This window comes from Neopsephotus bourkii, unplaced genomic scaffold (genome assembly GCF_033783945.1).
Source record: "Neopsephotus bourkii isolate Nb327-2 ecotype Australia unplaced genomic scaffold, CSIRO-AGI_Nbou_v1 NB_1189, whole genome shotgun sequence".
NCBI classification, from domain to species: Eukaryota; Metazoa; Chordata; class Aves; order Psittaciformes; family Psittacidae; genus Neopsephotus; species Neopsephotus bourkii.
Genome location: NW_026901674.1, coordinates 2,596,573 through 2,729,392, shown reverse-complemented (window position 1 = coordinate 2,729,392; position 132,820 = coordinate 2,596,573). Strand labels below are relative to the sequence as shown.

Below are 132,820 nucleotides of genomic sequence, written 5' to 3'. Positions count from 1 at the left end.
CAACAAAACCCCACAGTGCTCTTCAGCAAACATATCAGGCATTCAGAAGCAGCAGCTGCTCAGAGCAACCCCAAGTCCATCTTATCAGCTGAGGTTCTGCTGCTCCATCCTGATGGAGGGAGATGGAGTGGCACAGATATGAGAGACACTCTCCCAAATGCAGAATGAGAAGGCATGTTACTGAAATGATTCAGACATTGGAGATTTCACACAGTACAATCCCCCATCTCCGAGTGGTTCCAAAGAATGTTTATCAATATGGTGATAGGCACTTTATATATATAAATATAAATATATGTATATATAAACCAAGAGCTTGGTGCTCTCTATGGCTATGGACATGGTAGCGTAATGTTGCACCAGCTGACAGTCCTGCCCAGGTGATGCTGCTCAGTGTTTCCTTAGAAAGCACAAACCAGCTTTCTCCAGAGTGGACAGAAGTCTTTATCCTGTTATTTAATGAGGGTTGAATTTGGCCTTTTTTTCACACTGCTCCATGGCTTGCTATGAGTAAGAACATTACATCTTCTTTTAAGAGTATTTAGTCACTGTTGACTTTTCCAGTATTGGTGCCAGGATTTCTCATCTTATTGGAAAAAAAAAAAACCCACAGTGAAGACCCTGGCAGTGCTATAATGGAGGCTTCATGGTTGCAGGAATCCTAAAATTATTGTGTATTCTTCTAACACGTGTGTTCAGGAGTGCTAAAACACTGACTTCACACACAAGTAGTTCAGCGTTTTACAAAGTTCCACTTCCCTGCCCTCAAGAGCTTTCTATCCTAAATGGCAAAAACAAAAGAAGTAAAAAGAACAGAGCAGAACTGAAATATATGTTTTAGAAAGGACTCTGGTCCTTTGTTTCATCGTGTTGTCAGCAATTGTAAACAACTTTTATTGTGACAGTAAATTAACCAGTATGTCTGTGAGAGTACTGAAGAACATAATCTAATTTAGCATCTACACTGTTTTACTTCCCAGTAATCAAGTCTTTCTTCTGACCTTCAGCAAAGGTTGAAAATGCCTAACAAACAACTGCTTCACAGCCTCTTACAGGAGCCAGTCCAACTTTCATTAACTCCAGTGGGAGCTGATTCAGACCCACAGTTTTATCCTGTGAAACAAACGGAATCACCTCCTGGAAAGATGGCAGCCTCCAGCTATTGATTCACAAGGCTGTTTGTAGAACTAAAGATGAATATATGTATAGTTCAAATAATACCTCAATAAGGCTGGGGAACACTTCTTACCCTGTAGCCACGGCGCATTTCTATACTGAAAATGATTTCATTTTTAGTCTGTCAATAAAGATTAACACTAGCCCTGATCCTCCAAATATTAAGAAAAACATCTTGCTTATTAAATGCATGGAAATACTTTAGACCTGGTATTTATTAATTAAAATAAGCACATTTAGGTGCGGCAGTATTAAAATAAGGGCTGTATTATTGCTACCACTGGACTGGGAATAGCAGCTCTGCTTAGAGACCAATGCCAGTAAGTTAAAAAAGTAATGATCCAAAAGTTAGGAAGACATTCCTAGGTCAGCAGTAGAAAGTACAACACCTACAAACTTCAGTTCCTGAGACAAGGAGAGAATTCAGACAGCTAAAATAGTACTGAACACCACTGAGAATGAGTAAGTATAAATGCTGCAGTGGACCAGGCAGGGGACTGGGGGTGTTTTTTGCTCTACAGCTCGGAACAGTAGGATTTGAAAGCATTTTTCCATTAAAAAAAAAACATACACAAAATGACAACAGTGAGGCCCAGCTTTCAGGTCTACGTATAAACACCAGGGCTTGGTTTTGAAACTTGCGGTCCTTAAAGCCTTATATCTTATTTTCAAACAGCATACCCCCTGCCAAGAAGTTACATTTTTTCCTCTCTTTAAATAAGCAGCTAGGGTAATGGCATGATGAACAAATTTCATTTCTTTCTGTTCAGTTTTTTCCATCTTTAATACAGCCTCCAGCAGGCCAGATGGCACCAATGCAATTGCTAGTAAGTCAATACATCTGGCTGCATTCCTGAAATGACAAATCTGATGGATAGAGCCCCAGCTCCTATACAAAGCCTCTTTTCAGAATGCTCTCCCTGGTACTTGTCTGCTTTAAGCAAAACCTAATGTGTGAAAACAAAATAAAATTGAGCTTTTTCACCACCCCGCGCTAACGTTTCATTTGCAGTGTTTTCATTAACGCTGCTCCCTCACTGCCCTGCTTCTGTACCTCAACCCCGCTCCGCCGAGCGCTCTCTTTTTGGCACAAGACGGGCTCTGTTCAAAGACCTCCCTCCTCTGGAGCTGCTAACAGTTCAAAGCAGGTTACAATAAACACTTTGGGCTTTTCTCATTAAGAGCAGCAAGATTGTTTAGGAAATTGTCCTCAAAGAGAGAACAATCTGAGGGAAGCAGGAGTGGAGCAATCGCTTCTCTTCAACCTCGATAGTCTCTCATCGGGCAAATTAGGTGGTAGAAATACATGTGACCTCTCACCATCGTCAAAGCAGCAATCTGTCAGGAAGGCACTGCACTAATACTGATGCTGCAGTGCCAGCCTTATAAGGTGTGAGGGACTCTACAGCCTTGCTCCTTGCTGGATTATTTACAAATCCACAAATCATAGAACCATAAAATAGTTAGGGTTGGAAAGGACCTTAAGATCATCCAGTTCCAAACCCCTGCCATGGGCAGGGACACCTCGCACTGAACCATATCTGGCAGTGGCTGGTCTGACCAACAGAAGGGTGTGTAGCAAAACACTACGGACAACAGCACATTAGGAGTTAAGTATCTCTTAGACAACATTAGCCTTCATGTCCTGCTATTCTTATACAACTTGGAAAATCAACTAGCACCAGATAAACTAGAGAAGCACAAAAAGGCACCACTCCACCAACGAATTTCTCTCTCGCCATATCTATTTCACAAAATAAAGCATAACATGAGGTGCTGTGCTCCTAATTTATGTTGTATTTATCACTGACAGAATCCTGATGAGAAGGAAGTTATTTCTGTGTTAACTGTCACAGTTAACTGCCACTATAAATATCAAACAACTGACAGTTTTGAGTCACAAAACCCAAGTTACTTGACCAAGAAGTCGGTCAGCCCATGAAACTTTTAAATACTAGCATTTTCCTCCTCACTAAACCTGCTGAAGATATTGAGATGGCTCAAGGAGTATACATAAAGTGATATATATACATGTACACACAAAGATATAAGGAAATCAAAATGTAAAAATCAAGCAACTAATATTTCTAAACACTGATTTCAGTAATTAGCAGCTAGTGAGAAATGTGCTATGTTCAAGTGGGCTAACGCTGAAATCATTCCATCCCAAACAGAAGTCATGCTCTTGAGTCTTAGCAACCTTATCATGAGCGTTTCTGCCTGCAACCTGAGGTGAATACAGACTCCATCCAGAAAGCTAAGAGTGCAACAGACAAAAATCTCTGATTTATTTGGTACAGTCTTTGGCCATAAGAACAACAATGACGACAGCGAAGCTTTTCCAACCTCTCTAGTACGCATCCAGGCTGTGATTCCTTCTGAACTAGATTTTCTTCTTAAAGGGGCAAAACAATTCAGGTTGAGCATTTCAGACACCTACTGCTGCTCAGTGCTCATCTCTTCAAGGGAAGGTCCTTTTTAAATACCCCTGCCCTATTCTTCTTCAAGGCTATCACGATTCATTCTGTTTTAACTATATCCTACTTGGAGAATTAATCTCCTTGCGCAGGAGTTTTTTGCATAGTTCAGTAATATCAAAGGTAAATCTATGTTTAGATTGTTTCATTGTGTTAACTTTTTTTATGAATAGTAAAATGAAAATGATTAAAGCCACAGCTAGCAGTCAGGGTTTAGGACATGTAATACAGATGCAGCATCCACCTCTCCAATTCTCTGTCCACAGGCTGGTAACGTGTATCACAGCATCCTTGGTCTCTTTCTCATATGTGACGGGGAAAGATGGGAAAAGATTTTTACTAATCTCTTACCAGATAATGTGTGTAGCCCTGGTAGTTAGATTCACATTTTTTACATTTTTCAGTGAAAATAGAATCCTTGGCCTTATCAGTAATTCATGTGCAAACAGCTTGAGCATTATTTTAAAAAGAGCAGTGCAAAAAATACTTCAAATACTTCAAATATCAGCAACCAGCAATAAGAACCATCACTTTAACATACAAGTTATAAGAATCTGTACACAAATATACACACATAGTTTTCAATACATATTTCACATCATTATTGCCAATAGTGAAGATTTTCAGAGACTCATTTGTGCATCTTTTCAGGCTCCTTCTTTTAAATCTGATCTGAAGAGATTCATGCTTAGGTAGCACCTCCATATACTTGTGCTGAGCTTTCCTAGTAAAAGAACCTATTATGATCTTCTGCTGCTTGTGATATATTTAATGTGGTGCAATCAATAAAAAGTCACGCCTGCCTTCCTCAGAACATGTGTGCCTACACAATATAGTGCTAAGCTACTATTATCTAAACATCACCAACCATTAGAGACAACTATATGACTATTTTCTAAATGTTTTAACCTAAAAGTTTAAAACTAGCTATCATAAGGAAAGTGTTTAGAAGAGGAGAATTAAGTATAGGAGAGCATCCCATCAAGTACAACAGGCTCTAGGAATGGAAGAATGAATACAGAGAGTGAAAAGACCTTATTCTCCTTGGCTTTGTGTCGTATTTCTCCCACTGTCTTTGGCTGTCATTTTGTAATCATTATCGCACCTTGCAACCTACTGTAGGTATTAGTTATTTCACCTTTAGATTCCTTTAATCTCTCCAGTTTTCATCTCTAGTGTTTTTTGAGAAGTAGACATTATATGAGGATAAATATTTCTCACTTTTCCCTTCATTCTTATCAAATGACACTTTTAAATTGCCTCATTCTTCCATGCAAATTTGCCTACCAGTGTAATCACTTCACAGAGTTAAATGATGTAATATCAGAACATTTAAAAATAGCATGAATGATCTGTAAAACTAAAAATAGAGAACGCTTTTGAAAAATCTTCCAGTTATGGAGAGCCCAAATTATTCAAATTTGGAAATATATTTTAAGCAAACCTGTGCACGTCGTACAGTCAGTAATTTTTTACCACCTTCATTTTGCCTAAGCTAGCCACATTCCATTTTGATCTTCTCAAATCCAAACTTCTCTGGCCTTGTCACCCTGCTTAGCTTACTTAGTGAAAAAGCACTGAGAAATTGCTCTGTTTTTGAATATTTATCTGTTGAGTCATATATTAAAGCTTAAAGCATAATGACTGAGAGGGACTCTCAACAGATTAAGTCACCTTTAGGGATTTGGCACAGATGAGGGAGAAAAAGATAGCAGACTAGCTGTGCTTTGAAAGAAGTTGGGGGGGAAAAATCAAAGCAAAGCAAAGCAATGCAACTACCTTGAATGTGTCAAAAGTAAGATGAACATGAAAATCCATGCTTTCTAGGCCTTTAAATCCCATTAGAGATTTTTTACTTCTTAAATCTGCCCTTAGATATTAAGGTGATAGGAGCTGTGGAAAACAGATGGTATCCAGCCCCAGGGGGTCTAATTACTAGAAAATTAGCATAGCTGAACATGACATGATCCAGGTGAGCAGATATTGTACTTTAAAGTTTGAGCATTATTCAAAATAATAAACAATATATTGAAAAAGAGTTGTTTTCTGATTAAGTAACTGGACAGAGACTCTGGAGATCATTACTGTTGTTTCCAGGTTTGATAACTGGACTTGCTTGACTTTCTTGTATGCTACTGAGAGCAGAGCAGCCCCAGCCTCAGCTGGATCCTCTAGCCCTTACAATAACATTATTGTTAATAGAAATCAGTCCCAGCTATATTAGCAATGCAAACATATCTGAACTTTGGCCAGTTGTATTAGGATTCGATGCTGGTGTGGAGAAAACCAGTAATCCCACTGTCATCTATTCCGAAGACATTTAATTAGGCAGTTCTATGTAGGTGCTGTTGCTTTATCTTATCGCAGGGAGCCACCATCATTAACAAAGGTAATGACTGTTCATCTTCCCCCACAAGATCACCCCACCAGCTCTGAAAGCTTCACCTCTCATTTCCTAGTCTGAGTTGAGCTAGGCAGCTATGAGAGGGGCTGTGTGATTTGGAAGATCACTCTGTAGAAAAACTTTGTGCTTAATAAGCAGATGCACACACGTAGCCGATGCAGTTTCTACCTGAGGTCTGATGCACAAGGTTTTATCCTATAGAAGAGATGTTTCTGAAATCACATTTTGGACCTTTGTCTGCTTGAGTTGATGTTCTTAAAGCACTGGGTCCTAGCTACTTTTATCCCTGGATTTCAGCAAATCACACATGACAGATCACCAGTTTCAACTCGCACAGGCTGACATTTGGAGGGTTTCTGAGCTCTTTGTGCAGCAAAGTGTAGCAAGTATGAGAGTGCTGTCTCTTTGGATGAAGAATAAATGTCCTGGATTCATATGTCCTCCTTAACGAAAAGTGCTTCTTGGCACCTGATACCCTGGTGTATCTGTGTAACAGATACTGTGCTATCAGTGCGGCTCAGCATAAAGGAGGCTATTGTTTGGGGTGTAAAAGTAGTTATAAATATTAAATTATTTTCAAAAAAAAGGTTCTTTAAAAATATGTAGCATATATGAACATAATAACCAAGTATGTGTCCCATTATTTTGGGTTTCATTTTAAGAGGAAACAGAAAACTGGAGATCATATTTAGACAAGAGCAACCTGTCGCCATTATAAATAAAGGTGCTTTTCAAGGTCCATTAAACACTAATCATACCTTAGATTAAGGGGAGAAGGGGGAAGCACAGGTCTAAGATTGTTTAAAGGGTATATTTCATACTATTAAGAAATTTAAGACAGAAACAGGTCAGGCTGAGTTCTGTTTAATTTAAAAGATACTCATCTCAAGCTTTAGTCAGAGGTCTCAGGATACGAGACATCTTTCTTATAACAGTGCTCAGAAGAAAGAGTAAGGAGAAAGAATTTCAGGAGAAGAAAGAGGAATGAAGTTTTGGTTTGGGACTAATTTTCTTCACTTCCCCCCAAAACACAGTTTATGAGTAAATTCTACTATTATTCCCACAAATTTACAAGTTACTAATCTAAAACCTGTATTTAAGATATATTTATCCTCCCCTGATTTATCAGTTGAGTTGTCTCAAGGTGCACTACATAACACCCTTCTGGGCAAGTTCTCCTTGTCTCCAGGTGCATTTTTCTCACACTGCTTCAGCATTTGCGTAGCTCATCCAGGCAGTGACAGCCTGCACCCCTTCATGCATACATTACTGTATCCTGCTCCCCAAGGCAAGCTCTAATATCACATACATCACTGCATTGTCAAACAGAAGCATTGCCTTCTACTGAAAACAGTGTCTCCAACTACAGTACAGAGTTTGCAGCAATACCAATTTGAAATATAGTACAGTGATGAAGTTTTTTGATCAAATTTTGTTGATGGAGATAAGCAATCAACATTTCAGCCTTAGCTTAATGGAGAGGATCTAACGATTTAGTGTGAAATACTGGCATCATTTTTGGAGGAACAGGTAAATTATCCAAGAGCTACCAGCCACCCAAGCCAACTGGCACCCTTCTCCCTTCCACCCTCAACACAAAGCAATCACTCAATCAGTCATCCCATTTGGATAACAGCGCATACCACCTCTTCTGGCAATGCATTCAATGGCTGGGTCCAAACCCCTGTCAGACCCAAAGGTCTCTCCCCACGTCCAACCCTGCCTCACCAGGCTGGGTTGCTGCAGCCCCTACCCGACTCCTCATCTTCTGCAAAGACCAAACCAGTACTGAGGCGATTCCAGATTCCTGCTCCGTTGGCTGGGTGAAATAATCTCAAAACAAGGTCAGAGAGGAAAATGTCACCTTTGAAATGGAAGGAGGTTTCTGTAGCACATTCTTGCGTAATATAAACAACAATGACACTAGAGACAGCAAAAGTTTGCAGCTGTATTATACACCCTCTTCCATCCCCCCTGCCTAGGATAAGTCATCCAAACAAGCCCTGGCAGTTCTGACTGCTCAAGAAACTTTACGGCTGAGAGCTGCTCAGATGATTTACTGCTACGTCCCCTTTTTCCCCTCGAGCTTGCACTAAACTAGAAACTCAGAATAGTTTAATGGAGGACAGCATGGTTGCCTTTTTTTTTCCTCCCTCCTTTCTCCTTCTCATGAGAAAACTTGTTTTATAGTTCTTGTGAAAGAATTTGTGATGTCTGATTACAACATGGAGCTATAAATCCAAGCCTTAAAAACAGCGTCTCTCTTTCCATTTTTTTCATGCTCAGCAATAACACACTTGTTTTAATGAGCCAACCGTCTAGGTATGAGAACACATGACTGCTGAGAGAGAGAAGATAAGACAAAACGCCCCGCTGCATCCCTGACGTTGTCGTGATGGATGCTGTTCTAGCAGAGCACGTAGCCAATGCTCAAAGCTGTTTATAAGCTTTAGGCCACTTAGCTTCTGCTTGTGAAACAGCCTGACAAATGAAGCCAAAACCAGGTCCTGATGCACTAAGGTACTTCAGAAGAGATGTAATTTCAAGTGAATTGCCTTCATTGGTCAGAGATTTAATTATGGAAATATTACAAGGCTCTTACTTAACTGTTCACTTAGGCTATGAAAATAATATAGGAAAAATAATTGTTTCTGTACTACCTTAAGTAGAAGACAACATCAAAGGAAACTCAACCACCCCTGTTAGAGGAACAAGTGTAAAGGTAAATAAAATCTAGGTAAGAAATGAAACTCACCCACCTGGTCTCACAACCCAAATCCTGCTAAACCTAAGGATAGTGTTACAGCTGCTCTTTCCAAAGCCAATCTATGCACAGTCCTTCACTTTAACAAGTCATCCCACAGCCACCATCTGTCACAATCTTCTCCTCAGGTTCTTTGCTGATAACTACCACCGGATTCCCTACCAGTGGTGACTGTACCAGTGCAATGGTCTCTTGAGGGTACGGTTGCCCAGGGAAGGAGATGCACTTAAGACATGTCACTCACCCCTCCTCAGCCTTGGATTTGTCAGGCAGGTTGGGAGAGACATAACTTTGTCTTGCCCACAGCCTGGGCTTCTCTTGCAGCAGGTCATAGAATCATTGAATCACAGAATCCCAGACTGGTTTGCGTTGGAAGGGACCTTAAAGCTCATCCAGTCCCAACCCCTGCCATGGGCAGGGACCCTTTCCAATAGAGCAGCTTGCTCCAAGCCCCTGTGCCCAACCTGGCCTTGAACACTGCCAGGGATGGGGCAGCCACAGCTTCTCTGGGCACCCTGTGCCAGCGCCTCAGCACCCTCACAGGGAAGAGCTTCTCCCTAAGAGCTCAGCTCAGTCTCCCCTCTGGCAGGTTCAAGCCATTCCCCTTGGCCTGTCCCTGCAGGCCCTTGTCCCAAGCCCCTCTCCAGCTTTCCTGCAGCCCCTTTAGGCACTGGAGCTGCTCTAAGGTCTCCCCTTCAGGAGCCTTCTCTTCTCCAGGCTGCCCCAGCCCAGCTCTCTCAGCCTGGCTCCAGAGCAGAGCTGCTCCAGCCCTCGCAGCATCTCCATGGCCTCCTCTGGCCTCGCTCCAACAGCTCCACATCCCTCTTGTGTTGAGGGCCCCAGGGCAGAGGGGGAGAATCCCCTCCCTGACCTGCTGCTCACGCTCTGGAGGTGCAGCCCAGCACACAATGGGGTTCTGGGCTTAATCACATGCTGATGCAAGGTCATGGGGAGCTTCTCATCAACCAACATCCCCAAGTCCTCCTCAGGGCTGTTCTCAGTCCAGTCTCTGCCCAGCCTGTGTTTGTGCTGGCAAGTGCTCTGACCCATGTGCAGCATCTTGCACTTGACCTTGATGAAATGCATGAGGCTTCCCTAAGCTTTTGCCCCAGAAGGGTGCTCTGAGCGCCCACTCCTTAGCACAGACCAGCCCCTTTCCCTTCTCTGGCTGCTGGGACTGCACCAGCTGAGTCCAGCTGCAAGCATGAGAGACTGTTTATTCCATCTGCGTTTTGCAGTGGCTGCAAATACAGGGCTGGTTCAACTGTCACTGACATCCCAAGGCAATACACTAACTGAAGAGTATTTGCTTAAGAGATGTGTTTGCTGTCAGTTGGATTGTTCTGAAGTGTCCCATATTTCATGGCATTCTGCCCCCCTGCCTCTTGCTAGCTACAGTAAGAATCAGAATGTCACAAAGGGTATTTAACTGCTGTTCAGACACAAGTCTACAAGCAAACACCAGCAGGTACAGACACTGCTGGTATACAGGCAAACTTCCACAGTGAGCACAAATTCACAGAGACCAACAGAAGACGGTAAGCAACAAAGGTAATGGGACCTGTATTTAAACACAACCCAGTATACAAATCATTCCTGGTTTGCTTTCCTAGGCCAATATACTTGTGTCTAGTAGTCGAAATCAGACATAGCAAGAATGAACTTGAAATGAATAAATCCCTTCCTACAAAAGAAACTGACAAGTGAATGTAAGTGCTGTAGCTGTGATGATGGAAGGACAAAAGCAAGAGGCAACCTCTACCAATTGTATGACTTAACCAATCAAGGAAATCTTTCAAACCCAGGGAAAAAAAACAAGAATACCACTTAGAAACCTTGTTTTGGAAGATTTTCTAGACACTGGTCCATGGAACTTTCAGGCAGCCCTGCACTGGAACAAAGGTTACGCTAGCTGATGGTGTCTGTGATATTGCACACATGGGTGGGCCCTGCAGCCTTCCTCTTCCTCCCTGTGACATTGCCAACTTTGTTGAATGCTTATATGTGAGAGAGATGGATTATATTTTACAGCAAATTGTTCTCCTGAAAGTGTATGACCAACAGATATAAGTCAAGAAACCAAGGTGCAAAGGCTGGTCACATCACATATTTCTAACAGCAATTTATTTTCTCTTTCTTAGCTTTTTTCCAAAGAGATGCAGCAATAGCAGAAGGAGAACAGGTCAAATGAAAACCTCATGTTTTCAAGCTTTCTGTACTAGGAGAGAAAGAAAGGAAGAAAGTGCTGCTGTACCTATAACAGGCAGGGCTGCAAAAGGAAGAAGCTGTTCAATACCTATAGATCTGCATTGGAGCATTTTTCCCACCTTCATTTCTCACTGAACAAATTACTACAATTTCAGTCCAAAATATTTCAGCCTGGCTTCTGAAAAGTGAAAAATGAAAGTTTTCCTTTACCAGTATCGGGTTTCTCTTCTCTTCTCTTCTCTTCTCTTCTCTTCTCTTCTCTTCTCTTCTCTTCTCTTCTCTTCTCTTCTCTTCTCTTCTCTTCTCTTCTCTTCTCTTCTCTTCTCTTCTCTTCCTCTTTCTCTTTCTCTCTTCCTCTTCCTCTCTTCCTCTTCCTCTTCCTCTTCTCTGTTCTTTCCCTCTCCAGAAAGGATGAAGCCATATGGGATACTAGAAATATGAGAAAGTCCAAATTTTTGTTTCTGTAAGATTTTTTAGTTAGCAAAATTTACAAATATCAAGCTGGTGTTAAAAGTGGATTGAAGAAACCTGCTTTTAATGTTTAATCTCTCATTTAGAGTCTTTTTAAAAGTCAAGTACTTTACATGTAGATGCATTTGAGTGAGATACAATCTTTCAAGTAGTATACACAAAACAATCAAACGTATTCAAAAGGATGATTTTACTCAATGAGGTTTTCATTCAGCTCTAAATAGCACAGAGGTCTTGGGGGAATAACTTGTTTATTTTTCTATTCCATGTGACAAGTGCTTGACTGTATTATGGCTTTCGCAGTTGGTACTAATGATTTATGTTTCAGACTCATACACAGTGAACAGCTTTAGAAACAATGGGGCTGACCTTTCTGGTTAAGAAGTATCAATTAAATAGTAATGCTTATTTATTTAATAGAAAAACCACCTTGCCTGAAACTTGCCATGGTTTACAGACTGCATTTGAAATAAAAACTCAGAGTTACAATTTGAATCTAAACCCAGGCCTGAGTTTTATTCAGAGAAAGCAAAAAACTCCTTAAACTGTTTGTAAGACACTTGTTAAATCAGAGATCTTGCAAGAACAGCCTTTAAACTCAGTTTTCAGAAGGCTCCAGTGATATTTGCTTGTGACTCTGAGCCAAAATAGCAAATGACTTTTGAATTTCAGAATCAAAATTGAATCCTTGTGAAATTTAAAGGAATTCTTAAATAAGGTCTTGTATCTGGTGTCTGACAATTTAATCTTAGTTTTGGGTTGTTTTTTTAAGCAGCAACAGGATACAAAAGATATGCAGGATTTTGTTTTTAATTCAGTCTTTTTTTGTCGTTTTTGATTTGATACCTTGGAACTCTAAATGCAGCAGATAAAGAAAAGCCCTATGCCAAAAGCAAGTAAGGGCTGAGGCTGCAGGTATGGAGGATCCCACAGAGCTTTGAAGATGTTCAGAGCAGAGATTTAGCATCTCGAAAAAAGAGGAGCTCTAGTAAGTAATATAGCAGGAGGCTGTTGTCCTCTCATAGATGAGCCATGAGAGGGGGTATGCATGTGTATGTGTGAGCTTGAATCCACATCCAGATCAGGCTTTTGGCTGTGGTACCATTGCCCATATGCAGGAGTGGTTAACGACACAGTGGTGCTGTGTCTGACACCTGCAAGAGCAGAATCCTTAAACAGCTTGTGTGTATCTATATATAAACACCATATACATATATGGGAGGGTAAGAGCAAAATATATATATATATATATATATGTAGGTACACATGGGATCTGGACTACCTAGGTAGCTTCCGAGGCCAACTATGTATAAAGAATAAGCCCTCTGTATGAATAGCTTTAGCATTAGCTAAAATAAAAACTAGGACTTTTAAGGAAGGTTTGGTATTAAAAAAACAAAGCAACAACAACAAAAGATGTACAAAGAATTCAGAATTAATGATCCAAGGAGTCAGGGATACTGTCACTTTGGGAAATGCTATAAGGAAAGAAGAAACATTGCAGGCTGGGAAAAACCAGCATGCCTGTTAGGAAGGGAAACCGTTAAAGTAAACAAGATTCTCTCATTACAGAAGTATTTGAACAATGGTTAGTTTCAGTTTAGCTGCTGAACTTTTAAACGACTGGGTGTACTCACACCACAAGGTGTACCAGCCTTAAAAAGCCATCCATCAAGCAAGGCGAGCTGATTGCTTTTGCATTTGCTAGTTGATCTTTTTTGACTTCAGCTGCACAGTTTCAAGTCGGGAAGCGTCAGAACTCTGGTTTTACCCTGGATCTGCAGCCTTTAAAGTTCAGTATAATTTCCTGCATCCCACCACTACCATACCCCTCACCTTTCATAACATACACTTCACTTTAACTTGCAACTGCTTAAGTACGCTGCAGCACACATTTCTGGCTCCCAAGGAAAACATTAGGGAGTGGGTGTGCTTCCTTCGGATTGTATTGTGCTTAAAGATAAGCCAAACAGAAAACAAAGAGCACATTATAAGCAACTGGAATAGCAGCTTCTGAGGTTTCCAACACTTAAAGAAGTTTGAAGTGAAGTGGATATTAATGACAAACAGATCTTTCTTGATTAATAACTGTACAACTGCTTTTCACTGGATGAATCAGGAGAGCACAGACCTTAATGATAATGCATTTGGCCACAGCTATGCTTGTGCTGTTAGGCAATGAGGTGAAAGTCAGTAGCACACGTCTACTGTAGGAAATACAAGCTAGGATACAGATATAGAGGTAAACTTACCTAGGTAAGTTGGATAACAGGTTTGTTACCTTTCGATGCATATCAGAGCTCCACAAAGCCTTCCAAGAAGCTGGTCCATTGGAGTGGAACATTAAGTAGGCGTGATGTGTTAAGCAGGATGTCCTCTAAATGGGAGCATATCATGCATTTACCCGTGTTGCATAAAGTCTTCCTTTATAAAGGAGTCTAACAAGCTTTTCTCAAAAAAAACAACAAACTCCTCTCCCACCTCTGATATTTGTATAAAGCTTCTGACCCTTGGCAAGCAGAGAATCTCAGAGTTAGAAAAAGAACTTTTCATTGTCTATCAAATTCTTTTTGGTTCATGTTGATATAAAATTGCTAAAAATCTCCATTTCCTTTCTCTAGTCTGCCAAAATAGCAATTAAATGCATAAGGTGGATGATTAAAGTCTCAAAGCAACACAAACTTTGGCATGATTTTAGCTTTAAGATAGTCTCTGCAAGTTAAACCATTTGTTTTAAAGTCCATTATCTGGAATGTACTGCCTAAGAACAGCATGTAACACACACAGAAGATTAAGAGCAATGGCTTAGAAGAGAACTGTACACCTACAAAGTCTTCTTAACCTACGAAGATTACATTCAGATCTGGCTTTGGGTTTTGTTGTGGGGTGTTTTTTTTTTTGAAGGAAAAATAAATTATCATAAAGAAGTTCTCAGAACCTTACTTTACTATGAGGATGTATAGAATAATTTGTCATCAGCTGAATAATTGCTTGCTGAGACAGCACAGAAGTTGAGGGTAGCGTGGCGCTATAGGGCTACTTGCCAAGGAATAACTACACTAGAACTCACAGAAAGGGTAGGTACATTATTTTTTCCCCAATATAGAAGTCTGGATAATGCCAATGTTGTCACTCTGAACTGCCTGCTGGCTTGTCAAGGTGGGAATACCAGAAATGGCTTCTGCAGATGTTCTGTCAAAGGCTATCCCCAAGTCAACATTAGCACTGCAAATGATGTGACATTTGTCTAGTGACAGCAACAAACCAAGCATTGAAAGATATAGAGATTTCTAGAAATACTGCAGGAATACTTCCTCTGAAGCACTCACCTAATTAGGAATATCCAGAGATTTTTAGTGTCTCTGTATCCGCATTTGAGTTAACACATTTGAGATCAGAACTCATTTATAAATGTAGATCTATGCACCTCCATCGCTCAGCAGTGGGAAAACCAGGAACATCTCTGCATGAGCCAGGTACAAGAAATCACACAGAAGTCATTAAAGTCATTCATCGAACATTGCTTTAAAAAATCACATGCATTAGAAGGCACAAAATATAAAAACCCCACAGGCATATGCTCCAGAGCAACTGGTCTGCCCTGGTTTTAAATACAATGTGGGAAAAGATGAGAAACAAAGTTAACCCACAAACTGACTCTCATATTTCTCTTATGTGCTATCTTAATCCAAACCAGCATAGAAACATAAATCTCCTGGTTTGGGTTTGATTTGATATTTTTTTTAATAACAGTTCATAAATGCAAACCATGACGAAGGACGAAGTGCGGAAGAACACAAAAGCAGTGGATAATTTGGTTACATACCTTATGAATGCTCAAAGTACATTTTATATCTTGTAATTCAGGTAATTAAGTGTCAGATAATCCACGTAGACTCTGCTTTGGCCATATTACAGGGATAATATTGTCACAAGAATGATTAAGAACAACTGGCACAGTGTAATACACAGCTCTTTTCAGACTGCCAATACCCAAAAGTGGGGAAAAGACCCAAAAATGCACATTTTAAATTAATGACATAGGAAATCTTAAATGGCATGGATTTAACTGCATTCGAAGGAACAACATTCCTTATAACCTATGTTTCAAAGTTCTGCTAGGCTGAGACAAAAACTGACTTTGAAAAGCAAGATATCACAGAGAATTCAGGAAGGAAAGTACTAGGATTAGAGGCAAACCACTTTTTCCTAATGCTACAAAAGCTGGTTTGTGTCCAAACATTTATCATGGGCGATATCGAAGAACCTTTCTTGCCAGCATACACCAATTCTCCTACAAAGTCAAAATCACTAACATGATAGATGCTGGATCTATCATTTTCAACAGAAAATCCTAAAAAAAAATACATCTATGCAAAACTCAGGATTTAAATTTGGTTGGGTTTTCAACTTCTTATAACTACGTTGTTTCTTTGACATCTGGAGATCTTACTCATTTCATCCTTTTAGATGACCTCCCATACCCTTAATTTTATAAAGTGTTTGGTATTTTTTCTTAAAGCACCAATATTTAGAGTGATTACATGAACTTCAGGTTTCATTAGAAGAAAAGGCTGCTGCTCCTTGTTGCAAAAAAGCTTTGCAAACATAAACTCTAAAGTTCTAAGCATCAGAAGCTTAGTAAGAGAGATCTGGCTGTGTATCCTGGGCTGCATCAAAAGGAGCATGACCAGCAGGTTGAGGGAGGTGATCCTGCCCCTCTACTCTGCTCTCATGAGACCTCACCTGGAGTATTGTGTGCAGTTCTGGTGTCCTCAACATAAAAAGGACATGGAACTGTTGGAACAAGTCCAGAGGAGGCCACGAGAATGATCAGGGGACTGGAGCACCTCCTGTATGAAGATAGGCTGAGAAAGTTGGAGCTGTTCAGCCTGGAGAAGCTGTGTGGAGACATAGCAGCCTTCCAGTATCTGAAGGGGGCCTATAGGGATGCTGGGGAGCAACTCTTCAGTAGGGACTGTAGTGACAGGACAAGGGGCAACGGGTTAAAACTTAAACAAGGGAAGTTTAAATTGGATATAAGGAGGAAATTCTTTCCTGTGAGGGTGGTGAGAAACTGGAATGGGTTGCCCAGGGAAATTGTGACTGCTCCATCCCTGGCAGTGCTCAAGGCCAGGTTGGACAGAGCTTTGGGTGACATGGTTTAGTGTGAGGTGTGCCTGCCCATGGCAGGGGGGTTGGAACTGGATGATCTTAAGGTCCTTTCCAACCCTAACTATTCTATGATTCTATAATCTCAGATTTTAGCTGGTCTAGCACCTGGCTAAATATTAGGGATTTGAAGGACAGACAAGATGTTTTATACATTCAGGTTTAGCAATATTCATCTGCAGACTCAATTTTTATTCTCAGAGCACAAAATATTTTAATTTTAACTTTACCACTGCAAATTTTATATCCTCATCATGCCATAATGTAGTGTCCTTGAAAAGTAAATAGTGCCCTTTCTATAAGCACTCCTACTGAAAATATATATGAATAGGAATTGAAATCATTATAAAGCAATTAAACATTTAAATGTAGTGTTCTGGGATTGTTTTGGCATTACACATGTATCAGTAAGAATTGCTCCAATTTACTGATAAATCTGGATTAGATAGAGGATGGGGAAGAAAGAGCTGGTTTGCAAACAAAAGCCAAGCAGGGCTTCACCACAGCTTGAATCTAAGAAGAATGTCCAAAACTCACCTTGAAAGACAAGGTGAGATTTGTTTGTCATAGAGAAAGCCTGAGAACTATTGTTCAGCTTGCTAAATGCAGATCATCCAACTCTCACTCTACTTCCCTTTATATTTTCATGCACCACAAGCATCAGTCTAGACCCCAGAAACACTGTTCTGAGCCTTTGCAACTGCCTTTGAAGGGATAGTTAGAGCCTTATCTACTCCAGGACATACATGGACAAGTTCCATTCATTTCTCCTAATAAACCTAATGGCAGAGATCTTTAAAGGCATGGCATACATGCACATCTTTTGTGGAGAAAAGCTTCTTTTTTCAAAACTTGCTGCCTCTTCTTCCTCTCCTCAATTATCTTCACATGGCTTTAACTTATGGTGTATGTGCTCTTTGCATGTTTACTCTGCTTAAAAGAAACAACCCAAACCCCCAAAAAGCTCCTCACCCAACAAAACCACCACTTTTATGGCCGTAAGCCAGGTCTTAAAACTAAGAATGAGACTTGTATTAAAAACAGCAGTCTGGTACCTAGATTCCTAGTTTCTGGGGTCCTATAATGCATAGTAGAGTCATAGGCTATGATACATTTGGGTCCGAACACTGTCATCTCACAGGACAAAGACTGAATACACCTTCAGTGTCGATATCGAAGTTTCATTTTACTACATATTTACTTCATGTTCTAGTGTAGCACAGGAACAGTGAAAGGATTAAACTCACAGTATGAAAGGGGAAGTTTGAAGCAGGATCAACTCCGGAGAAACTTTCAGGAAGCATAAAGGAGTGATCAAAGTATGTAACTTCCTCAAGACTTGCTCCGTTCATGTTATCACGGGTTGCTGAACACAAGGTATTAAAAACAAACAGATCCTTCAGCCCTGTGAACAGATTTGAGGAAAACTGATACAGCCTGAGCCTCTGCACGTGTCAGACTTCACAGCTCCCCATTACTGCTTCTTCCATGTAGAGAGCTTCAGTTTGGAAAAAAACATCCATCTTTATACCCTCCTCCTTAATTGTTGTTCCAAATATTTAAGGCTTCATGGGAGTAGGATGGCATCTCTTGTTTTAACTTGTGAGGATCTGTGAGGATCAGACTTTCAGACATGGAAAACAGCAAACTTTAGACTCTAAGCGATAACTTCTCTTGGGAAAAGCCACTGAGAATGGGGCGGAGATAGGTGATTTCTGTACTTAAACCTGAACAGCTTGTGCTTTCTCTTCTCAGCTTCCTTTGCCCATATGCCTGCAGAAGTCCCCATCCCTATGCTCAGCTTTTGAAGGAGTGAGGAGAAGGGAAGGAGAGACAATTACAATCACAATTGCTAATCCTTGCAGAGAAATGTTAAGAATTTAGGCAAATATTCATCAGAAACAAGCGAGAGTTTAACTGGCTTCAAGCATTGGGCCTCAAGCATTGGGAAGGGGAAGGAGAAAGAAAATGGTCCAAGACCCTTGGGAGGTCTCAACAGCTCCTGAAACCTCAAAAAAAGAAGAAAAAGGACCTGAAGAACATATGTTTCAGAAATAGTTCACATATTTTTCTGTTTGCTTATAGTAAGTGCAAACCACCGGAGCAAGTTGAAACCCTGCTTTTTCTTAGCCCAATTATTCAAGTGAGGCAAAAATGCTCTCTCCAAGGTGAATAAACTTAAGCCATAAGTAAAGTCCTGCTTAAATATTGACATAGAACAGTATATTCTCCACTACCCACTGTTTTGTTAGCAATTAAAGTATTAGATAACAAGGCACATGTACACAGCTGGATGAAGAAACCTCAAATTTCTGAACAGCGTCCCAGTTTCAAGAGTCGGCATGGAGTCAAAATGACCTTTATCTTGCCAGTGTTAACAAATTTAGATTAAGTACACAGATACCACATTCCTTGCATGATTTATTGACTATGTAATGCTCATTTTTGTACCCATACAACTTGTACAGTCTCATTATACTAGGTACCGTATGAAGTAACATGTCAAGCATATGACAATATTGAAAATGTATAGGGTTGTTGGGTTTTTCCTTGGTTTATTTCTCCTCCATCCCCCAATAACCTGTAAATGCCCTGATAACTGGAAGTACACAGCTCACAAAGCAGATAGGTAGAGGACTGAATCAAGATGTTGCAGAGACAAACTGAGCTCTGGAGCAAGCACACTGCTGCGAGTGGAATGGAGTGGGAGTTGCATGGGAGCAAGGATGTGCAGGCTGAGGCCTTGGTCTATGGGCAGTTTTAGGAAGGAGAAATTGATGATGGATGGGAACAGTGAGTATCACTCTGTAAGTCAGAAAGGAATGAGAAGGCTGGCATTGAAAACACAGATCAATATTGCTTTATTTAAAGCAGTGTTAGGCACAAAAAAAAAAAAAGGCATCAATGACGTAGGTAAAAGTGAAACTCAGAATATTACTCTGACTTTCCTATGTTTAAAACTCTTGTTAGAAGTCCTGCCATACCATCAAAATTCAAACCAAATGTCTCTATTTCCAGATGTCCACTAGAAGTACTTCAATTACAAGTGTGATTTTGTATATATATTTACATCTTTATATTCAATGCTCTGAAATAATTACATTTTCATTTGTGAGTTTTGTCTGGCAATCAGGACACAACAACATCAGTCTTCCTCCAAAACCAAATCCATTTAAAATGCCTCTACTCTCACACCTTTCACACACTCCTATCATCTCTACCATCACTGTTCATTGCCTATTGCTTGCACCACTACAGCAATTTGTGATGCTGTGTTAGACATTGTGCTAGTGAAGGGACAGAAGTCACAAAATTGAAAGCAGAGATGTAGGTGCAACTATTTTAGGGACCTAGCCTTGTAGAACAGGATTCTCAAAGAGCCTTAGCAGGAATTAGGTGATTGCACGCAATTCAGTGTAAAGCTGTTTGTCAGCTGGTCTGATGTCTCACTAGAGCATAAAAACCTCCTTATATTTCAGCATAATTCACCTGAGCCTCTCAGCCTTAAAGTATTTGAGAATTGACATCTATTTCATGGGATATTACTCTTAAAGAGCAACAGCAGTACTGTAGTTAAAAGTGGCATATTAAACCGTACTCACCATGATAAGAGAAGCAGTCATAAATAACTCTTCTGTTTTGGTAAAAATAAGGTTCTTGTATAAGTAAGGTTCTTAACTAAGGTTATTTTAGTAGTACTGCTAGGGAGTTTTCTTTGCATGTTGGAACATGCTGCATCTCTGACTCATTTCTATGAAAACTCAGAATAATTATTTTTAAAATTAACGAAACACAGGTTTGTATCAAAGGAATCATTGAAGTATACAATTCCCTGAATACAGCTGTGAAGTCAGGAGGTCAGACACATGTTGTGTTCCAAAAGCAAAAGGTTAGAGTGGATTTTCAAATCCATTATTCTCAAGGGTACATTCAAAATTGTGAAGAAAAGGTTTGATTATTGCTTGATATCTTCACAGCACCCGAACACTAACAGATGAAAAAATCATTTTATAATCAAATGGCCACAACCGAACACCACGACGATAACTTAATGATGCAAGAAGATGCAGTTGGCACAAAATAAAGTACAGCTCACAAACAGGCTGCTTAAATTGATGCAACTTCCTTGGTTATTCACTTATGTGCTTTTATCCATTTATACGTGCTGATGCTCTTCTTTACTTCAGTAATTCAGAAACTTAATTTAAGATTTAATATGATCTCAGGAAAGAATCCATAACCCTCAAATATCCGTAGCCATAGTCAACTGTTCAATACAATGATGGCATTCACATTAATTTCAACAGAGTACAACTCTGTTGGGATAGTACAACTAGCTCTGGGATGTGTGTCATAAAATGTATCTTGTAAATCACTCTCTTCTGAAAGGTAAACCTAATCTAACAATCTGGGACTGTGGTTACTCCAGAAGGATAAAAGAAAACAGATTTAACAGACCACAACTGGGAATCTCAGCTTTCGGCTTTATGACAGTTGGTTATTCTTGAAACTCATGTTTATCTGTTGGTTATATGCTTATTTAGGACTCTAATAAACTCCTTGATTTCTGAAATGAACGTTCAAAGCAATAAAGTACTTGGCAGATTTAAATTCCCTGAATGCAGAGGCTCCATGTACAGATCATAACCTGTTTGGATGCTCTCATTATTAAAACCACACTAGGATTTCTTTTCTTATATTTCTTATTTCCTTTCTTTCATTGATTGTTTATAGAGCCGCTAAATGCTTTGTGCTAAAGCCATTTTATTTGATACCTATCCATCCCTGCCTCCCCAGCTATCTTTTCCAGCCACTGCTACTAGTTTTTCCTGCCTTAGACCATTAGGCCAACATCTACATTTACTCCTGTACGTAAGACAACCTGGGAGGCAAAAACCCTCAACACAGCTTAAACAGAGACACACAAAGATCATCTACAACAACAGAAACTTTCTGCAGTAGCAGCTAAACTGCTGTAAGGTCCCATGTCCCCTTTTCCACCCACAAGCCTTCACCTGACATCTCCCTCTCCTTTGGTACCACCTAATGATTGAAGGATTGATGTGACTACTCTCCAGGTGAAATACAGCCTTCAGCAAAAGGCAGAAACAAATACATTTTCCTTTAGGTTTTTTTTTTCTCCCTACAAAATTAATCTTCTGTTGCATTTCCAAGGCAAATTTATCAACATTGATCCCTTCCACATTATCACTCCAGAGGCTATTGTGATCAGCTAGAAGCACTGCACTCAGTTTTCTCCCTCCTTTTGGGAGAGTTGGGCAAATATCTGCAATGTAAACGTGGCAAATCCAAAACTTTACTGCTGCTGAAACAAATGATTTTAAATGTTTTTATGCTTGGCCAGGGATGGTAAGAGTGCAAGTGCTCTTAGTGTATGAGCTCCAAACAAAGAGGAACAAGGCCAAAATGAATTTGATTCAAAATCCAAATAAATATTCATAGAATATTTGCAAATACTCACCAGGTCTAGTCTGCATCGCATCTTTAATGTGTGTCCATTTCACATTGCCAAACTGATGAGGCACTCCTGCTGTCTACAGCGTTGTCCAGAAAGGCATCTTCCTTCATAATACAGAACTTGGAAGGTGATTAAACAAACAAAAAAAAAGAGCCCTCCAAAATCAGTTGACAACAGCTAGAAGTGATCTGTTAATATTTGTTATGGACCTTCTCCTCAGGACAACTTTGGCTTGAGCACTGTTTGCATCAGCATAAAGATGGGCCCAGAAAGATAACCCAGACCTATGGTATGTCCTGCTTAGATCTGAATGTGCCCCTGTACCTGGGGCTTGCTTGACATGGGGCAGCCAGTGCACCCAAAAACCTTTTTCCCTAGCCCACCACCACCTCATTTACACAGAAGCTCTGATTCCCGTATATAAGGACATGATTCATGCTCAGCTTGATTTCAGCAGTAACAAAGGTGGTGCATAAAGCAAGTATGAAAGGAGCTTGTTGAATTAATGCCAGGATTTTGCAGCAGTGATATAAGGGAGAGGGAACCTCTCCATGGAGGAGTTTCAGAAAGAGCCCATTAAAATGAACAAGGCAGATACTTTCCAGTCACACCTCCCAAGTTTTCTCCCTACAAAATCTACCAGAAAAAAAGTGAAGACTGCAGTTCTAATGAGCTTCAACCTTATCTGCAGGCATAGTGTCCATGTACTTAATCAAGTGCTTGGGGGAAGAATTAAAAAGTCAGCAAAAAACAGTGTTTTCTTAAATACCTGAAGCACAAAACAACTTGATCATAGCCACTGAAATAACACTGCTGAGAAAGAATAAGCAAAATACATATATGGAGCACATGTTATCCTCTAATAAGTGATTTCCGCTATGTCAGGGTGGAGTGACTTAAAGTAACATAAGATAATCATTCTCCTTCTGCATTAAAACATGTTTGCTTCCTCTCTCCTCATTCTCATAGTTGTGATTTCCTTAGGATAATTAGATTGTTCAGTAAGAGTTAAAACAAGGACAACTCCTTCAAGCTGGAAGTCTGGTTTATATCCTTAACCATTTTGTTCTGCAACGATACTCAGCTGTTAATGCCAGAAAGGAAGATGCTGGACCCAGGCAAGTGCATGGGATCCTTTTAGACTTCAGATGTTGCTGACATTCTCATTGCATTATGTGCCAAATTTGTGTTATTATATCTTTAACTTTATAAAATGACCAGCAGGCAGCCAGACAGCGTGGTGGTCAAAAATGTAACTTGAAAGTAAACATCTCCAATAAGAATTTATCTAAAGACTGCTCCAATTAATTTAGGGTGTTGGTAGGGGTTACATCTTAAAGCCCCAATGTCAAAAATTCATTTTTTTTTTATAAATTCATTTTCCTCTTTGCTTAAAATTCAGTGTTCTACAGTGATCAAATCAAAGAGCCAGTCTTTTCAGATACAAACAGAAAGCTGCTGTGCTGTGGGTGAGGATTACTCCTACCCTAAGAAGACAATTTCTCCAGGCAATTACCTCCACCCTTACCAATTAGCTCTTGTGATGGAAGGAATTTTATCTAGTAGAAACTGGACAGAGAACTACATTTTGCCAACTGAACTTGTACAGAACTAGAGTGCATATCCAACGTCTCAAACTCTTTGAGCCTCAAGAACCTCTCCAACCAAGTAGAAATAAAACACAACAAAAATTGTCTAGCAAGTTCATGAATGCTTGTATTAGCATTGTGTTAGGTCTCTGGTTTAGGACGAGAGAAGACTCAATACAATTGCAGGAGTAAGCCCTCATCCAATGAAAAACTCATCCAAAATCTTTCTTTATAGCATATTTTTTCAGCAAGTCTTATTAGAGGAGCTGAGAATAAATTAATTTCCCTACTAGACCAAGTCATTGTTCAGATATGGCAGTAATGGCAACGATGTTCTGGTAATACGTGGAGCACATCAGATCCCTTATAAAACTTAGAACAAGACAGAAAGCTTTTTGTGTGCTCTAGCTGCAAAGCTAAGTGACGGATCTAACAGCAGCATACGGTATTGGTCAGAGAAGGCTAAACTCAAGTGGGTCCTTTTCACTGCCTGCCAAAATACAGCAGCCTTGAAACGTTCCTGTAGAAAGAGGAGGATTTAGAAATGCCTCTCTGAATCCCGCTGTTCCAGCTGTTTCTCAGTCTTACAACTTCAAACTACAGCTGCTGGTATTTTCATTCCAATTAAGTTTGGAGTGTTTTTTAAACAAAATATTTTCATACAGCAACTATTAAGAGATTTCATCATGATCTGATTTCAAACAACAAATGCTTACTGAATTGCAGAGACCGAGTCCGAGAGATGAAGAAACGTGTGTTTGGAGATTATAAAAAGGCTAAAAAGATTTAACTTGGCAAGCAGAAGCCTGAGCGCTCAATTTGACTCAAGGGATGCCAAAGTATTGAGGGCTGTGGTAAACAGTAACCCAGACCTCCTCTGTAAGCTGTCCATTAATAAGGGACCTCAGGGACACATTATAAAATTAACAATTGGAAAATTTAAAACACATCCAAAATCCAGCAGCATGTGTGCAGTGTCCATGCTATACAGTCAATGCAGTAGCTATCTTTAGATCATACAGCAGAGGCACTGGAGTGGGGAGGAGTTGATCTAAAATAAAACTGAGATTGGTTTTAGGAGGTAAAGGGGCAGCCAGGAAGGCCAGGATGAAAGCTGCTCGCTCCTGCAGCCATCAGTGTTGATGTAGGTCAGGCACCCATTGGGGAGCTTTAACAAGGATGGGGGTCCCTTTTGGGGGAAAAAAGCTAATGTGGGAGAGCACACTTTTACCCCATCAGCTGCTTCTTCCCCTGATACTGCTGCTGTAGGCAAAGAAGCTGGTGGTAGTTGTACTGCAAGAAGGAGCAGAGGACTTGTCCACAGAAAGAATACAAACTTTACAAGCAATGTTCCTCTCAAAGATGTGATTTTGGTGTTGTAGTACCTTTTTGCAGAGCCTCCCAGCAGCCCTTTTGTGGAGATAAACAGCAGCAGCCTGTGCTGGGTATTGAGTGTTGGTAGCAGTGGTAGCCTCTGGTCCAAGAATCTGATCCTTCTATCACACTAAGCTTAGGATACATCCAGTGTGAATGCTTACCGTATCACACCACTTACCACAAGATTCCAGACATTCCAACGTTGTTCTATTAATTAGTGGGAACAAAAATTTATGCAGAGAGGCAGCTTCTTTTTCTACCTCCTTACTGCTGGGCTGGCAGGCATATGAGTGAGGATGTTACCCACTGGCCAGCTCTGGACCCATCTTCTGCACATCTGGGGCGTTGTGTTCCTGTGGGGTGGATGCATGTTTAAAAGGAGCCAACATGCTCCTTTCACACGGAGCTTCTCCATAGCTAGTTGTTATCATGAAATGGTCAAGTACACAGAGGGTAAACACACAATGGTAATTTCCTGCAGATTCTTGTCAAGTGTCACACCCTTCAAATATTCTTTGCCTTTCAAAGAACAGCATAAAGTGGGGATTTAGAGATGCAGACAACTTCCTCACCACATCACTCTGGCAACGTAAGGAACTCCATCATGTGGCTACTGGCAAAATTCCTACATTCAATGGCATCAAATGCATATAGATTTTGCTGAGAGAGAGCCTTGTTACTTTTTTATGGTAAGTCTTGGGTACTGGCTCCCTAGCAGATGCAGAACAGAAATTGTTTGGATAAAGATGGGATTGCAATGAGAAATAATAATGCAAAAATGACTACTGGCCTTTCTTGAATATCAAACGCAGAATTAGGTGCCAGAAACTGTCAGATTTTTTTTCTATTGGGTTAAAAAGCTCTAGAGACCCCCCCAATGTGTACAGGAATATATTCTTAATCTCCTATATAAGAATCAGCTCAATACATGGACTGCATAAGGAGCACAGACACTAACTTCTGAACATCTTTCCCTTTTTATATTACATGAAGATCACATAGTAATTTACACATGCTTCTAGTCACAACAGATATCACAACAATACTGATGCTGCATTTGTTAACGTGTGTAACCTCATGGAATACTAAGCATTTCTCCCCAAACGATATACAATGGAGGGGAGAATAAACCCTCAAAATGCTTTGAATTCACTATATGAGTAATACTGCAGCTGCTTTGAGGAAAAAGAGTTGCATTTGATAGGAAATAAACAAATAAATAATAGATTAAGAGATGAAATTAAGCTACTCCTGCTTGATGGTACTTTTCTGGAAGTCAGATGCTGAGGTCTGGGTGCACACAGAAACACTGTGGAAAGCAAGAACACCATAGCTATTTAAGAAAGTATTTACAAACCCAGCGTGCATCTTCACCATGTTTGTATCATATCTTTGCTATTAATTAATGAAGTGGGAAAGTTCCCCCTCCAAAAGGAACACAGCATTCATGACTGCTGTGCCACTCAGAGTGAAAGCAGACATTGTGCCTGCAGAAACCACACAACTTCAGTGACTTACCACTTCATCATATGATGCTCCTTTCACCCTCAATCTTACCCCAGGATCAAAAGTAACCCCCTGAATTCTTGTCTTCCCCTATTTCTTTAAAACTACATTTAGACCTTTGGGGTGTATTTTGAGAGACTGAAATTACCTTGAATAAACTACCATCTATTCTTTGTTTTCACTCCATGCTTCTCAAAGCCCCAGCTCTAATGACGTTTGAAAAGGATTCCACAAGCAGAATCTGGAAGCTTCAGCAGGACTGATTGATAGTGTTTAATTGCATTTCAGTTCCATCCATGCAGTGCCATAAATCTACTGCTTGTCAAACAGAGGGGGTTGATTAATGGAGCAATGGCTGTCTGTAGTCAAGCTACAGAGAAATCTCAACAAAATATGGAAGTCTGTGAGGGTGTATGGTTTTTTAACTACCAAAGTGGCTTGTGCTGTGGGTGCGAGGTGGTGGAGGCTTCAGCAAGAGAGACAATGAACACGGCACTAGGAAAAGCAAGGGGCTGCTGCCTCTTTCCTATCTGCCTCCAATGAAAGAAACAAAGCCTAAAGAAAGGCACAGGAGGTTTTTCCTCCTTTATCGCAACACCTAGAATAAAGTGGGCTCAGCACATATACTACATATGTAAAGCCAACGTGCATACACATCAAAATAGAAATTTCAAGAACCAAGTCTGGATGCAAGTGATATCTGTCATATTTAGGCCAGTTGGCACCAAAAGAGACACCAGGCATGAAATTCTGAGGTGGTTTTAAGACTTGCTGGAACCACCCTGAATATAACTGTTGTTTCCCAACTGTTAAATCAGAGGAGGATCCACAGGGTATTTGTGAACAGTGAAACAAAAAGTCAAACGAAGAGCAAGCAAAGCACTGCCAAATACTAAAGGGGAAAAAAAACCCAAAACTTTTAGCTCACAATGAAACCATTTTTCCTTCAGAATTTTAATCTGGTTAGTAACATTTTTATTGACCCTTCCAGAACTCTGTCATGATTACATCTATTACACGACTACTGAACATTTATACGGCAAGCTTTATGATATGAGCAACCTGTATGGCTGGACCTACAAAAAGTTTTGTGCGGACCTAGTCTATACAGATAATTAGAGATAAATATACTATTTTTACTGAAAAATACTAAAAAAGGGCTACTGAACATTTAAAAAAAAAAACCAAACCAGTGGATTATACTTCATTGACCAGTGGATAAATAAATATTACATCTCCTCTGACATGAACGAAGTCTTGGATTACATCAGCTGAAGACGTCCACCATTTGTTATAACAGCTGTCAGGGAACAAGTCTTGGAAATTTTAAATGAGAGGGAAAATATGAATTTGGAAAAATATATGTAATGAAAATTTGCCTATATAATTCCCTAGGAGAAACCCTTGGGTCTGTTTTGTTGGTTTGTTTTCTTTTCCCAAATCTGTGACTTGAAAAATGCAAATACTTCATTAAAAAAAACCCTAATCGAAAAGTAAATGAAATACAGTCAATAAAACTAGTAAGATGAGTATTCATGCAAGAAAGTGCTTCAGCAAAGTTGGATGTACCAGGCAAGCTGCATGCTGGCAGCTTCATTTCAAACCCATTGGCAGCTTCACAGGAGATGAGCACACAGGCATTTGGGTTGGCGGCTTGCTGGAGCTGATGAGGAGAAAATGAGCAGTTTCATCAGGAAACACTTTGAATTAAGAGCCAGTGCCAACTGCACAAGTTTTCATCTCTCACCTCTCTTGCAGCGTATTTCTTGCTTGTGGTAGACCATTACTTTCCCTTCAGCTGAAAGCCTTTACATATTTCTTCTGCACCACCAGTACAAAGGTTGCACAGAGATGCTCCCTCACCTCCTCAGGAAATCTCACCACTGCTGCAGGTACACGTGGTCCAAGTTCCCTCAGGAGCTCTGTCATTAACTTCCTAACGCATAAGTCTTGAAATCCCGGCATGATGCGAGAAGATGCAACTCCACTTTCTCCAGTGGTGTCACACCCACTCTTCCCAGACCTGGATGAGCCCTGCTCTTCTGAGTATCCAAACCATCATGCCCATGGCAGATCCTTGACTTACTGAATTTAGCCTTACAGCACTATTCAGCTGTCAGTTTGTGCATCTTTGTGGTAGCAGACTTCTGGACAAGAAGGTACTGTAATGCTTCTGAATAGCCCTTAAAGAAAATTACAGTCATGCCAGGGAAACATGTCTAGACAAAATACTGCACCTCAGCTACATCTCTGAGATGTTTTTCACACAGTCCTTGGCTGTATTGATTTTTTTCCAATAAACTGTAATTTCCTTCCATTCCAGTATAATGGGACATAGATTTCTCCAGGCAGCAGCAACACTGGGGCTCTCAATAGCTGTCCTATTTCTCCACTCTCTCCTTATTGCCTCATGCCACAGCAGAGGAGATGAGTTGCTCCTATGCCACAACGATATTAATCCTCCCTGGATGTCCTTTGAGGCTTTGGAAAAGCTTGTCCAGTAATTCGGGCAACCTGGTCCCAGTACGTGTTGCAGGGTCAGTGAAAATGATACCAGGCTCCTTACACCCCCTCCTGAGATATGCTAGCTCCTGCTCCCACTCACAGCAGCTTGGTTGTAGGGCAAAACAGCTGGAGCATCAGGTAAAAGTATGTCAAAATACTGGTAGGCTTTGAACAATATAAACATCATTGATATCTAGAAGTGTACTTCTCAGGAAATATTGGCATTTGGAATTTATCTATAATATTCTTATAATAAATAAAACACTTTAAAAGTGCATTATTTGCAGTACTTGGGTGTCATGTCGAGTTAGTCCAACCTCTCTGCTTTAACAAGATCAAAATACTAGATTCCTACGTTGACCTTATTATTGTCTGCTGTTCAATAGTTGCAACATAAAATGACTTCATTTCTTCCTGACAAGATGACGCTGATAGGGTCCTGTCATTCTGAAAAGGTCAAAATACTTTATCTTCTGCGAGAGGCTTGTGCTCTACAGAGCTTTTGACAAAACAGTGGTTTTCCACTGCATAGGAATTCAATCTGAAAAATTTTGGCCAGCTGTGATAATCAAAAAAGCAATCCAGGACCTGACTTTTAAAATCCAAATGCCTTAATAGAGGGGGAACTCTATTGTTAAATGCATCGTTAAATTGAATTTACTGAACAATACATCCCGCTGACAACCTCAGCATGAGCCAGTGCAGCTTTCCAGAGCTCCTCTTTAGACCTGGGTTACCTTTGGCCAACAACTCAGATTTGCAAAACCATGGAAAAGTTTCAGCTGGAAGGGACCCTGGAGATCATCTCTGCCAACCTCGTGTTGAAAGCGGGACCTTAGGTTAGGTTATCCACGGCCCTGACCAGCCAAGTCTTGAATATCTGCAACCAGACAGATTCCACTGCTTCTCTAGGCAGCTTATCCCAGTGTCCAAGTGGTCTCAGTGAAGAAGCTATTTCTAAATTTCAAATAGAAACACCCTGAATGAACTGGTGCCTCATACCTGTTCCGTTGCTGTGCGTTGTGAAGAGAATGACTGCCTCCATCTTCTCTCCTGCAGGAGTTTTATGGAAAAACTGGTTAACAGGAGTTTTGCATACGTAAAAGGGGATAAAAAGGAACACTTGCTCTATAAATTCTATTGCATTTAAGCTACTTGTAACATTTAGGACTCACATCAACAAAAGCTCTGAAGTAGACATATCTACAGGTGCAGGACTGACAATCTTTCCAAGCACAAATTGCTGGAGATAACTTATGCTTCATCCATCACAACAGATCTATTACATTTACTGGGGGAAAATCAATGAAACACTTCTATACTAATTAGATCAAATGATGTAGATACAGAACTTCCTGGTTACAGAGCAGACAGATAACCCTTCAAGAATATTTGTTGGTTGCCTTTTTTTACCTTCTATGAACAGCAACTGGTTTTGCCCCAGTTTTTTTCCCCTTGAATATGTTAAGCTACTTAAAAAAAACTTCCAAATGAAACTAAAATATATGAAGATTTCCTCAAGGTTTGATAAAGGACTTGTCTTCTAATGGTTCTTTACCCTCACTTAACAATAACACACCGATTTCAAGCAGCACTATGCACATACTTGAAACTTCTTGGACTGAAGAAAATCTCCAAAACTTGCCATTCAGCATCTGCATGACATGAGCTTTCCCATCTCAGACTTGGAAGACAGAAGGAAATACTATAGCCAGCATACCTAACTACTGGATTTTGCTCACTGTTGAGCCATGCAAGATCCAACTGGGGGAAAGTCAATGGCACCCAAGGGTAAGCTGCTCCTTCCACTAATTCTACGATCCAAAAAGTGGGCCTTTCCACTTAGCTCGGATGGGTTTTGTTCCACATTTCAGGCACTGACTTGGAATTCTTATGGAAGAGACCTTTACTATTAAAAAAATACTTCAACAGCAGGCTATATACCCTTTCAAGACAACTCTTAGCCTTCTCTTGGTGTAATGAGTGACATTGAGATCACTGAATCTCTCACTAAAAAGACGGTTTCTAGACCCTGGGGTTTTGTGGTGCTCTTTTCTCAAGGGTTAGACATGAAAATTACTACTTTGTACACAGCTTTGATCATGTTACTTCCAGAAATAAAAGTGAAGTTACTTCTCTTTTGACAAATTTCAAAATCAGAAAAAAGATCAACTCCTCCGTAAAAGCATAATGAGACATATATTGAATATGAACGATATTAAATCAATAAAAAGTGACAGAATAGATGTAATAGTCTTATCTGATGTATGTATATACATATTATAGTTAAAAAGTTGGAGAAAAAAAAACAAACAAAACCAAACAGGCAATATGTACTTATTTATGAACTTGAACCATAGCAAACCTGGTTTCTACATTCATATTTTCTCTTACGTTACACTGTGTTGATTCAAACACTTAACACTGGACAAGAAACAATTACGTGCTACAGGAAACTGCGTACACACTGACCATAATCCTCATTATCCACATCAATATGAATTCATTTCCGGATATAATGCTACTTTTCATTATTGCTGCTGTTAATAATGTCAACTTTATTTTTAGATGAGATAGTAATCCAAATTCCTACCCCCTTCTTCTCATGAAAGAGCCAAAAGTAATCATGGCAACAAAGAATATTTCCCCTTTGGACAAATGTCAATGCCACATCTTATTTTCTGCTGCCTATCTTCCTCTTGGAACCCCACAGAGGATGATCTGCTTCTCCCCCAGAAACTGAGGCTTCTGTGCCCTGCTCTACAGCCAGTGTTTTCATAGAAGGAAATTAAACAGTAGGAAATGGGAAGAAAGTCTTCAGATAGAAAGAGAGAATAAAAGCTTAAACCAGGGTTTACACTACAGAATTAAGAAAATTGCATAATAAATATATTTCAGGCAGTGTCTGTGAAACTGTGGTCTATCCCCAAGGTGTAAATCTACATCTTTGAGAGATAAACTGGAAATTAACAATGGAAAAGCAGACAAACTGTTTTAAACAAAATCAGGGTAACCAAATAAGTTTACATCATTTAATAGCACCTTTCCATCACGATTCTGAGCATTACATACTGTTATTTTTAAGACAAAGTAGTAAAGATCAATTAGGTTCATTTTAATAGAAGCAGAGCAAGATTCAAGTTCTTCTCATACCCTTCAGGAGAACCTTAAAACCAGACATACGTCATTAAGACTACTGTGGTTTCAGTCAGACAGCAGCTTCCATCACTGCTAATAGTCATAGATGCTGTGGGGAAAGGGAATTGTTATTTTTCAGTAGAGCCAGTGGGAATTTTTCAATCAGACAATTCTTAGTTGGAAATCATCAATTTTTTAACAAGCACTTTTCTAGAGTTTCTTGGGATTGGCATAAGATTTCTGGTCAAAATAGAAACAGACAGAAAGAAACCAAAGATTAGTTTGGTGCCTGGAGTACTCTTATAGCATGCGGTAAAGACCAGGTCCAACAACCCTTTTCTGGCTAACCTGCAACAGCAACGTGACCATGAATTTCCCGTTTCTGTCTCAAACAGAAAATGGGAACTTTTTCTATTTCCAGCTATTTTGGTGTATCTTCCTTCTGTTTTCAAGTCTAAAACCCCGAAGCTTTGTACTCTCTCCATAATGATTCTCTTTCCATTCAATTTTTTTAAGATCTATACAAATGGTCCTCCATCCTCTCCACAATGAGTGAGAAATCTCACTAATTAAAGGATACAGACTAACTAGAGAAAATATTCTATGTCTACACTATGAACTGGCTTCCAGCAAAGAGTATCCCACCCCACAAACACCAAAGATTGTACATATATTTACTCAAATAATCTGTGTTATTCATGAACAGACATTTTATGAGACAGAGGCAAAAGTATTATTCCTAATGGCTTGGTAGTATAGGCCCTCTGATCAGGTCAAAAGGAAGCACCTCTGGATGTGTTCCATCACTTGATGTTCAGGAAACCATTTTGTATGACACAAAGGATTAGGAAAAATAAGCTGCATGACATTTATTTTGTAATTTTAACATTAATATCTGTAGAAACATTTTATTGTCAGTACAAAAGTTAACAGATTTTAATACTTCTTTTACCCAATTTAAAAATAAAAGGACAACCAGAAACAAACCACCACATAAAACAGTGTAATTTGCATTCATACTGCATGGCCATATCAGTGTGAGTGTTCTGAAAGTAAAAACACAAGACTTCTGTAAAAAGATACAAACAACACTGATATTTTAGCAGAGGCCACTGCTATACCTACTGTTATGGAATGGATCAGAAGGAAATACTGGAGTCAGCATGAATTAATCCCTTAAAAAGATGCTGATATTCCTATGGCAAATTGTCATTATAAACAACAACTCTCTTTTTAACTTAAGTTACAATAGAGGGATAGTCTAAAAGGCAAAAGATACAGGCCAAAAGATCTGGAACCTATTATCCAAACTCAGGGAAGAGAATTGTAGTTAATTTGATGCATGTGCAACTCAGGGTAGAAGCTCAGCTCCTTTTAGAGCAGTATGTTCTGCTACGGTTATAGACAAATTCATGTCTCTCCCTACTTTAGGAACCCCCTTTGAAATTTTCTTCCTTTTTTTATGTGTGTGTCTGTGTGGAATGATTTTGCTTTTTGGCCACTGGAAACATTGCTAAAGAGTTAAATTGTTAAAGTGACAAGTATTGAGAATAAAAGACTTTCTTGTTAAAGGATTTGGCTTTGATAAGAATAATCATCTGACACTGCAGTTTTTAAAACACAAATAAATCAAAAGTTTAATTCCCCAAAATTAGTTATATACTGTAAATATTCTTTTTTTTTAAAGATTTGAAAACTAGTAAAGTCTGAGCATTATATCTACTAGTTCTCTGTGCTGCCTGCATAGAAATGCCATTTAAATTATAAAAACACAACAACCCTATAAACGATTAACTGTTTTGTACATTACCAATTAGTTAATAAATTAATGATATACCATTTTCCCTGAAAGCAAAGTATTTTCCACCTTTGGATGGTGAAAATTAAGAAATTCTGTGTAAGAACAGCATTTAGCAAATAGCTGTTAAAAAAGAGACTAACTCGCTAGGTGGATTGGGACATCCATTTTTAAATCAATACAAAAAATAATTCATTGTAAATATATATAATATATATTTATACATATTTTGAATATATTTACATACATCCAGCACCTATATACTGCATTTGTGCTCTGTAAGTGTGTGCCAACATATATTTTCTCCAAATATTACAAAATAAACAAGAAAGGCAGACCCAGAGTTTGCCTCAAGTCCAACTGGTCCATTGTACAAAGAAAGTCTGTTGCAGCTTACAGGAAGCCAGAGAATTGATAGCAATGGGTATTCTAGACACAGTTCATAAACATTCTTCTTGTTGGGAATGTTCAAAAGTTGTGAATTCTGAGATTCTTTATGTAGGTTTTGAACTGCTTTCCTCCCAAGTTTTGCTTGGGTTTTTTTTTCTCCTTTTTCTTCTTTTTTCCATATTTCATATGTACAAGCATAAACATTAAGGTCCTGGAGAAAAGAATTTGTTTTGTGTATGGTAGGTAGCTTGATGTTCTTGTTTCTTTATTCCTCTGTACGACTTCTTTTCATGTTTTAACACTTCCATTCATGTGTTGGTACTTGGGAAGACAAGGTTCATAAGGCATTGGATCGGGAGAAAAAACAGAGTCATCACCTGAAGAACACGAACTCCTCGTGTCAGGGTAACTAGGTGAATATTGTTCGAGAGGTCCACTCAAGTCCAGATACTCCTATGACAAAAGAAATAAACCACACTTTAGACAGTAAGAGTGACAATAGCATGTTACTGCTGCACTGATTTGGGTTGATCCTCCCATGGGTGAAAGAGAAGTTTAAAGATGACACTCGTTTCTGTAACAACAACTGCATTCAAACCCACCTCTTGCTTAAATATCTCATAAAACAAGAAGCTTGGATAGAGAAAGAAAACCCAAACCAACAACACAGTACTTTTCTGAAGTCCAACATCACCAGCATTAGCTGCGCCACTGGAAATAAGCTTGCTAACCACATCAAAAGAGGACTTTTCACTCGCAATGATAAAAACGTAATTTCATCCTAAATAGAACCATTTTTCTTTAGCACATGGTAATGATTTGGTGAGGGAAGGATACTTCCAACTTTATATTCCTTTGGTCACTTTGAATCTCTGTTTTATATTCTGTGATATTAAATTTGTGTTTAAACATGCAGTGGCATACACGTAAAAAAGAGCTGAAAAAGGAAAATAAATTCACTAGATTTTGGGGTTTTCATATGCGTGTGTGTGTGTGAGTGAGTGTGTCCCAGAGTAGCTATGACCAAAGCAGTCATTAAAAAAGGAAATAATATCTGCTGAATCCAAGTTTTGGGTTAAGGCTTTTTTTGCTAGAAACAACAGTTTTGGCAAGAGAATAAAGTTATTTTTCCCCTTGAAATGTTCCTTCTCTTTCAACTTCTAAAGGCAGCTGCATTCATTTAAATGCAATCTCTTCATTTGCTAAACCGCAAGTTATGATTGCACTGACGAGACAAGTCTTCCACCTCAGTCAGTATTTTATGCTGCTGTGCTTCGGTTTGGGGTAATTTAGTTCTTCAGCTAACATATTTTTTTTAAATCAGAAATTCAATCATTACCATATTATAGTTAAAAAATGCTCACCATTTTAAAAGCAGTGAATGTAAGTTTTAAAATGCCGACAAATACAGTAGCCAGCAAGAGAAGGCAGTTTGGATCTGTGATTACTGCCCACCTTGCCTTTAAAATGTCCACAAGGGCAATCATGACATGTATTTCTTAGGAAACCAGTCCTACATGAACAGAAACAATCAACCATTTTCTAGACAGAAGAAGAAAGTATTCTAGTACCAGAGGAAATTATCCCAATTTCTGAAGAAACAGGGCTTTCTCGTGGGATATCATGCATGGCTTGTCACATCAAAAGACTTGATGCAATTCAGTTATGAATTCAGTATTTAAGGCGGGCTTCTTATCCCCTCTCCATCTTTCTTATCCAATGCCAAGGGCCAGAGCCACATAAAGGGGCATAAGAAGTTCCCAGTATCAAGTTGGTTCCTGGTGTTGATACAATATTCCCTTGAGGTTGACTCTTGGTAACTTCTGCTTTTGGGGCTCTAGGTAACTTTCCATGCTACCCATGGAAACATCAGAAATAGGGTCTTTTGGAAGGGCAAAAAATAAGAAGCAAACAAAAAAAATCCCCAAAAACCACCAATGAAAAAACCCAACAAACGATGACTATGGAGAAGAGCAAGACATTGCCATTTAAGCAGAAGTAATCACTTGCACAAATGCAGAGGAAGATATTATTGGCTGCCCTAAAAAATGAGTTGTTGGGTAAACTAGGCTGACTCTATACCAACAGTGTCATTCCAGGGGGAAAGGAAAAGTGCCACTGTAGAGAGGATAAGCAGAAGTACCATCACACTGAAGCATGATGGACCCGACTCCAGGAAACCTGTGCAGATTACAGGTCTCAAAAGCTACAGAAGAAAATGGGACACACTAGAGCTCTCAGGAGATACTGAGTGAGAACATGACAAGTTTTCAAGAACATAAAACGTGCTGCAAATACAAGTGAAATAATTTGCTTTCTATGTCCAGGGTAAATAGGACACAAAGCAATATTTTATGTTGAAAGATTAGAGATTAGGACAAGCTTTCAGGAAGTAAAGCTAATGAAACAAAGCAATAGATTGTCAAGGGGCAATGCAGAAATACAGCAGTGGAGATCCTTAAGGACAAGTTACATAAACACCTGTCAGGAATGACAAACGTATACTGGATCCTGCCATAGGCTGATCAGATGGACTGGATGTACTGAGCTTTTCCGAGCCTTTTTTCCTGTGGTTCTAGTCTAAAGTAATTGACAGAACCCTAAAGGCCTTTTCAGGTTACCTTTAAGATCCTTCCAGCCCCATGACTTGGGAAGGCAAGATGGTTAAACGCACATAAGAAAGAAAGTAATATCCTTTCCCAGGCTTAGAACTGCAGCCCAGAACCTCCTTCTTCAATTTGCAAGTGCATATCCAGTCCAAGCCACCCAGCATTTTGCAGTGGCAGCCAGCCACCTCCAACAAGTCTTGTGAAATCATGTATAATTTAGGCAGGAAAAGATGCAGTCGGTCTGGATGAGGGGAAAACGGTAATGATATGCAGAGCTGCATTACTGACTCCAAAGGGAGCACACACATTCCTACCCCATCTCTGAACCACTCCTGAAGGTGCCACCGTTTAGAGTAAGCCTTAAAACCAGAATCCAGGCAAATATATAGCTGCTACTGAAGCCAAAGAATCTTTTTCAACTGGATCTGATGAACAAATCATGATCATAAAAAATGGTATCTCTTTACTCAGGTTCTCCTGTCATTGCTGCTGCACACAGACTTTCTTAAAGCTGCATAATAATCCATTTCTTATTTCTCTGACAATTATGAAAAATCAGAACGTAATACATATATGTATATAGAACAATCAAAATCTTTTTTCCCCTACCTTTTTCTCCCTTATAAAGAAGTAATAGCAAATCAGAGAAATTTATTTTGAAACTCTTAAATCAAGTTGTTGCTACTTCCCTAAGTGTGCTCGTCTTCTTCCTCCCATTATACATATCATTTCTTAGAATAATAGGAATTCACAAAACATTTGAGACACCAAGCATTTTCTCTCAAAAGAAGTTTCCACCAAAAGAATCAACATTTCCATCACTTGTGATCTTCCTCAAAGGTGCATGTGCTTTAATGATAAGAGAGACGATTCCTGTGTGAATACCCTAATCAGTGTGTTCCTTGCTAAAACTAATAATATCTCAGACCTCTGAAAGAATGCTCTTCAAATAAAACCTTTCTGCATTCATACATCCCAACCTGAAGCAGTGTTAGGCAGGACCTTTGGATAATTGGATGACTGTTCACATGTTCCCTATGGGTCCTCCTTCCTTCCACAGAGAGCTATTTCAGTGAACCTAATTCACTCTCAGACATATAATCTGAAATCTACCATCAACAGTTTCTCCTTTTCTGACCTAGATATCATGGCTGGGAATCAAACTGGGTTGATAAATGAAAAACACCATGAACTCTACATATCTCCTTCACATGAACCTCATGTTGAAACATATACATTGCCTCTCAACCTGCTGCATGCAGTCCCTTGATACTGCCATGCTAAAAACATCAAAAGATGCAATGAGAAATAAACAAAAACATTTTAAAGATGTGTTTCTGTTTAGTTACATAAATCAAGGCATAATGGCAAGAAACCGAGGATTTCATGCATGTAACCTCAGAGGACAGCGACAAACAGAACAAGAAGAGAACTTGAGCGGGATTTCATAATTGAATAAATTCCATCTGTCTCCTGAAGCATTTGTCATGATCAGCAGCTTATGGAGGGAAACAATTTACCTACCTCATTAGTTGTGAGAGTGAGAATCCGATCCAAGTCTTCTACCAACTGTTTGAAAGTCGGTCTCTGTGAAGGCACAGCATGCCAGCAATCTCTCATCATCATATAGCTGTAAGAAATACACATTTTCTTGGCTTAATTAAAATCACGCGTTTCCTCACAAATCTCTTCAGACACAATGCTCTTCATCACAAGCAAAGCAAGCGAGCACCCACAGCCCTATACACTGACCACTGACTTTGCCAAAACTGTGTGATATTCCCTTCCTTTAAAGGTGTATTTCTACTCCTGAATCTCTTCATCCCCCCCATAATGTCTAAATTGCCTTTTTGTGGACCCATTTCCGTAGCCTTCTTTCCCAGGAATTGCAGTGGTTTTAAATTACTCATCCTTAAATATTTGTGCATGTCAGGGATTGTGGTCTTTGTGAAGTGAAGAAATTAAAATGTGTAAGAAAAAATAAATTAGAAATAGTTAAGGGCTCCACTGAAATATCAGAGTGGGAAAACACCCTCCCCTCCACCACCAGGAGATAATGGTGTGCTAATGCAGAAGTTCCCAGATGTGTTTTTTTGTGTACAAAACCAGCCTGATGTACCTTACATATGATTAGTGGCCATTTAGGCATTTTCATGTTAAAATAAAGCAAATGTGGGTGTAAAAACAGTGATGAAGACAGGATAGTAGATGATCTCTTTTTTCAATGGGATCACAGCAGGGTGTGTAAAGAAGATGCTTAAATCCTCTGTCAAACATTTTCTGAAGACATTTTCATACTTTACGTACCTTACACACATGTATATCTACAATTTTAGAGTCCAGCAATTCTGCTGGGGGTAGCATTAACCATGTGAATTCAGTACACTTTATGCCCTCCAGTCCTGGTATAGAAAATAAGGGTTGCTTACAGTTCATTGGTGCAGTTGGCAGGTTTATCCATTCGGTGCCCTTCTTTAAGCAGCTTAAAAAGTTCCTCCACTGGGATTCCTGGGTAGGGTGATCCTCCTAACGTGAAGATCTCCCACATTAACACACCAAACGACCAACTACAAATCAAAGAGAAAACTGTATTAGTAGATCTGTCTTACTGCTGGAAACAGAGATGTGTCTGTGGCAGATGCAATGGCTGATGGTCCCTCTTAGGAGATGATGAAATCAACATCTGCCCAACTCCGACCACAGTGTTGGAAGGAAGGAAGGAACCTTAAAGCTCATCCAGTTCCAACCCCTGTCACGGGCAGGGGCACCTTCCACTAGAGCAGCTTGCTCCAAGCCCCTGTGTCCAACCTGGTCTTGAACACTGCCAGGGATGGGGCAGCAACAGCTTCTCTGGGCACCCTGTGCCAGCGCCTCAGCACCCTCACAGGGAAGAGCTTCTGCCTAAGAGCTCAGCTCAGCCTCCCCTCTGGCAGGTTCAAGCCATTCCCTTTGCCCTGTCACTATGTCAGCCCATTAACTGGATATATGCCTGGGCAGCATATAGAAATAGTGACTGATGAGCAGAAAGATCAGAAACACACTCTCTGCCTTTGTCAGCTGTGCTCTAAGCACCCAAGCTTCCAGGACTAGTGCAAAGAACCACGTCTTCACAGCTTAATTACTTACAGAGCGCTCACAGCTGAGCTGCATTGCAATGATGTGGCAGGGTATTTTGGAAAAAAAAAAGCAGACTGTTCAAAACAAAAATATTTTGCCTCATTCTGCTCGCCTATTTTTTATTATTAATTGTTGTTAAGAAATGAAAGAGGATCACTTTAAGCCAGTTTTCCTGCCTGCTTGCCACCTCCTCCAGTGCCCAACTCGCTGGCAACCCAAGGCTCTTTGGCAGGCAGCTTTGCCAGGTAAGCTACAGCAACACAGCTTGCACTGGCTCCCCAGCTTCTCTGCAGCTCTCCAGGCTTCGAGCAGTGTATTTTAGCAAACTGTTTGCACAAACTTACAATAATATTATCTTTAGCTTTCTTCAAAGCCACCATGGGGCCAAGAGGCTCCAAGTTCCAACACTGAAACCCATGTGCTGTTGAAGAGCTCAGACTGATTTTCAGTCCTGAACCAGTGAAGCGGTTTACACTTCACATTCACTTAAATATTTTTGCCAAGATGTTGTTTTAAAACAAAAGTGGGCTTCACCCTTAACCTGTGTATACAGTTTCCTTGTAAATACTGAAGAAAAACCTCAGCAAATGCTTTTCTTAAGGAGGGCACAGCTCAAAAAGCGGACCCATGTTAAAGAATGAGGAGATACCCCTTATTTTCTCCACCCTGCCCTTTTCCCCTTTAACCCTGCACTGACATGCATAACCTTTTAAAGCAGTGCTGGGAAACATCCAGCCCTTTACAGTTAACAGCTTCTCTTGGAGAAATAAAAACCATGAGATAGATCTTCATCTGCACTGCATAAAAATACACATCTACTTCAAGCACAGTGCACATGAGTACTGTAGATGGGCTTAGGAAACAGTAATAGGAAGCAGAATAAATCCTGAGCAGTCGGGTTGCATCAGCCAGTGACTTTTGTGCACACATTAAAAGATGTGAAGTGTCGGAGTCCAGTGACTTCTGCTACATGGGAAGCACCAACACTTCTGACATTCGGAGGGAACTTTCCCACTATATCCAGCCTACGTTTTATTGTACCTAAACTTAGCACAACTTTATAAGAACTTTTGCTTTCTTTCTTTCCCTCTCCTGTTTTTTAACCTGAAGGAAGTCCAGAGTATGTCAAAAGCCAAGCAAATTAGATAGACTCTTTGTAGCTGCACATCCGTAAATAAGTTCAAGGGGGGAAACTTCCGCACTGACAGAAGGAGGTTAGCATTTTCCACCTTTCATGTGCTTTGAAGCTGGGCAGATTAGTAACAGAGCACTGGTTAGCAGTCTACCATAAAATCCTCACTTTCTAAGGGCAAGTCCTGCTCCATCTATTAATACGTGAAACAGAATGAAAACTCTTAAAGGTAAAAGACAACAGCAAAATACACTGAAAATACCCCAAACTTTCACAAAGGCACAACAAAACAACCCTCCCTCCGCCCCTCAAAACCCCACTCAAATAAGGCCACTTACACATCACTTTGATGCGTGTAAACTCTGTCAAACAGAGCTTCTGGAGCCATCCACTTTACTGGAAGCCGTCCCTGTAAGTCGGGAGGGGAAGGGAAGTTAAACCAGCAGCAATTTACAGGATGATTTCAGCCCTGATTTTTCTAAAAGATGAATCAGTTCTTAGAGAACAGTCTGCTAATGCAAACCAGCATAGAATTTAACTTAGAATTTTAAGGGAGAAAAAGGAAAATGGGCTAAAATAAAGAGAGCATGAAGAAAAATGGATAGAATCATGGAAGATAAAATTAAGAGCACTGAGGGCTCTCCAAAAAGTTCCCAGATTGCTTGCTGGGAGAACAATACAAGAAGCAGCTCTTTAAAGACAAAAAACCCCAATAAATAACCCTCTGAAAAATAGGCCTGCCTGCAAAAATAAGGTTTTTAATAAGAATTTGGGGATTATGTTCTACCTTTTGCAGTGACCCAAAACTCAGTCAGAACTGCCTGTTGCTTTGCATAGAGACAGCTCTGCTCAGAGCCCAGGAGCCGCACTACATTTGATATGAAGAAGGTTCAACTCCTTCCAGTACTGATGTACCCACACCTGATTGCTCCGTCTTTTGGAAGCAGGCAGATATTATCATTTTAATGCTATTAATTACTTGGTACTTTATTTTATAAGCCCTTATACATGACTGTTAATAAATATTTATACAAAATATAAAAGCCTGTAGAACTGCAAAGTTCCCATCAAAACCCAAGTGTAGCTCATCAATCTTAAGAGATCCCCTAGGAAGGAGGTGTAAGCTGTTCAAACTAAGCATCAGTAACTACCTCCGAAACAATCTATCTTCTTGATTTGGTACAAGTTAAACAGCAAAATGGTGACAGAGCAGGGAGTAAAAACCTGTTTTCTCAATTTATATCCCCAATTTGATACTACCCTCATAACTTGTACAATAACATAACAAATACAGGCAAAAAGCATAAAGCATTTTGCATAATGCAGCATTATAACACCTAAACAGGACTTGTGTTAGGGTGATTTCTAGCACTGTTCATGCAGTCCTTGTCAGGATTCTCCACTTGGTACAAAATATGCTGGAGCAAACAGGAACATTTCCACTATTTCAACTGACTGGAGTCTGGGACACACAAAAAGCAATTCCTGTATTTCAGATTTTCTAATAAATCATACAGTATACAGCTTCTTTGGTTATCTTTTAACTAACTGCCATGGTAAGAGAGGACAGAAACATTTATGTCCTTGATCCCTGTTTTCTGTCTGAGATGAAAAGTGAGGCAGCTGTACAAGAAGCCCATTAAGCTTACAACCACAGTTTTTAAGTGAAACATTGAAAGAAACACTTGTTTTCAGAGATAAGAGAACCATCCACTTACATTAGTAGTCTTTTTATAATAATCTATATTGTTGATGTCTCTGGCTAAACCAAAGTCTGCTATTTTCATGACATTATTTTCAGTCACCAAAACATTTCTTGCAGCCAAGTCTCGATGGATACACTGGAAAGAAAAGGGAAATAAAAAAAGACACACTGAAATAAACTGTTGTAAAAGTTAAATTACTTCCACACTGTAAGTAAGTCTCCTTCACAGATTTTAACCCAAATCACATTTACTAAAAGCCCGTGAAATAAGGTTGTCTTTCTTACTGTAGTCCATCCTCTCATGTGATGTTTCCAAGTTGAACACCAACCCTAAGAAGCCTCTTAGAAAAGCCTGGTTTATTTAAGACTTGTGTTTTGCTAAGGCTGAAAGCCTGGGTGGTGACACAAACCATGCCAGGCTGTTTGTGATTCACTCTGCATTACATGTGCCCAGGTACAGGTATTGCACCACTTTCATTACAGATACTATAAATGAGCGTTATATTGCTTCTCTTAAACTATATCATCTCACAAGAGCTAAAACCTGACAGTCTGGAGCAATGAAACCATTTTTAATATAGAAGACCTTAATATGAAGTATAACCACAGTATATAACTTTAAAATAGATGTCTAGAGTGTGTGAATTTACTTCAAACCTAAGACTATAACAATTTAGTTATGAAAAGGAAAGAAAAAGCCCAAAACAGTCTAGGTTTGGCTGTTTGCTTATAGAACATTTAGTTTCAGTATCCAAGCTCTCTCCTTAAAGACTTTTCCTTCATGTCAGCATTATCCTGAAAACTCGTAACTGATTCTTGACACTGAAATTACATTGTGATTGCTCTGGATATTACTCCTGTGTTTAAGTAGCATTATTAGGGTTCATACAAGACGGCATGGTAAGAAACATCGCATTTGCATCCCCCCCAGGATATTCTATTTCTTTTCAAGTTAAATATCCTTCCCCCATCATTTTGGATTACCCTTTATGTTGTACTCTTTATTTCAGCACATGCATAGACATGCTGGACTGAACCACTACAAAAATTATACCGGAGCCAACTTCTTTCTTGCGTTATAACCTGTCTCAGCAATTTGCTGAGATCTCTTATCCTGCATGGGTAAAATGAAGTTTCTGCTCCTCACTGGGTTAGCCATGGGGAACTGCCAAGAAAAACTTGCTCCAGCAATGCCTCTATGTGCACAGGACCAGACAACAGTGCACGCTTTCAGCATCAAATCAGTCTTGTAATTCACCATCAGCAAAATCTACATAGGCCGGCCTTCCTACTTCCCTGTCCTTATACATGTAAGAACACCCTCTGAGCTCAAAGCAGTCAACCAACTACAAGTTCATAATGTCATCTGAGGTACCCTAGGATATCTAGGGTATCTGGATGAGACTACCAGGGATGACACAGGATCTGCAGCAGACCCAAGCCTTTCCAGAACAGAAGGCTGGGGGTACCGCAGAGCATCTGAAATGAATTGTGACAACAAGTGAGTCGAATCCTGGCACCTTCTGTCAGTGTACTTCTCATATCCTGCATTTTTGCAACTAATGCTCTTCCTATCTTCTAAATGGTCCCCCTGTTGATTTCCATATAGAATAGTCAGGGTTGGAAAGGACCTTAAGATCATCTAGTTCCAACCCCCCCTGCCATGGGCAGGGACACCTCACACTAAACCATCTCACCCAAGGCTCTGTCCAACCTCGCCTTGAACACTGGCAGGGATGGAGCATTCAGAACTCCCCTGGGCAACCCATTCCAGTGCCTCATCACCCTAACAGGAAAGAATTTCTTCCTTATATCCAATCTAAACTTCACCTGTTTAAGTTTGAACCCGTTACCCCTTGTCCTATCACTACAGTCCCTAATGAAGAGTCCCTCCCCAGCATCCCTATAGGCCCCCTTCAGATACTGGAAGGCTGCTATGAAGTCTCCACACAGCCTTCTCTTCTCCAGGCTGAACAGCCCCAACTTTCTCAGCCTATCTTCATACAGGAGGTGCTCCAGTCCCTGATCATCCTCGTGGCCTCCTCTGGACTTGTTTCCCAGCTGACCTCTGGCCCTAACAATTTGCTGTCTCTGCAATAAACTGGGCCAGTCCCTGTTCCTGGATCTCCCCCATGGTGCTTCATGCTACTGGAAGGTTAGAGAGGGCATGCCAAGAGCTCTAAAAAGCATCCAACCAACTTTGGAAATGGGATATTGTTTCTAAGTACAATTGCTTGCAAGGCAAAAACTTTACGTAAGGCAAAAAGTAGGTGCCCAAACATCATCTTTATTTCTCTCTTTTGAGTCTCAGTGAGCTATTTATTGGACTGAAATAACAAGAACACTGGCCTTCTCACAGCTCCTGCGTGATGGAAATACTGTGAGAAGACCAGTTCTTATTATTTCAGTTCCCTAAGGGGAAAAGAACTAGTGAAATACAAACAGAAGTGGTGGGATAGCTGAAGAACCAGAATGCACAGCTTAGTATGTGCTGCCTTTGTTTGTCCTCTGCCTTGTGCAATGCCTCACACTCTGTCAAGTTCGGCCCAGTGCTGACCAAGTGCTTTTGCAAAGGGCCAGCATCAAGGATGAAATGGTCTGCCCTGTGCATCTCTGTGAGCTCACCCCTTCTTGGTAGTGTTCTACAACAGCACTTCAGAGCTTCTCAGGTGAATGCTTGTGCTCAGGATTTGATAATCAAAAGATTTCCTTTTCCCTTCACAACAGTTCTATTTTCTTGGGATATGGCTCATTGCCAGGAAAATGGGATACCCTGAGGCGCTTTACAAAACACAGTACTTACACTGACTCCCTTAGATATCTGTCCTGGTGTCAGGCATGTTGCCCTGACTACCCTACTATGCTGAGAATTACTGTTTCAAAATTAAAGAATAGAAGCAAAATTAGACCTAGATTACACACACACAACCTCTACAAGTGCACAAAAGCAGTAAAATCATGACTCCACACAACAGGAATGGAGGGTTACACTCAGCTCTGGTCTTTGGTTAAAAACAGCTCCACACTTGGGAGTGAACATGACTGGAAATTAGTATAAATCCCACTAACCACTCCACACCTTGCAGGAAGTATATATCATCAATATCGGGTGCTCTGGTTTAGCCACTAGGTCCGAACACCATGCAGGGTATTCATGATTGCTTGTCCACCAAGCCACAGTATGTTTACAGTTAGTTATACAGGGATATTTAAGGTTTCATAACTATAATTTAATCAAATTACTGGTTAAAAAGAAAAGTTGAAGAAATAAATGTCTAGGGACACGACAGGATAAATGAATTCTTTCAATAAGCTTGCTCTCCTGACAAACACCAGTTTTAAGTAAAGTGCATAATTTAAGTGACTAATTCACTCCATTTATTTTTGCCTCTTCTGTTCATTTCTGCCCCGGCATCTTGTGGTCTTCTTAACTCTGCCTATTATCATTCTGCAAACCCTCCAAGTAACTGGACTCGTTTATTTCACATCACTATATGAACTGATTTGGTCGATCTGACTGGAAACAAAAGCCAAATGGTGCCTGCTGCCCCATGGGTGGAATAATGTGACTTGTGTAATCAAGTGACCACCTGTGCTTACGAATTCAAACAGCAGATATGTACACAGTATTTACTTTAAGTGATCCATTCTGCGCCTCATTTTAGCAATACTGTTAAGCAGTGATTAAAAACTTCAAGTGTATGAATTTTCCCATTGCCCTCCAAGAGCATGGATTGTGCAACTCATTTTAGAAGGGCTCTTTTCCCAATAAATTCTTGAACATAAACGAGATGAGAACAAAACCGAACTCAGAAAGTGTCCAACAAGCACACACATCACACACTGTGTGTAGTATTTGCTGAGTTCTACCTACTTTTTGTGAAGCCAGGTACTCCATGCCTCTTGCCAACTGGTAGGTGCATGACACTAAGTCCTTGAATGTCATCTGCTCTTCTGGTACCCTGTTAATATCAAACGAATACTCCATCCCTGGGGGGCGGCGTGCTCGCAGGTACTCACGCAGGTTTCCTTTGGAAGCATATTCTACTATCACATACAGTGGACCTTTGGATAAACAGAAGCGTGTGAAAACCAGAGTAAGGTCAAAGGGTAAAGTGTTTTTATGTGAAGAAGCTTTTAGTGTTCTATAATGAATGAACTGAACCAATAAATGTTTAACTGAGAAACCAGTAAGGACAACTTGAAACAAAAGGAGGTCTAGACCTGGCCAAATCACTGGCCCAAAGCTCCATAGCAGGATAGCAGCAGAGCTACAATTAGTGTCTGAAAGTACCCAAACCCTGAGCTAGTGACTGTTCCTTTCCAGACCATGCCATGTACTGAACAGCAAGCACTTTCAATCAGAAAATGCTGTGAGATCTCAAACAAAGGGAAAGTGCTTAAGATATTTTTTAATTCCCAGAGATTTATGCCATTCTGCATCACTTTACGTGACATAATTAGCTTTTAATAAAAACACTGTGGTCTTCAGAGAGAAAAAATGCTCATTTCAGATTAATGGGATACAAGTTCCACTAAAGCAGGGCTGACAATTCAGAACAACAGGCATGGGTAAAGCCCCTCTAAAATGTCATTTTTTCCCCTGCAGCAAGGGATTAGAGAGTTTTCATTTGATATAGTACCCTTTCTCATATTAAAGCTGCAAGTATAATGAGAGACAGGAGTTAAAATATTGCTGCTAAGCTAAGGAAATATCTAAAAATCCCATCACGGCATGACTGCTTCCTTAAAAAACTCTTGAAAAATTATGATTAATGAGACTTTTGCAGGCCTGTTGGAAAGTCCTGCTTTACTTTCTTTTCTCTACTCACCATCCTGGGTACAGGCTCCAAGGAGATTGATGATGTTTTTATGCTTCCCAATCATCTTCATCATCTCCATCTCTGACACCAGGTCAGACAGATCTTTTTCTGTAGCATCATCTGTACAAGACACAGGTTCAGTTTGTATTTTCTAAGCATGCCACCCCGAACTTCACAAAGGCTCACCAGTTGGTGTAAAATGTGTGCTTCTGAATGAAGAATACAGGATTTGTTTTCCTGTATAAACTGTATGTTATGTAAAGACATATGTTATGTCTTAACAAAAATAATCTCAGTCGCTGATAAACTGACCAATTCTTCAATGGTGTATGTTAAGAGGCAGCAGTAATATCAGACATGAAAACGCTGTCCTTAGCTATCAAGCCTTCAATAACTATGCCTTTCCTGCAAACTAACCTTATAATTAAATGCAAAATAAATAGGCACCAACCACCTGGACTGAATGGGCTGGGATACACATATTGACAGCCTCTGACATGAACTAAACTAAAAGCAGAGAGACCCACACGATGCTAATATATCTCCTGCCTCCTAAATACTCACTGCTCAAGATAAACAGGCTGTCAAGGCACAGATTTACACCCCAAACTGCTGAAGGCTGGGGTCAGCTATGTGCTCTTTGACCCCCCCATGATGACAGAGTTCAGATGCCACAAAAGAAACTTTTCGTGGATGAAGACTGCCATATCGCCCATTCTGATCCCTAATCACCCAATTTTCTTACCTTTCAACATCTTGACTGCCACAGTCACCGCTTCTTTAGGCCTGTCTTTGTCAATCCCCACCGCTTCGGCCATGACGACTTGCCCAAAGCAACCTTCTCCCAGGGGTTTACCCAGCGTCAGCCTAGAGGTGCAAACAGGAGATTAACACTCAGCATCTGGTGAAGGGATGCAGCCAGTGAAATTCCAGGGCTAAATATAAAAAGCTTCCAGCATCTTGCTGTAGCACGAAGCATTTATCATATGGAACTAATGAGACTCTGTGCATGCATCAGTTTTCACGTGCACCGCAGTATGTTTTCTTAGGGATGGGATAGCGAGCGTCTCAGAAGGGCAGATCAGTTGCTAAGCCCAACCTTTAAGCTCTCCCTCTCCTTGTACTAAGAGGCTGTAGCAAGGAGACACAGCATGGAGGGTCAGAGCTTTCAGAGGGCAGCAATCAACACATGAGCTTTTCCTATCCTTGTAATATGGCCAGTCATCTTCTTTTTCACACTGATCACAAGGAGATGAAAGAAGTTTCTTTGCATGTGTTGCCATGTGGTCTCTTTTGGGCAGCTGATGATTTGTATGGCAAAGGGTGGTATTAAAATCCGCGGGATGTTTTACGTATGAACTACTGTGATATGGTGGCACTGCGCAAACAGAAAGTAAAATCAAATATGTTTTCGGGCAGCATAACTTTAGCTCAAAATTCATTCTTGCTTTTTGTCTGGGGATGCAGGCTGTGAAGATTTGCCTAATGAAGTCTTGCACTGGAGGAATCAGCCAAAACAGACCAGACAGCAGGTCTGGGGGTGATTATCAAACTCATTTCTCTGTTGTATGGCTGAAAAGATGGCCATCCAGATGCCTTCTTGAGGGAGAGAAGATGAGGGCAAGAGAAAGGAGGTGGGTGGCAGTCAATGCAGAGAAAAGCTCCTAAAAATAATTGAATGCCCAATGCTTTGAAATGTAATTCACTTTGGAGTACGATGTCTCAGGGGTCTTGACGCCTTCCTTAGAGCAAAGGCAATTAACTGCTTTGAAAAAGGAGGTGTATCTTCCATAAGGCTCTTGCTCCCAGTGGCTGGTGGCAAGCATGCAGCAAAGGCTCAGGAGGGGTTACTGCTGTGAGGGACTGGGCAACAGCTCCAGTGATACTGATGCTCTTGTGCCTTGAAGAGCTGGCAGGAGCTGCCACGGCCACCAGCTCTGCTCTCTGTTGCAAGTTCCACCATGCATAAAGAGGCAATGCTCTCCCTGCACGGCACTACCTCCATGGGACAAAACACTTGGCACATCCGAGCATCCCCTACAAGCTGTCTTCTTTACAGCCACCCCAGCAAGATCCAACATCCTCACGCATTCCCTTTGATCCTTTAAGGGGCAAGAGAGGATGCTTTATTTACCCACAGCTGGGTCTAGCATAGAGGCTGTTTCTTGGCTGCAGGCTCTTTGCTACCACAAGTGTCATGCAGGAGGGTAACAGAAGATGCCTCCTGCCTGCAAGCACCTGGGGCCCGCTCAGAAAGCAGGAAGCAGAGACTGGAAGAAACTGAAACTCTGTTATAATCATGGTATCCACATCAGAAACCTTTTAAAAGGAGCAGTTATTAAGCATGCTGTGCAAAGTGTATTTTGCAGAGCATATACCTGCTTGCAAATCCTACTCAGCTGTAACAGACATAGAGATGTCAATCTCAGATTTATGAAGATAGAAAGAATTAAAAAGAAACTTTAAAGCCTCTGAGCAAAATCTTTTTTGCTCCAGCCTAAATGCTTAAGGGCCAGATTTGGGCTCCTTTACTTGCAGAAAATATCATCTAACAACCAGAAGCAGTGCCGTAGCAGAAATGCAGGAGGGTGGTCGATGAGTTTGATGCTGCTAATGTTATCCGGAGGAGGGGGCAGACTCAGATAAGCATTTTCATAACCAAGTTCTTCAGGACTGGTTTTTTATGGTCAAAAGCAAGATTCACAGATACAGTATATGTAGGGACTCATTCTTAAAGCATGGACTTCTGTCTTCCCCAGTGAAATACAGGGAGACATTGTCATATCATCCACAGGGGAGCGTTAAACCAAGGCTCAGTGGTTTGAAAACCCTGCTTATCTACTTGGGCACAAGTCAGAAGTGAGAGGCGCCTCCTCCGGAGGGCAGCCCCGCTGACTCCTTGTCAGATGCGGTCTTTGCCTCGGTTAGAATTCCTCGAGCTGTTTTGGATCGGTTTCTAAAGCAAATGCGAGTTTTAAAAGGTGCAAAGACTGAAGGGCAGCGTTATGCTATGCTGAGGTCACTCCAGAACTAAAATTGAATTTAGGCTCTTGGCAGAGAACAAACATTTGCATTGGAAACTGGTTAATTTATGTGCTATTGCCCTGCTAGGACTAAAGTAACAAACCCCTCATTGTGTGCCTCCTGCCCCCCAACCTAATAAACTGCCTCTAAATAGCCTCCTTTCATTGCCAATCTGCTCCACCACCATTTGTGCTGAATGCTGGTTTGAAATGTTTAGCACTCTAAGTTTTTCCGCATTTAGTGTATCCCCACAGGGCCCGGGCTGACAGAAGCACATATACAGGCCCCCACTGTTGACTAGAATCCTGCAGGTGGCAATTACGGCATTTTGCACTGCTTTGCAGCTACATCATTAAAATGATTTCCAGAACAGTTGTCAGAAGGTTCAGAATTACAGCTCTGCCATCCAAAAGGTACAACCCTGAACTTTCAAAGAGAACTGCTCGTGATAAAAGGGGTTATTTTCTCAAAGCCACCTAAAGACTTCTTCAAGCTAGTATTAACATTAATATATAATCATGGTTCTACCTCTCTTTTACATGTCTTCTTTATATTAAAAAATACGGTTACATCTTTAATTAGATTATTCAGAAGCTCATTTTGCATGTTAGTCAACAGACTTTGAAGAAAACATTATGGAGCCACACAAATTTGCATATATCAAAATTCAGCACGCTCTGCTTGAAACCTAATACTTTTAAGCCACAGAAGTTATACATATATGCATACAATATGCAAAATGTGCCCCTAAATCAAAAATCACCATCTCCATTAATATGAAATCAAAACAAATCCTACCCAGAGTCTTGACAGAAAAAGGCTGTCTAATACCATATTCTAGACGTTATCTCGTACATGATATTGTATTACCTGCTCTATAAATATTAACTGGAGTAATAACTGAAGAACATGGTTTAATGTACAGAGGTATTGCTGGAGGAAATCTTGACTGTCCTTCACCAATGCTTGTATGCGGCTACTTCTCCCAGTCTAGACCATATATATTTTGAGATAACATTTGAGGTTCACTCTTTTCCTGATAGAGGAGATGCATTTAGCAGAATATCTGAAAACTCACAAGAAACCTGAAAATAAAACCAGAACAACAGGCAGAGAAAATCTAGTTTCTATTTAAACAAACTGACTTCAGATAATGGAACTGCACCTTGATCTTCAGGAGATTTGGGTAATTGAGATTTCCCAGGGTTTCTTGAGTTAAAAGGACACATTACAAATCATGCTCTTCAGATGTGCATAGGCACTGCGAAAGGAAACAGACTACGTACTTATCTCTTGGAAACTCCCATTTTGGGTCTTCTGGCAATTCATATTCCGAGACTCCTGCCAGCATGGGGGCATCGGCAGTTGAGGAGAGGCGAGTGGTTATCCTCACCAGAGGCGTGTTGGAATTCATGGAGGAGCTCGAGTCGGCTGACACCTATTGTTGTAATACAAGATGCAAAAAAGAAAGGCAGAGATGTAATTCTGACCCAAAATCTGGAACCCGGCAGCACCTGATAACCAAGCCAGCTCAGAACAGTGGTATTGGGAAGTGAACCTACAGTCCTGTTTCTAGTGCACGATTCTCAGGTATTTTCCCCTCCCTGTAAGCACAACATTAACTCTAATTGCTGCCAAGGCTGTGTCTGCCCCATAGGTCAAAAACCATGTAAGTTTTAAATGCATTCACTCTGAAGACAATTTTACTATTTTATTTTTTTTGTGTTAATAGCAAATTCAAGTTTTGGATTTTTGATTAAAAACATTATTTTTTTGCAAAGGCTCCTATATTTTTCATCAGAGAAGGGCAGCAAAGCTGGTGAAGAGCCTGGAGCACAAGTGTTATGAGAAATGGCTGAGGAACCTGGAGTTGGTTTACCTGGAGAAAAGGAGGGTCAGAAGGGACCTTAATGCTCTCTACAACTACCTGAAAGGAGGTTGTAGCAAGGTGGGTGTTGAATTTGTTCCAGTTAGCAAGTGATAGGACAAGAAGAAAAAAACCCTCAAGTTGCATTAGGGAAGGGTTGAATTGGATATTAGGAAAAACATCTGCACCAAAAGGGTTATCAAAAGCATTGGAACAGGCTGCCAGGGCAGCGGTGGAGCTACCAGGCCTGGAGGTCTCTACAAGGAATGCAGATGTGGTGCTTGGGGACATGATTTAACAGTGGACTTGGGAGCGCTGGGTTTATGTTTGGACTCACGGACCTCAGAGGTCTTTTCCAACCTAAATGATTCTACGATTCCATATTTTTTAAGCGTTCAATATCAAAAGCATGAAAAAGCTATCACAATAATTGGGGGATACTCAAGTTTTCAGTTAACTACATTCTTAATTAAAGATTCTGCAGGCAATGTGGAGAAGAGGTCCTAAAAATAACTTAATGTCCAATGCTTTGAAATGTAATTCACTTTGGAGTATGATTTCTCATGGGTCTCAACATTCTCCTTAGAGCAAAGACACTTAATGATAACTGCTTTGAAAAAGGAGGCAGCTCTTCCATGTAACAAAACTTGTTTTGGTGTGAATCTTCCATAAGGTTCTTCCCCCAAACCTGCAAGCAGCAACCTGCTGTCTCCTGACCTCAGAGTTTCATGTGAACATGAGGACGAAACAAAAATGCTTGTATTGACAGTCTTCTCCTTTAAGTGTGAATCGTCCTTCTCTCTTCAGGCCATGAAAGGCTTGGTCAAGCCCGAATCTGGTGGTCAAAGCAGGATGCAGGCTCTTTCACAGTGCCATTGCTGGTATCATCCTCACATCAGGTGGCAGGAGGTGCTTCTCAGCCAGCATTGCTGGGACCCTGCCCAAGCTGAAAGCCTAGAGGATCAGAACAACTACCACTGTTGACCTTTATCCCCTTCGCCTGGAGTCAGCTTTGACACCAGGTTTGCTCATGTAATACCCAGGGTTGCTTATGTAAAATGTCACCAGGTTACAATTTTGTTCCACAGATCTTATAACTAGATGAAGCAATTATAAGCAAATAGATCCTAACAGCATTAAAGTGAAAATCAGTGACGCAGTGATGTGAACACAAAATCCTCTTGTCTCCATGTCACCTGAGAAGTCCATATTACTGCTTCCTTATATTAAGCTCAAGTAGCAATTACAGCATCTCAGCCCACGGAATTACTCAAGCTCCTCAGAATGGGGCTGGAAGGCTTTTTCAAGTCATGCTCTTACACAACGTATTTTGACAAGACAGGGCTAATGCTCTTAAACAGATTTCTCTTCATAACTCTTGACCACTTGTTTTAAGAGGTCTTTTTGCAGGAAGATATCCTCAAACCCATCTCATCAAATGGTTTTGGCGTCTTGACACCTTTTTCTAGGACTAGAGATGAAGACTGGAAAGAGGTTTCATAAGGAAAAAGTGTTAAGGATTGCTATAAAAAAAAACAGCCTTGGTAACCAGTTTTGCAGCTGACAGACCTTTCTTAATATCAGGAGCTCCAGTTTCTGTATGCAAGACACTAAGGTGTCTATGGAACAAGAGAGTATAACTGCACAAATTAGGGTACCATTCAAAGGAAAGCTGGACCCCACTCATTCCTTCCACCATCTTCAATCTTAATATTTATTTTGGTAAACCTAAGTACCTGGCACATTTCTTTGGAATAATAGATACGGGGACCACTTGGGATACAAACAGAAAACTACTCTTAAGGCAGACTACATAGCTCTAAACAAATCAGTAAATGAATACTGAGCAGAGTCCAAGAGAGAGATGTTGGCATACCGAGTCTACAGAGGGGAACACATCTGCTGGAGCATTATGGCAAGCCAGCATATGAACCAGGGCTGGAATCAGACTCTTGCTTGTATTTCTGCTCATTTTCATTATGATTTAAAAATGATGCTTTATGAAATGAACCAGCTCAGCACTACGAGATGTGCAAATATCCACAAACAATATGGCAACTCCTCTGTCCCCAAGGAGTTCCCCTAAATTTCATTTTCCCGTTGTTTCTGGATTCCATTTTTACCATCTCTCACTACAAACTTACTAATACTCTATGATCACTTCCCCCACATTTCCAAAATCCACCCATTATTTCCCATCCATTCTACCAAGACCTTTATGCGAGTCTTGATTCACCTGTATTTATTAACATTGCTTTTATTTCCTTGCCTTTCTTTGTCATTATAGCCATTGTTTTCATGGGACATCAGGCAGGCATGGAAGTGAAACTGCCAAATTTAGATACCCCTTATGTATCAGAAATGGCCCAGAACATTCTGGGGTCTTTTTCTTCATGAATGCAATATTTGTATTAGATGCTGTTCAGATCTCTGCCTGAGTTTCATCTTTTCCCTAGCTCTTACCCTACAATTCAGGAGTCTTAGCACGGTTAAAACCTATAAATGTAAACCTGCAATAAACAGAAAAACTCTGGTGATGCATTTTAAACACAGAAGTTAAATAGTAGTAATGTATAAAAAAAAACAGATGAAGGACTTTGCCAGTTTCCCTTTTAACCCTATTGCACGTTTACTTCACACAATAACTGGATGACTGGCCAGAGATCCTGTAGGCAACCAGAGTGCATTAATGTGGATAGGAATGATGAGAAATCCAGAGGAACTGCTTACTCACTGTCTGGGCGAAGAAAAATGGACTGTACTCCCAGGGAATATTCTTCTGATTGACTAACTGGAGCAGTACGAGGAGTTACAGGAGCTCAAGGGCTATAAAAATCTGCTCCAGAAAAGATGAAGCCAGTCCAGGCTGGCCTGTGATTGGAGATTTTCTGTTTCAAAATGGTCTTACAACTTTTATGCAGTTGTCAAGAATTAACCTTTGAACTCATCCCTTAAGCAACTTCATTTGTTGCCTTACAGTGCACTATCAAACAATAAGTAAAACCCCACCTACTCCAAGGTCAGTTGACAGGGTCAACTTCAATGCATACATTTAAGTAAGAGCATATATAGAAAACCTTTTTCTACCTTGCTCCTTACAGCACTGCTCTCCAACCTCCTACCATGCAGGCTCAAGAACCAGTGACACTCTTGACATGAGCCCTACATTTCAGCATGTGATGTTGCCTTCAAGTATGTGGATGCTCTTTTTGCTTTCAATTATGCAAAGACTCAAGGTACATTGGACACAGGCCTAATGGAAGCCATAGTGAGTATTTGCTTCAAGACTGTAGCTGTACATGGCCAATATACAAACTTCAGGGCCACTTTGGGGTCTATCAGGTGCCAAGAAGCAGTCACCCAGCTCACCACCTTTATCTGTTCTCAGAGATAAAGGAACAAAGCCAAGCCAGAGCAGAGAAGCAATGAGGGACATCTGATAGAGGTGAATTAGACTTCTTCAAGGTCTACCCAGTGTGCTGGTGACACCTGTTTAAGTGATAACACTACACTAAGAAACTATTTTGAGTGCTCAATTAAAGCAAGGCAGAAGTCAGCACGACTTAAGCAAACACTGAACAGGACCTAAACCTCAACAGAAAGGTAGATCTCTACCACAAAATCTTCTTTGCGTGCTTCCTTTCTGCTTTTAAGAGGCCAGAACCAAGAAAAGTACCAGCCCAAGACAGGACTTCAGGCCCAGATCTGCACTTCAGAAAGAAAAAAAGCCCGCTGTGTCCAAACATCAGGCACCAATACATGATTATATCCCCAATGTATTTTTCCTTTGGCCATCACACTGTATTTAATCAGCTCTAAGTTAATGCTTTACAAGCATTTCTAAGCAGTGGAGCATTTAAAACAAACAAATCTTTGCTGGAATCTTTAAATGCCATGTGGCAAAATCAGCTGCAGAGCACTGTGTAATTGTCTGTAATTGATTATGAAGGGTGTTTTCCTCCACTGATGATTTATACCATGTCCCGAAGCCTAGATCTGTCAGTTCTGGCACTCATGCTGTGAGATTTTAGCAGCCATGCAGTGATTTCCTATAATTGTCAGTCTTTCTGAAGGCTCTGCTATAAAAGTTAATTTGAAATCATATGCATATATGTATATAAATATAATTAGTAAGTAACGCTATTAGCTGTTGGTGGAATCAGTCTACCTAAGTGACTGGATCTAGGAAAATAGAAGGTTAAATGCACTACACAAAACAGGATTCCTAGTGTTAGGTACTGACATTTTAAAGCACACATAATCACCCCTTCATGAAAAGCAGTCCTTTTGAAACACTTATAACAACATACAACTACAACAACATAACAAATGAGTACTACTGTCAATGGTTTCCATACAGAGAAATCTAAGGATAAAGCAAGAAACTAAAATATGTATTAAGGTAAAGTCCTTTCTACCTATCCTACTGACAATTGTGTATTAATCTTTGTAGTTCAGAATCTAGTCTTTAAAATGAATGACATTTGTACAGCTCAATACTATGTTAAATAACATGTTACTTTACTTGTTCCACATCACTTTTCTTTTTTACAGGTTCTAGCTGATATCATCACTTTGAATTAGCTATTTTCTGGGTGAGCTTAAATCTTACTTTAAACCAATCAGTCTTTGTTCATCACAAAGGCACTCACTATATCTTTATGAAGGCTTAGACTTGACAACGACAGTAGATATAAATTAATGGGAACGTATTTAAAAGACTGAGCATAAGAAATCATTCCTCCCTGTTTAAAACATATATGTGCACCCAAGTCAAGGGGTCCATATTTGACAGATTAATTGTGATAGCAATAATGAAATGCTGTAGTGATGACACACACTCGTACTTGACTTTGACTGGGCAAGTCACCAGAGACTGTCTTTTTGTCTTTTTCAATTAAACTTATTTGAGAAGAGAAAAAATAAGTTATACAAAATAGATGTATATCCTACTAAAGGCTACTCTGTACCTTTTTGGTTCAGTGACCCTGTCTCCTGAAGCCTATACTGCAAATCAGCTTGTGATGTTCAATCCCACAAATACTCCTTCCCCCTCCATCTCAAGCTGTACTTCAATAGAGAACATTGCTAATACCAACAGAGCAGTGCACATCTCTGCTTTGATATAAAAAGGAGGAACTGTTTGCTGGATTTCCCTGTAAGCAGTTTCTATTTCGAAAACCAAGTACCAGATCTAGGGAGGCTGAGGTTTGTAGGGGGAGGAGACTGATAAACCCTGACTTCATCATGACTGCTCCTATAAACGTGAAAAGAACTGCATTTTGGCAGGGAAAAAAAAATGCCTGCATGTGGGGAATGATAGAATCCTGTAGTAGCTCAGACAAAATAGTGTGTGAGAATCTAGTCCTGCAAACCAAACCATATGTTACTCAGCAAGACTCTTCTCCTGCTTAGACAAGATGGCATCACAGTCATGCAAATGCCTCTTTGTGAACCAGGATTATTTTCATATTGAAATCTTTAGGGAGCTTGACCCAGCAGCAGAATGCTTTGAAAACAATATCAAGAATTACCCAATCTATGGCCTCATTTCTCTGGAATTCCAACAAAACCCATCAGCCAGCCCCAGATCGCTGCCCAGCTCACAGTCTACCTGCCACGAGCATCTCCCCCATCCTCTCAACGACTCAGCCACTTTCTCTATTCCTCACACACACAGCACAAAGGCAAGGGAGAACCTTCTGTGACCAAGAGATAAATAAAGGTTCAGTGACAAAACCTCAGCAGGCTCTAAATACAGACCTCTGAAATGCAAATAAACCAAAACAAAAAGTAAAACTGGCAGCACAGCAAAACAAACAGAGCTGAATAATCCAGAAACACACGCCCATGTAATAAAACATCTCCTGGATTATTTTTGATGTTTCTCCATTTTTGACAAGAATTCTGATATCCAAAACCAGCTGTAAAAAAAAGCAGAAACCAAACAATTGCTGCAGCCTTAGATACTAAGGAGATGCTAACTGAAAACTTAAGGAATCTTCACTGTTGATGAGCAAGTCTTCAGGGATTGCTTGCTTTACCCTCCTTCTACAAGCTAATACAGGCAATTAGTGAAATAACCAGTGAAATCATCAGAACAGAAATAGAAATTTCTTCTAATGCTTATAGCAGTTACGGTTCCCTCTCTGAAGATATGAAAGCAGAGAGAGAGCCCTTCGATGAGAAACTCCTGTCCACAAAAAACTACTTGGGAGAATTGAGAGTAGTGGAATTTTGCTTAGGGGTTGAAATAGGATTCGCGCTTTCAAACATATATACTGCTCCTCGAACAATTATCCCCCCTTTTAAAAACAAAATGCTGTTTTGGCAAAGAAGATCCAGAAAGACAAAATACGTAAATAAAATCCTGACAGGCATGTTGTAAGACAAATATTTTTTTCCTCTATGAAACAATAGCTTTGGAGAAGGTCCATATTGCATCATTTAACGGTAAATAACTAAACTGAGGGCAGCGGTTGGCACTGCTGTCACACGCAATGAAATAACATTCTCCCCCTGAGGAACCATTTCCAACTGACACAACTGAGCTCACACCAAACCCGAGGTATTTTTAATGCCGTCAACTTATCTGAGTCATTATGATGCGTTTGTATTCAGGCAGAAATCTAATAAATGTCTTTTATCTAAGCAGCTGATGTGTATCTCTCTCTGATTAAGTATACAACATTAGAAAAACCTTCTTTGTCCAGAAAGCTACACAGATTTTTAGCCATAGAGGTGTGCGAATTGAGCCGAGGGCTTATCACTGTGATACGCTCATAGTCCCTCTTCTTCCCGGTGATTTCTAAGCAAATGAGTAAAATCATAGCATTACCAAAAAAAGTGGGGAAAAAAGTCAGATGAAATAAGAATTACCATTTTTGTGCATAAAAAACAAACCAAATATTTTTCAGGTCAGACAAAGTTCGTGTCCCTCACCTCAAGATTTTGCAAAATACTACACTTTAGAGGAAGACTGGCTAAAGCATTAGTACTTGGCAGCATTTTAACCATGGACATTCAGAAACCATGAAGGAAATGAAGTAATACTGCTCAAAATCCCAAGACCAAGCTCCATCCTATCATGTGTGAAGGTGCATCTAAATTTCAAACATTTACCCACAATGAAGTAGTATTTTTAAGGTACTCTGACACTAATAATGTTCTGGACAGGTTAAAAACACGCTGCAGAAATTCTGCACAACCTATCCATAGTGTAGGTGGACCCAAACTAAACCCTCAGATCCAAACCCCCTGAGCAAAGCCTGGATGCAACCCCTGCAGATGGTCCCTGTTTTGAATAGTGAGGTGAACTACAGCCTCAGGGGCTGACATCCCTCCACCTCACCTGGGGTAGGATATGGTGGGTTCAGAGGTCTATCCTGAAGACCTACTACAAGAAAATCAAAACATATTCAATTCCAGCTTCAAAAGAAACAAGTCTTTCAGGAGAGGATGGTATGTGGGAATGGAGTCTGTTTTGGCAAGGGATGGCCTGTGACAAAGCCAAAGTCCTGTTATCGAACTGGTTTGCTCCTCATGGTACTGCCCTCTCCAGGAACACTCATTGCCAGCCACAAGCAATTGTAAAACATATTTCATGTAATACTGGTTTTAAATCTGAAGTTTGCTTTTGTTCTTCACTCAAAAGCATCAGCATCTTTATCAAACTGTCCAAGAGCTGATACAGTATCTCCACGCTTCTTATTTTATTAGAGTCTTTTTCTATTCTGGGGTTGTTTCTGGATGCTTGGCTATGAAATTCCCTACCCTCAGTCTCCAAATTCTTCCTGAAAAATACCTCTCTGTATCTGGTACCTAGTTACTACAATAATAGTCACCTTAGAAACATTATAAATACACAATTAAATAGGATTCTGTTCCAAAGTCCATTAAGTCAGTAAAATTTTTTCCATTGACTTCAATGAGCTGTGGGATCAGGCCCTGAAATACTTTAAATACATTTTTTCCATCTATAGCCTGTTAATACAGAACATATTCCATTTTTTTCATTCCTCCTCTAACATCCCTGCCCTGAGACACACATTGCTGTGTTAAGATGTACTTTCTTCCCATGCCAGTCTCCTAGGTGCCAAGCTAAATCCCATCCTCAGTGCAACTTGGTGTAATGCTTATTTATTCCCCTTTCCAAAGCTTTTCATTCCAAAGCTAAGGATGTGCTGGCTTGGTTGTTTGGTAAAAGGTTTTTTGAACTCTTTATCTACTTTCTGTTACCTGTCTGCGCAGAGGGATTCGCTTTGTCAGCTTATGGACCGCGGGCTGGCTGCTGAAATCAGGCTTCTTGGTGGTGTTCTTCATGCGGCACAGGATGACCGTCAGCACCATGCAGGCAATTAAGAAGACCCCTATGCAGTAAATGGCTATTTCCAGGTAGTCTGGGGATGTCGGGTATTCTTTTTCTTTTTCAGGAGCTGGATTGGAAGTTTTTAGGAGGGAACAATCACGCCACAGAGTTAGCAGATGGTAACAAACATAGTTCAACACAGTGCTTGGAACAACCTGACATGGTAAAATACCAGCAGTTCTTGCAGTGACTGTGTGACATACAGAATGTTATGAATGTTTAGGCCATCTTGCAATCTGAGAGTAACTCCTCTTTTACTGCTTTGAATTCTCAGTTTGCCATTCAGCATGAGCTTGTGCATGTATCTGTACACATATAGGCATATACATGTGGCTGCCTAGAAAGGTAGATGCATATACATTGAAAAAGTGGATGATCGAGCATAATTTTAGGGGAGAGTCAAAAAATGGGAGTGCTCAAACTAGGCTCACGTTCATTTTGTGGTTAAGTCAAACTTCAAAAGCCCTGTAGTTAATTTTAACCACATAAAGACACATCTAAGGGTAAAATATTGAATTAGTTAGCCTAAAACAGTATAAATGTGCAAATAGACATTTGGGCTTGAGTCTGCATTGCCTGTTAATCCACAGTTTTCAGTGGGAATCTCAAAACACAGAGGGAAGGCAGGATGAATCATGCCTCATCATGCTGCTAAACTCAGGTTAGGAGTTTCAGGGGGGTTTCAAAGACCTGGCTGCTGCATTATACTGGATGCCTGCCTCCTCTGAGGTTCTTTGAAGAGCCCAGTGTGAGATTAAGAAGCATAAGGCAAGTGGAAGCTGAATTGCTACCAATACATTAATTAACAAGTCCTGCATAAGGACTGCATATTTCAAGTAACCTCATCAGTGGTTACAAGCCTATGAGATTAGATTTTGGTGGGAGTGGTTCTACATAGCTGTTACTCTGATTGAAAGCATTTTGAAACTATCTTCAAGGCAGTTATATGTGCAAACACTGTCCTTAATCCCTTATCTGGGATTGAACCCCCCAGATAAACAGCATTCCACAGCAATCAGCGGTCACTCTGCAAGCAAGGCACGTTTCAAGCTGAGATTTTCTTGTGCCCCATTCTAGGCTCATAAAAATATCTCATCCCCAAAAATGGGTTAAAAAAAATACATTTCAAGCACTCGCAAAATGCAAACACTGCAGAAGCAAGCTCTACACAAGTACTGCTTTGCCTGCTTGGTGACAGGCCATGCAGGCTCGGTGTTCACATACGAGTGAGATGTAATAGAGTTGCCTTGTTCAGTATATTTTAATAATGGGTAAGAAATCTGCAGCAAATGGGAACATTTCACTCCCGTAATATGAACCTCAGCCATATGCACATGCAGGTTTTGTACCTTTTACTTAGCATTAACGATTAATAAATGGTAAGCACAAGATGACCCAGCAAACCTCAGGTGGTTCATGTTCTTTTTTCAAAGGACCTCCTAAGGCAGCTGCCAACAGTTATAAACGAGAAGATTTGACTAGTGTCAAAACCAACTACGGTTACATCTTTAACAGCTGATAACAATTTCCAGGCAATAAAGCACATTGATGTTTGTTTCTTTTAAGGACAGAAACACCATCAACCCCAAAACAGCAAGACATGCTTTGCAGTAAAAGCAAATGACTACTTGTTTTCTTAGAGCATGCAATGTTTAAAGATGCACGGAGCCGATTCCCAAGATATGGAAGACACTGCTTCTGTACACAATCCACTGGCATTAAAATCAGAATTTGGATGATAGGTGAAATTGAATTGAAGTACACTGAATAGCTCAGGTATTTTAATGAACCAGTATGTAACTGTGGCCAAATTAGTCCCAAAGCTTCAAAAGAAGCTTTGACTTTCATCCTCTTGAAAAAGTTTACAATGATTAATGTGCTGATTTTCAGGCATCTCACTGAAGCGCTAAGGAAAGGCAGCTCCTTAGCATTTCAGATAATCATTTAACAGATGTAAAAATATTTCAAGTTAGTGAAAACGCCATTCCCCCAACCCTTTTATTTTGTTGCTGTTGTTAGGTTTTTGGAGTTGCAAATATGTGACAAAACAATTCATTGGCTTGAGACACCTGTGTTTAAATAAAAATCATTGTAAAGTTCTATTTCTGAGACAGAAGCTGTGCCTAATTCTGCAGCAATCAACAAGGGGAAAAACAAAAGAGGAAAAACCACAGAAAGAGAGCAGTGTATACCTGGCAGAACTGTCAACCATGCAGTGTGAAAGGATATCCCAATAGAATTACCCGCCAAGCATGTATACTCCCCAGCATCCTCAAAAGTTACATTCCGTATATAGAGAACCTCAATTTCTTTGTCCGTGGTGTTAACACCGGCAGCCTAAAAAAAAACAAGAGAGGGAAGCAAGAGAAAAAGCTAGACATTGAAAGAATTCTTGTGGATAGGGAGATGGAGCCACAGGGCTTTGTAAAGGCAGAGATGCAGAGATGCAAAGCTCCTTCCCCATCCACAATCCCTCATCCAAAAGGCGTTTACCAACAGGTCCCAGCTCACCTCAGAAAGTAATCGACACCCTTCACCAGACCTAAACTCACCACCTAAACATGCATGCAATCAAATGACATGGAAAAATTTACCCACAAAGCTGTTTTTTTATTCTTCTTTTATAATAAAAGAAAGTTGAAAGACAAAGAGAAAACAAAGTAGGACAGAACGCAGGATCCTTCACATGTAGTTACCTGTTCCAGAGGAAAGAATTTACTATAAAAATATAGTCTGAAAGGATTAAAAGAAAGCTAAATTCTGCCTGAAAAGACACAACTTAGTAGCTGTCTTAAGCAGCGTACGGTCCTTGCATCACCCACTGCACTTCACATAAATATTGTACATTGTGCAGTGTTGCCAAATGCTGTTTTAATACAAGTCTGGTAATATTTGGTAGTTTGCTTAGAAGTACAGTGGAAGGAATCTCAGCTCTTGTTCAAAGAAAAGATGAGTTGTTACTCAAATGCAGAGAAAAACTGGACCTTACAAAGGTTCAAGAACAAGGAAATGGAAATCCTAGAATGGTTTGGGTTGGAAGGGACCTTAAAGATCATTGAGTTCCAACCCCCTCCCACAGACAGGGACACCTTCCACTGGATCTAAATCTTAGAGATGGAAAAATTAATTCTGGAAGTAGGGGTTTTTTTTAACAGGTTTCCTTCCAGACTTGCTTAATCTCTGTCTTGACAAGTCATTATGCACCAAACCAATCTGTGTATCACTGATTATCCAAACTCATACAGACAGAGTAAATCTTAGACAGCTTTCCAGCTGTCCAAAGATGGGCTCAGCAAGACATCAAGGTCTCTATGATGGAGATTTAGAGAAATTGTTACTTTTTGTCTCTGTTCCATTCAAAGACATTACTTTGAAATACCGGATGAGGGAATAAACACAGTTTTACCAGACCATTTTAAAGTAAATGTAGCTCTGAGTTGTAGTCACATTATTGGTGGGTTATTACCCAGTTAATAATGTGTGAATAACAACTGGAAAACCCTCCCACCCTGTGCATTCACAGGTGATGTGGGAAGTTATAAGTGATTAAATGGACCTAATTTGTGCTTCAATGGGTACTTTATGGACAATTCATATATATATATGAATGTATATATATGTGTAAATATATATATAGGTCATAATTACTTTATTCAATGAGTACCCTGTATGTGAACTGCAAAGTATGCAGAATCAACAACAAAAGCGACATAAACACACAGACACAAGAGGGAATAAAGAAACCAGTGGTTATGGCACACACAGAATATTGTGGGAATTTTTCCATGGCTGCTGGTGTAATACCAGTTGCATCACCAAAGGAGGATTACACATATACCACAAGGCCAAAGAGTTATCCTACAAGCTGCCTGCAGTCTCCCAAAGCACCATTTTTTCCAGCTTCTACATCCAGCTTGCTTTAAAAAACATTGTTACCTTGTAAACTTGGCAGAACTGAGAGCCAGGCAGACTGGTTGGCCTCCCCTATATAATTGGAGACCTTACAAATATATTCTCCAGCGTCCGCCTCTGTCACATTGTACAGTGTCAGCACTTCAGCATTGGAACTATTTATCCCCGAATGCTAGAATAGACCAATAACACAGGAGAACAATGTCACTGCTGCCCAAAATGGACACCAATCTATGGTCCCACCACCAACACGTCATAAGAATATGCCTTCCACTTCACACAGAGTCAAGACATTGAAAGTTTGGGGGCTGTTTGGGAGTTTTGTGGGGCTTTTTGGGGGGGGGGTTTAAATCAAAAGCATCACACGCCTGAAACATTCAGAGATAAAGGACTTCACAGAAGCAAAAAAGAGCAAAACAGCATCTATAAACTGTATCATTAGCATTTAGACAATCAAATGCTTATCATTTAAGTCATTATTTCACTTCTAACACAAACAATTCCTCTTCCAAAAGAAGTTCACATCTCAAAACTCCTGGATTTACACCAAGTACATCCGATGCTTTAAAGGGGTCGTCACCATCTCCAGCATCTGTAAAGCCTCACCTTCAGAACCTGAAGATACGGCAGTCCATCTGGCCCGTATTTACTGCCATTCTTCTCTACGTGTTTTATCCACTGAATGTGAGGCTGGGCATCACTGTAGACTTTGCAGACAAACTCGACATCCCCTCCAACGACTGCAGAGGCGTTTGCTGGAAGGCCAGCTTGGAGGATGGGCCTGTGTGGTGATCGCTCTGTTCGGGTGGGGAGAGGCAGCGAGGAGGAGGGAGATGGGGAGGGAGAGAAATAAAGATGCATAAATAAGCAGAGCTGCCAAGAAAACTGTAAGTGAACTCGAGCCAAACAGCCCTGTAAGCCTGTTGGCTGACTCCTCCGAAATAACACTGTGGCCAAAACCTATAACAAAAACTGCAGTTCAAAGGAGATGACTTGAGCACTACACTTGTAATAGAAAGAATAGCTATTTGAGGGGAGGGGCGAAATTGTGCTTAGAAACTTTGACCATTTTTCATAGCTCGAGAATTAAGTAAAATAGGATTTTTTTTGTTGTTTGAGCTATTATAAGTACCTCTGAGTTTTAAAACATTTTAATTAGACTAAAACTCTACAAATTAAAATGAAAAATTATTGATTCCTTTTAAAACCCGATTATGTGATGTTTGAATGAGAAGTCCTCAAGATGACACTCCTGGTTACTAAACTGCTTTATTATCCATTGAGCAGGACAGATAATGCCACCCTACCCAGAAAACAACCAAAGGGAACCTCTCAAAACTAGAAGCCTCAGCACTGAAAGTCCTTAAGCAGGATGCACACACCAAGCACCTAGACTACTGAAAATGCTGTGACCAGTGCTATCACAATAGCTGCTCTCTGCTTTACCAGCACGGCAACAGAAATACCAGTTTGTTCTTACTCTGATCAGGACACAGGGCAACACAAGAGTCCTCTGGAAAACTGTAGTGTATTCAGTGTGAGCCAATAGACCTTTGGGTCTAGCATTTATCAAACATTCTTGAACAAGCTAACATCACTAAACACACCGAGTGTACCCTGTATCACCCAGGTACCCACAGAACCACTGAAGCCAGCATTACCAGCCCAATTTTGCGGATGCAATATTCATCATAATTGGGGAAATCATCACATTTTCATCACCCTCATTAAGCCTGATTTAACCACCTAAAATCTTCTGGGTGGTGGGCAGCTCCCCATCATCAGGGCCATCAATGACCTTTTTGTGCCAGACAAGGCAAATGGACAAAGCATAAAGGCTTTTTCTTATGTGATGTTTGAAGGAAAAGTCCTCAAAACAGCAGCCCTGCTTACCAATTTGCTTTGAATTCGGTGAGTGGGATGGACAATGCCACTCTTCCCAGAAAGCCCTCAGAAAGATGCAGTCTCAACAGCCTAGCAGGGAACTCTCCACCTTCTTAGATTAGATTGAGATGAGTTCTTAGGCAGAAGCTCTTCCCTGTGAGGGTACTGAGGTGCTGGCACAGAGAAGCTGTGGCTGCCCCATCCCTGGCAGTGTTCAAGGCCAGGCTGGACACAGGGGCTTGGAGCAAGCTGCTCCAGTGGAAGGTGTCCCTGCCTGTGGCAGGGGTTGAAACTGGGTGAGCTTTAAGGTTCCTTCCTTCCAACTCTGTGGTCAGAGTTGGGCAGATGCTGATTTAAACATCTCCTAAGAGGGACCAGCAGCCATTGCATCTGGCACAGACACATCTCTTTTTCCAGCAGTAAGGCAGATCTACTAACACAGTTTTCTCTGATTTGTAGTTGGCCATTTGGTGTGTTAATGTGGGAGACCTTCACATTGGAAGTAGGCGAGCTTTAAGCTCCCTTCCAACCCTAATCATTCCAGGATTCTTCCTGCAAGCCCAGCGCTGTCCATTCTGTTTTATAAGAATGTAAAGTTAATGCAGACCTACTTATATTTTCAACCTATGAATTGAAACACCCACTGCCCATCCTGTGCTGTCCTTTCCCTCCTGCTCCAGGAATTCTTTCAAAGGTAAGTAAGGAGCAGTGGACCTCAGTATTTATTTTTAGAGGCTGTATGCTGTAAAACCTTTGAACGTTACGAGCCAAATCAACTGAATTTCAAACCAAGCATTCCTTTTTAAACATACTAGCTTCCAATAAACTGTTTCACAAGCAAACATTGCAAGTATAATAGCAAATAATGATGCCCATGGAACAATGGGATCTTTTATACAGTCCAATATATTTGGCGTGCAGCAAACATCTACTGGGAATTTACTCACTGAGGCTACACTGGCAGCATGCAGTCTTATTTTACTTGTGGCAAAAGTGCATTTGTTGTTGCAGCTATTAAATTATTCCAAGGCTCTGTGTGTCATTTTCAAAGATCTAGGAACAAAGATCTATTTTTTAATTTGTAAATTACAGTAGAACACATAAATTACTATTTTACAGTTCTGGAAAGAATTTGTAGTTTCTCACCTTAAACTAAATAAGCTTTAATTCCATCTCTCTCGCTCCTTCATTTGGGTACAAAAACAGCAAGCAAAAAAAATCTCTCTTTAATAGAAACCTTACACCATCTTCCAAAACTTATTACAGCTGCCTCCAGTATAAAATGAAACCTTAGAGAATGTTATTTAAAATGTTTTTTAGAAGTCAGTAGGCCTCATGTTTCATTTCTCCACATAAGGGTTTGATTTCCTTTGTGACCTTATTCTCTGCCCTTAAACAAACCAGAGAATGAGGCCTGAAACATCTTGGAAAAGTTCCTACTATGCCAGCATCAACACACGAAATGTGTTTAGTTTATCCCGATAGCCATCAATGATTTAATCTTTTATTGATGACTGTCAAACATTTCCTCTACCAGAAAAGAGGAGGCAAAGCAAAGAAGTAAAAGCAGAGTTCTTACATTCTAGGTCCCAAATTCCTTTAAAACACCTAAATAAAGTCTGTGCATACGTATAGGTGTGTATGTGTAGCCAGTTGTGAAATTTCTTCTCTAAAGGTAAGTGTGCTAAAAAGAAACTTTGGTTGCCCTCCAACATATGGGGCAATGATCGGTCTTTGTCAACTCCCCCACCTCAGCAGAAGGGGATATTCCTATGCCCACACAGGCAAACAGCACAACATAACCATCACGATGCAAATTCGGCAGGGTTTCATGACAAAGACCACAAGAAACACTCAGGATTGGGGAAAACAACTAAATATGGAGAAACTCCACTAATTACAAATGATCAAGTATAATTCTATACAGTATCATTTCTTAGAAATAGCCGTTTCAGGTTGTTATCCTGTCTTTCCTATTTCTCTGCAAACCACACACATCTGAGGACTCTGCTTAAGCATAGGTACTGTCAAAACCATATTCATAAATCTCACATCACTATTTAGCATTTAAAATACAAGCTGTACATGTGTAAGCAGATATCATCACTCAAACAACTGGCTACACAAATATTAGATGGAAACAGTGTGTTCTTTTCTACTAAAGACTAGCAAAGGACTCTAAAAGGTTGGTGAAACTAGTTTTATCGTTAACCCTAAAAAAAATAATATTTCTAACCAGGATCACTGCTAAACAAGACATCTTTGGATATTTAACTCAGACAAAGAGTATTTTCATACAGAACAAGTTAGCAACCCATCTCATGCCTCTGTAGCCTTACTGATTTCAATATTCCCCTTGCTCATTGATACTAAATTGAATCAGAACCTCAAGAAATAAATCTTTGCTACCTATCCACTCTCAGTGCAAACTCGCTTCAAAATCAAGTCAACAGCATATGCATATGGAAAATCACCCCACAGATGAGCTGTCTTTAAGCACACTAAACCATAAATGAAATATAAGTATTAGTTACCTAGTGAACTACATACGGATATACAAGGTTTTTCATGGATATGAAAAGGTTCAACTGAAATGCCATACATGTTTAAAAGCAAATGTAATGGGTGTTTAAAAATGTTTAAAATTGAACAGTATTTTCTGTGTCTTGATCCTAAATTGAGCCAAATTGATAATTACATATAAATCTCCGTATGTTACATTTCATTTGTATTCTAATTGTTCCCACAGTCTAACTTTAGAATGCTTTTTAGAGAGAAAGCATGCTTTACACTGGTTCCCACCTTAAGAGATAAGACACCAGCTTGCTTTCTTCAACTTGCAGTTTAGATACAAAACCAACATCATCCCCATTTGAGGAGTCAGCTATCTACAAAAGGCAGAGTGAAAATGATTGCTCACGTGAGGAATATCATACTCAAGGCCACAAGCAGCTAACTTTTACACCACTTTAGAAGTGCTCAGGGTGAGCAGCTCTCCTTGCTTATCCATAGACAAACAGACTTGCTATCTGAAAAGATGACTGACAAAGATACCTGCTCAATGGCTTGAAAGAAACTGTCATTTAGCCTGTTAATGTTAAAACTTCAGAATACCTTCCTCCAAGAGAGAAAACTGCAAAGAATCCAGGAAAGCTGGAAAAGTCCAAGTTTCCGCAAAACTGGCCCATTGAAGGAACTGCTCAAGCAGCACCCAGCCCTGCAGGACACCTGGGGGTAGCTGAGAGCCCAGTCATGGCATCATTGAATACCAGCTTGGAAAGGGCCTCAGGGATGATCTGGTCCAGCCTTTCTAGGGAAAGCATGATCAAAACTGGATGTCCCAGCACCCTGTCCAGCTGAATCTTAAGTGTCCAGTGCTGGGAAATCCATCACTTTCCAATGGCCGGTTGTTCTTGTGAAAAATTCTCCTCTCGTGTCCAGTTGGAATCTCCCAGGAGTAACTTGTGCCCATCACTCATCTTTTCCATATGATTCCTTGCAAAAAGGGAGTCTCCACCCTTTTCGTAGCCACTTTAAGCACTGGAACATGGTGACAAGGTCTCTCCTGAGCTGCCTTTGCTCAAGGCTGGACAAACCCAGCTCTCTCAGCCTTTCCTCATACAGCTGGCTCGTCCTGCCACAGGTGATGGAAGGAGAAATGACTGGAAGAAGCATTCTGGAAATGACAACCAGAGCCTGCACACTTCCCAAGCAGTCCTATTGGCTCTTTAAGAAGTTTAAGTCCCTGAACAGGAGATTGCTACAAAAGGGCCTCATCTCTCTCCCATCCTTGGCTTTTTCATCTCCTCCAAATATTGCTGATAGCTGCAGCCAACATAGCAGGAAACCAGACAGAAGACCAAACAGTCATGATGTAAATGTATGAGGTGAAGACACTGGGGTGAAGAGGTGGGTGGTAGGAGCCAAAACCCCTGCTTCCATAGCCAACACAACCAGAGGATGCAATCCCACCACTCCAGTCCCAGTGCAGGGGGTGCAAGGGATGGAATAACTGCAGGAAGAGGCTGCTCGCCAAGCATGCTGGCAGAGGGAAGATGCAGGGCAGGATCTGCTGCTGCCAGAGGCCCAAGCAGAGCATATTGTGACTCAAAGAGTGTCTCTGCTGCTACTGGAGTGCCTTGGCAGGGAGAGAAGACAATAACCCCGGAAGGGCTGAGCTCTGGGGCCCATCCTGAAGCCAAGTCTCCTTAGCAACCTGGCTATGCCAGGGGCTGAGAAGAGCTCTGGCAATTGTCTATCCAGGGCTCCTTGTCACCCCAGCACAGACAGTTCAGGACCTTTCATGGGAGCTAAAAGCCAGAACCAAAGCCCATTGAAGTCAGGGGGAAAACTCACATGGAATTCAATGGGCTTTGCATAAGGCATCTGATTCATTAACAAAATAAATAAATAAATGAAAACTACTCTTATTTTCCCCCTTTTGATTGTGCTTGTTTCCTCTCCTTCCAAATGTGGGATCCGAGTGCAGGCTAGGAAAATAAAAGCTGAATAACAAATGCAAGACCAAACATGAGCTCTGGGGACAATGAAGGGATCCCCAGTTAATGGGAGGGAGGCGAAGGAAAGGGAGGGGAAGAAAGTTATCCAATTCTTTTCCACAGTTTATAATTAGACACATTTATCAGAGTCTTTAATACCAGTTTTGAAATGTTACTGACTCCAAAGGAGTCATCTTGACGGCTGCCACTGTGAAGCTACAGAGGGGTTCCCTCAAACGATGCCCCTCAGTGCACCAGCATCACTGCAGGATCGATAGCCCCTGGCAGAGGTTCTGTGTAACCAGACATCAGCGAATGAAAAATGAAGCAGCCCCAGCTGTCTCTCAGCTTAAATGAAAACACAGACCTGCCATGCCCTCGTCTTCATTTGCCCTGGTCAGCGCAGCATGCTCAGCTCTACTTGTTTATTGTGCTCAAGAAGTCTTCAAGCAGCAGCCTGGACCCCATTCAATGAAAACACTGCCCATTCCCAACCACCTTCCTTCCGATCGTGCAACATCTGTTGCTTTGGAAAATGCTAATTATGCAGTAAATTATGGGTCTCAAAAGCATCCTACAGTGATTTAGGCCAGATTGCAATCACAGCCTCTTGCCTTGGCTTAGACTCTCAAGCTTGCAAGATTGACTCTTCAGCCTTAAAAATATGTATATATATTTACACTTATAAAAATCAAATCACAGACTTTTCATCATATACTCGGACTGAAATACTTCTCCTGTGTTTTGCCTTCACCCACACTCTCCCACCGGTTCCACTGAGTCATGTACCTAACATGGAGGGTCCCAGAAGGCCACAGAGGTTTGGGAGCAGCCCTGATGATGGAGAAACATGTTGCTACATGGCTCTGTCTCCAAATTAACTGCATGTGTCCTCTCCTACCCAACAACGCATCACATCAGGGGATGCCCTTGGCAGATAATTTAGAGACATATCCACCCGATATCCCTTGTGCCACCAAATAACCCACAGATGAGCCTTGTGAGCATCACCCATCTCCAGGACACCCAGAACCCCCTCTTCATGCCTTCTTCCAAATGATACCCAAGGGATTACCCGAACTACTCCAATAGAAAATGCAGTTATATGGTAACTTCACAGGTGCCTTAACCACTGTTCGGAGTTGAGAGGAACGTAAAACCTCTCAGGTACGGCTCCAGCTTCCCACAGGTCAGTGCACCCTGTGCCACCTCAAAGCTGAAATACCATTTCTTCTCAGAAGTGGCACTAATGACCATTTCTGCCACAGTTTCAGAGAACAGCTCTCTACCTGTGCAAACCAGCATCTCTATATTCAAATTCTGGCATCTCTATTGAGACTGTACATGTTCATACTGTTATTACTGGCTCCCATGATGGGTTTTGGTGGTGTGGATACCTACCGCTGGGTATTTACTAAAGCCACTGGGCCACCCACAGGATATCAGCCCCTATTGTAGCACTACCTATTGGGGTAAATATCAACCATTAAAAGAAAATTTCAATTTTTTAGCAATGCCTCACCATTCAGCGAGTGGAATCCTATCAAGTTTCTACCCTGCCCCAGCCCAGCAGCAAAGGAACCAGTTTGCAAGGATTGCTGTCCCTCATGAAACATCCCACCGCCATGAGCTGCAAATCTGGCCTCAGACCACAAGCACTCCGAGGCTGGATTAATTACAGAGCTCTCATGAGGAGAGTTCCAGGAGCAGCCAAGGCACATGAGGAATTGCAACTCGATTTCTTCATAAATCCAGCATTATCCAAGTTCATACAAAGGACCTGATTTGAAACCACACTTGCTCTCCACACCTCCAGGTGGAGTGGCATAGGAGGGGTCTAACCAGACAGATGTCGGAGTCCCCACAGGAATTTCCTCCTTCAAGGTAGCTTTCTACACAAGGGCCAAACCAAACCTTTGCTTCCTTTCTCCAGCAATAAGCAACTGCTTAGGGGGGCCTGTGCTCTATGAGGAGCTGGAAGGAAAACATTGCTAACTCCACTAATTGTTCCATGGCATGGAGGAGCAAGATTGAGTGCTGGCTGTGCTTTCAAACGACCAGGAACAATGGAGCAGGTGTAGGCAAATGCCTCTACTAATTAACACCATACAGTACATACACTTGAGCCAGGGGCTGAGCATCTTCTAACCAGCTGCACATCAGTTTGGTTTCCTCTCTACATAATATGAAGCACTGCATGTTGTTTATGGCCAACTCAGGAGGGCTGCAGAACTGTCATGTTCCATTTCAATGTACATACATACACACCCCTCAAATCATCTCTTCCTTAGGTAATTCATGCACACTAAGGTAGCATCCACAGCAAGTTAGGGACAATGCTCTCTTCGCAAACTCTGCAAAATCAGATGTTTTAAGGCTACAGGGAATAACAAATCATTGTCATTAAACACTAAGAGATAAAGTGTGCTGGTGTCCATCCCTGGCAAGAGCACTTGATGAAGAACAGGAGCCTTTCAGGCAGACAAGTGAATAGCTTATGGATCAGACCAGTATCACCAGCGCTGATGAAATCATGCCTTACAAATGTTGGCATCTTTTATCAGGAGGCATTAGCCAACAAATGTTCATCTATTCAATGTTCCTGTACAGCAGGAGTCTCCATGGACAGCATTTCCTGTCTGCCCAATACTACCTGAAGAAGTCTTCTCAGTGGCCAAGAGCTCAAAGGGGTGTCACTGGCCCTTATGAGTGAACATGGTGAGGCCTGGAGCAGCACAGGGACCTGCTCATGCAGATGGGACTGAGGGGCTAACCTCCATAACCACTTTCTGAGCTCCCTTTGTCCTCACGTTTAGAAGCCTTTAATGTAAACTGGAGGTACTTCTTTCTACTGCTGTGTCAGACACTTCACCATTCATAACTGCTGTGCCCAAACCTCCATCCCTGCTTTGGTTTATGGAGCAGTATCAACAGCATAAAGTGAGACAGCAGGGAACCAGACTCCATATATTCCCTGCTGTCAGTGAATACTTTCTCATACAATTAAACATTTGAAGACTATTAAAGCATTTTAGTTCTAAAGAGTAAAGACTGTCACAGACAACAGGAGCAGACCCATTTGCTACCCAGAGCAAGGCTTTGGCCACCCCATCCAACCTCCTTGTGCCACTCAAGCTCTCCTACTTTCCAAGGCCACCTAAGGAAAAGGCAGTGCCTTTTAAAACCTTTACAGAAACTAATCAGGTGCATTCTAACTCTTTGTCCTTGGTTTCATCACCTTCACCTCCAATTTGAAGTAATGGCACTGCTGCTCCAGCAGGCAAACTCCCACTGATGTTATCCCATCTGTCTCTTTGGATAGCTCAACAGCATGGCTTCAGCTTGGTATCCTATGTGCATTTTAGCTAAAATCCATCTTTGCTTAACACTTTTACAGCATAAGTTCATCTGCACACCTCTTTCTCATATGGCAGCAAGCCAGGGAAAAGAAAGCAAGCCAGACTGACTTATTTGGCTTGATACAAAGTCCACTGATGTCAGTGAAAACAGTAGGGAAGAAAAACAAAATCACAATCAGAACTAGTTAAAAGCTGTCCTTTCAAATCACATGTACACCCAGCAAGCCCAGGGCTAAGGCAGGCAACGTGAACACTCTTGTTTTACAACCTGGAATTATCAACAGGGTTTTAAGACCAGTTTGTCCATAGAGCAAAGCCCTATTGTCAGGGGGACACTGCACAGGTTTCATCAGCCCCACGGAGCAAAAAAAGTCATAGCAGCAAGAGGTGTTGCTCCAACACTAACCTGGGAGTTCACTTGCAGCATCCCTCACCCAGCGCATGCTTAAGCAATAGATACAATAGGAGCTGAATAGGAATAGAACAATGAGGAGCTGAAATTACCATTGAAATTATTTTCAGTGCACCCTAAAACAAAAAGGCTACAAGAGAATGTGAAAAACAGCTTGTGGCTTCTCACAGACAAGTGGCCAAATTGCATTGCTCTGGCTGGTTCCAGAGACTGCATTATTTTTTACAGACAGAGGTATCTTCCTTTGTACTGTGCACAGCTCCCAGCACTCAGCTGCCTTAGAATAACCAGAGATAACGCTGGCATCCAGCACCATTGAACTGGGCTCTCCAGTAGGCTCTGCCAAAGATTTACTGTATGCCTGGCAAGTAGCATCTCTTCCATAGTGATGATGTTCTCTCCCAGCTGCAGTGGGTTTAACTAACCAGTGCACCCAGTGATGCCCCAAAGCACACAGTGGGAGTTATTATTGCTGTTGTTATTGTGACCCAACTGCATATTTTGCATCCTCCACGTTCCCTTTCCTGCAAATAGTTCTGCCTTTAAAGTGAAATGGAAAAGACTGTGTAAACCTTTAAAAGCTCTGATACTTCCACACTTCCTCCCCTTTTCTTACACATATGCTCTACTGAGCAACACAGGCATGAAGTTATGGGAAGCACAGTGGTGTTCTCCCTCTTTTCCCTGCTAGACACAGCCAACCAATGGCTGACTGTCCACGTACGTGTTGTGCAGGCTCTCAGAACAGGAGAAGCTCCAGCATCCAGAGTTTCAATGCTCTGTGCTGGACTATCCTGACACAGCCTCAAGACATTCAGCCTTTACCTTCTTTAGTGATGAAGTTTGCTATCATGTGGTCCCATGTCAAGAGAGAGGAGGTGTCCCTCACTTCTACAACACAGTATCCACAACCTGTTCTAAACGTTGGACCAGACGCTGAAGACTGCTCTTGAGAAGACCCCGATTCTACACATTTTTCATTATATTTCTAGTAAATCAAGTAAACCTAGGTAAAGTTTGCCAGATGCAATAGGTTTCATACCAAGTACTTAGGCGGGCCATGCTTGGACACAAGCTTTGTGCTCCAAACCAAGAAAGTTGTCCTCTGTTACTTTCTACAATTCTTGATCTCCCTTTTTATCCTGATTTTGGCTCAGATAGAATTAATTTGCTCCCTAGCAGCCGGTACAGTGTCATGCTTTGGATTTAGGATGAGAATAATGTTGATAACACACTGATGTGTTAGTTGTTACTAAACAGTGCTTACACCAAGTCAAGGACTTTTTTCAGCTTCTCACACCACTCCACCAGTGAGTAGACCAGGGGTGCACAAGAAGCCAGGAGGAGACACAGCTGACCAAAGGGATATTCCATATGATATGGCATCGTGCTCAGTATATAAACCAGGAAGTGGCTCAGGAACTGGCTGGGCACTGCTCAGTTGGTGGTGAGCAATTGGTTTACATTTGCAACACTTCATTTTTCTTGGGGTTTATTTCTCTCTTTGTTGTTTCCCTTTTCATCAAAATTGCTATTATTATTCTAATTATTGATTATTATTACTTTATGACAACTATTAAACTGTCTTTATCTCACCCATGATGTTTCTCACTTTTACCCTTCCAATTCTCTCCCCCGCCCCACCAGGGCAGTGAGTGAGCAGCTGTGTGGTTCTTAGTTGTTGGCTGGGATTAAACCACAACTCCTCTGCACCCACATTTTCCTGCCTTTCAGCATACAATCTGGACGACCAGCCTATATGAAGCCAAGAGCCAGGAGCACCATCACAAGCCTCTGGTTGGAACTGCTCTCTGAGAAGACTTCACTGATGTTGGGGGGGAAGGAAGGAAACATCTTTTGTTGTAATATTCATTCAAACATAGACATAGGTGGGTTTCACAGACACTCTAGACAGTGCATTAGCACAGATATTGGAGGAAACCTTTGAAACCAGCTGCTACAATGAAATTATGGTGCTCAGTAATGCGCATAATCCAGTCTAACAGCAGAAACAATGCTGCAGATATAAACACTAACCAACACAAGTATATGAACTTGTAAATGCAGGATACATGAACAGCTTAAGAGCAACTGTTTTGACCACCTCATTTATGACGGTGCTTACAAATCCCTAAAAGGATACATAACTTTAGACTTTCACAAGCATTGCAAAAATGGTAAAGACTGACTGTACTCCGACCAATACACTGCAACACTGAGTTCTTAACTCCACTCAGGATCTGACAGCATCAGTTTTACTTTCATGAACACTTAAAGATTTCACCATGTTCATGCAACCTTCTAAAGAGAAACAGGAAAAAATAATCTCAGTATTTTCTATTTACAGAGCAGTTCAATCTTCAAAAGTGCTTAACAAGCTACCTTGTATGACCCCTTTAGGCACCAGAAGCTGCTATAAGGTCTTCCCTGCACCTTCTCCAGGCTGAATAAGCCCAGCTCTCTCAGCCTGTCTTCATAGGAGAGGTTCCACCTTCCTGGTAATCTTTATGGCCCTCCTCTGATCTCTCATCCTCTTACCTATCTCACCTTGACACCATCCCTCAAGGGCTCTTCCTCTGCTACACTGAAAATCCCTGCAAAGACTCCCTACAGCCTTTCAGTCCTGTATATTCCCAGTCCTGTCTCTTGCCAGTCTCAGCCATGAAACAACCCGACGCCTTCTGCTGAGTGTCACCTCCATCTATTTCCACGTCTGCTATGTTGTTTTTAATCCTAGTCTAATCCCAAAACCACCAGTGTGGTGGTCTGTTGGGATTCACCTTTCCCAGTGCGGGCCAGCTACCCCACTGCAGCCATGGGGCTGTCCCAACTCTGCATTTCCCCCCACCCTCAGAGACAACATTAAGAAATGAAGGTGCAAACTCCTCATTAATAAGGCATGATCAATAGCCTTGTGCTTGCCTTTAAAATGGTCCACTCATCCAGTCTGTATCACAGCTCATTTATGACTTTTCTATAGTCGTGACAGCACTTTTTAAGAGGATGTAACTTTACCAATTTACTGCCAATTATACTCATTTCTTTCAGTAATAAGTTTGTTAGAAGACACTGGATCAGATCAAAAAGCCCCTCTTATTAGACACAGACGTGGCTTTCGACACATGCCAATTGCACATTTGACAAGACAAAAGTCTTGTTAGAATCTTCAGACAACCCCTGCAAATTCCTACTTGCATTTCCACAAGTAGGATACTGCATGAATTAGAAGGCATGATTAAAAATGATAATAACAGAGCTGAAACAATATCCTGTTCATCATTCATCAAAAGAAAGAGAAATACCTGCCTTGGGGCTGTAATAAGACAGAAAGTGGGACAGGGAGAGCAGTCCTTCCCCAGCAGACTCTGCAGGAAGCATTCCAAACATGACAAATTCACTGTTCACTCAGCAGATGAAGTAATGACACTAGTATTTGTCCATAAAACATAACTTAGCCACACTACCCTAGTGAAATCAGAAGCTTTAACGCTGTAAAACCAGGGGGTTGGAATATTTTTACCTTATAAAGAAAGGGGAGGGGGAAAACGTACGCTTGCCTTTTCCCTTAGCTGAACCATCACACTGTGGTCTTTGTTTTCAGGAGCAAACCGCACAGCCTCCAGCACTAAACAATCTGTGTAATTTCTTCTCAGGTGCACACACCTTGCCAAAAGCCTAGTGCCAGGTGTAAAGTCCACACTTGGGCTTATCAGTACATTAAATAAAGTCTTCTTCCCTCTTGGCCTAACCAAATCCCTGAGGGCAAGCATCAGTACAGATTCCTTCACGCTTTCAGCCCCTGTCTCATCATGTCCCTTGCCGCAAGCACCTGGGCGAAGACATCAAGCCAAAGCTTGTCCATGTAAAGAGGCAGTCAACAACTACAAGCACATCTGCCAGAAATACAAGTTTAGGCTTGGTTGCAATACCTACGCTTCACTCCTGCCAGACATCAGTGATGCAACATCCAAGGCATGTATTTAGTTGATGTCAGTTCCTTTTTCACAGTAACCTGAATCCTAAATATAATTCTTTGGAAATTAAGGGACATACTATAGTTCAGTCAAGCTACTTCTGAGCTTTATTTTGACAAACAAGCCTCGGCACAAAGCAAACAACAATGCATATGTTTTTATGAATGCGGGAATGACAAAATGGAAACATGGCTTTAACAGAAAAATATGTGTCCGTGCCATGTTCGCAGCTAGAGACTGAGAGCACATGAGAATCCAAAAATAAAACTGACTAGAAACAAAGGCAAAGTTCTTTCTTCTGCCTAAGCTAAGGGACATATAAACAGTGAACCACCAATAGCAAAAAAAAGTTGATGCCATTTTAATCAGATCTTTTTTAACAACATGCTGTAAAAAGCCAGAGTAAAATTCACCCCCCAGCCCTCTAAAACCTCCAGGAGTTCAGAATAAAAGCATTTTTCTGCATGCCCATCAGTAAAACCACTCATACATGAGATTTCTGGGGCATGAGCTTTAAACCGAGAGTCATTTAAAATGCTCCCTGGATGAGAAGTTGTTCTCACACTGTTTTCATATGAAAATACGAATGATTGGTAAGGGACAACTGCGTGCCCACCTCTGGAGTTCACTCCTCAGTAATGAGAGCCAAAGGCAGTGCTATTAGGCAAATTAGAAACTGGCCAAAGTGCAGCTAAACTGGCTGCAAACGGACCTTTCTAAAACTATATATCTGTGATGTGTAACATTCATTTTTATAGTAAACAGCAGTCTTCTTGGAAGAGGTGTTGTGCTACAGCAGCTGCTTATGAAACCCAGTAAATGGGGTGGCACCAAACTTCATCTGAAATCAAACCATCTTTTGTTTCCCTGGATGATGACATTAAATAGGACAGAAATGGCTACCTGCACTAGGGCTGTTCAAAGGCTAATCTTTTTCTTTTGCTGTTAAAATATAAATTCAATTAGTTACTTCCCTGCTTAAACAGAACCGCCGCTGCTGAAATTGTACTCTAGCGATAATTGCAATCCAAGAGTGATCTAATTATATACAAGTCTCAATGGCTGCATTCCCACGTTGCTTCCTACAACCCGGACTCACTACAATACAACTCGTAAGTGAAAACCACATCGTTTTCATTCATTCTCCCTTAAGACTGCATGACTTTATATATGTTTAATGAGAAAGGAGTTAGTTGATTAGTAAGCTTACTATAAAAATGCAAGTTTCTACCTACTGTTAAATACAAAAGAATACAAAGGCACTTTTCAGCTGATGGGCTAAACTGTGCAAGAGAAAGAACATTCTTTTAATTAAGGTCCTGGATTAGGATTCAAGTACCAGCTTTACTTTTTGGCTCAGCCACCAGCTTCCTGTGTGACCCAGGGCAAGAAATTTTATCGCTCCACAGCTCAGGTTTTCATCTATAAAATGGACAGTGACATTTCCTTCTCCCAGCCTGTCCACATTTCAGTTGTAAGCAATTACTGTGCATTGTCACATTGCCTTGGACATTAAGTATTTGATAGTAACTGAAGCCTTTTGGCAGGACTGTAATAAGAAGCTAAAATCAACTTGTCTCCTTTCTACAGGATCCTAACGTAGCTTTGTATAGCCACCATTTGCCACTACTGCATCTAACCAGTTTGTATCCCTGGGCAAAGTCCTGCAGTCAGCCTTCTTAAGTCTCTGTTCAGAAATGGAAGAGGAGAGACCAAAAGGCAGTGGAATAGGGTATCCCAAACATGTAAAGAATAACTTTGTCCAACACAGAATATCCTGGCCAACTCGAATGGACAATTCCCCGTTAATATTGTCAATGTGCACGAGTATCCCGTGCGATGCAGAGAGGCTGACAACAGCTTGCTGCTTTTTGCTTTGGTATTTTCTACTCCCATTGTAAAAATTCAGCTCAGTGGTGTTGCCAGGTTTGTAAATTTGAATGAGACCATCTGAGCCCAGTTGACTATTTTAAGAGGGTTCTTGCAAGTAATTACAAGGTAAAAACGAGAATACTTCACACCTACATTCTGACTGAAAACTACTCAGCCCTGCTGGCTCCAGGTTTTTAATTGTCAGAAGAGTTCAGGGTTTGGAAAGTTATTGGCCTATTCCTAACCAGCATTGTGTCATTATTTGGCACGCTTTTTGCTGGGATACCTCCCAAATCTGTGACATAATCAGAGGGTTCTCTACATTACAGCATATAGTCAGATGCTCATGTTAGTGTAATACGTTGCCATATTTAATACCATTTGCTATTACTTACACTTAATCAACTCTGGAACCAGTTAAACCATATAGGAAAAGCAATTTCAGAGGCTTTCAACTGACAGTTTTCCACACAGAACTTGCCTCAAAATTACGACCTGAAGTTTGTAAGATGCAGTCTACATACGCAATTGCCTCTAAACAAACACCCATAACTCTCCGCAACCCTGTGGGAACTGAAAATTTATATGAAAACAGAAAAGAGACAAAATAAATTTCTGTAGAACTGTCTTAACTAGAAAAACTGTCAGAGTTTCCCCTTCTGGCCAGCCTTAATTTACTGCTTCAGCAGTTTTATGCCCAACCTCCATGATTACTACAAGCTTTCAGCCACACAGCAATGGCTGAGCTCTCTAGCATCAATCCCCCTTTCAGGTTAAAGTCCCAGTGCAGTACCTCTCAAGAGACTCACAGTGAATTGAGCACAGATATTTTAGTTTACACTCTTGAACTCATGAAATTAAATGCGAAAAGCAAGTAAAATGATTACACAGAACTCCAAAATGCAGGTCATGACTTGCAAAATCACTTTTGGACTTCTGGTTTCATATCCCACAGGGTCTCAGCATCGGAAAATGCTGATTATTCCCCCAGGGGAAATCAAGGCTCCCTTGGGTGCCATCAACCTGGTACCCAGCACCTCAAATCACTAGTCAGTTTTGAAAAACCTCATTATTTACTTTTCTGCCTCTCTATAGGAAAGGAACAGACATTTAAATAAATGACATAATCCTTATTACCATTCCATTCATTCATGCAGGTCCCTATAATTTACTGCCAGGAAAAATAAACTTCTGCATAATATTCTTCAATGTAAGACATTCAAAAGGCTCAAAGGGGGAGAGGAGGTGAGAGGGCTTCTGACAAATATTTGTTCAAGTGACCACATCATCCAGGAACACATTTGCTAGAAAAAAATGGGTGAAGAGATTTATGGTCAGTGTGAAACATGCCAGATTGGAGCTGGGGCAGGAACAAGGAAAAGGAGCAGAGGACAGAGAAGAGAAGGGGAATTTTTAACCAGTTTCATTTCAGCAAGGAAAACTTCCAATATTGCAAGAGTGCCTTTTTCCTTCTATGTCACCTCTTAAAAAAAGTTTTAAGCAACTTGAGTTAATCTATGTTTCCTAAAGAATTGAGAAAAATGAAACCCAAAACAACTCAAAAATGCCACAACTCATCATCATCTTATACACTTCCTGGGCCAGGCTTTAAGTCAAGTTTAAAGCAAGCTCATGTGAGTAGCCCATTGCCTCCAGCAAGGTGGTCAGCAGAGGACTGAGGCAACAGAACACAATTTACTACCACCTCTGACAGCCGTTGCTGCTGCACCCTCCATAAACTTTGTTTAAACAAGTGTTCAAACAAAATGGCTTTGCTTGGTTCACCTCAACAATACCCATAGCTCACTATGGATCACAAAAATGTTGCCAAGGCTATAAAACTCCTCGTTGCTTTCAGTGTTGACTACCTAAAACCAAGTGGGTGGTTCACAGACTGGCTTTGAAGGCTGCTGGTAGAGCTCCAGTCTGATGGCATCACAAAGTTATCTTTTTCCTCCTGTGCTCCATGAAGAGGAGCAGATGAGCTCTCATGGTAATTCCATGGGGAATTCTCACCATGGGGATTTTTTCCTTTCTTGCTGCCTGAAAAGCTGGCACCTGCTTTATTTTAGATTTGGGGGTTCCTGCAGATTTGAGTGCTCTCAGACAAAATGAGACTCCACTTTTAAAAGTACTACCAGAAGGCCCTACAGTAACAACCAAACTGATTACTTTTGGACAGAGATGCCTTCAGAGCCAATAAAACTGCTCACACCCATCCAGGCTAATCAGCAAGAGCAGGGGTGAATAGAATAGAACTGGATCCTAAGAGTTCAAGCCCTAATGTTACTAAGCACTTAAATAAATACATGTAAGCCTTATTAAAGTCCACCAGGATTTTGGTATTATTAAGTTAACATTATTAAGCATGTGCTTGATAGTGCTGCTGAATCACAGCTTTGCTACTACTAAGAATTCACACAGTTGTTTATTTATCATTTGTCCTCAGGTAAAACACTTCTTCATTACTTTTGTCACTTGTGTTTCAGAGCTGCTCAGAGGCCACACAACAGGCTGTGGTCAGATCTCCGTTATACCGCTGTGAGTGCAAAGCACCTTTCCTGGAGCTCCAGATCAGCGTTAGCTTCCCCAAAGTCAGTATCTATCTTCTCATTGTAAGAAAAATCATTTCAGCTCTAACAACAGTAATCTAAAGGATCCCTCGACAATCTTTATAACTGCAGTTATTAAAATCTGTGTTAGGACAATTGTACGAGTAGTAATCCAATTGTAACACCAATGATTAAAATTGCATCAGTATTTATTATTTGGTTGTCATGGTAAGCTTGTAGGTGCATCACACAAACAAAAATTCACTTGTACACATGGACATTACACCTTTGCAAGGTACAAGTAGATTAGTCCTACAGACAAAAGACAGATGAACATACCCCTACGTAGCAATTGGCTATGCAGTGAAATCTTGTCTTCAGACTAATGCGAAATCATCTTCAAAATGAATGCAAAACGTATCAGCTTAGCTCTAAATGTTTTAATAGACAGCTCATTAAGTTAAAACATAGTGTTACACGCGACAGAGCTTTACTTACCAACAACGTCGAGATGGTAAGTGTGGTTGATGGATCCGTACTGGTTTTCCACTATGCACGTATAATTTCCCTTGTCAGATGGGACCACGCTCTCCATGATGAGACTCCAGTGCTGGTTGCGGACCTGGTGGGTTGTAATCAGAGAGATTGATAACTTCACTGCATAGTCTCATCCCCTCCAAAAGATCTGTTTTCTGAATAGTTAACCATTTGTAATCCATGATTAAGAACATACTCTGTGCTCATTTGACTGTTCTGGACAGTGAAATACTTTAGCTATGGTACAGCACGGCTGCAGCAGTGAAAGCTTTCATACATTCTGCTATAAATTTACCTTGTCCCTGATCTGAGCACTGCAGACCTCGGTGCATACTCAGTCCTACCAGGCTTAAAACAATGGCTCCAATTAGCAGCAGTCATCTTACCAGGCTTTACTTCTCAATCCACTCTAAAGTGAATTCATACCCTCAGGACATTTCCCATCTGTCTCCAAACAATCATCTGATAATATTAACTACCCACCAGCAATACAGCATGGATATTTTCCCCTAACATCAAATCTCTGTCTTTCTAGTAGCTCAATTATACAGCAAGGGTTTTGGAGAAACAAAGTACCAAAGGGCAATGTTTGGGATCCCTCCCACAGACAGAGGAGTGGCAACACCTCCCTTGTGGTACCCCAGGGCAGCAAAAGAAATAAAGATGCTGCTTCCAGAAAAATGCCTGAAGAAAATCCTCATGGAAACAGAGAATAAGGATATACATTTACTGCATACAATCCTTCTCAGACAGCATGTATTAAAGGTGCTGATTCTGTTCCCATTTGAACTCAACAGGAGCACTGGAATTGTTCTTGCAGAAAATAGGATCCAGCCCAATACTGGAAGGATATAGAGTCATCCGGTACACATATATATTTCCTGCAGCATAAATTGGCTCCCAAAATGACCTTTTGCTGGCTATCCACTAATCCCTTGTTTTAGCATTACATTTTTGACAAAGCACTCAAAAATCTTAACATTAAGTAGCCATAACATACAACTTTGAAATTGCAAAGTACTTCAGTTTAGCGAATGGAATAAAATCCAATCTGGTACAGTCATTTTGACCAGCCAAATGGAAAGTAGCAATTCAGCGCAGTACACCAGAAGAATTTATGGACCAGCAACACTTCCAGTAACTATACATTCTTAAAACATCATTACAACCATAGGTCTGAAATCCTGCTTTGTGAATGACGATTGTGGAGGTCCCTATCCAGCAGGAAAAGGCTGCACAAGGCCCTATCCCCAGTGCAAAGAGATTAGCCCTCATACTTGTTGGAGGAAAAGTAGTTTCAGTTCAGATCTTGGAAGAAGAGTCCTCTCTGTAAGGGGTTCCTGGTTTTCACAGTGGCCCCAGCTATTAATTAGCTCTTTAGCTAAATTATATTATTATTGTCCGGTTATGGTGTATTGACTTCTTTCCACACTATCAAGAACTACAAAGCGATTTTATAAAGCTAGAAAGAGTTTTAGTGTTACTGTGCTGTTATTCTGCTATGCAACCTTGAAAGTCAAAGTTCCAGTCAGGAAAAATTACTGCCATAAACCACTGGAAAATAACAAATACAACAGCTACATATTTTTGTTATTTTACTTCCTTGCAAGCTATTTTGATGGAGATTTGGTCAAAGTGACCTGAACTTTTTGCCACTGCAAGTTACATCACGCTTCTCGGAATCAGAGCAAGGGTTTTTAACTAATCTGACCGCAAAACAGGAAGAACAAATCATGGCTGCATGGAAGTTAAAATAGCATAAAAATTACTAACAAGCTGTAAGTAATTAGCTTGATAGGAAAACACAAGAAATTGTTTAGTATCCAATAAGAAAACATAACTAGCTTACACCCACAAGTGGATACACTGGATGGCAATATTAAAAAGTATTTGTGTAATTCCCCTTCTTGTAACTCCAATAAGAGGAGATAATATCTTTATCGTAAAACAACAGCTTGAAACTCTTCAGTTTAAGCTAAACAACTGCTGTAGAGGCCCAAAGCACATAAGACACATTGTCACACAACTGGATTTATGACATGGATCTGGATTCAACTAGATCCTGCTTGTTGGTTTAGTGCTTTCTGGATACAAGTGCAGGATTGAACGCCCAGAAAATGTCCCCTTTGCTGGGGATGACAGAATCTTCTCCCACTGAAGACTCCAAATTCAACCTTTCATTCTCAGAAATTCAATGGTCATGCCACATCCCTTGCAACCAACACCATGATCCTACAGTCTTCGTTAACATGGTCTTTTCAAGTAACGTCACTCCCTGGTCCCAACAAAGCCTGTCTTTGGGGAGTAAAACTAGAGCCATTACAGACAACCAGCACCAAAATCATAGAATCATAGAAACAACTAGTTTGGAAAAGACCTTCAAGATCATCAAGTCCAAGTCCATTAACCCAGGACTGCCAAATCAAACAAAACCAACCCCACTGTTATGACTGAAGTTGCAAATAGATCTAGGTCTCTTTGGTAATTCAGGTTAAAGCCATTAGCTCCCTCCTGGTTGCTCACTAGGGCCCTTCTAACTGAAGACACCAGTGCTACAGCTCTCCAAATATTCCCTAATAAGTTTCCATAGATAATACCAACAGGGTTCATTTAAGCTGTTTAAATAAATGACTTGAGCTTACCTGGCAGACGTATTAGGGAACTCATACGTATGAATCTACTAGGAAAAAACCATGAGGGCAGCAACAAGTCGCTGAAAGCAGGAGTATCCTCACCAAGCCTACAGGGTTCAGAAAAGGTTGTGTCCACAGACACATTCAAAAACCTTTCCAGTTCTTCAACCTGACTAGCTCCTTCCCAGCTATTATTTCTACTATTTTATTCCCAGAAATCTTAACTCACATTGAGTTTTTTTCAAAATCCTGGAGAATCTACTCCATTACCTGGTCTTCAGTGTATCCCTCTCTATTTGCCATTGCCTCTTCTTGACATAGGGGAATTATTTCCTGTGAAGGTGCTGAGGTGCTGGCACAGGGTGCCCAGAGAAGCTGTGGCTGCCCCATCCCTGGCAGTGCTCAAGGCCAGGCTGGACACAGGGGCTTGGAGCAAGATGCTCTAGTGGAAGGTGTCCCTGCCCGTGGCAGGGGTTGGAACTGGATGAGCTTTAAGGTCCCTTCCAACAAAAACCATCTATGATTGTGTAAAAACATGATTCCCCACAAAATCACCTCAGGTAGAGAGAACAAATGCAGAATGTCCACGCAAAAGCCATAGGCTTTTACAGTTCCTATAGAGTCAGAACTCTTTCTTTACTCTGTATTTACCTGTCTGAATCTAAATGTGCTTAAGACAACTGTAGTGATGAAGTTTATCAAAATGAATACGTGAAAACACACACACCTGTTAACACTTAAACAGTACCAACTGATAGAAGTACATTTGCTTTCTGGGTGGTGTATAGAAAAGTAAAGGCTCCTGTGGTCTCTCACAGAGGATGTAGATTATTCACTCAAAGAATTATAAAACCCCTTTAATTGCACAAGCAAGGGCTACCATCACTTTAGAGGCAGACATAAAAACACATCTATAAAGGATTTAGACATTCAATAAATGATTTTTTTGTCAGAATTTTGTGTATATCTTGAAAAATCATTGAAGGTTCAAATTTGAAATTCACCAGCCAGAATTAGTCACAGTGGAGGAATTTCACTCTGGAAGTTATCTTGGCCGGCACATACACCCTCCTGCTAGCCTGACTGAGTGCAAATTGACTCAAGATATTCCCCAGTCTGAAGGACAAAGTGCTACAGGCCACTATCTGATTGTGATAAAGAGCATACAAAGAAGAGATTTCTTAGCTCAAGGAAGCAGGAGAGAGGTGGCTGCAGGATTACTGGAAACCTTCATGTTTTCCTTATTTTTACGTTGTTCTTAAAGTCTTCAAGGGATGATTGCCCCTTCCGAAAAGGACAGATGGTGTTACATCAACTGGTGATGGCAGATATGGCCAAGTTTGTTTCCAGCTATTCTATTTACTCAAAGCATTATGGAGAGCTCCAGCAGAAATGCTTTACATGTAGCAATGCTACCATACAATACATATATGTAGCAAGCTATCATACAAGAATTACTTTGAGTTGCTGTGATATCTGGCTGAAAACAAACCAGTCCTTTCTGAGGATTCCCTCATTACAAGTTTGCCAGTAAAGACATGCAATACAAGAAAATACAATTCTCTCTTTACTCCATGATAAATTTGGACAAGCCCACAACGACCTCAACCTGCCCCTCTACAAGAAGAGAACACAGGCTCCAGAAGCTCTGGAGGCCTCATTCTTTAATACCCATTCACTGAAAACAAGCTTTACTCTTAAAAGGATGGTTATTTAAACCACCAACAGAAACTTGAATATGCATACATTTGGTAAGCAGAATGGCAACGATTATTTTGGACTTGATGATCTTAAAGGTCTTTTCCAGCCTAGTTGATTCTATGATTCTCTAAGTAAATGCTACCAGATCATTTAACATTTGATGTATTTCTGAGCAACACCGGAGTCTAAAATCCACAGCTGTGCCCCCTCTTTATTTCCCTCAGATTAAAGAGAGGTAAGAACTTATGATTGAGAATTACAGTCATATACTTCGCTGATCCAGGTGGCTTTAGAAATAGGCATCTGTGGTTTTGTCCCAGAGTACTCACATACCTAGGAAATTGTATATGTTTAATACACATGAGCAAAAATTTAACCTGTGGCACTTAATGGGCACAAGTCTAAATGAGCTCACCCAGAATCATAACACAAGCTTGCAGTGGCAGCACAGAGCCCTGCAAGGGCTGATTTACCCCATCAAAGATCATCCTCCCAAACCAGACATCAGGTATCTCCATCCTTGCCTTGTATGACACACATTTTCCTGCATGATTTTCAAGGGTGATAGCTCCATTTCCCCTTTATGAGGTATAAAGGGTTTAAATAATGCCCCAGTTAGTACCGAAACAGTTACTATAATTTTCCAAGACAGGATTAGTTTGGGTTTGGTGTTTGGGTTGTTTTTTAATTGCTTTCTTTTTGGTTTTAAAAAAGCACTGAGAAAGGTGAAAATCACTGAATTGTAGCCAATTCGTTAACACTCCGCAGCGTTATGAAAGGCAGAAGGTGTTGCCAGGTGTACACTCATAAGCAACAGTAATTTATGGTGTAAGCAAACATAGATGGAAAAGTCTACTTAGATAATTAGTGTTCATGCAGGGAGATTTTCTGGGCTTCGCTCTGTGCTAACACAAATGTTGGAAAAATTGACACTTTCTACAGTAAACCCAGCTAGAGAGGAAAGGAGGCTGCAGCTTCTCCTCCTCTGCACTGGAAAACTTGGGGTTTTTGTACCAAGCAGGATCCAAGTCAACAGCACACGAAGAAATATACACCCTGGCTCCATCAGGGCATCGCAAAATGTGGCACCCCAAAGATACTGCAGTTACTGGGGTAAGGCAGCAGTGAGGTACCCCAAGACTCAGTCGTGAGCTTACTATGCCATCTGGACAAAGTCAGTCAACTTCTGCCTTAATTAGCATTAGAAATTGCTCTGAACAAGTTCTAGGTTGGGGCTTGCAGCGTGACACAAAGTGACTAACTCATCAACTTCTCAACTTTGGAGAGACGTTCCGAGGTGCGGGTATGTGAGGAAGCCACTGGCAGAAGCTCCACAGAAGGAGTTAAGGTAACCCAGAAATGCAGGGCAGGATGGCAAGGGTAGTGCTTGAACAGCAATTTGGCATCAAAGTCACACACTCCCATTCCATGCGAGGAGTGGGATAAGATGACCGAATCCTGACTTCTGACCTGACCTAGGCAGATATCAGGGGGTTAAAGGTCCATGCACTAACCCACAGAGCGAGATGGCCTCCCTAAACCACTCTCTTAATCAGTAACCACTAATTTAGAATGAAACATCTAATCTAAGCTGCTTAAAATTCAAACAAACCCTTGTTAAAGTAATTGCTGTTACTTTCCCCTCAAATTCTGCTTCCCATTTCAGTTTCACAGACCATAAACTCTACAGAAAATAATAACTTCTGACTTACTACCCTTCCTTTATTAAACTGTTTACTATCATCAGTGTGGATGGCCACGTTTTTAACAAAGCAGTCAAACATGAACAGAGCAAAATAGTCTTACTCCACTTTGCAAAGTCAGTCTTTGGCTTTCCAAATAAGTCTCTCTATATGATTCTTAGCTGCACTGCTATGTCAGAAGCCTGATTTTAACAAAAGTTATATATAGAGAGAGAATTAATGCTCAGTAACTGCCAAAGAAACCACCCACCCGTCCCCAGAAGAAAACAATTACTCTTTTTTTTTTGCTTCTACATTTGATCCAAGTTTTCTGGTGACTTCAAGTTCAGTTTTGGTTTTGTTTTTTATCACAGCCTTGGTCAATAAGAGAAATTGCGAAACTCCATTGTGAGTTCTTACCTTATATCCACCAATGCGATGCTCTTGTTTAAACTCTTTCCCATTTTTCAGCCATCGCATGGTCGGTGTTGGGTTTCCCATCGCCGGACAACGAAACTTGACGGTGTTTGCCGCTGGCACCGCATGAAGTCTTTTCTCCATTTTGTCCGTATGTGTCCAGTAGGGTGCCCCTGTTGCAAGGAAATACACACAGAAACATCAGTACTTGGAAACCGAGCTCCCTTTCCAGCCCCTTCCATAAGGACATAAAGAGTTGCACATCCTAGTTTTAAACATGGTTTGAGTACATGACTGGAAGCCATATGCTGCAAGTGGACCAGTTTTGCAAATGGCTCAGTCTGCAGCTTTGAATATATCATTTATGATGAAATCCCAATAATTAACCACATTGGTTTGTGTGTGTCAAGTAAGACAGAGGGACTGAGTTTTCAGTGACTCAAACGATGAGACACTTGACTTCACGTTGAGTTACTGCGAGTGCTCAGCAAACTTGGAATTCTTTGACTTCAGCTGCAAAGCCAGACAGACCAAGTCAGAAGAGCTGTTGGAAGCATCAGCCTTAACCTCTCTCCATCTGTTAGAAGGCAGATAAACATAGCTACCTGCCTGGCAGCATGCTAAAGCTTACACTGTACGATGGCAAGGTGAACTGTGTTGTTACTGTCACAGAAACTACTGAAATATATTTACAAATGGAATGCATTTCTGAAATGTTAACCAAGGAGGAAGAAAATGAGCACACGTGGATCAGGAATACTCAGTAACAGCATCTATCATTTTGCCGGGATTTCCCACTCTCATGAGCCTGTCAAAGCCCAAATTGAACAAGACCAACACCAAGGCACAAAATGCATACTTCTCTCAGCCTACATTTACTGAAATGATCACTTTTAATAGTGCGGCAAGGCTCTCCTGGCTCACTCACTCACTCCCTCCTTGCCATGCCCTGGCCCTGTGTGTGCCCACACAAGGAGCCTAAGGAGTACATGGAAAAAAAACCCTTTCAACCAAGTTCTCAATCACTTGTCCTGTACCAGCACAGGAAACACAGGAGAGCAAAACATACAACTACCCATCTCGTTTAACCCCCTAAGAAGCAAATCTTGGTAGATACACCCATATACAAGGTTATCCCATGCTCTGGATCTATGCACCACTTGGGCTACATTGCACAGTGTTCATGGCATTGCTTCAGTTGTCTCACCATAACAGGTATTTTTAAAAGTTAAAGATTCAGGATCTGTTTAATAGTAGGAAACATTAATTTCTTTTACAATGGAGTTTTCCTGAAGCAAATCAGATTAGTGTGGAATTTTTAGGACTAGAGGGGTCCAGAAAAATAACTCCATTTCTCTCAGCCCTGTTTCATTTCCTTCATTAGCAGCCTAACACTCCACTATAAATAAACTCTTCCGTTCCTCAAATATTTATAGCAGCTCTTACAATCAGTGCAAACTCAGAAATCCTGCTACCCCCCTCTCTAAATAAAAATACAGCTGGATAGAAAATACAGGAATAAACCCTTTAACAACGTCTCGGTATAAAGGGAACATTCTAAAAGCAAGTCTTATAATGATCCTAAGAACGATAAGAGGGTTGGGCATTTCCCCCCCCTCCCCAAGTGGCAATTAGTGTTAAAATTAATGAAGTAGAAAAGCAAAGCAAATTTGTGCATGTAATCAAAGTAGAAAATCCGGTAACTATTGAAAACTTAACTGCAATACTACGAACTTGTTACACAGACTGAAGTGAATTAGGGATGCAAGGAAAATCACTGTTAATATTATTTGCTAAAACCAGGATCACATTAAAACAACAGAAGACTTTAAACAAAGCCAACCAAAGGAATTAGCTACCACACGCAAAGACCTAATTACATTACAAGTATACCAGGAAAAGGGGGAATTACATGTTGGTACCGATATAGTAGAAGGATTATTTTCTCTGGACTGCTAAAACTCTTGCACAAGGCAATGCAAGGTGACCACTACTGTGCCCTATCCACAACTCCCACAAAGCCAAAGTAAACTGTGGCAGGTCAAAGCCAATCAACCACCCAAACCAGTTATATTGGTACCTCAGACAGAGCAGAGCGCCCAGATTTCACCCGAAAAAGACAACGCTGACCCAGCAGTTTCTCAGCCAGCATGGTCACTTCTCATCACATCTGTCACACACACTCCCTCCCACATGTATAGAGCATAAAGGGCCTGGGTACAGTCACTGGCAAGCACAGCCTCTGAAGCACATGTTCCACAGCTCACCCATGGTGATGCTGTTCTGCAGGATGGACCAAGCTCTGGAGAAGCTTGCAACATGGCATCAGAGTTGGTCAGGATCCAGCTACCAACAGTTCCCCAAACCAGGCTGCTTCGTGTAGCCAGGTTTCTGCTGCATTATAGTGCAGCTCATCCTTGGGTTTTCTTGTATATAACCCTCTTCATCAACCCTCACCCTCTAAAAAACTGCTCCTGGAAGAGAAGTGCTCCAGTAAGAGTCATATATGACAAATGCACAAGGAGAAAAAACTTTGCTCTCTGGAAGAGGTGGGAGCAGAGAAGAAGCCAGGAGGATGCAGGCAAGAACAAAGAGAAGCAGCTCAGTTCTGTGCCAGGGAGAGAAGGGGAAAGGAAACTCCCCGGGCTGAAACGACTCTGCTTGGAAAGCTTCCCCTCACACAATCCTCAGCATAATCCGCAATGCTCCCGAATTACAGGGGAGCTTGGAGAAGAACATGCGGACATCACATGTTGAAAACGCTTCAAGACATCCTACCATTTCTCACTAGGTAGTAGCAACGTGTATTGGCAGCTCCTCAGTGTGTTTGAAAAGAGAAAAAGGCAGCAACATCCACAAACCATAACACTCACCCTCATTTTGTGCCTTCATACAGTGATTAACGCACAGCATTTCTCTTTATAGATTAAATTAGCATAACCTAAAGGCGCCTTTTACTGCTTTTATTTGTCCTGAGAGGAAAAACATCCAGATTCACTAAAACCAATAACGAACATAGTTAATAATGATAGATCATTAATAGATTATTAGGTAATAGATTAATAGATAATAGTGCCAGCTTCTCTCACAGACAGCGCCCACCTCATCCCAGCTTTGCTAACAGGACAGGTGGAAATAGGTAGCACCACTGTCAAGACAAGTTCACAGTTACACCAGTGCAGGCTCCAGCCCATAGCAGTAACAAGCAGCAGGGGAACGGGTGGGAATTCCTGATTGCCTTTGGAGCTCTCATTAGTGGAGAAAATATCCTGCTGACCCACACTGCACTCCACTGCAAATACATTATATCTAATCAGGCAAATCTCCTGCATGTGAAATTGAAATCAGGCTGCCCAGGGGACTGCTTCACTTCAGGACTCTTTAATTTTCACTTGGACTTATCTGATACAAAGGAATACTAAAGCAGGCAGCTCCAAGCCTGCCCTACGAGCTCCTTGACCAGGCAATAGCACACCTGAAATGACCACACCAACCCCCTCCAAAGGTTTTAAGTCCAGTTGTATCTGACCTTTAATTAAAACACACTTCTAGGCAACATCCTAGTTTGCTGCTCCCTTGAGTGGGTTTCCACTCTAAAGGATTTGATGAATTTGAACCTTGTTTCATCCTTTCTGAGTCTTTAAGGCATGAAAAGAACAGCATGTGGATTGCATTTAGATACTTTTTGTTCTTGGTGCCAATTTACCATTGCTTGGCCCAGGAGAAATTGTTTAAAGGGCGATAAGGAAAAAGAGTCCTAAAGCTTCCAGTCGCCTGACTAGAATTTAAGGCAGAATAGCAGGATCTCCAGGGCTATCCAGGGGTCTCTGGGATAAATCACTGTTGGTGCATCTCAATGGACCACATCATGAGCCGTTGCCTTGCCAGCACAAAGTCAAGGTTATAGAAATCCCTTAAATTAGGGCTACCTTTTAACAAGATAAGGCAACAAGTATCAAGGTATTGTGCTCCACTGCTACCAGTAGGAACTGACGATGAGCAGCCCTTAGCTTTGCAAAAACCAAGTCCCAGATCAAGGTCCTTGGAGGTGGCCCTCCAAAACCAAGCTAAGTCCCCTCTTTAGGGCAACAAAGGGGAAAAACTGAGTTGCCAACAAACCCGTTTTTGTGGAAAGAGAAGACTATTTTGCAGTGGAACCAACCCTGCACCTTCCCCACAAGCACTAATCCCTTCAACAAAAGCTGGAAGTAATAAAAAGCTATTCAGGATGCAGTCTGGAACAAATCTACCACAGTGCTTTTTCAGACAGTTAAAGTATCTGTCAAGCTAAAAGGACACCAAACGCAGAGTGAAATCTGCTATGCATGCCTTTTGCTTATAAATACACACAGGGCAAATGGTCAAATGCACATGTGTACACACAAGTGCCCTCGTCTCCTGAGGATGAATTGCCCCTCACAGCTACCGAGCCACTTACAGCCTCCACTGACTTCAAGGGCAGTTGTATTTTCTGGGCAGCCTTGAAAATGACACTAGATCTCCTCCATAGCCTCTCTGCTTGTATTGGAAAACCTTGGTCTCTGAAAGACATATCTGCAACTGAGGCAAATTAAAAAAGCTTAAAGGAATACTTACCCTCGTAAATGAAACAGCTCTAAAAAGGTTTGCTTTAAATATGCAGGAATGAGAATGCCAAGGTTCAGTTTCCTGTGGAAGGCACTACAGCCATTTCCTGCCTCATCACATCATAATTAACATGCCAGGACAGCTGGACTTTATCAGAATTGTTTCATCAAAAAGCAACAACCTTTGAAGACTATGGCCTTTTGTTTCCATCAGTAGAGGCATAACCGGGCCAATTTCCATTGCTTATCCTTAATGATCGCAGCTGTAATTTGTATGTAAATTATCAGCGAAATCGGTTTAGATCTGCAAAGCTCAAACCATGGCTCAGGAAACACTTAAAGTCTTCTTCTCTTACAGAGCAGCAACCAGGGGCTCTTGGGAGATCGTGGACTTCCCCTCACGTAGGCAGGAGAATATGGTACGGGGCATTTGAGCATTACACAACACTGCCTGCCCCATGGCATGCTCATGGTGGACCTTCTGCTACCCCTGAACTCCTTACTTGCCTTTCAATCTTTCACCACAGTGTCTTAAATGAGATGTGGCCTTCTGGACACAATATAAAGCCTAGAAGAGGAGCACTGATGGGAAGGAACTCTTAGAAGATGCTAGATGCACAAACTTCAGTGGTTTGCGAAAGCACCACACCAAGTCCCACCCCTAACTTTCATACAGCTCCAATCTTGCCAAATCACAACCCTCTTTCAGCAACGCTGCTTTAATCCAGCCGAGTTACTGTGATGCAACTTTTCATTGAAAGCAGACTACTTGCAGGGATGTGGTGCCACGCTTATTCTGGTTCCAGCTCTTCCCATCGAGCTCTCAAGACATCAGGAGGAAGGCTGTGCTGCTCCCTGCACCCATCTGCAGCTTGCGAGAAGGCGCAGCAGCTTGTGGGCACCTTGTAAAAAGCCATCGCATGAGGATTTGTTTGTGCAACGCTCTGGTCGGGAGCAGTCTGTCTTCTTGATGTTTCCTCCCTTCTGCACTGCAAGAGCTTGCACTCTTCCTGCCACCTGACACGCTTGTGCACGCACACTCTAGAGGCATCTTTCACTTTGAGCAGGGAAAGTGTGACTGACCCCTGCAGAAGCACACACCCCATCCCCAGCAGATGGAAATCCTCAGTGGCCTTTCACCAGCTCCTGAACCAAGATTGATTAACCATAGCTTACAATGACACCTCGTAATACAAGACTGTCACTAGTGTTACACAAGACACCGCTGCCCAGAGAAGCTGATGCTGCCCCAGTGCTCAAGGCCAGGCTGGATGAGGCTTGAACCACTGTGGTCTAGTGGAAGGTGTCCCTGCCCATGGCAGGGGTTGGATGAGCTTTAAGGTCCCTTCCAACACAAACCATTTTATAACTCTATGACCACTGGGTACTTCTCCCTGTTGCACAACTGTCTTATAAAGCATAGCTGCCTTGAGATCAGGTCCTTTTCATTTTTGTCTCTTCCAAAAGGCATTTGTGATCACAATGAACCACCAAAGCATCAGCACAGATTAGAAGCACAATGGTCTTTGCTAACACACCGAAAACATTGCAAGTCCTTTTCTGACCAACACCAAAAAAGCTCTAAAGTGATAACAGACATAGGGATGTCTCCTAAAAGGAATTCCTACCCACAAGTCCTTTCCAGGGGAACACTAACATTGCCTGGACTGCTGGGTTTTGCTTAGACAACTCCTTTTAAAAGCAGTGTCCCTTTCCCAAACTCCCCAATTATCTTTGCCACCGCATTCTTTGTCAGAGCAGCCTCCAGCTGCCTAATCTCAGCCACTTCAAGCTGCACCTGTGAATCAGGCCGGGTTAATCACACTAACAGATGGCAGGGGCCAAACAGGCAGCTAACAACTTATATCATTTTAAATAGCATCTAATGTTTCACAGCTTCAGACCAGGGGCAGTCATATATAACAGTAACTAACTAGGGGAGCTCAAGACAGGCTTGTACTTTATCATGCTTCAAGCATACAGTAGAGCTGCCAGCTACTAATCAGGCTGACGAGTAAACATACTACCTGGCTACTGTGTTTGTTAACTAGCTGACATCTCCCATGAAGGATTTCTGTGTTCTGCATGTTATTGACTTTACAAAGCACAGGCGATAGCAAACTACCAGTCACTGAGGGGATTTTGCAGCAGCACATAGGGGCATAAGGAACCAATATGAATCTTACCGTCTTTTTTTTCTCTCCTTAGCAACTGTTCTATTTAGAGCCTATTAATAGCTTTCCAAATTCTCCAAAGGGACTGAAGTTTAACATTCAGATAGGTTTAAGACTCTTTTAGCCCATTTTCATCACACATAAGTAACACAAAATGTGGGTTTAGTGCTGGATTGCTTTCTATGCCACAAACCTTGAGGTCCTTTGCAGACAAAAGAACCTCATTGTCTCCAAACTCATTCTCCCAGGGGAGATTTCTGCCGAGATTAAGGATTGAAGGATTTGCCTCATTACAACTTAATTTTTAAAGTTTCCATACCATCTTTTAACAAAGTGAGCCGGATCTTTGGTTCTTCTGTTACATTTCAGCTTAGGTTGAGGGGAAGTTAGTTCATCTGCGAGAGTCTAAACCAGACAAAGACTGAGCTTCAGTGCAGGAAGAAAGGAAACCACAGAAACGCTAGCAAGAAAGGAGACAGAAAGTACAGACCAGTAAAGTTTAGGAGAATATTAGTTTATTTCTCTTTTTCTTTTCCAAGATACGAATTATGTGAAACAGAAAACGGAGAAGGACAAAGAAACCGCTATTTGACAGCCCATGCAGTGAACAATCAGGAAGCTCTGAAGGCAGGAGCACGAAAGACAGGACATTATTTTCCACGTGGATCTTGCTAGTGACTTCTGGCAGTTGGCTGCTACTTACTCATCTGGTTGCTGTCATTCACAAAGTCCTCAGACCCATCGTTGTCATCTTCATCGTCCCCAGAGGAAAGAGCATCTGCACATTAAAAATAATCAAGTCTTTAAACCAGCCTATTTTTTTACAGACAAATAAACCATTATGATACATTTTAGGATTATCTATCAGGAGAACAGAAGTTACATCGTGCAGAAGCTACAGAAAAAGAAAATCCAGCCACAAAATGTGTGTTATTCTCACAAAATTCTAACAAGACTAGGTAATAATCCTGAAATGCTGCAAAGTTTCCATAGGTATCTTGCTGACTCCAAAAATCTCTACTTTTAATTCTTATTTTTCTTAAGGACATGCAGTTGAACAGAACTAAGGGTCTCCAGAATTATTTATCCTTAAAGGATGTAGGACACCCCTTTTCCTCTTCTGATGGGGGTGGGACGGGACCTTGTATTCATTCTACTGGCATTATCATCACCACAACTCTGTACAATTTGATCGTGTCATAGTGGCATAAAACAGAGAGCTATTCAGCACATTCTGATCATAGATTCATGGTATGGTTTGGGTTGGAAGGGACCTTAAAAGATCATCTAGTTCCAACACCCCCACTATAGATCCTGTGAAATAAAAGGAGTATATACAGAGTCTATCTCACAGTCAGGACAAGGAGGAAAATACCTAAATAACTAGAGAACCCAGCTCAGCTTGCTGTGCCCGAGTGAGCTGTTTCACATTATAGCATAACGTGTCCTTATATCACATTTTACAGCGTCCACATGCAAAAACCTATGTTTAACTCACTCACCTGTAACATTTACAATGAAGTACAGAGTATCACTGTCTAGGGTCCTAACAGCAGTGCAAGCATAGAGGCCCGAATCTCTGGGTGTAGCATCCTTAATTTGTAAGTACTCCCCAATAATCACTGTCCTATTGTCGGGCCCCAGAGGGACCCCATCCTTAGTCCAACTGATCATGACGGCGTCTCTCAATTGACAGCGCAACTCAAGCGGCTCTCCTGGAAGTGCTGAGTATACATCTGGCTGAGAGATTTGGTATTTGGTTGGCGGCTCTGCGAAGGTGGGAGGAAAGGAGGAAAAGAAGAGAAAGGAAAGGAGAGAATTTCCAACACAAGTCAGTGAAGGCCCTTGTCATCCACAGAAATCAAGTTATGTTAAACAAAAAACTTCCATCCAAATCAGCCCATCAACCTGCCTTGTAAAACTGAACCACTCACAGGTATGGAATAGGCTTCATTGTCGAGAAGTTAACCACAAGCAAAGCTCATTCCCGTTTGATCAGTGCCTCGACATGTGCCTTGTCCCGCGTGCCACGCAAAGGCGCAACCCTTCTCACTAGCCACTGTGAGCATCTCCAGGGAGATGAGCGCTGCTGAACCTGGGGCTTTGAGGAATTTGGAGGAGGGAGGAGGTGGTCAAGAAGCAGATTCATGTTTATATCTTAACGTTTGGGTCTGTGATTCAAATTAAAACTTAACCTTTCCCCATCTGATTTTGTAAGTTTGTTGTTTTCTTTTTCAACCTGAAAAGAGCTGTGTTGGAAGAAAAGAATGCCTAAGCCCCCCCCCCCCCACTAACCTAATAAACATCATTTCTTATACACAGCATATATGATGCCCTTTATTTTATTCCCTGCAGCCTTCCCAAAGTCTCTGCTTTTGCCTTCTACACCATCAGCTCTGTTCCCAGTGACAACAACTTTTTCCTTTAATCATGCTTCATTTCTGATTTCACGTCCTCTCCTGAGCAGGATACAAGAGAAACCCAGGAACACAAGCAAAGCATGTCACAGTGTACACAGAAGTTCAGAACAAAATGGCTCATCCACCATCCCTTTTATAACCAAATAACAAGAAGAATGTCAAACCACAGTCTTTTTCCAAAAAAACATCCTTGGAAAACTACATCTGCCTATAGTTACTAGAGCTTTATCACCCCTTTTTCCAAGGCTGGCTCTCAGAGGGAGGGAGAGAATCACAGCCCCAGACACTTGGGACCATCTCCACAGCGGGATGCTCCAGATATAGGTACTGCTGTTGTGACTGGTTTCTCCCTACAACCACAGTATCCCCCTCCCACGACCCTCTGGGCCTCACCAAGGAACAGTAAATAGAGGAAAGAAGCATGAAACCATCTTCTGTTTGCTCCTGAGGAGGGTCACATCGCACAGGCAGCTGCTCACCAGCACACATCCTTCTTCCCATGCAGGCACCACTGTGTGCATGTATAAATATACACACACTTTTCTGTTTGTCTGGGAGTCTGAGGGAGAATTAAAGTAGGTGACTCTTCAGTGCAAACCCTTGAGACTAAGAATACTGAAACCCTGAAAGCTGTGTGCCCTGTCCTTAGGACATGGTGTTGGTCATATCACTTCCAACAGAGAACTCCGAAACAAGCATCACATCTGAGCTAGCCTGTGGACATGAGTCTGGAAATGCCAAAGCTCTGTCAGTACTTTAGTTTTGGGTAGCCCTGTAAGGAGCATGGAAGTTGGACTCAATCATCCTTATGGGTCCCTTCCAACTTGAGATAGCCTGTGATTCTGTAAGTACCAGAAGTGGCCACCTCACTGGGACACTCATGCATTTAAATACTGGGTTAAACTGACATGCCTGAACGTGCCAGATTTCTTCTCCCACTCATCCTGGAATTATGTCATTTCAAGGAGTTCAGTGGGAGTTTGACTGAGTGAAAACAGATCCAGGGATGTGCCCTTGCAAAACAAGCAGCTTCTCCTTTTTCTCTAGGGGAAACATGCTTTCTTAAACAACAGATTTGACATATGCATCACACCAAGATGGTGACCAGAAGTACATAAAACCATCTAAACAAAACCAATTACGGAGATCATAAAGATTCTTTCTTGGATTTAGGTTTTATAAGAAGATCTCTAAACTTTCTAGCGTGCAAAGTTCCATCCCAAAGTCTAGGACAAACTCCAATACAGCTTTACACTCCTTATAAACTAATTCAGTCTTGCTGATACAGTCACAAAGCCACAGATCTGCAATGCAGGTGCTTCACTGAGTACTACACTATGCTGTTAGGAACCTAAGCATGGGTTCCTTTCTGCATGTATTTTGTAACAGTAAGGAGTATGGTTGAGTCTGCTTGAGATTTTATTTTAAATTAAGATTCCTCTGCCAAATTAAAGCAAAAAGGAGAAAGGAGGGAGCTGAAGCCAACCAGTTAAATTACTTTGAAGTTTTTAAGACTCTTTGTAACGCTCTACCTGCAAAGCAAATTTCTTTAAAGGAGTTTGCCCTGTGCCAACAATGTCCTGGAGTCTGAAAATGTCTTTGTTTAACCTTTGTAAAACTCCACCATGGGTGAACATAACTCAACACTCCTTTAAGTGCAGTAGAGGCTTTTGCCAAAGAGGGCCAGGAAACTCACGGGATGCTCACATAAGGTTGCTGCATCCTCCTGGGCAAATCAGTTGTTCCCATACAATTAGAAGCTAATTTTTTACCTCCCATCCTTGATTCCATCTCTTTCAAAACTACTATCCCCAAATGTACATTGAGTCTTTCAAACAAATGCAAATCCCAACTCAAGAGCAGTAATTTAGTTCAAAATGACAAAGAAAAAATGCCTTTGCCACAGAAAATTACTAGCATACTGAAGTTTCCAATAGGTATTAGCATTTGGTAAGTATTATCCTCCTCCATTTCTTTCTCTCTAGAGTATCAGGGAAGACACAGCAAAGTGTTGTCATGAAATAATGAAGTCATGTTTGGAAATAGTGAGTTATTTCAGGTAAGCCTTTGTGTTGCCAAACTAGAATGTAGCAGCACTTAAGACTGTCACTTTTTATAATGTTTGCCTATAAACTCTTTCCAGTGTGGGTTTGAAATGGTGCCCAAAAGCAAACAGAGAACAGGTGGGATTCGGAGGCATGAGTCCGCCCATCAGCTTCAATGCAAAAATCAACCAGTCTAAACTGCTAAAACACTCCCAGCAGCACATAAACAACCTATGTGCAGAGTTAATTCTCATTCCAGGACACTGCACAAGCGTTTTTACGCTGGTCAGAAAATTAGGGCCAAGTTTTGAACGTGCATGCTGTAGCATCAAATCTATGGCTTCCCTAAGGCTGACATTAGGATTCTTCTCCTTACATCCCCATCTTTTGAGCATAACAGGGAAATAAGGCTGCAGGTTTGCTCGGCTCTCATTTGTATCCATCCTTCAGTGTTCTCAGCAGCAGCATCCTGAGTTTTCCCCCTAGTGAAAATAGCTAGATGGGAGAAGGAGCAGATAGCCCTGAAGAGCACACAGGACAAAGCAAGGTTTGATGATCTAATATCAAACACATGCTCCTCCAGCTCTCTCCAAAGCTTTGCCTTGAAACTGCATCCTTCAGTCATCACCACAAGCCTGTAAAGCAGCCCTTCCCTGGGAGAGTTCTACAGAGCTGGGGGAAGGCAGCATGGGATACATAGAATGCTGGAATGATTCAGGTTGGAAGGAGCCTTAAAGCTCACCCAGTTCCAACCCCTGCCACGGGCAGGGACCCCTTCCACTAGAGCACCTTGCTCCAAGCCCCTGTGTCCAACCTGGCCTTGAACACTGCCAGGGATGGGGCAGCCACAGCTTCTCTGGGCACCCTGTGCCAGCGCCTCAGCACCCTCACAGGGAAGAGCTTCTGCCTAAGAGCTCAGCTCAGTCTCCCCTCGGGCAGGTTCAAGCCATTCCCCTTGGCCTGTCCCTACAGGCCCCTGTCCCAAGCCCCTCTCCAGGTTTCCTGCAGCCCCTTTAGGCACTGGAGCTGCTCTAAGGTCTCCCCTTCAGGAGCCTTCTCTTCTCCAGGCTGAAGAAGGAATTCCTTTCTAAGAAAGTTCTGCAAATCCTACAACTGTGGCATAGTTCCTACTGCAGAGGTGCATTACCTGATGTGCACAGCACCTGCCTATCACCCCTCAAAAAGCAAACAAGCCACAAAGGCACGTGCAAGATTTCTGATGATGCTCTCAAAACACTGGTGGACAAGGGAGACCATATTGGTTCTGCTATTGTCCTCTCCCAGCTACACCCTTATTTGTAATAGTGGTGCACAGAATGTGTTTAAACTTTATAGGTGGAGTTGTTGAACAATACCACCATGGAAAACCAAGCTGCTCTTAAATAAACAAGATGTGAACGTTTTCTTTGCCTGCTCATACAGTCTCACAGCATGGTTTATGCCGTCCAGCCATCAAATGGAGTAAATACTCTTTGTATAAAGACCACAATAGAGGGCTGGGGACATTCTGAATGCTCTACTTCAGTTTGTTATGAGATATGCAATTATATTCCAAATCATGTTTCTGTTCAAGATTCAGTCACTGAAACGAGAGATTTATACTTCCTTAGGTTTTAAGTTATTACTATTTGTCTCCATTTATTAAAATGTTAACAAAGAGCTGCTTATCTCAAGGCTCAAGGCATTTAGTTACTTAGTTACAGAGCCAAATAATTAAACAATCAGCTAATAGCTAACCCCAGCAAAGATTCTCACACAACTCTCCATAACACAAAAGCCTCAGTCCCCATCAAGCCACTTTCTCTTCAAAAGGCTTTAGTAAATAACTAAACACTCACCATAGCGTGCCCAGAAGGGTCAACAGAACTGACCTGTCACCAATCCAAGGGGTTCATTGCAAAACTGAATGTCCCCACAGGGAATGCCTGGCTGCCAACCACTACCACTCCTCCTGCTTCTCCTACCCTTGTCTCCTGATTTTCCTGCCATTGAGGAAAATCAAGAAAGACCACACTGGATGAGCAACACGGAATGGGGATGCCGAACCGTGCCTGAAGCAGAATAGCCATGGGCACCATGACTTTGGAAGTCAAATGCAAGCCTTTATGCTCTTCCTTGGAGGTAGCCTCTGCAGGATTGGGAAGCCCAGGTATCATCAGCCAGGCTTGCAACCTTCCCTCCTACCTCCCGGGTACAAACTGGTGGGCTTCTTCCTCAATTTAAGCTGGCTGGCTAACACTAAGAGTAGCTCCATGTCTCCTTCTGATGATGGATGATAAACTCAAAAGAAATGGCCAATGGTTTAAAAATGCAAAGAGTCATTCTTGGCCACGGTGACCATCACCCATGAGCCAACAGCAAACCAAAGCCACAAAGGCTAAGCACGTCTCCCTATACAAAGGGGGACAAAACAGTATTGGCAATTCATCCATCTGCTTCTCCAAAGTCACTGGATTCCTGCTGGCTTATTTGTACTGCGCTTCCGCCAGCTAGCTGCCAGCTATGCCCAGCTCTGCCTCTGCTAGGCATAATCAGGAAGCCTCTGTTCTGATAAAAACCTTTCCTTTCCAAACCACTACAGTTCCTGCTAGAACTGTAAAACATCAAAGTTAAAAAATATATATAAAAACATATAAAAATCCCTCATCACTGAACACCACTCCAAAGACCAGGAATCATTCTTCCTCCTCTACCATATAATGATGTAATGAAAAAGATTTAAGCCTTATAGCAAAACTTCATCAAACACAAAGCATCAAAGGGATATCCATGGTAGTTACAAACACTATGTGGCAGATTCTAAGTCTTCACAAGGCTTGAAACAAGCTCCCAAGATGTTCTGTTTGAAAGCAGTGACTCCATAAACCATTAAGCACTAAACTGTATGAAATAGAGATTTTTTTCCTGGCATCTTTTTTAACCCTGTTATCCTTATTCTATAGAGACCCAGTCATCTGATGGGTACAGGAGACAAAACCAGAGGAACAGGAAGAATACTTCTTCTCTGGAAGCAAATATTTGCAAAACTAAGTGTTGCCACATACATCCCCAAGACTCCAGAGCAAGTGTAGAGCTTCCAGCCGCACTGACCTGCTAAAGCGTGGACCTCCAACATCATGTCAACTCCTATTGAGTGTTACATATACTAAGATCATTAAAAAGAAGTGAATCTCCTCCAATTGAAACACTTGCCAATGTCATCATGGGTAAGGGAAAATGTTACACTACACTAACTTGTTTTCCTAAGCTCTAAAGACTTAGAAAAATAAATAATTCTGGTGAGCAGGCAGAGAGTTTCACCACTTGCAGGACCCCCTGGCCAAGGAAAAGAAAGCTCTGCATATGCACATAAAAGTCATCCCCATGTGATTATATCTATCTGCCTTGTGTAATGCTCTTTGGCAGATGAGCAGTTACAGAACTGCAACTCCTTGAGGTAGCTACCCCCAGGCAGCATTTAGTCCTGGCTACAGACACAAGGAAGAAGCCAGCTGAAGAGAGTGGTGGGAACAAACCTCCTGAGGTCCCCTGCTATGTCGGTGTGTTGGCTGATATGTGGTGAGTTGGGTACCCACCCTATGTTTGCAGCATGACTTTAATGGCAAAAGCATCTGGGTTGGTGTGTCTCACCCCGTAGTTAAAGGAAGACTCCTTCTCAAAAGACGAAGAAATTGTACTTGTCCAGGCTTCCTACAGAGATTAAAAATTCCTACAACTTGCAGCCTGCTTGCTCCTACCTGTCTTTATAGTTGTGATCTTTGAGTTATGGCTGCACAGCCACGCAATATGTGTCAAAAATGCCAAGTATCACATGCTCCTGGGCTTGGCCGTGTGCTTTATGCTTTTGGAAGCCAAGCCAGGGAAGACTCAGAGCATGCCAAGTTCAAAGTAAACAGTAGAGACCAGCAAGGCCACCTCCTGCTGCTGGGAACTGCCCTGCAATTTCTTCCTGTTTGTGCCCATTCTTCACAGCCTGCTCCTTACAGGATGAAGACTTCTTTATACAACAGTCACCGTAGGATTTATCTCCAGACTTGAGACAGAATAAGAAAGAGGAGAGCATCAGTATGCCTTCTGCTCAAAGACTTGGTAACCAAAGAGGGAGAACACACCCACAACCTTGAGCAACTACAACAAACCCCCTAAAACTATTGTGCTGCTTTTTATGCCACTGGTATGATGAGAAGCAACTGGCCACCTTCAGGATTTGGATCTTTAGTTCCAAGCACTGTATTTTGACCACTTTTGTTCAAGCCAGAATCTCCTCTAGCTGCCTAAATTAACAGAGTGGTAGTCTCTGTGCTAAGCGTACTGGGGAGTACAATATAAACCTCACACACATGTAATGCAATCTCAAAAATAATTAACTACTCTTCAAACTCATTACAGAAGAGGCTTCTCATGTAATCTATTATACAATGCAAAGGGGAAATGTATCACCTTTGCCAGAACCTCAAATGAAAAGCTGGAAAAAAATTAACCTTCTCTCCCTAAAAAAGCAGGATCCAAGACGAGGATCATTTTCTAATTATTTCTACTTTCTGCAGCACATCAAATCTTCCTGTCTCTATTCTGCACATAACTAAGTGACAGAGCAATTTAAGCAACTCCCATTGTCCAACTTAGCATTAAGATCTGCTTGGGAAAGGCTCCGTATAAGATACACAGCCTTGGGGAAAGGTATGAGCACGTTTAGTTGCAAAGGCTTTTTCTTGGGTTTAGTATTTTCTTGCATCTCGTCCAATCTGTAGCTTTTTTTCAGGTTCTTTATTTGCATTTCAAGAGCAACACAAAAACAGAATAGAACATAACACAAATCCAAACATAAAAACACAACCTACTTCTTCCAGGTTTGCCGAAGGCCATGCTCGGGACTATCGCTATTCAACATGCAAAAGAAATAAATTACAACCGTGAGGTTAAAAATTGCACAATTCCATGTTCAAGTGTTAGTTCTGGATGCAGGGAACATTTATTCAGATTCCCTATAAGCAAGTCAGCAGTTGTTTCTTTTGTACACGGTCCCATTTTTACTTGACTATACAAATCCTCTTAATTTTAGCAGCTCGTCTGGAAGTCTCATCTTGCCTGTTCCCCTGAAATTCATCTTCCCCCTCTTCCTAAAGTGGGATTGGAAAAAAAGTCACTGGAAACAATACCCCAAAACAGCCCCTCAGCACTTTTGAAAGCGTTCGCCACAACACGCATAAACCATAGGATACTCTCCAAGTAATTCAAGGTTTTGAGGCATGCCAGGCTCCCCTTTCACAACATTTAGTCAAAAGGTATCGGAGCTAACTCAATTCCAGCTCAATACAGAAAATAATCACCACTGGCACCTTGGGACAAGGCAAGAGCAGCAGAACAAGCCCTGAAGTTGAAAGCCAGGCTGGCTATCTGCACTTCCAGGTGGCACACAACCATTTACATGACAAGGGTTATTTTTAACTCGCAGACACCTCCATCACTCCTTGCTGTAGCAGTGGCTCCTGGGCACTTTGCCATACTAATGGAAGATGGTTCAAATGCTTCTGAATTGTTAAGACAAGGGCTATTACTGAGCAGTGGTGCAGGTTTCTTAAGGAGCCTCCATGTTAATCTGCGTGTCTGAAATACCCTGGTGAGCAAACAGTATCAGATAAATCTGGGTACTTCAGTGCTGTAATATCTGAACCGGATTATTTTTCTTTAATATATTTAATAGAACAAAGCTAAAGAACTGCTCAGAATTCCAGCTGGGGTTTTGAAATGACTTTTAAGAACTGCTGGGTGACATTCAGCATTATAAACCATATTACTTTCCCTGAAACAAATTAAACATTGCAACACAGAGACACTGAGCAGGGCGCTTTAGGAACTTGCAAAGCCAGTCTCACAGCAGCACCTTCTCCTGCAAGCAGGTCCTGCCAGCAGCAAACCTACCACACAGCCCATCCTTAGGAGCATCACGAATCTTACGTAGTTTTTCTACACCACGACTTCGTATAAAGCTTAAAAACTCAGCTGAGCATGGTGCTCGGATCATATTCTGTTCCATCCAACCACATTTTAACCTCCTACAGAGTTGTCCTGCTCAGAGCAGACTGCTGAGGCATGCCCAGCCACCATAGCCAACTCCAAACCCTGCTCCAACAGCCAAAACCCTCTGGGAGAAAGACTGAGGTGGTAACTACCACGTCCCAAAACTCCTTTCAAAATAGAAACTTATGAAATATACATATACATACACACAGCCAAACTACTAGTTTTCTCCTCCCCAACCAACTTCTCACCCTCCTTTTTCTCCCTTCCAGCCCCCCAGCACATTGCTCTCTCCTATAAACCCTCACAAATGCAAGGTTTGTACAGGGGAATTCTCCCCTCCTCTCAGTACTTATGGCTTTGCCAATGTAAGGCGCTTTGCGGGGCTGCTCCACATCAGTTTGTGTCCCAGCCCCATGAGCCAGTTCTTTTGCGGGGGAGGAAAAGCAATAATTACACACAACTTGCAACGGCATGTGAGGAAGGGAAGGAAAGTAGGTCAGATCTCAACTGCTCAGTGTCGCTGAGGTTCACCAAATGCTTTCACTTACAGTCATTTTGGAAACACAATTAAAATAATAATAGCATGGCAAGAGAAGGAAGCAGCACGGTAGGATTCAGCTGGCGCTTAGCTTGCCTTTCTGTCCCTCTCCTTGATATGGATAATGACATCTATGTGGTGACAAGAAGAAAGACCTGAACCAGCAGAAAGTGAAGCATCGCTATACCGGGTGTTGACTGCTCTCATACTCAGAAGTAGGTCCAGAAAAACCAATCCCCCAAAAAAAGGTTATTGTTTTAAAAGTAAAGGAAAAAAAAAATACTAACAAAAAAGCCAGGAATGATAATTAAGGTGGAAATAGATAACCTGGAGATGTACATGACTGGGATATGAATTATAAACTGGAATACCTCATTTTGCAACCGTCCTCATTGAGAGGCGGCACAATCGCCAAGGAGTAAATGCAGATGCGGTTTCACTGACACTCTCTGCTCCGACTGGAACCCAGAAGACCAGAACAGCTCGGCATTCCCAGCATACGTTTCGTAATTATAACAGGAGCTGTTGGCTGCTGCACTCTTGAAAATCTGGTCTTTATTTAAGATTTGCCTGTATCCAAATTGCTTCTTTTTCAACCAGCTTAAGTGGCAGTTTAGTGCCTGGTACTGCAAGACGGCACCTCTGAATTTGGAGGCACGTTGTGCCAAATTCCCCCCCCTAAATAACCACATTACAGACACACAGCGCAATGTGCTGAGCTGAAATTCAAAGGTCCTCATTTCAGATTGGTTCCCAGTTTGCTGTAAGGATAATTTTACCCTGGCAGGCTCCACACTAAAGCATTGCCCAGTTTCCCACAGCCACCACAAACACAAATCAGTGCATCCTGACTGACACTGCAGAAGATGCTCCCACCCAACCCACTGATGGATGGAGACTCCTCTACCAGGGAACCAAACCCTCAGCCACATTGGTGCAAAACTCCAGACTCTTCATCATTTCAGACATGCCTGACGTCTTTTTCAGCATGAATTTCGCACTTCTTAAACCACACTATTACATTTTCTCTTCTAGTGAAACCAAGTGCACTATTACAAACAGACAAGATGTAACTTGTCTAAGCAGGTGATGGTTCTTCTAAAAACATGGATTTATATTGCTAAGGAGTTCTGCTTCAAAGAAAGTCTCTGCTTTCACTGAAGTTTCAACCTTGACGACTCACAAAATATGTAACACTTTAAAAATATGACAGTTCCAATGAGGAACTTCTCTCTATTAATGATAGAGGAAGGGAAAGTTAAATCTTTTTCTCACATCCCCATCTGTTCCTGAAGTAAATATTCACTCTAAGAAAATACTAAGCTTTGACTCTATGTATTTAAAGCCAAGTGATCATTTCTACTGAAGTCGGGCAGTTGGATATAGAAATATGCTCATTAAGAGCTATGCTATGGTTATTATTAAAACACCACAATAGTCCCTCCTCTCTCAAATACACAGCCTTGAAGAACTGGAAATGTCAGCATTTTCACTGGAAATTCTGCTTTCAAAGGTAACTTGAAAACTGGTGACTTCCCTGTAAAGTACGTTACTATGGCCTGAAGTTTGGTGCAAGTTCTCTGCCCAGTAAGAGCTATTTTAAAGCTACAAAACTACACACGCATTGGAGCTGGTCACTGGGTTGGGGTTTTATCTAGACAAGTGGTTTAAAAAGAAAGCAAAAATGGCAGATAAGCCCCAAATGTGCAATTATTTGTGCTACTTTGTGAAACACTTGCCATGCTGACACATTACCAGCTCCCAGCGTCTCACCAACACAGCCTGTAAATAACAACCCTACCCATGCCCAATTAGTTTGCAGCTCAAGACCATGCCCCTGCTGAAGGGCTGCAGATTTCCAGTGCAGAATGGGCACATTAAGACTGATTTAATCTGGCTGTTTGCACAGTTCCCCAGAATTCCTGTACCAGGCCAAATAACTTACTGAACCAGATCCCCGAAAGGGCATCCAACCCTCACCCGAAGCTGTGGGGATGTCACATTCCTCCATAATAGGCTGTGATAATTGCCTTAAATAAACCCAAAACCTAAACTCTGATTTAACTAATCAGTTTGAACTGTTACTCAGAACTTGCAGATATCAAAGCCTCTGCTTTTGTAAAAAAGACACCAAAACACCAATAAGGGAACCCTGAGTGAACCTCTTGCTTTATTTTTCCAGCCAAATCAGAAGAGCATCCTGATGCTTCACCACCATCTGAGGAAGGTGACCACCATGTGGGGTCCCTCACAGCAGGGTGGCATCAGCATGGAGAGGACCCATGAAGGCAACCCAGAATGGGGAACACGCTACTCTGCATAGGACAGGGGACATCCCACCACTGGTATCTTCTGTATCCCGGTCCTGCCCACTGCCTGGGAGCCCGAGAAGAACCTCACAAGACCCCACATCCTGATGCAGGCATGTTGCAGTGGCTAACAAAGGATGTCCAAGTGGACTGAGCTAACCACTATGACCACAGGTGATGCTAACCTTTAAGCACTGCCCTCAGTTTTATGAAAATGAAGGCAAATTGCCCGTATTATGCAGCAGTTTTACAGAAAACAAAGGCATGGTGCTCATATTATGCAACATTGTCATCAAAATTAAGGTTATATTCCTCCTATATGCAACACTGACACCAAAATTGATGTTATAGTCCTCACACTATGCAACATATTTACCAAAATGAAGGTACCGCTTTGGGTACTGCACTGAATGTGGCTATGTTTTTGTGTTGTTTTGTGTCAGCAAATAGCTGTGACCAAGTTAAAACCCAAATGACAACTAGTTACTTACTTCATAGCCCACCATAAGCACACACCACCCATTAAAGGTCTCTCTCCTTCACTTGCTGCTCCTAGGAACCTCCCAAATGCACATTTAAGGCTGTTTTGACCTGCTGTGTTTTTCACAGGACACAGAATTAGGCTGTCCCTCGTGGAAAGCTTAAATTAGTCCTTTGAAATTTGACCTAAATTGAAAGAACTGAAACACATTGCTACTGCGCGCCAAGCGAGGGCTCTGAATGGGCGCTCCAAGGACAGCATCGAGGCACTGCACATGGGGAAGAGACTAAATTAACTACCCAGCAGAACGATAACACACAGCTTGGGCAAGGGAAGGTCAAGGGAGAGCTTGCTATTTATCAAATATATGTCTAAACTAATTATTCAGTTCACAAAGTAACCCTTCAACCTATGTGTGCGGTCAGAGCCCTTTTGAAACGTTGGCTATCATCAAAGGCCTTCATAGCCCGGGTACACAGAAAGAGAATGGCTCCTTTGTACACACTGGGGTAGGCTTATTTCCAAATATTTAAAAGCAGAAAGGCTTTATACTCCCTAGGATAAAAAACATGGATGTAAACACTGGATGCGAGATACAATTTGATAGTTGACAGCCCTCAAACTAACTCCTACAGGTCCTGTTTCTGCTCACAGCGCTCAACAGCCTCTGATTTCAGCTTAGGGAAGAAAGCACCACAACCAATAACACTCTGAATCCAGACACTGGTGAGCAGCCACAATATCAACACTGATGTCCCAATTTACAATGGCTCGAGATACCATTTTCAGAGTAAATATTGAGTAAATGACTGTGGTAATATCTAATGGTCACAGATGAGATTCAGAGCTCAGTGAACCCAGCATTTTATAAAAGCACCTGAAAGAAGCGTGCCACCAGGGATTGGTTGACTGCAGATAACCAAAAGCAAAGAACCTTGACGCATGACATCTTGCCCATAACCTGCACATACCCATGCAGTTAATTACCCTATTAGATAAATACTGCTTGTACTAACAGTACATGCTTAACCAGCTACTCTGAAGGCTGCAAATACCCCTAAAGTTAGGTTTAGCTAAGAGACAAGAGCTCTATTGCAATCAAAGAAATAAAAAGCCACAATCTCAATCCCTCTGAATCTTCCATACAGCTTTTTGAGTATTCTGAGTCACTAAAGCAATAAATAATAATGAAAAGCACCTCACGTGAAAAAAAAAGGGACAAAATTTAGGGCATGTCCATGAAGGAAGACTAAAAAACAGATCAACACGTGTCACCAAAGGTCATGGCCCTGCCGACCTTCTCAGCTGGTATGAAATGTCATAGCTCTAATGACTGCACACTCAGCAGCCCTACTGAAAACCTGCATTATTGGAGCACCTGACCCCCCCAGATTAGCTCTGGCCAAAATGTTTGGCATTTACTAAATTAAAAAAAGAAGTCTGCTTGGGTTCTGCAAAGGTTTTTGGAAGGGATTTTTGTTTTGTTTTGGGCTTGGAAACCTGTGGGTGGCAGCGATAGCGCCCAGAGAAGGTGATTGTGTAAAAACATAGGGTTTAACGAAGTACATAAAGGAGGTTTTATTTCCCAAATCTCAGATATAAATCCCACACATTTCCCTGTATTCTGCAGCATAAAAGCTCTTATTATACCATTAACTTCAAGGCATTTTTTTTGTTGGGTCTTTGGTTTGGTTTTTCCCTTTTCTTATTTCTGGTAATGGTTCAGGTTCTCACATCTAAAATTGTTTCATGTCGGTAACATTCCTGCCCAGGGAAGACGTTTTAAATCCTTTTTAACAATTTACTCTTTGATAAAACCCAGGTTTTACCCCCTGGATATTTACTGTGGAAGAAACACGGTTTTAAACTGTGCTGTTTAAAAATAATAGAAGCTATTCTTCCCCTGAAGAGCTGAAAAATTAGTAGGCATCATACAGAAAATATTACTCTTCTCCCCATAAAACACCCCACCAATCCTGCAACCGCATTCTTTCTGATTTAACCCTAAAACTAGGGAACCTCACTACAAACAGCAAGACTGCAACCAGAATTATTCATGCTTTTGTCATTCCTTTGTAAAGCCAAAAAGGCACCAGATGTGCAATTAACAAACCATACAGTGAGCGGTGAGGAGAGCTGGGCTTTATTCACTTAATTATCAAGTTACCTTCGAAAGGAAAATAAAACATCTTTGCTATCAGCAATCTCTATGGCTGACAGATGACAATATTGCTATACTCCGTTAAGGAACACTTGCTAGGGAGGAGAGCTCCTCGTCTCTAAATAGTTCATCCCCTGCCATCAATAAAAATGTACTTGGAACAGACTCTAAATATGTGTTAGCTGGTGACGTCTATTTTTAGAGGCAGTGGATAGAAACAAATAAGTTTTGCATGAAAATGTATTAAATAAAAACACAGCCGTATCCGTGGACATGAGTAGTAGAATGTGTAAAGGCCAAATTCTTTCCAGCAAGCTTGCTGGGTCACAAATGCTCTGTGGAGTATTATACTAGGCTGACAGTTGAGTTATTAGAAGTGTAATCACTCCTCCAAAGGACAGATGAAACCTTATGAAGGAAGCCTCCCTTTCCCCCTAAGGTGCTCAGAGAGCAGGAAGGATCCCACACAATCCAGTAAAATCATCCTTAAACACAATCAGCTCACGACAATAAAAAAGCAGCCCCTCCTTAGCTCGTTGGAGAAGAAAAGTACTTTGCAAAGCTTGAGGAAGGGATATACCTAGAAGAACGTATCAACAGGTGCCGGCTCAAAGTAGGAGATTTTATCAAAACACCTCTTTCAACGTAAAAAGGTCTTTCCCAGCAATAAACTGCAGTCCTTGCTCTTCAAATCTCAGCATTTACACTTCCAGAACTTGCAATGCAGACACTGTACCGGTTGTTCTTGGATATTAACAGCAACGGGGGAATGCATTCAAAGTACAAACACTAATAAAGCCGCAACACCACACTTGCAGAGTGCCCGGCAATACTGAACATTCAGGCCTCGGGACTGAAAAGCTCTTGGCATTTATTCTCTCTGAACTTCTCAGGTTAAGGCAACCACAACGACATGCAGCCATGCAGCCATTCCATTCCTTGAGACAGCAACACGTAACACGTATGCAAGTGCAACAGCCTGGTTTCCTTACAGACCCGTTCCTGAAAACTTGCAGCCGTACGCTTTGATTATACAACGTGATGACAGTCCCAAGTGAAATCACTGACACCGCTCGCTTGCATAAGATTAAACAAACGAACGCTTGCATGAACACAGCCCATGTGTGAGCAGGATAAGACAAAAAACATAACTCTTGAGGGCTAATCTGTTACTTGCCTTAGATTTATCAAAGCACATAAAGATGTTGACTTTTATTTCAGACATCCAGACACTTAGAATTAACTTATTTTGCAGAATCAAGGACTGAAGAGTGATTTACCTTCAGGTTCCAGCGTGGTGTCTTCAACAACTAAATTAAACGAAGGTCTAGCCAGGGAAAGTCCAGCCATGGTGACCACCACCAGGCAGATAAGGCAACCCGAATCCCAGCTGACCATCTTTTTAGAGTAAATTCCTGGTCCATTTCCATATCTCCATGTGGACTTTAATCCCATCTGAACACCTCTAAAGAAGCATGGAGAGAAAGCAGTGCCTTCAGCCAGGGTAATACCTCCACTCCTCCCTTGGAACGACGGCTGCTGCTGCTGTGGGGAGAAGAGAGATTTAACACTGTCAGCAAAAACATCTTCAAGCACAAACCCAAAAGCTTCAGAAAGCCCCGAGCAGAGCTGAGGGGAGAAGGAAGGGAGGAGGAGGATGGGAAAAACAGTTTTCCAGCTTCAAGAATATGTGAAAAGTGAGTGACTTTTCATTTTCTGTTAGCAGCTTCCATCATCACCTGAGGCGTAACCAAGTCCTCCTTGTTTTCACAAAATCACTTCTCAGCACATATTTAGAGGGCTATTTTACTGACAGAAAAATATACAGGTTTTAAAGCAAACCGAGAGGCGCACACATGTGCAGGCACATAACCTGTAATGCTACAAAATTACCACAATTATACAAATTATATTCGTGTTATTGTTTGAAGGTTTATGTAAGTTTGCCTTGGTTTTCATTCCTTCACCTAGGCAGCTCTGCAGCCAGCTGAAGTTGCAAGAACTCAGTAATTTTCCACAAGGAAAAAAAAAAAAGCACAACCAGTTGAAAAACACTTCTTTAGACTTGGATAATCTGGAAAACTCTATTTCACCTTCCAGCTCCAACTGTATTCCACCTTCCTTCCAACTGTATTTGACTTCCAGCTCCCCTATGGATGGACCTTCTTCTGACTCAGTGTCCTTCTAAAGCCTGAGAGTCCTGTACAGGTGGAAGGCTCCAGTCTTTGTGGGGATACTGGTTAGCTACGTGCCATTACAGGCAATTAAAACCCTTATAAAGGATGGTACAGGCTGCAGTTCCACAGGAGACCTCCCCAGCATCATTTTCCATTCATGTATGCTACATTGTGTGCACACACATTTCTCTTCTCTCTCAACAATGGTTATTGATCTGTATTTTTTCAGATAAGATAAAAAAATAAGTATTTTATTCACTGTAAAACTAATCTAAACAGATGGAGTTAGCTGGTAATCCAGGCATGGGCTGATGGAAAAGGGAAGTGGTACCAAAGTAACCACTACTCCCTTAATGGGACCCTGTTGCCACCACAGGAAGATGCCAGGTGAGGGTCAGAAGAACATCCTCACAGGGTGATTTAACAGCTCAACCAGAAAATTAGACCTGATTTTCCACTTCAAAAATAAAAGATGGTAAACCTTAGTCAATGGATAATACAACCTGGCCAATGATTCACCTTAGATGTGACCAAACCCAACTGAAGATTCGAGTGCACTTGTCTTGAAGGGGGGAAATAACATAAAACCTCTTTTTCCCCTCCTGCTTTCACCCTTAAAAAGGCAAGGAGTGCAAAGATAAAGGCAACTTCCCAGAACTCCAAGCCATTTGGATGTGGTATGGTATCTCAGCATACAGTACACAGAAACACAGCCAAATATTCTCCCTTTATAAGGCCAACCATTAAAAAGTGTTTTCAGATTTTATTAGCCTTTTGCTACCTGCTGTGTACAAACCAAGTTCACAGAGCTAAGGAGAGAAATGCTGTCGAGGCATCTTTTATCTTGGCTACTAGATACAGTCACATCTGGAATTAGTAGGAACAGATTTTAGATGACATAAATAAGGCACTTGGGGAAAAGAATTAACACACGCTATTTCAGGTGAATCCCTGGTACTTCAGGGCAAGCTCTTCCCCCCCTCAGCTGGTATCAGCAAAAAGCTCTGTCCCTCCTTTAGGGATTCAAGCATAAGGTGAGCATCCCACACCACAAGCTAGCAACTACTATTAAACCTCCAGTGAAAACACCACCAGACCACTGCATAAACATTTGCAAAGAGCTTGCCCAGCTCTTCTTTAAATAAGCACTGAGCAGGTGGAGAACTGAAGAGAGCTCTGTCTCTGGGACTGGACTGCATCTGGGAAGGGATCGGATCAAGCCCTCCTGGATGCTGCCACCCCGGTCAACCACCCGACCACCAGACCCACAACCACGGCTCTGTAGCTCAGTTTATCCAGCTGTAAAGTGGGTAGGAACCCTAATGAACAGGCTGGATGTAATGCTGATTTAATTGCCATAAATCATCCTGTAAATTCCAATTAATGGCAATGTATATAAATGAGAAAATCACAGTTTTGCAAAAAGAAAACATACCAGACTGCTAGCCTGTATTCCAGACTCCAACAGCATTAATTCCACTTACATCTCAGCTGGTTTCGATTTTTAAGCTACATTAAACACCACTGAAAGCATGTCTGTGGCTCCTATCCTCACCCTAAATCCTGAAGTGCCCACAAGGCTACCTGACCATGCATCTTCTCACCTGTAGATACTTGCTTCTGCAGCTGAACATCTGCCAGCAGAACGAAGGGGCTCTTCACTCACGGGGCACCACAGAATTCAAACCCATGGCTTGCAAAGGCACAACAAGGAACAGATCAGAGCTCTGGACCCATCCGTGAAGCCAAACCACTCTCTACCACCACCACAACAGCGATCGGGGTTCGAGGGTTGCCCTTTGCCAAAAGACGCCGAGTCCAACGAAGATGAAATGAAACCAAATTCTTTTCATAGCTTAATCGCCACAGTTGCTGGGGGACGAGCCTCTGGAAAGACCTCCTGTGCTGGATAATTATGTACCTCTATCTCAATGTTTGGAACACAGCCCCAGCATGCTTTTTGGCCTCCACAATCCTGGCTTCCTGACTACAATACCATAATCCCTCCTGGAGTCTCAGACTCAGTGAAAGCCACACGTAGTGTTTATTTTTCCCCTTGAAAGGGAACTCTGTCTCTCTTCTCAGCCTACACTTTGGGGAGGAGTTGTCAGGCTCCAATGATTGATGGCTCTCCTTGCCACTCGCTCATCAAGTCAATTTTCACCTCGTCACATACCTGCCCAAATTTCTTTGCCAAACTGACAAGCATGGGAAAGCAGACTGGTTTGGGAGCCCAACCAAATTCCTCCAAGCTGCACTTCAGCTTAAACGCACTCACACACACAAACAAGTAGTACTTGTTCAGCAGTGGCATTAATTAAATTCAATGCTCAGTGTTCTTTTTAATCTACTTCCATTGTTGTTTATAAGATGTTTATCACTCCCCGGGGAGAGCACAATTTGTAGAGTATGTTAACCGAATCAATACACTGCTCGCTGTACAGCCCTTCAGCATCTCTCTCTATTAGGCAGGGAATAGCAAACTCTGAATGAAATACGGCTCTTCCCTCCACAAAGAAATCTCCAGCGCCCTAAAAGCCCAGTAGCTTCATCCGAAAAACCCAGGTACGTGCAGCTTTGGAGCTAACAGCTTTATATACACATACACATATACTCACACGCGTCTATAAACATATATACACAGATACGTAACTAACAAGACTACATCGCAGTTCAATCTCCAAGCAAATCTGAGCATCCCAGCTATTAAACATTAATTCTGGAGGACTAATGGGAACCGGCTGGCAGCTTCAGTACTTTTGCATTGTTCGAACTTCTTTCATTCGCTTTCCAGGACTATCCCGGTTTTCTCAAGTCTTTTGCCACCAAAAGATCAGGGGGAGAGAAAAAGAAAAAAAATCTGCATTTTAATTGACATTCCAGAGAGAGAGAGAAGTCCCGAGGCTGCTGATTGCTGTCTATTCAGCCCAAACAGGCTTTTCAGATGAAAATGAGTAAAGGCTAGTGGAAGATTTACAGGGATTTGGTACAAAGGAGACAATGAAGTTTTAAATGTTGATAGCGTTTCACACCGAACGCATAATGGGTGCCTGTTTGAACGGGACGTTTTGCATTTAAATATGTATTTCATCGCGGATTTCTCCCCCGCTTTACCCCGGGCACCCCCTCCCCAGCCCCGCGGCGGGCAGGACCCCCCGCTCCGGCGGCGCCGGGTCCAGGCGGGCGGCCGGTCCAGGCGGTCGCGTTCCGAATCGGGGGATGCTCCCCGGACGCTGAGCCTCCCTCTCCTCATCCCCGCTGTCACCGTTGGACACCGGTCACAAAGATACCTCAGGCTTCCCCACACACACACACACAGCCCCACAGAGACCATCAAGTGACAGAACGGGGAGCACGGAGCGAACGGAGCCCCCCGCCGCATCCCAAGCCCCGCACGGGCACAGAGCGCCCCTGAGCCGGCGTGCACCAGCTGCGGGACCCCGCACCGGCAGCCCCGAGCGCTGCCCTCCGCCACCTTACAGGGTGGCTGCGCCTTCCCCCCCCCTGCCCCATCCCGCTCGGTGCCATTACCTGCAGCGAGGAAGCTTCGCGGGAAGGGTCCGGTCGCCCGCAACAGGCGGGCTGAGGCGCGGTGCCGGGCTGCGGGTCCCCGCGGCGGGCAGGAGCTCCTCCGGGGACGGGCAGAACTCCTCCGCAGCCGCGGTCACTCCGCGGGCAGCCCCGGCTGGCAAACCCGCAGCAGCGCAGCGGGGCGCATCCCCCGCGGGACGCGGTAGGAGGGAGGCGAGGCAGGAGCCGGCTCGGCGCCCGGTCCCGTCCCGTCCCTTCGCTCGGCTGCAGCGGCTACCGCCTCAGAGGGGCGAGCCCGCCGTGCCCGGCGCCAGCAGCCTCCTCCCCCGTGCGGGCATCGCTGCGGGTCCCGCTCCGCTCCATCCAGCCGCCCGCAGCTTTGTCAAGCCGACAGCCCCCCTCGGGTGGGTGGTGGTTTGGGTTGGTTTGGGGTTTTGGTGGGGCTTTTTTTTCCTCTCTTCCCCCCCCTCCTTCTCTTCCCCTTCCCCTCTCTCCCGGCGCACTCCTCCTGCTCCCTTCCTCCCTCCCCTGGTCACTCCCCCCGCTGCAACCCGAGCCGTTTCCTGGACGGCGCTGCTCGGCTCTGCCAATCGCGGCGGAGGCGCCGCCGGAGCCTCTTCCCCCGCTGCCCGGCACCGCACGGCCCCGCTCCGCTCCGCCGCTACCCCAGCGGGGACCGGGTCTGCTGCCCCCGGCGGGGGAACCGCGGGGGAAGAGGGGTAACACAGGGGCAGGAAGGGAGCAGGAATCCCAGCGGTTTGGGCTGGAAGGGACCTTAAAGCTCATCCAGTTCCAAACCCCTGCCGTGGGGCGGGAGGAATCCCGCACAGTGTTGCCCCGCTCAAAGTTCGGAAAGGAAGGATGGGGAGAGTGCTGCCCGGTGCTTGATGCTGCCCGGGCGCAAGGTGGGGCGGCATCGGCATCCTCATGCAAAAGTGGTCCCAGCTCTACGGCTTCCCCCCAAGAAACCTCTCCGGGAGCTCTTTTGGCTCAGAAGCCCTGCCTGGCCTGTGGCCTGTTAGCTGAGGGGATGAGCACATAGCACCCGCTAGAACAACCGCGCTCCGTTTAAGGAGCCTTTCAGTGCAAAGCCTGATTTCAACCACCTGGTGAATGTGTCTCACAGAGCACCTTTACTAATAGTGCCCAAACAGGGGAAGTTGTCCAATAGCTGCGCAAATATCATCCGCCTGCACAAACAGATTTAAAACTGCATTAAACCAGCGTTCAAAATTCAGCTTAACCTGATACGTGCCTAATAAAACATTTGCTTTAGATACCATTAGCTAAAAGGTTGTTAATACAGAGCCCATGTAATGCTTGCTTTGGAGAGTCAGCTTGACAACAAAATCAATAAGCGGTGGTTGCCTCAAATTAAATCAGTGTTCATCAATTTAAAGCTACTTTATTTAAGCATAGCCCTACTGTACATTTTATACGCTGTGTGCAATATTGATCCAAGGGGGGTTTCAAGGACTGTGGCTGCATGGCATAGTGTGACTCCCTATTTACATGCTTCCAGATACCAAAAGCAAGTTTTCCCTGGAGCATATACTTACCTCCCAGCAAGTACTTTCCCACCATCACCAGCAGTAATTCAGGCTCTATGGGGGACATCAGACAAATTTGTAATTGATTAGAAACACAGGTTTAATTGTTTTTTCCTGGTGTTGTTCCTAAAGCAACAGGCATGTGAATGTTCTAATTGAGAAGCTGAGATGTCACAGGCAAGATGCAAGTTTCCCAGCTCCGGCATGTCCACTGCCCATTGAAAACATTGTTAACGCATTCTCACATAAATTATTGTCCAGCACAGGAAGCTGCGATACCTTTCCCCATTCATCAATATCTTTGCATGCTCTGAAAGAGAAGGAAGCATTCCACTAAAAATGACAAGCCAGAACACCTATTCCCAATGTCTGGAAGCACTTGTCAGAATTTATTCTTTCTGGGGATGAAAAGATAGCAGTCTATCAATAGCAGCCTTTTCTCTTAAATGAGCCACATTCTCCTAAAGTGGCCCACAACAGCCCAGCTCCTCCATCTGAGAAAAGCAGAAGCATGTTTGGAATTAAAAGGGGGGAGTAGAGGGGGGATCAATTCTGTCATCATATTTAGGCTTCAAGAGATCTCAGTGGGCCCAGGGAGCCTTTCATAGCAGTTAGGCGGCTGAATGAGAGCATAATCTCTTTACAGTTTTTTCCTCCTCCTCTCAAAGTGGCTGGGATCTTTTCTGTGAGCCCCCCTGCACGTGAATGGTGTGGCTAATAAGCCTATTAATGAGGTTCCACAGCAGAGTGTGAATAGGTAAATAAGCCCCAATCTGTTGAGGTTCAGGAGCAAGGGCAGTAAAGCCATCATGAACTAAAGGTGACAGTTTGAACTGAAATAGGAACAACAGCTCCAGGTTTCAAGCAAAAGAATAGACAGACAAGGCACACATTCAGGCTCCTTCTACCCCCTACCGAGTCCTATTTTCTTCCCCATTCTTCCTCCTTTATAAAATGTCTTGAGTAGTCACCCATTTTTTCAAAAGCTCTTGAGACGTCCTTTTTCATCCTGGCAATGATACATCAATAGGGAGGAAGGAAAATGAGGACACCAATGCTCCTTTGCACCGCAAGTTTCAAAAGCAGGAACAGTGCTGTGTCGTCCCCCCGTCCCCCCCCTCGCATATGGAAACGGGGGAGGAGAAACCAAGTTAAATTGAATCTTTCAGCCCTGCCAGCTCTTTGTCAGTGCTGTCAGCTGGACCCTGGTCCCCCCTCCGCACGCACGCAGGCAGGGATACGGTTAATGTTCAACAGGGAAGGCACAGCTGGGCTCAGCCCCATCTCCGCTGAGGAGCAGACAGAGGTGAGGAGATGGATTCATTTCCACTTGGCATCTCCTCTTCTTTGGCAGGGTGAGGTGAAGATGTGCCTGATTTCAGGCAGCCCCCTGGCTGGAGCCACCAAGAGCCCAACTCGAGGGCTTTTAGGGATGAAGGTAGAAGGTTAAGCGCAAGATAAAGAGCTTGCATCAACAGAGAGATGGGGTGAGATAGGCAACCAATGCCTTTGAGTAATGTGGGAAAAGTCACCTTAGATAAAAACACAGCATACAGCTTATGAGCACTCCTCAGTTCGAACCCTTACAGAGCCTCTGACATTTCTTTTAAGTGCTGGAGATGTTACTGTTGTCAGGACTCCACAGAAACTGACTCCTCCATGGGATCCCAGTGAGGAACGAGCCCCAGGTCCTGCCACATTGCAGACAGATGGCAAGGGAGGCCACAGGTACCCGAGGGAAGACAACTCTTCATTACTGTTCTATTTTCCAGGCACAAGTCGCATTTCTATCTGATGGAAATAGGAATATATTACAGAATATTAAATAAAGATAAAGAAAACCCACACATTCAAGTTCAGACATCTATGGAAAGAAACCTCCTAGATCCCAATTCAGTCACACACCCCACTGAGGATTCAGCTTCTCCACAGAAGATGCTGGGAAGCAACATTTTTTCCCTGTTATCCCTTGTCCTGCCCCAAAATTTTTGCTTGACCATGATGGATGCAATTAAATACTTGTCCAAGATGGATTTTTCCTTTTAAGTTCTTCTAAAGTGCCTAAACCCAAACTCTGGCAGCTAAAATATTTACCTGGTTTCCAAAGTATTTATGGCTGCCTTTCCTGAGAGCTTTGAACTTGATTTTAGGGTGCCAAAGAAGCAGATCATAGGAACCCACTTCTGAAATCTTTCTCTTCTCCAAGACAGGCAAAGTTGCCCTATAGGTTTGTCAGTGTTTTAGGGGAAAGCCACTTTGTGTTCTTATAAACATGATCCATTTCTAACAGAAGAACCTCTACTGAGAGGCTTCCATCACTAGTCCTCACCATGGATTACTTCAAGATGCTGCTGAACTGAAAACTGAGATAAGAATTTCTTTATTTTAATGCCAGGAGATCCAATAATTATCCATAAAAGTACAAAGCAGATAGGCTACCAAGTACTTTTGCAGCAAAATACACATGGGAGAGGGGGTCTGAAGTTCCTGGTATGCAAAGGGGTGATTTTACTGAGGATTTATCAATAAAAACCTCATTCTGGTTAAGCTACAGAAAGTGGCAAATCAATTGCCTTTATCTATCAATTTTTGATCTCCCTCTGCATAATGCACAGCAGAAACTTCTAAGAGACACTGCTTTGTGCTGTAAGGCCAAGCACTTGCTAAAAAAAATGATTTTCAGTCCTGTTGTGTCAGTGTCTTGTAATGGCATTTGAGTATCAAGAGTCCCTCCGGATTGCTATGCCTTGTAGCCATGTAACCTTTCTGGTACTCCTCTTGTTTTGTGTGTCTTAAGGAAAACACTAAAAACCCCCATCTTTTGCTGTTATCACGCTGTTACAAGATGTATTTAAACAGGAAATGTGGTGTGTTATGAGCAGGGTATTACACTGGGATACTGGACATCTGACGCTTTCTGCCCTTCTACATCAGCTTTCCTACACAGTCCTGGGAAAGGCACTTAATTTGTCTGTGTCCAAGCTCTCCAGCTATGAAATGAGAATAATAGATGCTTCCTGTCTCCCACCCTTTATCCAGTTCATCTATTTAGATGGTAAGCTCCTCATCTCTGACCGTGTTTTTATGCACAGCTTAGAACAATAGGACACTGATCTCAGCTGGAACCTCCAGGCACTTCCATAATGCAAATATTGAATACTAAATAATCAAAATAAAAGAAAATCCTCCATTTATTATGTATTCTCTCATGAAGAATCTGTCACACGCTGCCCTGGTAGAGCACCTCTGGCTCCTGGGGGATAGTGTCTGCTCTAAAGGAGTGGAAAGCAGCATCCATTGGAGATGTTTTAACAGTGCTCTCCCTTAAAGCAGGCCTCAGAGAAACCATGTGAATAAACCCCTTTTCAGCGCTGAGCAGGGCATGGCAAGACAGAGCCAGACTTATAAAACTGGGAAGACAAAGGCTGCAAAGACAATTTGTCTTTCTGTTACAGAACTTGGATGTATTTTGCTTGTTGGCCTGCGCGCTTCTCATTCCTGCTTCCAGTTGATCAATACCCACTGGTTTGTTTTACTGAAGCCCTGTTGTCTAACTAGACCAACTGGTGGTTGCAGCAGCTTCCCCTGCAACGTTACGTGAGATCAGATTCTTCTCTGGTGACACCGCAGGGTTCAGCTCTTACTTTCAGGCACAACCTCAGAGCAGAAGGTGTGAAGTTGGCCTCACAACAGGGTTCATGTTGAAGCTTAAACCTTGGAAAGGGCGGAAAACTACATGGCAGGGATGCACAGTGTAAGCAATCTGTTCGTCCAGGGCAGGGTCCTCTGATTGGGCCATCCCATGCCACTGAATCCCAGCAGACCCCTTCTGCTTCCCACATCCTTCACTGCAGTGCCAAGCTCTGTGTTTCCACCCTTTCCAAGGCCCAGCTGCGGACACAAACGGGCACAGTCACCCTCTAGGAGCTCAGAAACATGAAATAAAAGTCTTTTTTGGATGTTTTAATTTCCACAACCCCGGGTAATAAAGCACTAAGTGCCTATAACTATTTCCCTGCCTCATTCTTCTCATCCCCCAAACCATCTTTAAGTCAGCATTCCACAAGCAGTTCATATTCTTCCTTCTCTCCCCATCCCTTGCACATAATTCCACTTCTCTATCTATCTCCTACCGTAGTTTTCACAGGAATTTGCTTCTTCCTCTGTGTTTCCCATCTCCCTCAGTGAACGCCATGGCTTTTATCAGTCCCCACTGTAAGATGACCTCCTGCTCCACTTTGCCAGGTGATCAAGGTACCCACAATTCTACTTGAGAAACTGGATTGCCTTGGAGAGAAGCCAGTGACCTGCCCAAGAAAGCCTCCACATAAACAGAGATGCATCAAGGTTTAACAGCCCTTGCTTGCTAACTCTGTGACCACGTTCACAAGCTGCAGTCCAGACAAAATGGGATGAGAACAGAATGGTCAAGCAGGTAAAGCCCAAACACAAATAGGGATTTGCTTGTTTAAGGAATATGGAGTTCCTTGAACAAAAGTAGGAGGTTTTTCCATAGCAAGGTTTCTCAAGTCGCCATGCAAACCCAAACCATCCTCTTTCCCTGCTCACACAGACCCAGAAACACACTTTTCTCTTTCACTCCTTTGTGTTTTAAAGGGAGGGTTACAGGGGAGCTCACTTTGCATGAAATCTAGACTTGCATTACTGAATATTCATATGCATATCAATGAATATTCATATATGTATGACTATACAGCGATATTTTAAAGCTCAAAGAGGTCTGGCGCTTGATTTAGATGGCCAAGTTGAGGTGCTAAAGAGCCTTCCCAACTCTTAAAGGACAGAAAAGGTCGTATCAGCGATTGCTGGATGAGAAAAACCCAGTAACAATCATCTGATGTCAACTGAGCAGAGAAACAGATATCGCTGGAGACTCCCAGGGCTGCTGCATGCAATGGATCAGGAAATGTTTTACATTGTGGATACAAGTAAGGAGGCCAGAAACTTGATTACAGGGGAGACTTAGTTAAATATTCACTGGGATTCATTATGTGAAAACCACTAGAAAGGAACATGTTTCTACAGGAAGGGTAGGGCCGTTTTATTCTTGCTTCTGTTGTAAATGGCTACTGATGTGTGCGCACACCAGCTACCGTCCTCTAGTGGGAGGAATACAGCAGGTCTGTGTGGATCTGCAGAAAGGCTTTTGCTTGTTAATGTTAGCTGGAGATAGTGCTCCTTTAATTTGCTGAGGAGAGCCCTGAAGAGCCAACAGGACTCGGTTATCTGACCACCTTGCGTTTGGTAATCAGGTACCATGAGCGCTCGGGGCAAGAGGAATGTTATAAGCAAGGTTTATAAAGCCTTAGTGCTGTTGTTCCTTCAGTACAATACAGTAGTCAGTGCAAAGCCTGAGAGCAAGCTGCACAGAAGCTTGGAGACTGGGAAAGCCACATGGTGCTTTGGGTCGAGCCCTGCCATGGGAAGGTGATGGCTGGGTCCCAGATCACACATCCCAACCAGCATCACTTTGACCAGATGCCGGTGGAGCCAGCATGCTGCTTATCCCACATTGCAACGTGCTCTTTCCCCTCTGCTGTGAAGTGTTGAGTGAGCACCGAGTGCTCAGGGACCTTGCTTGGTGCTGCCTTCCATCTGGCTGTGCACAAGCAGTACTTCCCAGCCCCAGCCCTCGGCTCTTTGGGATGATCAGGTCCTAAGAGCATAAACCCAGGCAAGAAAGAAAACCCAAAACATCCCAGCAAACCCCCTACGATGCTTCCTGTGAGGAAACTCTGTGTGGAGTACCCCCCTGTCCCACACAGTGCTCCTCACTCTAGGCACAGACAGGCAGTCCTGGCTTCCAGCTTGGGATGCACAGGACCCTGTCCCATAAACATCCCCCATTTGGGACTCAAAAGAAATGGCCTCTTACAAGCCATCTCCTCTCAGCTCCCAGGCTGGATGTGTCCCAAAACCCTGCATATCCTTTGAAAAGAGCAGTCATGAAGATCAGGGACAGATGATAGATCTCCCTGAAAAAGCTTTTCAAAGGGGTCTCTGATTTCTGCTGGCATATTCAGCCTCATTACATGCAAATAAGGGCAATTCAGCAATGACTCTGAAAGCAAGAAGTTTCATTTTCACCACAGAAACAAGAAAAACGTAGTGAGGAGTCAGGAAATGGAGGAACATTGAACCTCCAGTGACAGTTAGCCTAATAGGAGCTTTCCATGGCATGCAATGGGTAGAACACTGTGTTGGGCAGCGAGGTAGCTCTGCATGTAAAACATAGCCAGCAATTTTGCTCCCGTAAATTTTATTCCCTGAAGCCTTACATTCAGCAACCTACTTTCTGAGGGGAAAAAGGAATAAAGGACTCGTCAGTCCCACCCTGCTCAGCGTGTAGCAACAGGCTCCCCATTAAATGCTGGAGAACACAGAAGCATTTTAAACAGAAACTACTGTGATCTCCAATGTGCATCCAAGAGGGAGTGGGAGGGAAAGCGAGAGGTGAAAAATGGGGCTGAAAGCGAAGGAGCTGCATTTGCAATCGTGCTCAGTGGGAAAAATACCATTTACAGATAGGAAGTAACACACTGCTAAACCCTGCCTCCACAAACAAACAGGCAGCAGCAACCACAAGTGATTGCAGTGGGTCAGTGGGCTCCCTGGGATGGGGAGAGGAAGGGAAAAGAAGCCGAGGGAGGGGTGTCAGGGACTCCTATGGAGCTAAAGCCCCACTAAAACTGTGATGAAGCCAAGACATGATGTGAAAATACAAGGTTTCTATGTACATACCCTGGCCTGCCTCTGATCTCTAGGTTTCTGCTGGTTTGGGGGTAAGGAGCAGACCGGGAGCATTTTCCAAAGGGATGTGAAAAATGGGGCTAACCCCCACCTTCCTCAGGAAGTTATTTGTAATAGATCACGCAGGAAAATCATGCTGTGACTCCGTCTGGTTAGAGATATCCACTTGCTTTGTCCTCCAGGAAAATGTGTCTGCTCCTTGGATATGTCATATCCAGGGTTTAATACTGAGGCTTCTTTTTCTTGGATGCTGAGATCACCAAAAGGGCCCAGGAGAAAATTCCTGCTAATGCCTTGCATCCAAAAATCTGACAGATTTGTCACCCCTTTGGAGCTCTTCTCGTAACAGACAGAATGATGGGAGAAGGAAATTAATTTCACCAGAGGAAAAAAAGTCTTTCAAAATCCATGGGACCATGGTTTGGGTTGGAAGAGACCTTTAAAGGTCATCTAGTCCAAACCCTTTGCCATGGGCAGGGATATCTTCAGCTAGATCAGGTTGCTCCAAGCCCAGTCCAACCTGACCTCAAACATTTCCAGGGATGGGGCATCTCCCACCTCTCTGGCAAACTTCTTCCAGTGTTTCACCACCCTCATCATAAAATATTAAATCCTTATACCTAGTCTGAATCTACCCTCTTTTAGTTTAAAACCATTACCCCAACCTGGGCTTGAACACTGCAAGGGATGGAGCATTCACAACTTCCCTGGGCAACCCATTCCAGTGCCTCACCACCCTCACAGTAAAGAACTTCTTCCTCATATCCAATCTAAACTTCCCCTGTTTAAGTTTTAACCCATCACCCCATGTCCTATCACTACAGGCCCTAATGAAGAGTCCATCCCCAGCATCCCTATAGGCCCCCTTCAGATACTGGAAGGCTGCTATGAGGTCTTCACGCAGCCTTCTCTTCTCTAGGCTGAACAGCCCCAACTTTCTCAGCCTATCTCCATATGGGAGGTGCTCCAGCCCCTGATCATTCTCGTGGTCTCTGGACTTGTTCCAACAGTTCCATGTCCTTTTTATGTTGAGGACACCAGAACTGCACACAATACTCCAAGTGAGGTCTCACGAGAGCAGAGTAGAGGGGCAGGATCACCTCCTTTGACCTGCTGGTCACGCTCCTTTTGATGCAGCCCAGGATATGGTTGGCTTTCTGGGCTGCCAGCACACACTGCCAGGTCATATCCAGTTTTTCACCCACTTTCCACCCTGCTGCACAGAGCTCCAGCCCCAGGAGCTGCTAAGCCCAGCAGTATGATCCGTGCTGTAGAAGCAGCAGCAGCCCCCAGGCGATGCAGACCTCTGCTCCCTCGGGTGGTCTGCTGGGGTGGGAGTCCAACCGCACCAACAGAGCTGTGAGGAGAAGCAGTTCACAGCTGTTTGCATGATACATATCTTGTGAATAAATAAACCTCCTCTCCAGTGCTGCTGCTCTCTAAACATCTATGGAGACGTGCGTTCACTCAAAACAGTCAGAAAATAAACAGACAGCGCTGCTCAACTGCATCCCTCCTCCAGCCAAAACCCAGCACTGGAAAAGCAGCCTTGAACAGTCAAAAGCCCCCCAGATTTCTCTTCTCCATTTTCTGATGCAGACACAGCCCCAGGTTAGGGGCTCCAAAACCCAATGTACAGTTTTCCACATGTACTACGAGCAGGTAAAGAACAGTTAAATGCAGCACAATTGAAAATTAGCTCTAAATGCCGCAAGCTGCAATTCAGATGGATTACCAGATAACCTCAGCAGTTTCAAGAATGTAGCAAGAGCAGCCTTAAATCAACATAAATACTTGCTCAGCCATTTTCATCTCAGGATTAATGTCAGACTCTGTTTTTTTCCCCTTTTGTCCTGTGGCAGTAAAACCATTTTCCAGCTTTTTTTTTTTAGGGAAGGCAATTATGGGTACCAGGAAAGGGGTGAGAATGGGGGTGGATGTAGGACCCTGAGGGTAGGGAGAGCAGGGTCTGTAGAGTGGACATGGAGTTGGGGAGGAAAAGGTTGATGCTGGTGGGCTACAGTGCTCTGAAACACTGGTATTTAATGGAGGTTCGTGGGGAGCCAGATGGGTGCCTCCTCCCAGCCCCTCTTTGTTCCTACTGGTTCCATTGTACCAAAAGGCAGCTATGATGTTTTTCAATGGTTTCTTGGAGCTTGCTTTGTTTTGAACTCTCCTGGACCATGCCCACTGTATTGTATCCCATACTACATTCCCACTCCCACTCAGCAGCACCTCAGGCCAAGGGACAATTCTGGGGTGAATTCTGGAGATTTCTTGATATGCAGGAAGAAAAAACCCAAACCCCCCGAGAGGCACCTGTGGCCTCTGGGATAAATCTGTGCTTTATGGTCGCCTGCAAGCCGGCCGGGAGCACACCCTGGCTTGCTGGAGTACAGATAAACTCCCAAGGACTTCAAAGGCATTGCTGAACCAGACTGCAATGAATTTCTGCAGAAATGTAATGCACAGCATGTGTCTGAGGGGATGGAGAAGAGCCGGGGTGGTTTAGATTAGATAGCGCTATTTGGCTTTCGAGAGGCTTGAGGAAGCGAAGGACACGTAATTGTCCTTTAAAGTGTAATATTTGACTTCGGTTCTCCCACACCACAGCAGGGCTTTGCAGATAAGCAGTGGAAATTATTTATGTGTGAGGGCTGGGTACTGCTTTCATGCAGCTAATCTCCCCGGGATCAGTTTTCCATTCAGAGTATCACCGTGCTAGGGTGAGACACGGTCATACACACTTAGATGTGCCTGCTTCTACCAATCATGGGTTATGGAAGTGGACCCTATTTGCTCAAAAGAACCTCAAGGCTTTTTCTCCCTGTACTCTTACAATATCACATTTAATGGTCTATGATCTATAATGATCTATATATCACATCTACGATTCTGTGATTCTGTAATAGTGTTAACAGTGCATGGATAGGCAACCACATTTAACACCAATGCATGGATAGGTAATATGCGATATTCCCACACCAAAAAAAGGGTGACACCTGATGCCCCGGTTGATTGTCATCCTCTACATGTCAGCACTAGTTAAAACATGGATATTTTCCTAACTGCTGGATTAAAACCTGAAATAGGAAATTCTTTCATCAGAAGAGCAGCAGAAGGAATAAATAATTGTATGCTAATAACACTTTTGGTTAATTTCTAATTGGCAATACCCTCTAATTTGTCCATGACGAGCATTTCTGACCATTGCACATGTGCCTCACCTACTGGAAGTTGGTCTTTATTCATTGCTTGGTTCCAGCTCTGCTCTACGAAGGAGTATAAATATACAGACTATCACATATCTTCAGGAGCTTATGGTCTGCTCACTTGTTGAAAAGGTGTTTCTCCTTTCCTCTTGGAGTCAATAAAACCTTTCATTTTAAACATAAGAATGAGCTTCTTCTTCCGATGGAAGGTACACCCAAATAGCCAACACCGGTTTTCAGTTTCTCCTTAGATGAATACCCCCCTTTTGATATCAATATTTGTTTTCCTTGTAGAAATGCGCCAGACCACACGAACAATATGAAAAATCACTGCAAATTTGTCAGCAGAAACATTTGCTCTGGAGTAAGTACAAGCCTGAGGAGCAGAGCCAGAGTCAAGGCCAGGACACCAAAGATTAACTGTTCTGTTAAATACTGTACTGGACAAACAGCACAAAGCATTTTAAAATGCAGTGTGTATCTCAGACCAATAAAGAAACATCTGCCCAACAAAAATTACCTACATGTAGTTCTCAACTGCATGCTTTGAAATTCCTTGTGTAAATCTCAATGCCTTGCCTGTCCAGAGTATTCTTCCCAACGCAGTATATGGTACCATGGCAAGCTACAACCTTAAAATGCCACCCTGCACATCTCTGCTGCTGAAAGCCATGAAGGCAGAAGAACGTAAGAACTGTCCCAGCTCACAGCCCAGTAGAGCTCAGGTCTGTGCATCATTGCCAGTAAAGGGAACTTCTGTAAGGGAAAACCTTTCTGTCTATTTTCAGTAAACACAGGCAGATAAATCTATGCAGTTTTCCCCTAAAGTGTTCTTTTTCCTTCAAAAATGAAAATTCTTGTCAGTAAATCTAGTCTTTCCCCCCAGCATTTGCCATTATCGCAACGAAAACATGATTTTACTCTGTTAGTTTCAATAGATACTGGGCAAGAAGCTACAAAGAAATAATACAAATTTGTGAAGCTGCATTATACACAATAAATAACTTATCATTGGCAAAAGGATGGATTTAGCAAAAGGATGCTTTAGCATAATGACAAATCAAAGAATCATTTTCCAGTGTTTGATCCCTTGGGCAGTACCTGCTTTCTGCAAGAGCTTCACATGAAGCAAATTGGTAAATCAGTTCTCTTCTATCCCTGCTCTGCTCACAGTAAAACAACAAGTTAGAATAACTAGCAACATTTATTAGAATGCCTTCCTAAACCACAGGAGAGGGAGCCTGACTGATGTAGGTGCAGGGACACTGTGAGGGTTCATCAAACCAGCTGACTGAATATATTTACATGTAAAAATCATGGGAAATGCTGGAATGTCTGCATTGATCTCCCCAAAAAGCACTTTCTTGCTTGCCTACTAATTCCAGAGTAGTATGAGAAGACACACAACACAATTAAGTTTGGCACTCCTTGTAGACACTCATTTACCATTATCGTGAGCATCAGAGAAGAATTAGTAGACCTTAAACATACACATTTCTGTCCCTTTTTCTTCAGGGTTCTTGTATAAAACTGCCAAAATAAGTACAAGGGTTAACCTAGATCATCATTACCATACTAATTTAGTAGATCTATACTGTGCTGGAAGGGTATGTAGGGTACTCTTGGGTTGCAGAGGTTGATTCTATGGGACTATATCAAAGTTCCTCTTTTCACTTGCCTTTTTCTTCCTTCTCACCAAAAACCTGCTACTAACAACTCAGCACAGCTGTGGTAACAGCCCTGTTAGTCCCTGCCAGCTGAGGTGTTTCCAGTGGTGTAGCAAACATTTTCCATGCCCGTACTCGTCCCAGCTCATTTGCAGGGGATTGTGGATTCAGGGGCCATCGGGGCAGGTAGCAGTGGTTTGGATGTCACTGCGCTGCAGCTACAGCTCCTCTACAAGGGAGCGGTAGGAGAAGGAGCGGTTCTGCTCCAGCCAGGGAGGTCTGTGCCCTGCCAAATACAGGGGCTTTTGTAAGACTCCCCTCTATGCAGCATTATACTAAGGGGAAGAGTAGAAAAATATACTTAATAGCTCAAAGTCACTACCACCACTTTATTTTGCATTCCTTAAATATCTAAGCACAGGGATTGTTTTTGCAGGAAAATGAGTAGAAAGAGGGCTGCTGTACTGTGCAGTTCATTACTTGGCCTGGGGTATTTCCTGGTGAATTATCCCTTAGTGCTGGTATTGTAGCAGGCAGGCAGGCAGTGACCCATTCCCCAGGACAAGAAAAGAGATCAGGAAGCCCTACAAAGCTGTTCTGATTCGTTTTAGGCCAAGCACATTTCATGTCATTGGAGGAAT

The 132,820-nt window shown here is 42.1% G+C and overlaps 1 protein-coding gene across 12 annotated transcripts; it reads right to left on the bottom strand.

Annotated features, from left to right (window-relative positions):
* Positions 1-33,110: 33,110 nt before the first annotated feature.
* FGFR2 (fibroblast growth factor receptor 2) lies at positions 33,111-119,247 on the bottom strand. Of its 12 annotated transcripts, none has more exons than XM_061364170.1 (18): positions 118,980-119,247; positions 114,552-114,816; positions 98,796-99,062; positions 97,997-98,071; positions 90,537-90,706; positions 84,062-84,185; positions 65,618-65,808; positions 65,036-65,183; positions 60,964-61,166; positions 52,151-52,302; positions 48,586-48,707; positions 47,850-47,960; positions 46,892-47,082; positions 43,031-43,153; positions 41,651-41,721; positions 39,493-39,630; positions 38,588-38,693; positions 33,111-34,907 (listed from the first exon to the last, which is right to left on the bottom strand). In XM_061364170.1, the coding sequence occupies exons 2-18, from the start codon at positions 114,724-114,726 to the stop codon at positions 34,743-34,745; spliced, it is 2,532 nt and encodes an 843-aa protein (XP_061220154.1). In that variant the 5' UTR covers positions 114,727-114,816; positions 118,980-119,247; the 3' UTR covers positions 33,111-34,742. The 12 variants fall into 12 exon arrangements, with proteins under 12 accessions (XP_061220154.1, XP_061220144.1, XP_061220142.1 ...); XM_061364160.1 differs by lacking the exon at positions 118,980-119,247 and adding an exon at positions 117,053-117,418 and having other exon boundaries at positions 60,970-61,166; XM_061364158.1 differs by lacking the exon at positions 118,980-119,247 and adding an exon at positions 117,053-117,416.
* Between the last annotated feature and the right edge of the window lie 13,573 nt (positions 119,248-132,820).

Excerpts from the sequence above, each read along its gene's own strand:
- FGFR2 (XM_061364158.1), bottom strand. The coding sequence starts at position 117,082 with ATGTTCAGCTGCAGAAGCAAGTATCTACAG. Across the intron at positions 52,303-60,963 it reads CTCTGCGCAGACAGGTAACA|GTGTCAGCCGACTCGAGCTC; the intron begins GAAAGTAGATAA and ends TTACAACAATAG. Across the intron at positions 38,694-39,492 it reads GCCAACTGCACCAATGAACT|CTATATGATGATGAGAGATT; the intron begins GTAAGCAACCCT and ends TATTTCTTACAG.